The sequence below is a fragment of the Phaethon aethereus genome, assembly GCF_964289735.1.
Source record: "Phaethon aethereus genome assembly, chromosome: 7".
Lineage (NCBI taxonomy): Eukaryota > Metazoa > Chordata > Aves > Phaethontiformes > Phaethontidae > Phaethon > Phaethon aethereus.
In genome coordinates, this window is record NC_138583.1 from 12,959,741 (window position 1) to 13,103,919 (window position 144,179).

A 144,179-nucleotide genomic window follows, 5' to 3' on the forward strand; every position below is an offset into this window, starting at 1 on the left:
AAAATCTAAAAGAGCTGCAGGGAGGAAGGGAAGTACCTGTTCTAAATGCTGGATAAGACAAGAAGCTTTAGGTTTAAAATACATGAAAGAAGATCCAAAATAGATGTTAAACAAAAAGTTTTTACCAGCAAAGCCTCATTTCATTTGCAGTTCTTGAAGCCTTCAATGGGAGAACAAGATTGCAAAAATGTCTTGCAGGAACAACACAGGTTACCCCAAAGAGCTGTTATCTGCACCTCCCTTCCATCTCTTCTTATCAGCAACTGCCTCTCCTGTTTCCCAGAGTGGAATTATACATCCTTTTACAACACTCCCAGTTTGAAATTCTGATTCTAATGCTAACTTTCTTTTGCATAATCTGATTAAATTGCCTGTATATTTTGCTTCTATAGTATGAATAAGACTGAAATATGCATAAAATGGCACCTGCAGTACTAAATACTTACCTTTTACCACACAGCTATAAATTTCAGTTACACCTTTTAGCATAGCAGATGCACAAACTCAGGCATGTATACACTTCATAACTTTTTACTGAAATTTTCAGAAAGGACTAATAAAATTCTTTATTTATACACTTGTTTTTCAGCTTCCTCTGTTTCACACTGTCTTAAAACAGGAAACCCATTCTTTCAGTAAGGACTAGGCAGCAGATAGAGAATTTTGATAATACTTTTACCAAGTTATTCATAGAGCTACTATTAATCTAGGCCATGTTTGGAGAGGGCAAAGCAAAATAAAAATCCCAGAAACTTACTATCATATATATAATTATAATATGAAAAGGAAGAAGGGTGCACTGGCTCAAGCTGGTTCTTAATTTAGTTTACTGGTTGTCCAAACTGACTAATGTCTAGTGGTGTGAGTTGGAACCAAGAACTGTGAAAGCCAACTAAGGTTTTTTATGGAACTAAGAAGTTGAAAAAATGATCAGGAAGATACTGATTTCAGAGGCCATTACAGATCCAATATATATTAGCATAATTCTCTTAGTCAACACAAATAGCTATACAATAAAATACCAAAATATAATGTAATCCATGTCTTCAAGACTGCGTTGTGATCAGTTAATCATCTATGAAAATCATTTTACTTCTACTGATTTGAAGGAAGTTAGCCCATTTACGCTGGTTGAAACTTAAGTTCTATTGAGCATATGTCCTCATATCTCAAATAAGAGTGTTTCCCAGCTATGAACTAGAATTTTGCTGCGACGATCCATAAAGAAAAAAAAAAAAAAATTAAGCCATTTTTGAAAGGATCAATGATTAAACTGTCTGCTGCTGTGAGCCTTTCCTTCAGCTTTTGTTTCCTTTCTTTTGTTCAATAGCCTTCCTCCTCCTCTGTTTCCCCCAAAAATTATGTTTCTCCACTCCAGATTATCCTCAATGGAAAAGAAATTGGGCCAAATTAATTTCAGGTAGAATTCTACCAAAGTTAGTAAGATTTCACTTTAGACAAACTTGGCACATTTAGTTGAAAGAAGGCTTTGACTCTGCATTTGATCTTTGGTCTTCTAAAGATTTAGCAATCTATATCCATTATACTTGGCTTTTTTGGTTCAGACAAACTATTATTTGTATTATCACTCCCTATCGAGAAAAACACAATGTCATAATCATAATCTTCCTTTTTAACTTTATGTTTCCTCATTTTTTGGTTCTCTCAGCCAGCAATATAGCTGGCCAATTTAATTATCTTTTCATGCATACTATGATTTAGATATTTTAGTCCCTAAACTGTTCAAGGGTTGGTGCTTTCTAAATAACTAAGGAGCCAAAGCTTCTAATTGACAAAGATAACCATTGAAGAATTCTAAGACTTTTCATCAACTTACAGGAGGTACAGTGCATTAAACTTAATTTTTCTGTGTTAGGTTTTCTATTAATAGTATGTATTATAAGTATTGTATTGTAAATGAAAAGATAATTACCTATTTATCTTATGAAGCGAATCATAGACAAACTGTGACAATAAAACATTGTACATTTTTTTGTACGCTATTGACACAGATTTTTATTGTTTTTCCTCTGGAAGTTGAAGTTTTATATTCAGTGATTTCAAAATCAGGCACTTTAATGTAATATAAATATTTACAAATCAGCACAAGATCTACCAAATATTAAAAAACCCCCCGTAGCTCTATTTTTATAAAGAACACTTTTTGAATTTTTCTACCCTAGGGGAACAGAGCTGCATTTCTCAGAGACAGACATGAGATCCAACATAAACTGCTAAAGATATTTTTGCTAAGTAAGCAACAGAACAACAATAACTAATCAGTATGAGAGTAAATCTAAGCAAAAGGTTTGATAACTTACTTAAAATATAACATTTAACTTTATTTTCAGGAAGGAAACAATACTTATATTTTAAAAGAAATTCAAATCATCAGTCCCTGAATAGAGTTTAAATCAATTATAAACTTCCTGCAGGCACATTACAAAATACAATAAATTCAATACACTTTAAGTACCTGTAACAGTGGTGTTTGTTTATCTAACTCCAGCATCCAAAAAAAGGATTCAACTTCTTTTTTTCCCTTTCATTCAAAAGTCATGAATGCTGCAGACATGCTAATGACAATTTTTAGATGAAACATTAGTCTTTAATTTTCAATACATTGTTGGCTTTTACTGAAATTTGTTGTACAGCTTATCCCGCCTTGTTTCTATTGTATTAAGGAGTTTAAGCTACATAGACAGTGAGGACAAACCTGAAACTTCACCCTTCCCACTCATGATGAGCCAAGAAACATCTGTATGTTAAATCATCTATAAAGCACTAGAAGCTTTCTGCCTCTATTTAATGCCATTCTGGGGTCCACACTCCCATCTGTAGAAGAACAAAATTATCTCAACTAGTAATGAGGTGGTCAGCAGTAAATTCAGAACTATTAAAGCAGTTATGTTGCCAGTTGTTTCAAGGAAAACTTCTCAACATTTTAGCTGGAACAAGTCATGGTTAGAGGACAGTGCTTTTCCACCAATGTCACCAACTACCTACAATGCAACATTATAAAATTTCCTTCTCTACTTGTGAGATCATTTGCATTTCTCCTTGGTCCTTCACCTAACTCCTAATTCTGAATGCTTTGTTTCTTAATTAGTTATCTAATTTATTTGATTCTGTTTATCAATTACCATAAAAGTAAAATATGTACAACTTCTTCCTTGACAGTGAAAAGTTCCATTTTTCTAGATATTGATGTAATACCCTCTGTAAGTTGCAAAGCTTCTTCTGTATGTAATAATGTTAAAGTTTGATCTAACTCACCAAAACTTCTTGAACTGCTTGGGAAGTTTCAGATTTACATCACTGATAAATATTTTCTAGCAGGGAATATTTACAACCCCCATGCCTGAAATATAAACTGTTATAATAATATAATAGACTGAACGCTTAAGTCCCTTCCTAAGTACAGAAGACAAATAGAATCTATAGCTGTGTGTATATATATGTGTGTGTATATGTATAATTTCCTCCTATATCCTCTTTGTTTGTAATGATTAGTTCATGTGGTCTCTTTTGCTGACTTTTTACCCTTCAAAATAGCTGAATACCACGCAATAATTTTAGACTTTTATTGGACTACCTCACTCTTTTTCATACTGGCCTAATTCATTTCTCTCTTCAGACTATCTTTCTTAGCAATTTCTCCCCTAAATTCCTGCTGCTTCTTTTGTTTTACATAAATGAGATGACTTTTTCATTGAGTATACATTAGCTGTGAAGAGGAAGAAGAGAAAGAGGAAAAGATTTGGTGAAATTAATAGTATAAAAATTTTTGTCATGTGTATTTCTCATCATATTTGCTACTCTTGTATTGACCAGTATTTAAAACTCTCTTATTTGTACTTGATTATCTTCATAGTCAATATTAATTCTTTCACTGTCAGTTACATTGATCTGGAAAAGAGTTCTAGGGATTAAAAAGCCATTTGAAATTACATGAAAATATCTATAGAAATTATTCATTGACATATCCTATTTTCAAAAGAGGTGGTGTGGATTTGGGTTGATTCTCCTTTCTTTTCTTCTTCTTTTGGAAACTGTTGTGAGAGGAAATAGTTATAAATGTATTTGCTCTTTCTACTTAATCCCCATTTGAAAATCATAATGTTCTGTTAGGGATACCATAATCACCATAAGTAACTAGCAATGATGTTGAATAATCATCACTGTATTTTTGTTGTAACAATTCATTAAGTGTATAAGGAGGTGGTTGATTAGAGATTCTGCTCCATCCCACTGGGAAGAGGGCTGGAGGAAACATTTGCAGTCTATTGAGTTCAACTCAGAAAGGAGCACAAGCACAAAGACAGGGGAGGATAATGGCTCCTGATTCATTCTTCCTTACAGAATGAATGAGAAACCAATAATAAAAGCACTGTTAAATTCTTCTTGTTCAAGAATCTTTTTCAGCATTGGCGGGAAGATATGATCACATAAGAATACAGGATCTCTTCCCTCTGCTTGTTGCATGTCAAGACAGGTCTTTGTCAGAGATTCCTTGCACTTGATAATTCTTTAAGTAGAAAAATAAATGGGAAAGCAGCACAGTGTAAGCAATGAACCTTCCATGAATATATTCAGTCTGTTGCAGTACAGTCCAATCCTTAGCCATTTCTATATTCCCAGAGTGAAATAAAAAATAATAAATCATCACCTATGGGACTTCTCTATCTTGTACAAAAGAAAATGAGCCATATTTAATGCACTAAAAATGCCACTAAAGGTATGTAGATAGGAGATAGACAAGTTTTTTGTAATTTCAAACATAACCAAGCTCTCTAAACTTAAAATTAATCTGTGTTCAATGTGTGCTATCAGATTCTTGTACTACTACGTGAGTTTCATACCTGCTTTGTAACAGACATTTAGCTTAGTGACAGATTTTTATGAAGTTAATGGATTATAAGCAAAAGAGATTCTCAAAGACTGAAATTAAATGAAATAGGGTTTGTCTTCGGAGATCAAGAAAATTTGTTGAGAATGAAAGATATCTTTCAACCAGGCTTTTCTTGTAACATAAGCCTGGCCTGTGCAACAAAAGCTAAAATAACATAAAAAGGACCTATTTCCACTAAAGCCACCTCTACTTCCTAAAGAATCACTGATTCTTTAGACAGCCTAGACAACTTTATTTCTCTCCCGGCTCATTTCTTTTTTGATATCCTGTGGCATCCAGTCATTCAGTACTGCCAAGCACATTTATATTTCCCTAATGGCTAGGTTCCCTGCATTAATATCCCAATGGGATATAGAGTTATTGAACTGTTTCTGCTGCATTTTACAGGTGAAAAAGAAAAAAATATTCTATCTTCCTGCTACAGGAGAAGAAAGAACTTTAAGTATTTCAGTAACTTAACATTTGTTAAGTAAAAAAATTTATTCTCATTGTCTGAAAAGTTAAAAGAGTTGTCCATCCCTATCAGTTTTAAGGTAGGATTTCATTCTGTAAATACAGTAAATAATTTAGATTTTTAAAGTGAGCCTCCGGTATCTAAATTTTGCCTAGATGCTCAACTGTGCTTCTGAAAAGGCCCACCTAGATGCAACTCTGAAAGTGCATCTCTTTTTTTTTTTTTTTTCTCCCTAAAATTTCCAAAAAGATTTTTGGTGCATCCTCACAATTGTTCAACTTTGGAAAGCTCTCTCACAGTCCACCATCAGGAGCCATAAGCTAAACACTCCTATAGTTTGAGTTTCCAATAGCCTGGTTTGGCAGACATTTGCAGGCAATGTCCAACACAGATCAACAGGGATTGGGTTTTCTATGAATTCTAGTGGCAGTCTTGCATAATTTTTAATTTCAGGTGTTATGATCCCCAGTATACAGAAGCCCCATACCCAGAATCCTCAATCACTTCAAAAAAAGCAGAGTTCAGAATCAGTTAGACCATATTTTCCACCATTTGGAGGGTGCTGGTTTTGGCTGGGATATAGTTAATTTTCTTCATAGTAGCTAGAATGGGACTATGGTTCGGATTTGTGCTGAAAACACTATAGGTAACACAGGGATGTTTCAGTTACTGCTGAGCAGCGCTTACACAGAGTCAAGGCCTTTTCTGCTCCTCACCCCACCCCAGCAGCGAGGAGGCTGGGGGTGCACAAGAAGCTGGGAGGGGACACAGCTGGGACAGCTGACCCCAGCTGTCCACAGGCATATTCCATACCATATGACATCATGCTCAGCATTTAAAGCTGGGGGAAGAAGAAGGAAGCGGGGATGACATTCACAGTGATGATGTCTGTCTTCCCAAGTAACCATTTTGCATGATAGAGCCCTACTTTTCTGATGATGGCTGAACACCTGCTTGTCGATGGGAAGTGGTGAGTGAACTCCTTGTTTTGCTTTGCTTCTGTACACAGCTTTTGCTTTACCTATTAAACTGTCTTTATCTCAGACCATGAGTTTTCTCACTTTTACCCTCCCGATTCTCTCCCCCATCCCACAGGGGTGTGGAGTGAGTGAGCAGCTGTGTGGTGTTTAGTTGCCAGATGGGGTTAAACCACAACATGGATGAATGGCCTAAATAGGGTCAACTTGACACACAATATTTTTAGTAATCATATACACTCTGCATGGCTATTGCTGAAGTACTATGTCTGAGAAACCACCGGAGGAAACACAGTTCTGCATAAGGGTGCTCTGACAGTTAGAGCCTGGTCTGTGGTGGTCTTCCTAATGCATATCACAGGGTTGCTCAGCAGAAATATAAACACTACCATGAAATAATGTACAGCCTGTTTTTTTTTTTCCTTTTCTTTTTTTTTTCTTTCCTAGAAAGTGGGAGATGTGCATTTAAAGTAGCTTATGAGACTTGAAACCAGGCCTTCATCAAGTGATTTAAATGCTGATCTCTAACACTGCAAGCAAAGGCAATTATAAGCTTCCCATTTGGGCTTAATTTTTTTATTTATACAGTGATTTTAAACTTTTTGTACTTTTTTTGCCTTGTGTCATTCTTCCAAGCTGCTCCATGTGGAAGTTACTCTAGTGGAAATGCACAATTCCATATAGCTGAAAGTTATTACCTGCACAGAGTAGTAAAGGCTCTAAATCTCTACGTATTCCGCCCATATGGTTGGTTTTTACTAACATACTGTACTTCCTTCAATTTTTCAATTGCATTATTTTATTATAAATTACACCTCCAATGCTCCTTTATGTGGAATTATTTCTCCTGTCATGTTTCCATTAGCTATTGTACTTAAATACATACTTAAAGCAATGGAAGGAAATATGCAGCCAATCAGCCATAAACTCCTTCAATGCTTTGCGCTATGTGGAAGCCGAGGTTTCTAATGAATACTCCTATCTCAGAATGTTTTAAGATCAACTGTACTAACCACCCATCACAGTAATCCTTAGTAACTTTGAAAGTCCAATTCTCCACTAGCCTATAAAGTAGTAAGATGAAGTAGAGATGGATGGATTCTCTTGAACCGTTAACTGCAATATGGAACAAACAGGTTTTTAAACTTTCTATTATATCAGGCAATAAGAGGTTTATAGAAAGGATAAATCAAAAATGAAGAGGTAAATAATTGTAAAGTAAACTTTAAAGTTAATTTTAGTAAATGTATTTTTGTATGTAATTTATACATGTATATATAAATTAAGTAAATCCCAAAGTGTGGATGAAAAGTATAGATTTGTGAATACACAAAGATTTATTTATTTATAAGGACTGATTTTCAGTATTGCTGATTAGTTGAAACTCTTAGAAGGTTTTAGTAGATCTGCTAGAAACCTCTGAAACAGCAGGCTCATAAGTTTATTTTCTGTACAATCTCTCATGACCTTAAAAGCCACTGTTACCAATAATACAGCATTCAACAACACTGTTGACTAAAAGACTCCTCCCCTACAAAGCAGATGCAAGGAATACTTGAGCCAGTAAGAAACAGTTTACAAGCAAAAGACAGAAGGAAATCAGTCTGACCTTGCAGTTACAAAGGAACATATTTGTACCAAAAAGTCTTCCTAAAATTTACAGCTAGCAAGCACCGGCACCCCTTCCTACGCATTCAGTTCATGGCTCAGCCGCTCCACGTTGTCTCCGGCAAGAACAGCATAGCTCTAGAGGGGTTGTGGGGACACAGAGTTGAGAGGGATCATTTGACAGCTGGATCCAGTCCCAGCAGTCATGAAGCATTTACACAGTCTGTTCCAGAAAAGCTGACAATAGATCTACACTCTGTATATTCAGACCCCATAGGTCATAAAATAATATACTACGACAAGTTTAAGACCCACAAGAAAGGCAAACTATAATGCATTATTGGAAGACAACAGGAAAAAAATTCAAGACCATTACCAAAATTTTAGAACAATATGGGAAGAAGGAACTTGGTATGTCTGCTAGGACACATTTCATAAACCATACTAGGTACAGAAGCAATGGTTCATGTTGTACAAACCATGCTAATTTGCAATGAAGTACTTATGACTGTAAAATTTTCTCAAGAATTAATTTTAACTCAGCCAATTCTCCAACCATTGAATATTTCCTTAGTTACAACAGAAAAACAATTAAGTTAATTCTTAAGAACAATTCAAAATTCCCTGTGACTGACTACTGTCTCTAAAAATGAAATAAGGAAAAATATACAGGTGGATTTCATATAACCCATGTAATTCAAAGGAATAAAATAATTCACATAATAAAAGATACATCAGACTTACATGGAAGGATTTATTACCTCTCTTGCAATTTACATCCCTTAACAGAAGAAGTTTTTGCAGACTATTTTAAAATTCCTGAGGATTTCACAGGAGATGTTGCAAACCCAGGGTAATACAAGTTTAGAGATAATGGATGAACTTTACTATGAAGTCAAATAGGTGGACAGATGAATGGTTTTAGAAAACTAGGAGCTTGCCAGATCTCTTCCAGGAGACAGGATAAATCCATTCTGTATCTTACCAGACTTATCAGAATCTTATAAAATTTTGAAATTATCTGGAGAACATATTGACCTTTTTTCTGACCAGCTCTATTCTTAATCTTTAATTTTTCTAACAAGATGAAATTATATTCTAGGCTTGACTAAATTCCCTAAATTAGTTCTTTATTTTGGTTAAAATTTTATGTTTGTTTTACAGATACTTGAGTAACTGGATCCACTATTTTTGATTGGTTGACACACACTTTACACTCCCCCCACCCCATCTTCTTGAATGGTTTACAGAAACTTGTGGTATTCAGAAAGAACAAGCATTCGTTTTGCAACATGCCATGTAAAACACTTTGTAAATATTCTTATTAAATGTGATTACCCATATTTCCTAAAAATGTGTTAAAAATACATTATTTGTAATGTAAATATATTTGTATTTAATCTATTTAATATAAATAAGAGATTTAATGTAAATAATAGATTTAATGTAAATACATTTGTAAAAATACATTTGCAATGCATTTTTACATTTACAAAAATACATTACTATGTAATGCCTACATTATTTTACACAACAGAGTAGCTTTAGCAGTGCCAGAGACGAATGTAAGATTCCCACACCACCCACAGTAATGTGACTCAGTATAATTACAGACACCACTAGTACTGTCAAGAAGATATTCACTTGCTATGCCTATCTAATTACTGTCTTGCATAATATGATTGTCAGCAGTGCTGCCAGTTGGTGTCATTATGGCAAAATGATGACATCATAGTATAGAAAACTGGCCTCAAACGGCTTAGTTTATATACACTGAGAAATAGCCATCACTAATGATAATTTCTTTTAATCTAGTCTAGATTTGAATTTGTTAAATAAAAAACCAATAATGTCAGCATACTCAGACATCTCTAAAACATATATTTCTCTATAAGCACTGAGCGGCTTGAAAATCAACACTACACCACATAATTAGTACCGCATGAAGTTTTTTTATTTTCGTGGGTTTTTTCCTTCACTTTCTTTGCTTAATATACATTTCCCTGCTGCCTAAACATACAGCACTTCACCTCTGTGAGAAAGCACGTTCCTAGCTTTTTAAGCATTTTTCCACCATTTTACTTCTTCAACATGAAGTACAAGTCTGTGATTCACAGATTAGGTCTACAATACAGCCTCAGTAGCTTTTGCAAGAAGTAAATAATCTTGTCTTTGAGTCCTGTGTTGCTATTACCAGTGCCTGAGCTAATACTATCAAAACTCTCTCCAAACTATGCAGTTAAGTGTCCACATTCTTTACTGGACCCCAGCACCTCTGTGCCATGAGACACCATCTGAAGGAATTCCCTAATCTGCAAGACACCATATGTTCATGCCTTTGAGCTGGATATGTATTCAGTGTTATGAGAACGGAATTGCTTAATAACCAAGAAATGGGGAAGGAAAGTCTGCATGGCTGAGAATTGATAGGAAGGATTTAGCAGCTATAACCCAACTGAAACTTCTATTCTCTAGCTACAAAAGCAGTGGAGAAATTCATTTTCAAAAAACTGACTTAGTAAATAAATTACTTCAGCTCATTAGCAAGTAGTGAATGAGTAAGTTCACTGTCATTCTTAATCGAATAGGAGCTAAGTCACATATGAAGGAAAATCACCACTCACAACTAGTACACTTAGAAGTCCTCATTCCCAGACTTGAGAATATCTGTCAAGCCCACAGAACAAAGGCAAACAAAGACTTCAAAAAACATTACAAAAATTATAACATAATAAACTTTTTAAAATATCCTTCCTTTATGTCAACAGAGAAAAATACATTTCATTCTACCGACCACTGCTCACAAGTTTAAACTATGGTGCAATTACAAATTTACAAAAGTTTTTTCTTCTTAGTCCTGCAATTCAGTGTGCTTGCCCTTTCCTTGCTCAGTTCCACAGTATTTTTTCTCCTTTACTTTCTTTCATATTTTCAGAGATAACACAGAATTTCAGCTTTCTGACTACCTCTCTGATGCATGTAGACAACAGGACAGCTTCTAATTAAAGCCAATTGCAGTATGAAGCCTGACCTGCAAGGTCACCCCAGCAGATACATCACTCACACATTGTGCCACAGCAGTTATGCTTCGATATATACATAGCTTTTATAAAGTTCCATTTTGTAACAGTATTGGACATAGTAAATATTTGGATACAACAATTAGAAGTAGCTGCAGCTAGCTATAAATACATATTTCTGAATCATGAGATGCATATCCAAAAAGGTATGACACGGTGTTTGTAGTTGTGCGATGACAGAGTTCTTAAGCATCTCTGAGTATTGGGTAGGATGTGTGTGAAATTCTCACCTCCCACTATCCTGTCTTACACATTCACTCCAATCCTTACAGGGGAAGCAAGAGTCTAAGTATGGCAATAGTGAAACGATCAAAGCACATACAAGTCTGTAAACATTTTTCAAGACAAAAGGATTAACAAATAGAAAGACCATCATCCCAAATCAGGTTTCTCAAACTCTGCAAAAACCTAGCACTGGAAAGGTCTGTATCTGCAGTAATTTCCTTCCCCCAGCATAAACTTTGGAAACCTACAGGAAAAGTAAGTTTAAATAAACCAGCTACAATACAGGCTGAATTAGTTCAGCTGAAGGATGAAAGAAAAAAAAGAAAACAACAACAAATAAAAGAGAACCTTGCTCTTGTTATGCACAAGGTAGCCCATATTCACTTCATATTCACTTACCTACTCAACAAATTACTATTGCTAAAATCAAGACATTTGCTCATCTTTCAGTCCAGGTCTTTCTGGAAACAATATAAGAGCGCAAAGCTTCAGGGGTCTTCTGGGAGACACAGTTGCACTAGACTTCCCCTTCCCTGGAATGCTGGAGTGTTGAGTACTTTGCCCTGGTCTGCTATGAGATACCACTCAACTCTCTTCATCCCCCTCTTCCTGGTCTTTACTATGTTTATAGAGACAGAGTGCCTGGGTTATTCATCCTTCCTTTCCGTTCCAGTATCATCCACATAGGATCTGTTTAGTCGCACAGGGAATGAATTTGGTAGGACTGCACAGCTGTACTGATATAGACACTATTCCTCGCTATTGTCTCCCTCATATTGGCTTGCTGCATAAATTTCAGAGAAGCAGAAGGAACTTCTCTAATGCTGAATAATACTAATACATGTGAGTAACATATGGTTTTGTGTTTTCTTTGTTAAACTCATCAACCCTGTGTCTTTTTAAACGCCTCTGTGAGATGGCACCAATTCACTTGTGTGTTAAAAGAGTACACTGGTGTGCTAATAACAAATTAGCATATGAATACCAGTTAGATGATAAGATAGTGAACATAAAAATGAATTGCAAAAATCTGGAAGGCACAAAAAATTTGCATTGTGCTGTCAGATTTCAAGATTACGTTAAAGTGTAATCCTAAAACTAAAATGGCACACAGTATCATTGTATGTCAACTTTCTTGTTCCCTTGCAGTATAGTAACAGTGTCCAGTATTCCTGAATAGTAGCCTACAGTGACTACAGGGATAGAAAAAGCAGGAAGTTCACACAGCATGCATTTAACTCTAGCTGGTGTGAGAAATTGGTATTTTTCTTCTTTTACAAAAGCAAGCGAAATGAAAAATAAAAGAAAGGGATTACCCTGTCATAGCAAGAAGATAACTTATTCACTTTCTACCTCACTTTAATGTGCAAATCAATCCTCATGCTGTTCTTTGCCAGTTTCCACTGTGTTAGTCACCCTGGAACAGCTGGGAGTTCTCCTGCTGCTCCACCTGGCATTGGCTTAGGATCAAATGGGGTCATCTGTCAAATAATATATGAGAAATAAATTGATGGAGATCTTTCAAGGGGTGGAACCACTTGCTAGTTCTGTAGGTAAATTACAGTGAAACAATGTAAGGCTCATTAGTTTGTTAATGAAGATTATTAAATAAACAGTGTACACATTCAAGGTCATTTTTGGGCTCTTTTCTAGATGCTTGCTCTAATTACTCATATAAGGCACCCTTTTAGGAACAAAAAAATATTTTTCTCAGGTGGCTGTAAGTCTCTGAGGTGGATTTTAGTTTAAGAGTTCACTCCATAGACCTCAGATTTCATTTGGACCAAAATAGTTTTGAATTTTATATGGTTTCTGGCAAAGATAATTTTTTTTTCCTTCACCGTTAAACACACCATTTGGGTTTTCAAAATCACTCCAGAGTTTTTTAGAATTCCCCAGAAATCTTATTTGTGCTCTAAAAAGAAACACTTATGCACATACCTATAACAAAACTTCAACACAATGGAGAAATTCCCCAATTCCAAGCATCTTTTAAACTTGTGCTCCATCTTGATTCAATCTGATAACTTTCCTGGTAGCCTTTGTCTTTACCATGAACTCTTTTTTATGCTTCTGTTATTTTACATTAAATTATTCTCTTTTCAAATGCAAATAGTCACTCACTATCACCGAAGTTCTGGGATATTTATATGAGAGTCCTGAACGCAGGCAATACAATATTCTGTTCACAGAAAATCAAGTGCAATTCAGCAAGTGTACATGTGTACTGATGTCAAATCTTTTGCTCTAATATTCCAGGGCTCTCAGCTAGTCTCCTCTCTGACATTTTTTAATAATATGTACAGTGTTATTTCAGTGATTTATCACAATAACCTGGAACATCTTAGTGCACAACTCAGCGAGAACATCAGTTTTGTCATGCTGAACACTAATTTGTTTAGAAATTCTCTCATTTTTAATCAAATTAAGCATAATATCAAATAACCTCAATGAATCCCACATCTTCTGTGGGAAACAATTAAAGTTACTTCCCTTGTCACATAATTCCTTAGCAGCTTTGAAGGCTACTCACATTTTCAGAGAATACATTTAGGTTCTTCAGAAGATCTGCGCGGATACTTCATCCTTATGTGTGATCTATACATGTGATCTATCTTTAGGGCTTATTTAATAGCCTTTTGATTGAAATAATGAGCTATTTACTGCAATTATGCATGTAGCATTACTATAGGTGCAATAAGACTGACAAAATTATGAAAACCATGTGTCATAAAACAGTCACTAAAAGAATTAATGGTAAGAGTAAAGCATTTCATATAAATAAAGCAAATGCTTGTGGTTCAAGAATATATGATAGTACTTTTTAGAGACAGTGAGCACACCTAACGTATTCTACAGGTTTACTTTTGCTGGGTGCTGAAGGGATTACAAATTTTCCCAAAGAAAATTTTGACTCCCTACAGAACACAAGTAAACAGTAAATTACACAAAGTCTACACTTACAAGTAGAGACAGGCTAGACAACTGTATCTTCAGAGCATGAAGCTCTAATGTTTGGCACCAGCTGAGAATGTGGATTCAAAGGTTTTCTTTGATTTTACTTCTGTAGGTTACACCTTTCACTTAGAGTAAAAGAAGATATAGATGCAGACATCCTCACTTATGTCATAAGAAATTTCTGGTTTTATGGGCCACGTTCAGTGTACTAGATAGCCTCTGCATTGATGCAGCTTCAGGCTTGTACCTCTCCCAGAACACCATTAAGAACATGACACCCTCTAGTGTAACCTTCCCTAGGTAAAAATAAAAACAAAGCAGGAATATCATATCTTCTTTCAGTTCCATTAGCATATATGTTCAAATAAAGGTAACAGTGTGCTGTCTTGGAGCTACAGATCCTGGAATCATGGGTTCTTCATGAAGTAGCTGAGTTTTATTCCTATTTCACTTGATATTGTATGAAATCATACACATACTCACTCAGACCAGTTCAGTACCACTGTTGAAAATGAGGTCATTTTCCTTTCACTTAACAGTTTTCACTTAAAAGTTTTCATTTAAAAGGAAAATTATCATTCATTGTTATCCTGCATATTTAAAACATAGTACCTCCTTCTATCTTTTTATTCTTAAACTTTTGTGCAAATTAAAGATGGACAATATCTCAAGTACTTTTTTAAATAATCTATGCATATTTACAGAAAGTATCGCCTGCTGTTTATTTCTGACACTTGAAATACCTTACCTATGGATTTTCATATACCTCTGTCTTCTCTTACCAAAAATGTTAATAAAGCTACACATTTTGCAAAGCAACTTTACCAATATCTAAGCTTCCTTTTCCCTAGATATTACCATTCTATGGGATTTTCAGACTTAATCAGATTTTTACAATATATCCCTCCAGCAGGAAAAAGGTGTCTTTGAAAAGATACATTTCCCCCTGTCTGCCATGTCATGATTGTTCATTTTCACAGTCAAAAAAATTAAGTAAACATTCATGGCCTTGTGGGTAAACTTTTCTTATGAATATCCCACTTTCATCTTTTTGTGCTACATGTTTTTCCATCAGAAACTGAATAAGAAAAAGTTTATGTACAAATTTTTTTGCACATGATATTTTATGACAACACAGCAAGAAAAAAACCCATATATGTTTGCTTTACCAAAGTCACATAAAAGCAAGCTGTATGTGTTTGCATATATTTAGCTTGACCACATACCAAGAAATGCAGAGAAAGTCAGAAAATCAAATGCAGAAATCTTTCCTAAGGTACAATAGCTGCTTATTTTTATGAGCATTAGGACTGAGTAGAGGCTAAAAAAATAATTGATCTTTAGAGCTGATATTACTCAGTACTCACTACTTTCCAATGATAAACATAAGGTTAGATAATGTTGCTCCCTATAATTACTTTATCAAGACATGCATGTAGCTATTTCAGCCTTTATCTATATAGGTAAACTAGTCTCAATTTCACTTCAGAATTCTTGTTTATCACCATAAATCTAAAATAATTAAAATGTATTAATTTATTATACAATTGTTTTAACCTATGATGCAACAGCTGTTCTTCACTTTGTTCTTTACATAAGCGTTAATGAAAATTCAGTGCAACAAAAGAAACTGTTTGGCTCAGGGAACAGTTAATGAGAAGTGGATACTTTCATCATTAGGTCATCAATTAGATTCTAATTTGCCTTGTTACTGTTAATTACATGTTCACTGCACCATTATTGCTATTGGTCTTTTTTGGTAATGTGAGCTCCAAAGCTGTCCATGAGTTACCAGCAGATCCTGACCTTGCATATATTGTTTAAAGTAAATAAAGTATGTTGTGCCAAGAAGTTGGGAACAAACAAGGAGAGTGCAAACTGTAAATCTGTAAGGACATCTCTCTCTTTCTCTCATTCGGATGATCCAGAAAAATAGAGCATACCAAAAAAGCACTTTTAATTACTTACTGATGTCTGTCTGCATGTAAAGCATTTTATAATTCTGATTCGACTGTTACAGGTGGAGAGAGGAAGAAAGTAACTAACTCTACTAATATCCTGAGTGTCTGAATCAGAATTTAAATGCCATGATCCTGAAGAAACATATTAGAATCACATATAGATGAATTAATATAGATAAAACTACATTGATTGTGAGGGGAAAAAAAATATAGGGGAACTGTAGAAGCAAGGACTTTACTAAGTATGGTGTGAAAAAGGATAATATTTTTCAGGTTGCATTTAGGCATCTAAAACTGTTTAATTCTGGAATTAATTTAAACTTGCTGGTACCAGATTTCATGAATTGTATTAGTAATGACCATCAGAAAAGAAAGACAGTAATCAAATAACACTGATGAGACTGTGTCACTATTGAATTATGGTCCTAATGTAACAGAAAGAGTTAAAAATTATTGCTACAATTAGTGTCAAAGTAAAAATTAAGAAAACAATATTCAGTAAGGAACAAGTGATGAAATAGCAGACTATGAACACCAGCAATAACGGAATGATAGGTGACAAAGAAGATACAGTGCAGGATTACAGGAAAGGAGATCAATTTAAGTTCAAAGTTAAGTATGCACTGCTATTGAGCATCATAAAAAAATTCCTTAAGGAATCAATGAACAGTGAGAGTATGATGCAATCTACAAAATTTTTAGATGTGGGAATACTAGTAATACATAGGATTATTGCAGATAAACATTTTCTCCAGTGCATCCTTTAGTAAAGATGAGCTCATATCCCTGTCCTCTCTTGACAGGACTGAGACAGATTTTCTAACAGGATGTAGAGTGGGAGTTAATCTGCTCCCCTTACTCTGGAGTTAGTCATTTCTTCCAAGAATAAGAGAAAGCAAAAGTAAAGAAAGAAAAAGAGAAGAAAAGGAATAAAATTACTAGTCTCAGATGTTACACTGTCTTCCTTTGGGAGAAGAGTTCTTTTCAGAGGGAGCATGCCAGTACAGTAATTAAACATCACTCACCAGTTGTTAAAACACTGGTTCATAATCCAGTCCAACTTCTTTTTGAAGATGCATGCAGAGTTTTTAAGAATAAGACTAGTTTGTCCCTTTGTTAAAATCATAGGTCAACTCTCCTTCCAGACCACATGTCCTCTGAAAGTGGTTCCTCTCCTTGTAAGGAGTCTAGTATGCTTTGCTAACATGGCAAAGTCACACTACTTGTCTGTTGCAAGTCCTATATATCCTGTCAGAAAGAATCAAAGCTATAAGAAATTAAACAAAACTGAGAAAATAAGTTAAATAACACAGAAAACTTACTGATAATGGGATCTGCTATGAGTATGAAGTAACTTCTAAAGAAAGTTACAATAACCTAGTTATTCAAAGGATGCAAAAATGGATAACCCTTAAAAACAGAACCTTCTTTCTTCAAACAGAGTGTGCTGGACTGCCTGGTCTATTTTCCTGGCAGTTCCAAGAAGATACAGTTCCAAGAATTAAGGAAAAGTCACTGACAAAACAAGATTTGCAATACACTAGGTGTGATAGCTGAATAATACAGATAAAAGGGTGCCTACAGACAGCCTTATAATAACGTAAGAGAGAGATGGAACTATTTGTTCAAGATCTCAAACAAGTGGTAACACCAGAATTCCAAACCAGTTCTGTCTTGACAAGAGTCTCTTCAACACCTTTTTTCCTGTGCTAGCCTAATTCTGCTGTAAGATATCAGCTTTAAAAGAAAGAAGATACTAAACTTTGGAAGAAAATGATGAATCATCATTTAACACAAGAATTTGAGAATACAACAGAAAGTATGATGCATGCAATACTATGTTGTTTTGTAGTCTATCTGAAAATGTTGTGTATGTTATGCAAGTTTCAAGGTAAGGTAAAAGGAAAAATAGTTAGTATGCTTAAATATTCATGGTTTAACAAAGACTTCCCAATATAGTATAATACCACCCCAAATAGTATTTAAGAAGAAAAAAGCGAAGTAATTAAGTAAAGTAGCAGGTGACTGTTTCTGCATTAGACATAGTTAGCAATTGTTCAGGCCTAATTCAATAGAAGTTACAATCCATAGGGGTTAACAAGGGAAGCTCTTAACCTTCTAAAAGGCAGAGACGTGGGCAAACTCCCAATTTCTGAGAATAGTGAAGGTATATGATGCCACAAGAATTCTACCTCCAGTAAAGAGATAGTTAGTGCTAGATTTATTTACAAGTCAATGGAGGTGACCTCTCCATTATTTTTACCATCTGTGACTATAATTATTTAAATATACTGAGAAAACAAACAAAAAAAAAGTTTTCCACCTATGCAATTTAAAACAGGGTGAAAATATGAAGAGTGGTATATTGTGTTTCTAATATATTCTGATATATCTTATAAAGGTGTTCTACCTTTTCAGGAAAAACTTTCATTACCTACTTGATCTTACTGTTAGGAACTTAATCCCGAATGTGACATCTGCAAAGCCAAATGGACAATTTTTTGTCTTTATCTTTTCTAACTAACACTTTTTCTGTCACTGAAAAATAGTGAGATTTCAGGCATTTCAGAAAGTTGCTTGTGAAGTTTTGAAAGAACCGTTGCTCTCCAATGTGATAAAGAGGTTTCAGAGAGAAAATACCCTTTAGGGAACATTTTTTATTGAGATCAGCTTTTAAATTTAAGAACTATAAAATCTCTATGTTTTACCCTGTGGATCATCCAGCAAAGTGTTTACTATTTATACTCTAGTACCTGTGAGCAAGAAAACATCTTCTCTTCTGAACTCTGTATCCTTCTGAAGAGGATACACACCTACAATATCTTCCTGCTACTGATGCTTCTGTTCCTTAAAGAATGAGCAAGTTACTTGAGGCAATTTATTCAAGGTGGTGAATTCTCCATTGTTTGAAACTGCAGCAGATCTGGACATATCTTTCAAACAAAAATTACATATTTTGACACAGAAACAGCCGGGTGAGATTCTTTCTCATATACCATACAGGAAATCAAATTATAGCACTCAGATTGTCCCTTCTGATCTTAAAAATTGACTCTTTATAACCTACTGAATGCTAAACACAGACTAGTTTTGTTACTTGTCCCCATAGAATCACAAATGCTTCTCTCGTAAGTATTCAGTGCTAAAATACTAACACCTCTTTAAATTTATTTAGGGTATTTGTGTTCAAGGATAAAATGTTGAGTAACAGGATTACTCTTACACTGTGAAAAATAAGCATCTATTGATTCAACTCTTGACATTCCGTGAAACATGTCAATGAAGATGAAAGGAAGTAAGCACTTCGTTTCATTGACTCAAAGATCACTTTGAAATTCCACTTGTAATAATCCAATAAATTACGTACTATAGCAAAAGATCTTTTTTTTTCCTATCCTAGCATTACAATTCCAATTGAGCATAAGATGGAGAAATGCAAAAGGAAATATTTTTTGCTTTCAATACTCAGAATATCATTGGTGATTCTGGACTTGAAAGATCCAGAAGGAATCTAACCATATTAAAAAAAAGTGAAATTCCAGTTCAACTTTGAGGTTTTCCTCCCTGAACAAACTAACTCTTCCTATATCTATATGAAACCTTGCATTTTGTTGATATATTTCAAAACTTGAATTTGAGAAATGCATCAAGCGTGCTAGTAACTTTTTTAATCATAGAAGTACAAGATTACTGTACAGTGGATTTTTGCTGACATAGGACTTTTGCCTTCTATCAACCCTAGCATGATATGATGCAAAATCATTAATATAATAGGAATTTCACATCATCTTCATAAAGGAATGGTATTCTTGGCATAGTCCACATATCTCAATTGCAGATAGCAGAGTTTGAGAAACAGTAAGTTTTTTTAGCTTAAAATGTCAATTAGAAGCATATTTACTAAAACCTTAACCTATTTCAAACTGGGGATTCTGAAACTGAACACAAAATTCTGACAATTTTACAGAAGGGTTAACCAAACTTTTATTTCAAACTGGGGATTCTGAAACTGAACACAAAATTCTGACAATTTTACAGAAGGGTTAACCAAACTTTTATTTCATTTGGTTTATAAGTGTCCTAGACATACAGGTATATTTCAGAGTTAGCCTAGAATATAAAGATTGCAGGTATGACAGTTTGCATGGCAAGATGCAAAGACATAACAAAAAAAAGTGTACCACCTATCAGTTCTTAGCAATTTACACAAAAATCACAAGTTCTTTGCCTCCTTTGTTATGTAGAGTTTATTGATGTATCCTGTAAAACAGAATTATATTAAAATATTATCTTTAAAGACTTTATTTTAATTACGTTTCCTGAATGTGTCAATCCTCTACCATAACATTATTCCACCATGCTATATAGGTAGTAGAAACTGGAAGTGGGTGAAAAAAAGGACGACTTGATTCCTCAAAACATAGTAAGACAAATTTTTCACAAATAAAAATTTTGGGTTTAAGCATGTAACATCACAATGTTTCACACCATTTTATCACTGTCTTTGAAAGATTTTACTTTGGCACAAAACCTCAGAAAGTTTGCTTTACGTTCTATTTCATGTTCTTCCCATTTATTAATAAGATTTCTTGTGTTGATATATTTTCCTCTATTTTTCACTAAAAGCTGTTTACACTGCTTGGTTTCATTGTAGAAAATACTGAATAATAGCCCACTTTAAAATACACCTCTACAGTTGGAGATACTTGGGCAAAATTTGGCTATTATCTTTTGCTAAAAAACAGTATTTTACAGGGCTAAAAAACATTGTCTCAGACCAACCCTAACTGGAACATACTGACTTACAAACCAGCTGTAAACTGGTCTTTTACATGGTCACTAAACTTCATGTTTAGCAAGTTTTGCATGCCTAAGCAAAAGGCCCAGACTAAGTAGCAACACAAGTAAGGACTTTAAAAAAAGAAATGTAGCTTCCAAATTATAAAATGTAAAGTTAAAACTTTCAGAAAAATCATTAAGGAATCTTTTTTAATATACATTTTAAGGAAATTTTATCTTTAGTATTTGCATTGATCTCATCATTACTGTAAATATCCTTATGCAGCAGCTTTTAAAACTATGATTTACTTTTTTCTTTAACAAGAGTTATAACAATATCTGCCAGCATTACAGGAGCAATATTTGGACTTTGCTTTATGAAAATTATCTAAGACTTTTTTCTTAATATGGCTTTTCTTTGTTGATTCTAGCAGATAAAAGAAAAGCCTCTAAGTGAGAGCAGGAAGCTACAAGCACCTGCCAGGAAATAAACAGAATCCAGCGTTTATTAGTACTCTGTCTTTTCAATGCTTAGTGTCTATCATGCTGAACACACCCACATTTTACACCTTCAGACTTCAACTTTTTGAAAAGGTAGGATTAAATGACAGTGTTGAGAGCAAACCTGTACCCTGTATACAGTTGCACTTTGGTTTTAGATAAACAACTTTCCAGTTTTCACAGACTTTATATTATTTCAGTATTAGTTCAGCATCTCTAAGGCACAATTCTTTAAAAGTATTTGCGTGTTCCTCATTCACTAGGTGTTCAGCCATCATATACTTAACTTTTTGCTATCACCCTACAGAAAATTAAACCAAATTATGGAGCGTTAAAACATATAAACACTTATATATTTTAAATCAATGTGCCTCTGTTGATGAGTTAATCTTCCTATTATATCTCTGTTTAATGATAACATCAAAATGTTGGTACTGGCTGTGATAGTCAAGTAGTATAGCATTAGAGGGCTGTCAGCATTATCTAGAGGCCAGTTTCTTAATCCCCCTTTTGGGGACTGAAAGTTTGTCATTTCAGACTGCACATGGCTTCAAAGGGCAGGTCAATTTTTATAAAGGCACTGGGAATGCTTCTACATGGTGGCTGTGAGAAAACATTCTGTTTATGTATCTTGTTTGTAAAGCAAATATGCAGTGATGCATCCCTTTTATCACTTTCAACACCCTTTGCAATTTGTCCAGTAAAGCCCTCTGATGGAGGGGAAATATATCACAGTGTTACGTCTAGTACATGAGTGTGCACACAGCTGTTTCCTTGGGGAACAAGATCACCACCTTCCTCTCATCTCTCCCTTATGTTATTCTAAAATCAAACCAGGTTGCCAAGAAAAAACTATCCTCAACAAGCTGCTTTTTCAGCACTAAAAGCTTTAGGCCAGTCTCTTAAATGAAAAGATTCCATGGGCCTGAATTTCCAAAGGTATGATTAATTTTTAAAGTGATACACATATGAGATAACTACCTGTATTTAGCTGTCTTTGAAAAGAAGTGACCATAGCATACAATTTTTTAAAAACATTAATGGACAGTTAATGGCACTTATTCATGGCCTTCAGTTTGAATGGGCTTTTCAGGACAGAAAATTTAACATTCTCATTCAGTCAGTTGCAAGGCATTCATGAGAAAGTTACAAGTCATACAGTTTTAATAGTTTATATAAAATACATCTATACAAGGAGACTTCATAAAATTTTTCACAACAGTGGCCGTGAACCACTGGCACGGGTTGCCCAGAGAGGTGGTAGATGCCCCATCCTTGGAAATATTCAGGGTTGGACGGGGCTCTGAGCAACGTGATCTAGTTGAAGATGTCCCTGCTCACTGCAGGGAGGTTTGGACTAGATGATCTTTAAAGGTCCCTTCCAACCCAAAGATTCTATGTTATAGTTAATAATTTACTAGTTACAAAAGCATCCAGAACTTTTTTGGTTGTTTCCCTCCTCACTCCTAGACACATTAATTTCTCATTCATGGCCAGACTGTGCCAAATAGTTGTTATGCATTGAAAGGTTCCAGGGAGTCCTCTTATCCTGCTTGTGAAGAAAGTTCAAATTTCCTAAAATGTAGAAATGGTTTTCAAGTGACACAGGTGAAAACTGCACAATTAGCCACTTCCAGAAGTGCCTTTCTTTGGCACCCTTTTAATGCAGAGAAGGAACGCTGCTTCTGCCAGAGTGCTGTCTTCTATTATTCTTGGGCAGACTGACATGGGCACCAAGTGAGCACATGCACATACCCTCTAAGGCAATGAATCCTTTCGGATACACCGCAGCACTCCCCAAGGCATACTCCTATCGCCTATCCTACATATGGTGTGTATATTCCACACTAAATGTACGCTTGATATGTGACTAAGTAGAATGGAAATGCATGAAATATGTAGGCGAGAAGCTTTCAAAACAGGAAATAGGTGTCTAAGTTGCATTACTTTTAAAGTAGATTTAAAATCTACTCACTTTCTTATGATACAATCACTTTAAACAAGCTCCAGCTATGAAACACTAAAACAAATTTTAAAAGTGAAAATTAGTTTTTTGCCTGCTTTGCCAGTTTTCTAATAACCTGATCTATTAAATGCCTTGCAGAATTAATTAAGATACAGAATTTAAGCCTGATTAACAAATACCAACTTTATTAATGAAATCTTTGGTTTTAATTGTAAATAGAAAACAAATTAAAATTAAAACATGCAGAGCAGGAAGCACAATCTCCTTTAATGTTCCAACCCATTCGTTTATTGCATTAATTTTAAAGTAATTGTACTTGACTTTTGCTCTGATAGATACCCCAAAACTTGAAGAAAGTGGTATATTCATACTACTAAGACACAGCACAGTGACCCTGTCTGTTTATTTACTCGTTTATTTATAAATTAACCCCTTCGCTCCTGCCTTTATCTTTTTATTCCTTTATCCAGCTGTAGACTCTTTCCTCCATGGATAAAAATTGTAAATTCTGGAGACATATCAAAGTGCAAAAGCCACACAAAGTCTTAAAAAATATACTTAAATATGGCTTGAAGAATACATGTGAATACCCCTACTCCAAGAAAAAATGTACTCAATATATATAATTAAATTTGTATTCAATACATATAGTTGAAGAGTTGTATATTACTGGACAAGAAATGAATTATCAGTACAAAATGCATCTTTCATATTAGAAATAGCTTTCTTCATTGTTGAAGCTAAACACAGAATTTGCTGGACAATTCTCATACATCGTTCTTATTTGTGTGAATGATATATTTATTCCTTGCAGGTGTTCATTTATGCCGGATGCAGACAGGGCATGGGAGATAGCTTTCCCTGTTGTGCCTGTGGAATTTCCTCCTTAGACTGTCAGCCCTGCAGTCTTGGATAGTATGATTTAGGAATGCAGACTAGGCAACAGGACTAATTACAGCCTAAACAGGCATGTCTGCACGATTAGATGTTGGGGACTCTTGGCACTAAGTTGCCAGCCTTGGCATTAGAGAAGTGTAATCTGACAACATTTCAGCAATATGAGACATCATGTGAGCACTCTGGAGCTGTTTTTTTTACCTCATCTTGGGCCTGTAGTACTGGTGCAGGACTACATGCCATGGAATACATGGTTGCAGGCTGGACACAGTGCAGCAGTTGAGCCATGCTCCCAGTAAGGACTTTGCATGACCCAAGCATTTTCCCTTCAGCATGCCTCAAATTTCCACTTGTAGCTTGCAGACAGTGTGACAACAAGACAAGTTTGTCTTAAGCTACTGTGGAGCTGAAAGGCAATGGAGAGTATATAAATCCAAGACTAAAGTGACCGGCTTGGAGTGACAATTACAGAACCACAGAATCATTAGGGTTGGAAAAGACCTTTAAGATCATCAAGTCCAACCATCAACCCAACACCACCATGCCCACTAAACCATACGCTGAAGTGCCACGTCTACATGTTTTTTGAATACTTCCAATTAGACCCTGATGACGTTGCATCTCTGCTTTTGCATCTCCAAGCAGAACAGACTGACTAACCAATGCACTCCTCCTGGTGCCTCAGAGCCAGCTCATCTAGCAAAACAGAATGGTTTGCCCGCAGTAAAAATGGAAATGTGCAACACAGTGCCAAACTTATCACAAAGAATATAAAACTTTTCTTAGTTGTAAACTATATAAAACATATACAGACAAATAAACCTACTGAAAATAAAGTCCTAATATGATTATTTAACCATCTTGATGTACTCTTCTGAGGAAAACCAAGAATAAGCTGCCTTTTTGTGTGGAGTGTTTTTTTAATCTATCGAATTTACTGACATCTGATTTCCTCTCATTTCTCTCAAGGACTCAGACATATGAGAATGTCTTGCTTCTCTTCCAGTGAGATAGAACGTTGTTTTCCCTGAAGTTTCAGTAACAGTTTTTTCCCCTACATTAGCTAAAATTGATGTGCTTAGTTGATTGCAACTCCATTTACTTTAATAGAAAACTTGTCACTCTCTTCATTATTGGTTTTAACCTAAAATAAAGCCAGTAAGTTCTCATTTTTTCAGTGCAATATCCAATGGTTAACACACACAGGGGAAAAAAAAAAAAAAGGTAAATTTGCTAATGATACACAGAAATCACAATTATATTTTGGTTTGCAATAATTCTGATACCACCATGTAAAATTTTATCTTTGTAGCAGGGATTTCACTGAGCAGAATTTAGCACGTACTGTATTGAAACTGAATTCTACCAAACCAGTATCAAATGCATAATCCGTTTAATGCCTAATGAGGCCCCAATTTGTTCTATACCCATTTCACACAGGAGACATATTCAAATAATTAATAGGCTTTATCTAGCTCTGAATTCTATGACCTAATATTTATGAAATTGCTGCTTTTCTTTTTTTTTTCTGCCTCTTTTTTTCTTATTTTTTAAAACCAATACAAAGTCTAGTACTTATTCCAAAAGCTATTCTGTATGCTTCAAAAACCAGATAAGGAAGCACAAGGTTGCCATTTGTATTAATTAAAATGAAAAGTATCTCCTGGTTATCCTTTTGATGAATCCAGCTGTCAGAGAAATTAGCATGAAAGGCTAACTCACGCAAAAAGGAATGTATAAATGAAGAGTAAATTATACAACAGATAAAATACATCACATATTTATTATGAGCCTGATACTCATTTATCACAGCATCCCAACTCAAATCAAATAATAAATAGAAATAGAGGAACTGTCAAATTGGATCAGATCCGGGATATGTTATTTCATCTCTGAAAATGGTAGTATCACATAGCAATGTAAGATGTAAACAGCAGGCATCTGGGGAATAGACTTTTTTTTTTTTTTTAAGTTATCAACATGGGTTTTATTCTGATCTCTAAAGGGACTGGCTTTTACCCCAACATATATGATGTACTGCCACTTCTAAAATGTTTTTGTTTTGAAAACTCTAGATGTCAAAAAAAATACCTAGATCTCTTTTGAAACTTTAGCCAGATCCAAAGTCCACAGCAATCAACAAAAGGACTTCCAACTACTTTTTGGAGTTTGCAGCCGGTCTGTGTTACAAGGCATATAGACTTCCACTCTTCTGATGGCCTAGATCACAAACCTGCAGCACACCACAGCTTTCTTTCCAGATCCTTCCTTAGGTTTTCTTCCTATAAAATCAAAACCATGCATATGCAGGGAAAAGAACTAGTGTGCACTCAGGACTTGCCAGATATATGGCTGGGAGAGCACAAGAACATGCACCTAGACCTAAGAAAATCTGGGAGTACTTCCAAGCTATCAGTATAGATGTAATTACCCTAATAACGTGGAGACTTGTGTTGGGGATAAGATTCAGTTACATTCTTAGGTAGCCACTAACAAAGTACTACATGTTCTGGTTCAATATTCACTAAGGTCATTAGCTACCTGCTCTGTGACTAAGTACCATGTATTTATTCCCTCACCATCCTCACCTCATTATGTTGAGGCCTGATTCTGTCCATTGGCCTGTTACAACAGAGATAATTTGAAATTCTGGGGACTGCTGTACCTATACCTTCCTTGTGTAGACGTACCATCAACTGTCTTTTAATCCCATCCTCATTGGTAAGCAGGATACAGCTACAAAATGTGCTGACAGTTTGTCTAGATACAAATGGGTTACTGAAATATGAAGGTCTTCAATTATTGACCAGCATCTAAAAAGTACCTGATAGAACCTGGAGGGAAAGCCTAATCAAGTAAAGAGCATAAGCTTAAATGTGGAATGGAGCTGTCTGAAAACTCAGTGAAATCAATGTTTTCCATGGCCAGGAAAATAAGAAGAGGACCTTCGTGGTTAGCTTCATAAATATTGGAGGAGAGCTGTTTTCCAGATTCCAGGGGTGTTATATCAATGTCAAGAGCCAGATTAATATGAATGCTTCTAGCTTGTACAATTTTGTAGCATAGGAAGCAGGGAGTATCACTGAATGGACTGGTTTAGCTTTGGTATTATCTACTAGGTTATACCAAGAATTCTTCACTCAGTCTATTCAAATAACTGTGTATGCGTGCTGAACCTCTACAGATTTTAGCTTTATAAACTCTTGTTCTGCGTAATTAATCACATCTTGGTCTAGTGCCAGTTGTCAAGCCTTTAGAGGATACCCAATCTATTTGTTAACTAGGTATTTCTAACATCCATGACTGTGGTACCAAATTCCAAGAATTTTTTTTTTTTTTGCCTAAATGATTTAATTGTTTATAAATTTATTAATAATTAAGAAGGAACATTAAAAATAACCAAACAATTCTTACCTATGAGCTAATTTTTATCTTCTGAGTATTATATATGCATATATTTGAAGATATCTTTTCCATTTTGAAAGAAACTTGTGATGTTTCACTCGGGCTACAGCTGGCTTCCTCAGAGGACTCAACTCAGAAATGTATTATTCTGACAGCAGGAGCAAACTGATGAGTCCTCTGCTGGCATGGCAACACAAGACTGAAACTAATTCAGATCTTTGGAAATGACAACAAAATATTCTCTTCGACAAATGTAGTAGTGAAGCATTATTTCATTCCACAATTTCTTATTTTTGGGTTGGCTTTTTGTTTGTTGTTTGTTTGTTTGTTTTGTTTTGACAAATCATAGTAAACAACCCTGTTTCAAAGCAGTCTGGCTTCTTTGGATCAATATTGATACAACCTCCTTTCACTCTTTCTTTTATAGCTTGACTGTATTCCCACCTTGATGTTTACCATTGCTCCTGAAAACTACTATTACAGACAGGTCCCAGTGTGCAAGGTAATTAACACCCTCAGCGTCTATTCAGAGGCAGTCAGTGCTGTAGTGGATAAGACTTCTGGAAACAGATATAGAAGCAGTAGGGATTCAGAGCTCCTTTTCCTTTAGTATATATCCATGTCAGAAAGAAAACCAGGTAAGGCTGACATTTTCAAAATCTTCATGTAATAGTATAGCTGCTGAACAGACAGACAAGGTCAGAGCTCCAGCTAGAAAACATTAAGTCGATTGTTTCAGTGAAACTCTGTAGAAGAAAGATGTAGTCTAAACTAAGTTATATTTGATATAAGTTCATCAAAAATATTTATGACTTCAGGAAAAAAAAAAAAAAAAAAGAAAAAACCCACACAAAACAAAACCAGAAAAGTCCTTACAACATTTTGGACAAAAAACAAGAAAGCACTTGACAAAAACATAGTGGAATATAATACCGTTTCCATCTCAAGCAAAAACTTAGAGATCTCCTGTACATATCCATTCTGCTTTGGATATGAAGAACCTTCCTTTCTGATTACAATTGATCAGTTCTGCCAATAATTTTATAGAAAACAGACTTGTTTCACACTGTCCAAAACCTGCTTTATTGCTGTTTCAGCCCTGTCAATCTCCTGGCCTAGAAAGAAACAAGGCAGATGCAGTCCCAACTTCAAAGAACTCACTGGTCTGAAGAGTGGACAAAAAGGGGCGGAAAAACAAGGTGCAGAAGGACAAAGTGATTTATCCAAATTCAAACAGCAAGTAAATGGGATAAGTTGAAATAGATGCTAGAACACCCAAGGGAAGAAATCAAGAAAGTTTTCACCTTTCACTCTTTCCTGTGATTCAAGATATCCTGCAATTTGAAAAAACAAAAAAGCAAACAAAAAACACCCCACGCCATGGTTCTACCCACTTGATAGCTAATTATGGAAGAGTAATAAACTTTTCTAGTGTTTGAAAGTGTTTCCAAAACGCTCTTAAAATACAAGAAGCATTAAATACCCTTATACTTAATTACAACTTTCCTGAAAGGCATGCAGTTGGGAAAGTATTTGCATACGTAAGCAGGGAACTGATTTTGGTTGGTTCTATGCCCATGGTATGGGCAGGCTATTCCACTTCAACCATTCAATACCAAAAATATCTTGACACATTAGTTTGATATGCTGATCTCTCTAATTTTCACCAATGATTCCATTGGAAATAAAACTCCATGAGACTGACATCGCATTCTTTTCATTAGGAAGACGCTGAGTTTTTCTGTGAATAGTTTATATGTATTGTTTTGTGCTTTTGTCAATCACAGCATCACAAGTCAGGGTACTGACAATTTTTTTCCTCATGCACACACTGTTTTAGGAATTACTTTAGTAGGAGTTTTGGCAATTTAAGTACTGCAATTTGGAGACCAAGTCATGCTGGGAGTACTGACATTAGTTTAAGAAATGAGTTCTCTAACTACTGCTCTGGCTTCTCTTTGTGTTGGAGGCGATTTTTCTGATGCAATTTTTTTCTTTGGTGCTTTTAGGAATGCTCTTTCATATAGCTAACTTTCCACCATTTGTATTTGTCCTGTGTTCCAATGTTACTAAATGAGGTTCAGTTCAGAACTAAGGTTAGAAACAAGACACAGAGGGAAAGGCAGGCAGCAATAAGAAAGAGTGGAAAAAGCCCATTCCCCAGAGCTCAAATTTCTCTCCTTCAAAGGAAAAACCATATCTTTTCAAAAATGTTATTTTATATGGGAAGCTACTGCATTTTGAAAACTGGATGCAATATGCTATTTATACTTAATTAACTCTGTGCTTGATCATTTCCTTTTACAGGTCCTTTTTCTCCCTACATATGTGCAAGTACAATTCTGCTTTTCTTAAGGGTTTTAGATCCCTGATATTATTTTATAACAGATACCTGCTTGATCTATCATCATTCCATCATGCTTTTGACTTAAACTGAATTACACTAAAATAGTGAAAATAGACTTGCCATCACACCTTAACTGTTAGGTAAAAAGAAACTCCCACAATAAAGGACAAGAAGGAAAGCATGCAGAATTTAAATCAACTTTTAAATTAAAGATGATAAAAATATGCAAAACTTATTTCAGTAATGTAGAAAATCCAACCTTATATTGTAAAGAAAATAAGTTGAGTCTACAAATTAATCTCCAAGTTTGTCCTTGTATTTCTTGCAGTCATTTGCTCTCCTAGCTATCACCACTTAGATATATCACAGAATTTTCAATTATTTACATCAATGCTACTGGAAATCCAGAATAAAAATGGAGGCACTGGATAATTTCAAAGGCAAGACCTTTTAAGAGCTGAGCAGAAGGGCTAAAGAGAAAGTTCCCAGCTCCCTCTGAAAGATACTTTTCTTGAAATGTTATTCAGTTTTTGTTTTCTTACACTCCATTTTATTTGCATTTAATTCGAAAAATCAAGCCCAGTGGTGAAAAACGCCAAGGATAAATTCTATACTTGTCAAAGAGTGCATATATTTGTATATGCATAAAAGTAACAAGACTATTCAGAGTTACCATGACTATTTACATACACATATTTTTCACTTCTTCATATATACAGAAGTATTTTTAAAAGGCTTTGAAAAATATAACCTGTGAACATTAAGGTTAGCAGATTCTACCTGGTAGACAGAAAAAAAAAAATATTTTCTACTGGAGGACAGAGATGACTACATAATCTCAGCCTCTGAAGGAGCTGTTGTTACTCAGCATCAGAGATACAATGCTGGAACAGATGAACTACCAGTTTAATCTTTCTGCATGCATATTCTTGTCTAATTTGGTTTGATGATTTGCAGCCCTGATTTTCATATGCTGATAAACTGGTGAGGTTTCTGTGTGAATATATTGGTGTTCAGTTTTGTGGGTTTTTTTTTTAAACTTGAAATGGTTTCTGCACTGTTTGGCCATTTCGAAATGATGAGCATTAATACTAATTAAATTATTATTAATTAAAGTATTTTAATTAATTATATTATAATAATTAATGATAAGTAATAATAAGTAATAATAAGTTAGTTATTATATTATTATAATAATTATATTATTATAATTAATTAAATACTGATTTAATTAATACTAATTAAACTCCTATAACTTTCTTTCACTATATGTTAGTAAGAGACAGGCAGCATGCAACAATCTACAAAATTACATCACTAATGATACTGTATGGATGGTGCTTTTCTACAAAAACATGGATGTGGTCAACATCTTCAGCTTCAGCTCAGTTCAATCAGAGGCAAAGGAGGACACTGAACACTAACCCCCATGAAGTTAAAGAAAACAGGATGGGAAGCCACAGGGGCTGCACCATGCTGGAATCAGCCCAAGCAAAGAGGGGTTAGATTCATGATGAATGAGACATTGAAAATTGCACAGGGAATAAGGGACAGAAGGATCACTCCTGGCAGATATGGGAACTCCATTTGTGGCAATGAGAGACATACAGGTGAGGCAGAAAATATCCTGACAATAAAGGGGATGGAAGAACACAGGAAGAGTTTTGAGAAGAAACTAAGAAAGATCTAAGCTGACGGGCACAAAATCTTTATGAAACCTTCTTAACATCCGTTTCTTTTAACATACATATGCTTGTTTTCTGAGCTTATAGGTTTGTTTTAAATAAGATCACTTTTTAGCAATGCAAAGCAACTCTGGGCTACTGAAAAAAAGTTTCTCGCAACCGTTGCTAATGCATACATAATACAGGATCCACTCCTAAACATTATTCTGAGAAGTCTGGTATCAGAGTTGTAGATAAGCTGTATCAGTTTACAATATCCTTTAATAAATCATAAAATGCACATTATTCACCAGTTTAGGGCATAGAAATTATTTTTTAAACCTTCCATTTAATTTAGACTGAAGTTTTAACATCTAAGATCACCAAGAGTACAACAAGATCACCTAGTACAGTAATATAGCTGGAATTCCTAGAGTAGAAAAGTAGCAGCTGCTGAAGGAATTTATCTTTCTACCCAAGCAGAAACACTGTTTATACTGGTGGCTGCATTTCTGTAGTGAAGCTGTTAATTCGATGCTGTTAATAACAGTAGGATAATTTTACAGAATTTCTCTAAAGTAGACAAAGCTTGAGTGGAATGGATACACGGTAATGGAATAGCTTAGTCTCCTGCATAGAATTACTATGTAAACACAGCTCTTAAAACTAACAGCTTGGTTCCTGATGATCTTAGGCTAATCTTCTAATAATTTAATCAAGAAGCATAGACTATCTTTTTATTGGAAGGAGAAAAGAGACAACTGGAAAAGGAAGGGTCACTAGGGAGTAGACAGTCCTAAATTAGAGTGGCAGATGGAAGAAACCATTCAAATTCCAAACTACACCATGATTCTACTACATAAAATTACATCATGATTCTGGGATATTAACTTAACTATCATTCTCAGATATGCAATCAACACAATTGTGCTAAAAATGGTGCCAAAAATGGCATATAAAAAAGACAAACCAGGATAAAGAATTGTTGTAGAAAAATGCTTAGAAGGTCAGGCAGTATAGGATAATGTGTACTTAAAGGGGGCGGGAAAGGGGAATCCTCATATCCTGAAGTTTACTACTTTTGTAACTGGTTCTTCCTAACAAAACTAATGCCCATATGGATTTTGAGCACAACTTCTAAGTGTATTGAAAGAAAATGATCTCTGTAGAAACAATCTGCTAGTAACTGAAGATTTTGAACTTCATGAAAAGTAGCGATACTTTGAGAGCTAATGGGATACCATCAGGGAATCTTCAAACCCTCATGTAAGGCAAGTATTTCTTCTCAGCACTTTTAAAGACTATAGCTAGAGGAGAAATATAATGTTAGCTTGGACTCAAATCCTAAAATAAACTCCCCATTAACATCAAACTGTTTCCCTGGTACAGCCAACTGTAACTATTCAAAAGTCAAGAACACCTCTTTGAAAACATTCTATACAGGAATTTGCACATTCAAGTCATGGTAGAACTACAGTAACAACAAACATATTTAAACTCTTCCAGTGACAGTGCATGTTTTCTTAGCTGGTATCCTCCAAGACAATGTTTTTTTCCTAAAACATTCAATAAAAACTGATCTGTAATGTCTTTCTAGAAGTTTTGTTTTAGCTTATGCTTTCTAAGATTTCTCCCTCTCTTTTCCAGGAAATTTTGTTGCTCCTTCGGAGGAATTTTCCCAATGATTTCTAGTAATGCTCCTGATGCTTTCTGGGAATCTCTTACTACTGGTTTTCAGAAAAATCCCCTGTGCTTTCTGGGAACTTTTCATTTGCTTTCTATGAATTCCTCCACTACTTTCTACAATTTTTTTCTCAGAACTTTCATCAAGGAATACTCCCAATGCTTTCCAGGAATTTTTCTTGTGCTTTCTAAGAATTTTTTTGCTGCTTTCTTGAATTCTTCCTGTTGCTTTCTGGGAGTTTTGTCTCTATGGTTTCTAGTAATTTTACATGCTTCCTAGGAAATTTTCAGCTGCTTTCTAGGAATCTTACATATGCATCCTAGGAATTTTTCTTTTGCTTCCTACTAATACTCCCAGTACTGTCTAGGAATTTCCCCTGGGACTTCCTGGGAATATTACTGATTTCTTCTAGGAATTTCTCGATGCTGCTTCCTAGGAATTTCTCTTCTACTTCTTACAGTTCTTCTCCATAACTTTCCAATAATTTTCCAACTACCTTCTAGGAATCCACCTAATAGATTCTAGGAATCCCACTCCTCAACCTCAAAATGCTTTTTAAGAATGCTCCAGATGCTTTCTAAGAAATCCCCCACAGTTTTTGGGGGATCCTGTTAATGCTTTCTAAGAGTTTTCCTTCTACTTTCAAGGAATTTCAAGTGTTCTTTCCAGGAATCTTCCTTGTGCTTTCTAGGAATTTTCACACTGCTTTATATGATTCTAATCTATACTTCCTAGGACTGTCCCTGTGGCTTCCTAGCAATCTCCCCAATGTTTTCTAGGGATCCTTCTGATTTTTTCTAGGAATTTGCCCACTGCTTTTTAGGAGTCCTCCAGGTGCTCTCTAGGAATTTCCCCCTTTGCTTTCAAGAATTTTTCTGCACTTTCTAGGAATGTCGTAGCATTTGTCTACAAATATTGTGTCACTTCCTAAGAATCCCCAGATCTAGAGCTTTTGCAGAATTACCCAAATCTTTCTTGGAATATCTAACTGCTTTCTCAGAATTCATGGATCAATAGCCTTTCTGGGACTTCAGTACTTTCTAGGGATCACTGGATCTATAGCTTTTCCAGGAACATGCCACTGCTTTCCAGGAATTTCTAGGATCCAGAATCTTTCTTACAATCTTCTGAAGCTTTCTAGGAATTCTTGGATCAACAGCTTCTGTACGAATTTCCCAGCATTTCCCAGTTGAAACATAGAATTCCTTATAAAACATATTACATTTCACGCATCTGTACTACACAAATACATCTTTAACATCTATACAATAGGCATACTATACATACACTAAATACATAAATGCAAACACACACTTAGAATAATTGATCCTCAAATACATTCTGACAAAAATAAAGGGAAATGTCCCTCAGCCAGAAATATTGATGAAGAAATCCAAGAAAGACTTGCCCATCTGTAGTATCAAGTATCTGAGACGGAGAAATTCTCGTTGACAAAAAAAATGCAAGAGATCCCTTCTGTGTATTTAAAACAAACAGCACACCAATACACTCCTTCCCCATATTTATTAAACAGGGAAAGGAAAAATCACTGACTCTCTTTTATCTTTCACTGAGAAGATGTAAATTTGAGTTATGGGAAACATTGGCTGTAAGAGGTATTACAGGCTGTATATGTCCAACTCAGGATCCAGGAGTAAGTAACAAAATGGTAACCAGCAATCAATAGAGAGATTCTCTAGCTTAAAAGTGTACTAAGTATGTTTCCTGTCTCCCCTTTCCCCTCCAACAACAGGTGTATGTATTGTAAATCCACAGAAGTCCTACAGCTGTCTTAAATTTACTCTATCCATCACTAGATCTAAAGACAGATCCTAAGAATTAAGAATCACCTTCTATGTTTTGTATCAGGCAAAGCAGGGAATCTGAAGTAATATTTTCCAGATATCTGAGAAAATATTAGGTATGGTAATACTTCATGTGCTTCACATTATTCACTGGAATCCAAAGATCTTTGCAGGTACTTCTACTTACCTTTTCATCTTCTTTTTGCACTTGCTGTGGGAAAAAAGCCCTTGGGACCCCTCCATTTTACTAAAATTTCCACCCTTAGTGTTCCAGAGATATTTAGAACTTGATACAACACACTTAGAATGTAAGTAAGATATGCTGAAAAAGAGCAGTACCACTCTGTCTGCAGCAATAAAGCAGATAATGCTTGCTGTTCTGGAGACAGAAAGGTTTGCTAGGTAGTAGAAGGACAATACCTAAATTCAGTGGAGATGGGGTTCAGACCTCAGAGAAGAGTGTGTTTATATACTTTTGTGAAATAGTAGAAAAATTACCTTTGAACGTACCTTTTTCTTGTTTTTTTGGTGACTGTTACAGAAAAAGCAAGGAAATGGCAAATTGACCATGGGTCAAAGTACAGCGTTTCTGATGTCATTTTGATCCAAAGTAATTTTGACATCAGAGATGTAGATTTACCAGAAAAGGAAATGCTTAAGGGAAGTTACTTGTCAGCTTAAGGTTGCAACATATAATTACTTTTGTTCAGTGTCTTGTATCTTCCGAATGATTTGTTGTTTATTTTAATTGCAGTCATTTAGAGAAATGATAAAACTTGATCACAGATTCCAAGCAGGAGTTACAATAATTAGATGAGAACAGCTAGTTCTCTTATTATAGAGAACAATAGAAAAGACCTTGATGAAAGTTTTAAGAACAGGTTTGGTGCTGGCCATTGGAACCTGTGTTAGGCATGCATGTGTGTTGTAGCGTCCTGAACTCTGAAAAGCAGAAAAATTAGACTTCAGTGAAGTCTGACTTGGTTTCATTCATTCTTATTCCAGGCAATGGAACTTCAAAGAATGCATCCATATTTTTAGATAAACTAGAAGTGGTCAGGGGTCTCTAAACGCCCAAACATTTCTGTGTGACCTGGATTGTATGTAAAATGGATATTTTCATACTCAAACTGCCAGTCAGATGCACAGTTAGTTACCTGCAAACGTGAAACACAATTTGAATATATTGTTGAGGCAACCAGGCAAAGTAATGACATACCAAATTCAATTCTTGTATATGCCTTGCTATCTCAATCTTTAGATACTCATCCCACTGCATCTTGACAAAAATCTTACACGTAATAAATTCTACTCTATTATCAGCCATTTAACTCACTAGAAGTTGACTTCTTCAGTGCCCTCATTTAGGGGCTGCAAAGCTTGTTAGCCATTGCCTAAGTAAGGATCATTCACAACAAAGAGTGAATTTTCCAACCACAGAGATAACTGTGGTTATAGATATAGAACCTAGAAATACCTGTTTGAACAACTGTTGGGAAGAAAAAAGTGCAAAAACAACAGCAACAAAAAGCCCACAAGGGTTATGTGTGCAGTGAAAATGGACAAGGATTACTGAAAGAGGTACTTAGCAGAAAGAGTGGGAAGCCTCTCACACATAAAAATACATTTCAGTCTCTGAACAATGAAGAGAATAATGTGACATTTTATGGACAATGCAGTGGAATTTTGATAACATTGTATAGGAAATATCCCTGCTGGAAATGTAGGTAAAATTGCATGATAACATTGAAGATGTGACAGCAATAGGAGATCCAAAGTTCTAATTTCTTATCCATGTCAGTGCAGAAAGCACAATATTATGGAAGGCAGAAACAGTTTTCAGGTTTTCCTTGTGCTAAAATCTACTCTTACTTATGCCAACTGGATGAAACTACTCGAGCAACATGCACACTTTTGTTTATAAATTCTCCTTACTCATGTAAATGGGGTACGTATCAACTCAAAAGAATTAGGATTAATATTTCCAGGGGAAACTGCGCTGCTTGGAGAAAATGGAAAATCTTCTTTTATCCTGTCTCTCACATCCCCTGATTATAGAAAACTATTTCCTTAAAATGGGCTTACATTTCCTAACTTCAGAAGGTAATAGGAAGAAATCTCTTTTCTCCCTAAAAACCCTATTATATAACAGCTAGAGATGTACTAAGACAGAACTAGCCATCTTGTTTTCTGTTATAAATACTGGCATAAAACAAGCAAGGGAAGATAGAGGAACAAGCAGGTTTTACAGTGTACAAGTTTGTCTACTCTGCACATATTTTAGTTTTGGACAGAATTATGTTTCTTTAGTACCAGAAATGAAACAATTTAATCAGTAGTCTGAAGATAAGAACTACAAATAAAAATAAATTTACAAGATTTAAAAAAAAAAAGACCACACAAAAAAACAAACCAAAACAAAACCAAAGTAAAAAAAACCCCAAACAACCTGAAAGCAAAGCCCACTGAAGTCAAGGAGGAAACTCAATATGACATGGGGCTTGGACTGAGACTACAAAGTCCAAAACATTGGAGTTTGGTACCACTCAAGAGAGAAGAATTTAATTTAGCTGTCAATCATTGGGGGAAAAAAAGACAAGAATGGAATTCTGTTGCCTTATTCTATAATCCCCAAACACATAATTTCCTTGAAATAATGAATCTGAAATACTACAAATATGAAGTACAGGACTTGATGATCTTAAAGGTCTTTTCCCACCTAAATGATTCTATGAAATGTATTTCACTTTTCATACATGGTGGCAGCTCAAGTTGATTTTCTATGAAGCCGTTAGAGCTACACTCCATTACCTGGATGTGTGTGCACTGACAGTAATGGTAGTGAACCACTGAGAGTTAAAGCTCATCCACTCTTTCACTACCCTGGATCTCAATAACAACAATGTACTTTCCTTTGATCTGGGAAAATACAATTCGATCTTAACAATTTACATTCCGAATCTTCCTGCAAATATCCTTTTATTACTGTATCAGTTAGAACTCTTAGCATTCTTTTACTAGTTCTCTTTTTCTGTCATATAGAAGTATTAGCTCTATGTCTTCATTTTCAGAACTTCAATCCTCATCCCATTCAGGTTCAGTGTCAGAAGATTAAATTCTCAGAGCAACCTGTGAGGGCAACACCCACCACTCGTTTGATTTTCAAATAAACATATTGCTATTTCTTCCAGGCTGCACCTCAGGCTTGGAAAAACTCTCTATAACCAGTCACATAGTTAGTTCTCAGCTTTCACTCAAACACTTGTTCAAATTTCTCACTTTCCACAGTACCTCTAAAAATCCTGACAACAAATAGGCTGGTATAGACAATAAGACCACAGACTTTCATGACAAGATCAACAGATGTGCTTTTCTGTGTTCCCTGAACTTGTTTATGTCCCTCTGATCTCCATCAGTTTTTATATCCTCTAGAGCAGAGATCATTTTTGTTTTGGACTGTACATCAGCTAATTTAAGTTTGAAATTCACAGAATACAGCTGTGGAGGGAATGGCCCTTTTATTATTTCAAACATCACCTGCTGGATGGTTTTGACCACGTCAAATTATTCATGCAATTGATGAAATTATAAAACAAACTGTTATGTTAGTATTACAGAAATTTACTACATTACCAGTATTTTTTATTATACAACCATGGTCCCATTTTGTATGTGTGACTAGATTAAAAGGTTGCTTTCCAAACCAACTAATCCTGTGCTGTCATTTATAACCTGCAAACTTTAGGCAGCCTATGATTTATGATATAGAGACCAAAATAAATGTCAGAAGGATTAATATATATCGATAACAATAAAAATCCCATGCTTTTTTATTAATGGAAAACACCTTTAAATGCTTCTCAGATGGATTCTTTCAAATTTCTTATAAACTCACAGCTGGTTTGCTTTGGGTTTTCATTGAACAAAAAAATGCAGAGGATTATATAATCTACTGAAAGCTATGATGGTCTCAAGAGGTGACAAAACTAAGTTAATGAATAGCTGCACACTGTTAAAAATGTGCTAATGTAGAAGAGGAAAGAAATCAAGGTCTTTTGCCCATTGATTCTTACTGACAAGAGATCAGAGTACACAAGGAGAAAATCTACTTAAAAGTTAAAAACCAGAATAAACCTTTAATGTTACAGAATAAAAAGGTTTCATGTCTGCAGAGTTCAGTGGGCTATTTTCTTCTTAAGCCAGTTTCTTCATATGAAACCTATGTTCAGTGTCCTGCAAGAAATACCTTTTTTATGAGATACAGGGCTCTGTTTGAAGGGATGGAAATGTTGGGGGATGTGTTGCAATTTGTAACTTACTAGTGAAGAATGCATAATGGTTCTTGAAACTTTCAAGCTATTTCAAGGTATGTCATTGGAATGGAAGACATTTAAAAATTAACATCTAAGTAATCTGCAACTCTTCTAATGTATACTTCCTGGGGATCCCACACAAGGAAAGAAGTTACAGGAAGTGAGGGATATTATTCTCTCACAGTGCCAGCTTATGAGTGACTCACAAATTCTCTACTGTGGCTTTGTTTTCTTCATGGTTTTCCTTCAATATGATCGTGTGCCTTCATAACAGAAATTGCTATTCTCTCTCAGTTGAACAAAACTTTTGTAAAGAGTACTTCTCAAGTCTGTCTGGATCTGAACTGAACACAGGCTTATTACCAAAAATTATGAAAAATTCCCTCAATTAGATGTTTCTAAGAAGTGTTTTTAAAAAGCCCATGTTTATTATTCAGAGAAACCTATAATTTGCTGAATTTTACCAGTATTTTAATAAAAAAAATTGTGAGTGATTTCTAGGAATACCTGTTTTCTACATTACGTTCTATTGATTTATCCTATTTATTTTCTACACGGACCCTATTTGCAGGATCAGTATGAATCTCATGCCCTATTCCGATAGCTGAATACTGATAAAACCCTTTAACTTCATATGCGAGTTTTTAAAAAATGTATTCCTTTCTCATCCATTAATGTGTCTGTCATGTTTTAGCTGAAAATATTTTTTTAACTCGAGAGCTTGTATACAAGAGCCCCAATAAAAACAACTGGGTTGATTAACACTATATGCACATACCTAGAAATTTCATGATGAATCTCAACGTACTTGAACATTAATTGAACAATGTATTGCTAAAGTAATTTCTTCTTGTATTTCTTTGTCGGTCAAGTGGAACTAAATTGCAAACTCTGAGTTACCGTACTTGAAAATGCTTGTTAAATCCAAAGGGATGGAAAGGAGTTTGGAGTTAGCATATTAAGTACATTTTGCTCTGGACATGATTTTAATTTACCCTGCATTACATTAATAGTTTCTTTTATGTTATATTTCTCCACTGTCTTGGGTGAGAGATCTGAATATACGAGAATGATGCTCTCGATTTTTTTGCTGTAAAAATTCAACTTATGTTCTCTACTGATCTGAACTAAAAATATAATTCTTATTTTAATGGCATTTTAGGCACATAGTGACTAAAAATAAATAATTCAACAAAGAATTTAGCAGTATTCAGAAGATAATGTTAATAACAGGTTGAAAGTTTCATCATCCGCTGTTTGCATAACTGACAGCAAAATCTGATTTTCAGTAATATTAAGTGTCCTTTACACTCTTTTCCCAGATTAAAGGGCATGTAAATAAATTTAGAGACATATTCAGGCCCCTTTCACATGGTCTGAGGATCAAGAAAGGGTCTCAGTTTAAAAGAAAATCAGGCTAATGCTTTTTTGCCAGCACAGATTGTCCCATTGCACAGAGGTGCTCAGTTCAAAACACGAGTGAAACACCTCTGCAGAACTCATACACAGAATTGATTCAGCTGTGACATAAGGCTTTCCTGTGAACCTTAATTGTGGTTACCAGCAAAGCCTGAACCATTTTTTTGTCCACAGGATTGACTAATTCCTAGCTAATTGCTTCAGGCTTACTAATTAGCTAAATATTTCAGATATCTCTCTTCCAATCCAAAGCCAGCAGTGGACTGTCAAGGATCATTTTTTATTTTCTTTCTCTTTTCAACTAAACAAATCAAGTAAATTCAATTAAAGCTCACCATAAGTGTGCAGCACTTCCAGGCTAACAGAAGGATAGTACATTCTATGTAAAGAGATGATGTATTAAAGTCTTGGATTTTATAAATAAATAAACATACTTCACTATCTGGAAGTAGAAAATTCTAGTAAAAATTATCAACTTTGTTAATATTTTTCACCTCTCTAATAAAGAGGTAAACATGGAGAGAGTTGAAAAAAGTTAGTACAGACATCAATATTCTCTCATCTATTCTATTTTTCATTGCCTTCCATGAGAAAGGTGTAACAAACTTCTAGAGACACACAATAATATGTCAGAATTAGATTCTGCTATAATCTATGGGTCTTCCAAGAGCTCAAACGTCATAGAAGCAAATCGCAAAAGATTTGTCTAGCATCACAAGGGATGCTGTTCATAGTTCTGAAGCAACAATAGCCCACAGCTTCACTCAGATATGGTGTGAAAAGTCATAGAAGTGAATATGTTCAGAGACTTTGCCAAATCTATAAAGCTGTACAGAGAAGAGAAAAAAAAAAAGAAAAAAAACCCCCCACAGACACCAAACCACCAAAACACATTGGCATTCAACACCTTAAAAAAATTCTTTCATTTAAAAAAAAAGTCAGGCTTAAAAATCTTCAACTCAAATGTCATTTTCCATCTTAGCATATGGATTTAAGAGTTGGAAATCCACCAACATTATAGACAGACTTTTAAATACTTTCAAAAGGCAAATGTTCACAAAAAATACTAGATTTCTGTGGATTAGCAGCATAGCAAATGCCAACAAATTCCAAGATTTGTCAGACTGATTGATGTTTTTTTTTAATCTCACCTGCTATACCAGGTATGGCCCAGGGGTGGGGGGGATACACCAAAAGGATATCTCCATCAAAACAGTATGTGTAAAAAGTAGAGGGAAAAACCTAAAAAATTTACTGAAGTAGAGGATGTCCCTGAAGGAATAGAAAATAAAAAATAATAGCAGAACCTGGGCTGTGCCCTAAGCCACATTTTGTAATCTATCAAAATGGAAAGGGAAGTAAATAATTCCAGTGAAGAATGACAGACACCTCTTCAAAAAACAGGAAAAGGAAAAAAAAGAAAAAATTCAAGCCAATTAGAAATAAGTATTTTCAAGTTCCCTGTTATAAACCAAGTATCTGTAATAAAATTAAAGTATTTCCTTTGTGGGTAAATTAAGCATTTCTAGTAAACAAAGGTGTTGTTTCCCAACAACTTTTCATTCAGTCTGTGCATTGAAACATTTGTATCTATTGTTCTCAAGTATACAATGGAGGCCTTCCCCTTGTATGAACTGGAAAACACTAGCGGGTCTGCTAGTTCCCATGCACTGACATTCGGAACCATGAAGTTTCTCAGTTCAGTAGAGCACATCCCCTAACTAGGGCGGGGGGGAAAAGGAAACCATCATTAATTCTAAAACTTGGAATAAACTTCAATCTTTTCACATTGTTATCCTTCATTGTTTCTCTGCTTTCCTTGCTTTTGTGAGATTATTCCCACACTGCTTAGTTCATAACTCTTCTAGTTCTCTTTCCACAGCATGCATGTCGTTCAATGACCTCATTAAACTAACCCTTCTATTGGCCTCTAACTAATTATTTAAAACATGGAAACAGTGGTCCCTGCTGTCCTCTGTGAAAGACATCAACGTTAACTTTCCAAGACCTATGGCTTTTACATGCCATAGTGATTTTGATACAATCTTTTCATTTTCATTGTTATCGAGTCTTAGGACTAAACTAGATAATACATTTAATACAGTATTATAATTTGTGTTCAACAAACAAAGCATTTTAATGCTATCTACTGATATAAAGTATATGAACTGATAGATTGTTGCTCAATTAGCTTTCATTATTGAAAATTCTTCATATAATTAAAACCATTCACTTTTTCCTTACATTGCACAGAAGCTATACACTCAAACTCTTCCTTGCCATGTATGACTGAACAGCTCAGTCACATGGACTTAACTCACCCTTTAAAAAAAAAAAAAAGAAAAAAAAAATCAAAGACCTTCTAACCCAGTGAACTGAAATCAAATATTGCAAGCTATCTCCATGAATAATTCTCACAATTTTAAAGTTTTTGGAGGAAAAAAAAAAGGAAGGAAAGAGAAAAGCATAGCAACACTCACCAATTTGTTTACAAGAATGTCTGTAGAGATTCAAAAGGGAAAAAATAACAGACCAATGCCCAGAGGATAGAGGGAGGACAATATTTTTAAATACCTGTGAGAGGGTTTTTTTCCTCCCAACAAATATGTATGAGTTCATTTTATCTTCCACTAGTACTTCTCATGGGAGAAAAAAAACCATATTCAAGTTATTGGAAAATATTATTTGTAAAAATAAGATTTAGATAACCAGTTTTGTAAAACCAAACGCCCAAATATCTGTGTTTGTCCCAAATGTCATTTTTACATAATGAATTAATTTGATACATAACAGGGAGGAGAACGTCAAGCATTGTAGTGGAACATGCTATACAGGTTGGGAGAGGTAAAGGAGATTGAAGAAACATGCTTAACATTGCTGACTTTCATAAAGCTATGTCAGGTGTGCAAGCATTGTGCAACACTGGCAATAGGCTGGAAACCTTATCAGTCACTTCTAGTGAAGGCACTCTAGTGAATACTTAGCAAACACCACCCTACAGCACTCATTAGGGATGATCATTGGTTCTAGGAAATATCAATCTGCTCTGCTTGCATAGGTATTTTTACTTAGATGGCATATATAGATGTCTATTGTCTATATTTTTGTATAAAGACATAGATAAATTTAAATTTAGTCTCAGCTAGGCTTCTCAGTGCCACTTTAATGGCAGAACAAATGCATTCCTTACAGACGCTACAAACTGGATTTTTCTCTGCAATGACAAAATGCAGTGAATGTGATCAGTTTTAGAAGAGGATTTTTGAGGCTACACTTTTAGAGACAGAAATCTTTTCTCATTATCCCAGTTGTTCTGCTCTCTTATAAGCAATGTTCAAAGATTCCCATGATGACAGAAGCTGCCATTTAGTGATGATTTCAGTTCTTACCTAGCTATATTTATTTTTCCAATATATGGTTTTGGTGTTGAGGTCGTGGTTTGGTTGGTTTGTTTTTTACAAATTAAATTTTTAAAATTGCAAGGAAAACAGGAAAGTGGTTAAAATGTCATAGCAAGAGGGAGCAGAATGACAACCACAACTAATCTGTAAACATAGCGAAATTTTTCATTGTCCGTAATCTGTTATAGATTTAGCACTACTTTGACGAGTGACTCATTTACAATATTTCACTACTTCTACTGCCTGGTGATTTATCTAAGGCTATGGTTTGACAATAGAGCAAACCTGGCTTTCAGAATCCTAGCATCAGATTGAAAATGATACAGTCACAGAATGGTAAGTGCTCATCTGTTGTAAACTCCTTCTATTGCTTTAGAGGAAGTTGTTTTGAGAGATCGTGGGGATTTTTGTTTCTGCTGTGACACACAGAGGTTGTTGAGTCAGGCTCAGTTTTGTTCATCAACACCACTCTAATCTTATGTGGCTTACTTGGTCTTCCTTCAGTAAAAGTACAGGCTGCATGAACTTTCTAACAGTGTCCTGGGTGTTCCCACAGAAAATAGATCATATCCTTGGAGTTATCTGGGCCATATTTGTACTATTTTGAGATCTGAAAGTACACAGAAGCAGCACTGACAGTCTTGGACCCTAAAGTGCATTTATAACTAGAATTTGGACCAGCAAGCAATGATAAGTGTATTCCCAACACAAATTTTTGCACCACTGTGCATGTATTCCTAGCATAAATTTCCTAGTTCATAGACCACTGCAATTCTCATGAATATGCAGTTACCCAAATCCTCTGGAGGAACAATATGTAAAGATACAAAAAAAAAAACCTGGGTATTTTTCTCTCCTTCCAAAATATAGTTGTTTGGCTTCCATTTTTAGTTATGCTATCAAATATGTGCCTTTTTTACTTTTCAAATTTCACTATTTTCCCCTGTATTTATGAAGGAATACAGTTGTTATGACTAAGATAAGACTAATAAGTAAGTTATTGTTAAAGAATATTTTCTGAGCAAAAATAAAGGGGAAAAAAAAAGAGGAAATTGAAGAGCAGACTCAAGAAACAGGCAAGGATAAAAAAAAGCACAGATACAAGAAAAAGGACAGGGTAGTGCAAAGAAGAGCTAGCAGGAAGGAAAGCAAGTTGATAAAAGGCAAGTGGCAGAAAGGAAGAATGAAGGTGACAGAAGAAAAATAGATGTAGGAATTAAAAACACCCTAAACCTCAGCATTTACAAAAAGATCTTTCCAGATAATGTTCTCAGATCAGTTTCAATTTCCTTCCTTCACTATGTTTGTTGGTTTCCATACAGTCTTGTTAACAGCAACAAGGAATATTTTTATTTTTAATTTAAAATCTAAGTCCTTTCACACTTTTGTTACTGTTCATATGGCCATTATTCCAGTCTAGCCTGACAGAGAAATAATTTACTGATAATTTAAATTCTCCACCTTCAATTTTCAGCAGGACTGAGAACAGCTATGTACAAAAGTTCTATTGAATGTTCTATTAAGCTTTTTATTAATTACATAGGTCCTTTCTTATTTACATGATCTACCTAAATTAAGAACTTGCTCAAGTCTTTGGTCCATCACCCATATATATACTCCTTTAAATTTTCTTCTTTGGTAGAAACGAATATAAGTCCCAGACTTATCACTTCTTAATTACTTTTAATGATATTTCTGTCCTGTAAACTGTTGGATTTAAATAGTTAGCCAATAGAAGACATCATATTATGCCTAGGGCTAGCTCTAAGGCTAGACAGAATGCATACTTGGATATGCGATTCAAAAAATGATGCTGTGCATTACAAATGCATTTAATTTGAGTGCTGAAGACTTACTAAAGAAGACGTGAAACACACACATATATAAACGTTATGTATTATATACACACACTTTTTTTTTTTTTATATATATAATCTCTTATTTGTATATAAAGTCTAAAAAACTTCTAGACCCATTTGTATTTGCAAAACCACTTAGTTAAGGATGAAGTCCCAAATCCTTTTAGTCTAGTTTTCTTCAGCATGGTATTGATGGCTACAAGTATTCTTCAAATAAATAGAATTACAGTGATTTTTAATCAACTTAACAAAAACATACAAAGAATAACAACCATATAGACCATTGCACATAGCTTGCTTTCCTGATTTCTTCAATGAATAGAAATAAACTATCTTGCTACTACCTGGACTTCTTCCTGAATTGTGCTGCTTTCAGTTATTTTAACAATCTCTTTGATTTTCAAAATATACATTTGAATAAATATTTTTTTTTTAAAAAGAGGTTTCATCTTGTGAGTTAAACTTAACTATTTGAATAAATCCTTTCCAGTTTACTTTTAAAATGTGAACACAATCAATATCCTCTTATGGCAGCAACTACTCATCTGACTTCTCCTACAAATGTCACAATAGATGACTGGGAATCATCTTTCTGAGAATGGCTTTACAGTGACTAACATTAGTTATTTCACTTATATTGTTCTACTTTGTCCTGGTTTCAGCCAGGGTAGAGTTAATTTTCTTCATAGAAGCTACTGTGAGGCTATGTTTTGGATTTGGGATGAGAAAATGTTGATAACACACTGATGTTTTGAGTTGTTGCTAGGTAGTCAAGGACAGTCCAACTTCTTGTGCTGGCCAAAGGGATATTCCATACCATATAACGTCATGCTCAGTATATAAAGCTGGGACAAAGAAGAAGGAAGGGGTGGAAGGACGTTCAGAGTTATGGCATCTGTCTTCCCAAGAAACCATTACGCGTGATGGAGCCCTGCTTCCCTGGAGATGGCCGAACACCTGCCTGCCAATGGGGAATAATGAATGAATTTCTTGTTCTGCATTGCTTGCGCGTGCGGCTTTTGCTTTCCTTATTAAACTGCCTTTAATCGCAAACCATGAGTTTCCTCACTTTTACTCTTCCGATTCTCTCCCCCATCCTACCATGGGGGAGTGAGCAAGCAGCTGCATGGTGCTTAGTTTCTGGCTGGGGCTAAATCACGACATACTTATAGGCAGAGCAATACCTATTATGAAGTTATCTAATTCTTAGCTGATCAAGTCGGAAAATACGCAATCCAATCAAAAGAACAAAAACAGAACAAAACCACTTTCCACGTTACCAAGTAGGATTTACATTACTTCACTCTGTTGTGATGTGTTGTCTTAGACACCACCCTAGAACTACTCATTGCTCATTTGAAAACCTGCTGCTAAAACAGCCAATGTGGATCTGCTTTCACCAGTCAGCTGATATTTACAGTTTCCAGCACAGAGGAGAAACAGCAATCAGTTTTGAGGCAAGAACTGAGATTCTCAACAATTTCAATTCAGAAAGATTTTGGTCTACTGGACCAGCCACCACTCTTCTGACACTGAAAGCATAATCTCTCTGATCACAGAAGTTAACTTCTGCTGCTTGTAATGGCATATATATGTGGAAATTATTTTGAATTTCCATGCAAGTAATCTCCCATGACAACCTAAGTTCTAAGGCACCAGATGTATACCCATGAGAATTCTCTGCTGACCTTCTTTAACAGAGGAAAACTGCTCTGTTGTTCAAGTCTCTTAGGCATTTATTTTTTTAATCAGAAAAAGGAAGATTATGACAGAAAATCACAAGCCTAAGTGATACTAGTTGAAATTGAAGTTAAGTTACAACCTTTTTGATCATGCAGTACTGCTGTTAGAGGGGAAGTGCCATTATATCAAGGGTTATTCTTGCCTATTGTCATATGCCAGAAATCTAGTAGAAAGCCTTGTTTTACATTTTGTTATTTATATGAACTTATTAATAAAAGAGCCCACTAAACATAACACAAAAAATAGTTATGTTTAAAAAAAAAACACTTCCAAGAAAAAAAAAAAACTTCAAAATATCGTTACTTTCCTGTAGCCAATTTCCAGCTGGAAAGTTGGAAAATATGAAGTTTAACCAAGGGGATTACTTACCATAGGGAAATAGTCTGCTGGTTTTCTGTAGTACACAGCATGACAGACACGTTAGAGCCTGGCCTGAAGCAGAGGTACCCGAGTTTCATCGATCTTAACACTTGGTATAGCTAAAACTATGTCATAAATGAGTTGGGTCTCCTGATGGTACCACTGCATTTCTTGAATACAATAAGTATGTAACCTTCAAAATTACAAAGCTATTGTGGATGCAAATAATACAGCAAACTTGTAAACACAACAGTAGTTACTGCTTGATAGGAACAGTCATCAGTTATATTATCTAAGGTAACTGTAATAAATTAAAATGTTTTGTGGATTTATGAAAGAGTTGGTCTGAAAAGAGTGAAAAAGCAGCATGGCTTGGATTCACTGAAATAATTTGGAGAACAAGGTTTTCATGCCTAACATCTTAAGAGCTAAGATTTTACCATATTTTTTTCAACCAGGCCTAATTATGGTCACAATTTATATTATAGATCAAGCTAAAATTTGTTTGCTCTTTTGTGGGGTTTTCTGGTTGGTTTTTTTTGGGGGGTGGGAGGCGTGCTTGGGGTGGGTTTTTTTGTTGTGTGGTTTTTTTGTTTGTTTGGTTTTTGTTAAGGTTCATACTACTCACATTGCAGCCTCATTCCCTAGGAAGGGCTTCAATAAAAGACCAGGGAAATGGGCTGAAGGAAAAGTAGGGTACCTTCTTTCAGTGTCAATGCAGGTCACACATTTGCAACAGAGATAAGAAGATATGGAAAGTGGATTGTAGATAAATAAGGCCAGTAAAATAGTGTAACAAACATAATTTACCATTCCTAGTCAGAATAATAATCAAAATTTTTCAGATGCCTCATTGCATTGTAAGTTAGTGATCTAAAGCTGATTTGCACTTTTTCTAATGAACAACATAATTAGTTAATTCTACATATTATAGTGTTCTATAGTATCATTAACACCTATATACAATATAGTAAATGACAGGATTTTATTTCCCCTAGTGTTCAGGATTTATTCTTAAATAGCTCAAGATTTAAAAAAAAAATTATCCATTAATCAAAATTATTCAGCAGCATGATTCATTATTACATTTCTCATTCATGAGCAGTTGATTGCTATTTGAAATATGAGCTATACTCATTAAACTCTATGGTTACGTGGTATGTTTTGGTTTTCTTTTTGGGCAAGAGCTAGTTCCTACATCTAGGATGTCTTTGCAGAAATATTTGGCTTTTTCCTTTAAATTGTAAGGAGCTTTCCTGATTTTTCTAACAATTAAGTTATTAGGTATATGTTTTCCAGGAAGAAACCCCAAGCAGATGTCAACTCAGTAGGAATAAAATCATTTAATATTTCAGCTGGATGTGTATTAAATCCCTCCACTGAACATTCTGGTAGATACTCATCTCTGCTAAACGTGAGTGATAGCCTGGATGTCTCTCGCTGTTTCCAGAGAAATAAAAGAAACTAAAAGATCCCATAAATGAACAGACACTGACAATTTCTAACTCTACAAGTGTCTGAAAGCTAGTATTTATTTATTTATTTTAGATGCTGAAGGTCTCTTGCTGTCCACTGGTATCTCACTTCACAGACTATAATAGCGGCTGGTTTAAATTTGTCATGGGAAATAAATGTGTGAAATCTAATCTCTTCTTCAAACAATGAAACCCAAGAACCAATCTTAGATTTAATGCTAAAAATATAAGAAAATAAATACTGGAGGTTGTTTAGATCTGCCTGATTTTACCATACAGGCTGTGTTCCCTTCCTTATGCAATAACTCTGGCTTAGAATCATGGGCTTTTTAATAGCACTTAAATTAAACTTAATTCCACCTTCATACCCTCTGTACTAAAAAGAATGTTCTGAGGTTAGAAGCCATTATGACATTTAAATCGGTTTGAATTACTGATCATGTTTCAGGCCTATTTTAAACAACTTCTATGATATACACATTAAAGTTTCTGGTGAGGTCACTATTAGATCTGTGAAACAGTACTATGAAATACTAAGATTATTATTAATAAACTAATAATAAATGTTATAATTCAATACAGAAGAATTATGTTTTCTCTTCTGTAATATAATTCTTCTTGATATTCTGCCTATTTATGGCACATCACAGTGATTCAACATTAGAGTTGAAGTTACCTGTCCATATAGGCAATAAAGTGTCAGGTTAAATAATTTTCCTTAACCACCAAAAGTAAAGGACATGACAAAATGCCCTCCTTTAACAAAATAATTACAAATTTATGACATCTCACATTTTACTGACAAATGAAAGCTACTTTAGAGAATTTCTTCTGATAATTACATGGTGTAATCAAATGATCCTGGCAGTGATTATAACAACTCTGACAAACTATTTTTTGTGGACAAATCTTACCTTAAGACTTAAGGTAACTTAAGCAACTTAAACATAGTCAGCTGAATGCCTTCTGGTTCACTGCAGGCTTTGCCCCAACAGTGTGCATATGCATAGCCTGTTATCCTATTAGCACCATAAAATCAAAGTTTTGAATGCCTGGACTGTGATGAAAAGTACATCTCTTTGTAAGACAGTTCGAGTTTAAACACAACAGTGGTTCAGAGACAAGGGTGTGTGGAGATGAAAAAACTACTCATGGATGGCAAACTCTCTTCATCTCCCTCCTTTCAAAGTCAAAACAAGACACTCATTTCTCTTTTCAGGAGCTAGATGATTATTAGGATTTTTACTTTAAGCTGTTGTTTAAAGTACGGATAAAATGAGATTCAAAATTAAGCAAATGCTATCTTGGTAAAATCACCACTCTTGTGCAAAAAATACTATTTGCTAGCAGAACATAACATGAGACATAGCATCTTCTCAGAAAGCATCAAAAAGTGATGTACCCAATGACATCGTGACTATTCATTCTTTCCGTTTTCAGTTCCAAGAATTCACAAACCACCTACACTTCTCAAATGCCTCAGAAATTGGAACAATTTTTAAGAAGTTAACCTTATAGGGACACAGACTATTTTTCCAGCAAGCTGCTGATCCCCGAAATATAGGTTAAGTAGTCAGAGGTAAAGTCTAGAACAATTTATCAAAAAATATCTGTATAAATCCATACAGTAGCTCTATATATAAACCTAATCAAACAGAGCAGATAATAGGATAATTTTCCATTCTTCACTACATATGCAAAATAGATTGTCAAGCAAATATGTGCTATGTTTTGTTGCATCAATGCTGTGCATAGGGGTTCAGAAAAGCTAAATTTCATGCTTCTCTAGTCCCCCCTAAAAGTGTGATTCTCCAACTCGTTAAGGAAGCAAAGGAAGGAAAGGTGAGCAGTATATTGACACAGGTTAACGCTATCAACTGATGCAAAGAATAAAAATATCCAGAAAGTTACTGTGTATTTGATGGAATAACAACTGGTAAAATATTATACAGCAATTTTCATGAGATTTACTGTAAACTAGTAAACTACAGAAGGGCAGAAGGCTGAAAATGAAATTAAACTAGGCCATACATCAACAGTGATTTTCTTTTCAGCAGCTTTGAACTCTGCAATGGATTATGTAGTGAATGTATGTGCACGGCATTATGCTGTAAACATTTGTAGAAGAGGAAACCACTAACTCTGCAGATCTACATTGGAGTCATTTTAACCATACAGGAAAACTTTGGGAACATTAACTATATTGTTTATTACAAGAAGGAGGAAAAAAAAAAAAAGAAAGAAAACAAAATTTGCACAGAGTTCACTATAAAATAATGTCCTTTATAAATGTTTTATGCAGACATCCAGTGTCTTTCAAACAAATGACACCATTTCCTCAGTAATTCTCTTAGCCAAAGGCTAGGAGTTAGTGTGTTACCCTTATTTAATGGAAGATATAGAAAATTAAGAAAAGTTCATTTTCCATAAAAAAGAATCTCTCTTCTTGTTTGAAGTTAGCTGTTTTAGAACTGTCTTCCCAGTAGCACAGTAACAAAAATATCACATCACCAGGGAATATACATTCCCCAGTAATGAAACATCACTCCAGAAGATACCATACTCATACTTGCAGTATTTGCAGAAAGATGTACAACAGTTCAATATTTTATATCCACTTTCAAAACTTCTGTTTTGATCACATGAAAAATCAGGCTTGAAGAATTCCGTAGAGCTGAAAGCACAAGAGGTATACAACCAGCTGAAGCCAAAACTCCAGTGACTTTCATTTTTACAGTCAGGATAGAAATGTGACATATGCATCCTGAAGTAGAGATGCAAAGCAAACCATACACAGAATTAAAAATTAATTTAAGTATCTGTTCATGCAACTGATATCCCCTCATCAGCATCACACAGATGTCCATAGCTCCACATGTACCATTTACAGCTAGAATGTATTCCTGTTATGGTTTGAATAGTACAAAATCTCTAAGCCCATAGAGTAAAACTAGTTCATGGTCTAAACCATCCATCTGCATTCGACGTGATACAGGAGACAGATTTATAGAAAAGTTATATTCAACAATTTAAAAAAAAACATAATCTAAGTAGCACCTACAGTTCCCATTTTGCCCTATTGTCTTTTTTCTTTACCTCATTTAATGTCATACAACATTTTAAGACACAAGAAGGGGTCATTCAAAAATATTTATTGGCTTATTAAGACAGACTGCATTTGCTCCTGCTGTATCGAGTTAATATCCAACAAAATAACACAGTTAATCACATTTTATACTGCACCCCCATATGATTATACAAATCACCCTTGGAAGATGCTATGGAGACCATCTATGGGGAATGTTTTGTTATATGTACTCCTTTATGTTACACATGCATTACTCAAATGGCAAAAGAGGATGATTACTTATTTCAACTACATTCTCTTAATACAGCCAGATGGGAAGAGACATTGAAAGAGACATTCTTGTCATGGTATCAGCAATACTTTATAAGTCCTTAAGAGTTACGATGCTATCACATAGTGGGACAAAGCAGTCAAAAGTAAGAAACAACTTGGACGCAACTGCAAGAAAAACATTATTGTAAATACAAAAGTTCTTAAACAGAAAAAAAAAATCATAATTGCTGTTTATAAATTATTAAACTGTCCTTTTTAAGAGTGCATATTTGTAAAGAACTGTAATAATTTTCACTATGAGGTCTGATTCACCTTTAGTTTTGTTGCTATAGAAACTTTAGGACTCAATAATTGGATATTGTGCTATAAAAAATTAGAAAATCCACAGATACCCACTAAGACACCCAAATTCCTCAGGTAACTTTGAAAATCTCAGCTTATAAACATAGTTACTTGCTGTATCAGAAGATTTCTAGAAAGTTAAAGTCAAAATTATTTTTACTAGGCAAATTAGAGGAAAAAATAACCTGTGCACCAGATTCCCTTACCAACTGTCCCAAGGCCCTAAGTTTCTTTTGATCGCCCTATAGCTTTTTGATCTTTCATTGAGCTATTACCATGAACTAGTGCAAGAGGTCTACATTTGTTTTTAAAGATGGTTTGAGACAATCAGGACTGCCTCTTAAACCAAAAGGTTCTGAAAAGTTCAATTGAGAAAAGATATGATACCACATAGCCTTGAGCTGTAGTTTCATGGGCTATGGATGTATCTGGAGCAAAAATAGAGCACAAGAATAAATGGAGATGTGATATCAAATCTCTTATTAGATTTCTCAGTAGAAATTGAAAAGTGGATAGGAGGGGTATTATTAATAGAAAATAGGCACAAACAATAAATCTTTCAAGCAACTGAGAAAATATTCCCAGCTAGATTCTCAGTTTAGTTCCCATAAGTTATGCAGAAGCCCATGATCTTAAGTCTTAAAAAATTCCTGCTAGAACACAAAAGGTTCACATTGTGCCTTCTGTACATAAACAGAGTTCCAGATTATTTTAAACTGATTTCAGTGCCTATAGTAGAGCAGTGCATTGCAATGGCAAAACTATGAATGAAGTAAGCTATCTTAGTGTTACTACTTTTGTGTACTTTGTCTTTACAAATAATAGACACGATTGGTAACTCAAGCTCTGCTTCACTTTCTTAATGAACTTCAACCTCCAGCAGCCACAACCATAACAATTCTCCTTCTACCTTATGTCCTTTTTTCCCTTTAGTTGGTAATTAATTCTATATGTAATGGAGGTTCTTTTTCCAACATGTGCCAAGACCTTAGAAGCAATTGGCCAGATCTTTAGTATAACTTCATTGACTGTTAATGATTTACAACAGATGAAAATCTGTCCTCAAAAAGTATATTACTACTTAACTTATGAAGAGTTGGCTGCTTGCAATATTTAATGTAATTCTTGAATGTTCCTAGGTGTGCATCTGAATTTCAATGAAACATGTACCAATAGACAGATATTGACATTCTCATGAATACCAAACGAGTTCATTAGCACTTGCCCTGCAATAGTGAATACCTCCTGAATTTATAAATGAGTGGCCTTCAAATGAAACTGCTGGCCACATATCTTTGTCTCCAATTACTTTTAATCAAATTTCAAACTTTTCCACCTTTTCCATTTTCTGTATGTGAAACAGACTTAGAAAATTGGAGAGGGGAGAAAGAATTAGGGGAGAGAGAAGAGAGGCAAGAATAGTATACACCACAGACCTGCTTACTGCACTGAGATTTTGACCAAATTAAGAATACAGCACATATGGGGACATGATTCAAGACTGTGATGGGTCTATCAAGAAAGATGAATTTTTTTGCACTTCGCCAAATCAAGCCATTTGCTTAAAAATTAAAGAGAACTGGAAAGCCTTTTGCCAAAGGGCAAAGGTTAGAAGTACACTAAAATTTTTTTACTTGTGCAGCACTGACTTTGTAGGCTCTGGCAATACACCTTAAGATCTTCTCTGCCTACTATCTCATACCACTCCCTCTCACAGCATCCTTTAGTCATGGTTTGGCAGCTGGTTTACATCTATTTCCCACATGTACAGTTTCCCCTTAGCTTAAAATGGGTCATAGCCAGATCATCTTCAATACTGCTGTTAACACACTGTTTGCAAAATGGCAATGAGGAAAAATGAAAGGTAAGATGAAGGCCAAAAGGGAAACACAGAACAGCAACAACAAAGAGCTGTTCTTTTCAACTAAATACTAATGTATCTGAAAGCATACATTAGAAAGTTGAAGAGACCAAAGAGGGTTGGGAGGCTGAAGGATAAAGACAGGAGCCTAGAGTAGTTAAAGGTAATCAGACCTTGAATGTGAACTTTAGCTGTGAGGGCAAGAGAGTAAAAGGGATTATAGAGATGCAGGAGAACAATATTCTTTATTCTTCTCAGATAAATGCCACCTTATTTAAAAGAAAAAAGTAGGTAGTATGTAAGAGTAAGAAAGGATCAAATAAGTCCTAGGTTCCTACTGATGGTTGAATTTTGTGATGTCAAATACAAAAACATCCTGGAACAAAAATTCTTAGTTATGCCATTAACTAAGAGTCCTTATATGGAAAATATCCAGTATCCAGTAAGGTGAAATTGTTTTCATGGGAGACTGACCACATCTTTTCCCTCATCTAATGTTTCAGTATGTTTGAATCCCATTGATATTAACTAGACTAGAACACCATTCTAAGAATTTTAAAACAAAATAAAAAAAAAAAAATCTGGGATGCAGGAGGCAAACATACAAACTGATCATTGCAGCATACATGCAATTAGTTTCAGATATAACTATCTTTATCATTTTGTTTCCATATATAAATGCATATATATTGCATATATATGTAAAAAAAAAAAATGGTAACACTGAGAGACCTGTGTAACTGATTTGTGCTCATGCTTCTGAGACTAATAGAATTCACTATCTTGAAACAGAAGTGTGCATGACCTCAAAACTTATGTACTGGAAGAGAATCTTCTGCTTGGACAGCTTGAGAAAAGATTGAACCCAACCCCTCTCCACTATGTTAGATTAATTCTGTTTTTGAAAAGTCAATGGGATGAAAGAGTAAGGGTGGGAAAAATATGAGACATTAACTCCAGTTCTGTAACAGGAAAGAAAGAATTTACAAATGCAATTTCTTTTTGCACATGATACCATTTCCAGACTATTCTAACCTCAAAATAAGACTTACATGAGCAGGTGAACAAGTAGACCTCTTTCATCCCGGTGTTTTTCTTTTTGCAATGGGACATATGGATGTCACGAACAAGTACAGAATAATGAAAAACAAACCTAAGATACTCTAAATTATTGTTTCAGTTTTCCAAAGCAAATATAAACATTCAGATGTGAAAGAAAAGCTATTATTGTTTAAAGGGAAAAGTATGACTTATAAATTCTGCCATGTGACTTGTTCGGAAACATATGAACAGGCATCCTCACATGCTACCTTCTTAAGGTTAACCTCTTAACTTCCTATGGTCTTTTTTTATTTTACATAAATTTTCAATTTCCCATAAATTTTATAGACATTAATATGAGGTGCAAAAACTTTGGAAAAAAATTTGAAATCTACAGGATTTTAAGTGTGAACTTTTAAACTTTTTCTCCCTCCTCCTCATTTTCATTGCAATTGAATTTGTGTATGTGACTAGGTAATTTCAACACAAAGTGGTAGAATGACTTTTACTTTCTCTAATTGGAGGCTATTTTAACCTTTGCAAGCATCAAAAGGGATTGCTTTTCTCCAGCAAGACCAAGAGATATCCTTTTAAGCAATAGGAAGCAGAACCCAGATTACCATTGAAAACTGGGTTTTCAAAAGGTAAAATCCTTTTGTACCACTCAGGTAGCTTAAACAATCCCATGCACAGAGGCCTCATGGGAAGAGAAGTTCCTGGCCACAGCCTCTCATTGTAAGGGGGAATGCTGAGACATGAATGTGTTGTGAGTCCTCCTCCTGTCATTCTAGCTTAGAATCAATTAAATGTTTAATGTTAATGTTACAAGTCAGAATTGTTCAGGAAAGTGCTAATTATTGCCAAGTTCAGCACTTAGGAATGGAGAACCATAGTCCTATCTTGTACATTCACTCAATTCTAGTGATGAGGAACATTCACATACAAGGCAAAATCTGCCTCATGTATTGGCAGCAAACACCCATCTGAATTCAGAGAGCCACTTGCGTAGAACAGCCGCTGGTTGACGGTAGAAGTATTTGGAAAAAAGGATAATATTTCCATGCTGAAAGACACACCACTTTTAAGAGGATGGTTCTGACAGGAAAGCAGCCTGGATACTAGCTGATTTGCCTGTGATTCATACACTTCAAAGAGTCTTGCATAAACAGACACAGATATTAAAGAATAGCAGCATAATGTTTCCATTCATAAAGGGTTTTTTATTTGCTTTCATTTTTTTCCTTTTAGGAAGAAAATTTCTCAGTCAAGAATGATTCTATTCTTCCATGTGCAATAGCACCAAACTAACTTTCTCTATTTCGGATCCTCAATATGGACTCTAATTCTACATCATCATTGAAGTAGGCCCATTTTAAATGTTTCTTACTTGTATTGAATTTTATAAGACTAAAGGGACTTCTTTCAGTTTAAGCTGGTGTTCTTGGAGCCCTGGTTCATTTTAATTTTGCTTTTAATACTCCTGATGCTGTCAAAACATAGGCTTCATGCCAAAAGATTAATTCCTATAAAGACATGCCCAAAACATGAAATTCAGAAAAGAAGAAAAAAAATTTTTTTTTAAGATATTTTGTAATAAAAACAAGGTAAAGAATTTGAATTGGACCTTTTTTCTTATTTAAATAAATAAGAGGAAATGGTTCTGTCAGAGTTCACTATGTCAAAGCTTTGTGAATTACAATGTTTCTAGCAGAAATTTTATTCCATTTAAAAATGGACTTTAGTACTTCTGATTTATGTCAAGAAACATAGATTACTGTGTTAGGAGCACTGAACAAGTGGGTCATTATACTTGCACTACACTTGGATGAGATATAGAGTAGATGGCTGGACTGCATCTACCCCTGAAGCCCAAAGAGTGCTGAGCTCTAGTTTAAACTACGTGCACAAAGTTAGCGAGCATTAGACTGTCTTTAGCCTTGCTGCTAACACATTTGAAGTTATGCATATGTTTAATTTCTCCAGTGACTTACAGCAGAATCCAGAGCACTTCACAGCACTGAGTCATAAGTCTCCTGCAGAAAAGTTGGAATTTCACTCTATGATTTGCTGCATATTTAGTTATCTTGGTTTTGGGGAAAAGGTGCTAAGACAATGGAGGATGGGAGTGGTCTTTTTCTGTTATGTATCTTAGATAGTCACCAGTCTTCTCATAGACAAGCAGCCAGAGATAGGCACGTAGAAGAGGAACACGTGCATGGATCTTTTTATTTAATTTTTGGAGCCTACTCTGTTGGTATTTGTAGCTAAGCTGGTCATCACAGGCTCCCTTATACTGAGTGTGATTTAGACAATAAAAAGGTGTCAAGGGTTCAGTCCTAACCCATCTTAATATAGACACTAACTTCCGATCATATGAATTGTATCACTGATTACACGGGCTGCCTGGGGTGACTTTCTTAGATGCATATACATCTTTCTTGTGATACACACTTATATTTATTCAGATGTATCCCACCCAAGTAATATATGAGCAATTTATAATCTTCACGGATTTGCCTTTTCGATATTTACTTTACTGTCAATCAGTTCATTCACACCTCTTGTGGTGTGCCTGCAGACTAAATGCAAAAGCTGAGGCAAACAACAAGAAATCTGCTCTCTCCAGTGGAAAGCCTTATGCTCTTATGTTGATCTTCCCTTCCTCATACTAATATTTTTTAATCTCTCGTCAGTTCTTGCATATATCTAGATCACAGACTCTTTTGGAAAGCAACAGTTTTTGTAGTGCTTGGAGTTCTAAATTACAAGAAATTGTATGGAGTGTTCAGTTGAACAAGCTATGAAATCAATCCTAAGAAACTACTAAATCAGCAAAAGAAATTAAATGAGGGCAGGAGGGGAAATCAATTGACAAATGCAAATAGATATGAACTAGATGAATGGATGGCTTTTAAAAAAATCCAAACCAAACCAAAAAAAACACACACAACTTGTCCCTATAATTAAAGATCATTAGTCTTTTAAAATATGCCTTTTGCATACTGGTTTTATTTAAGAGATATAAAAAGAGAAAGGATGCAAAACAAATGAAGCCAACATATGAAAGTGTATCTAACACACCTTTGCTTAACAAAACCAAAAATTTGCAAGGTAAAGCTTTCTATAGTCTTCCAAGGAGCCAAAATGCCTTCAAATGGCTTTCAGACTCAAGAAAGAACATCTGCACTCCTAAGAATCCAGCAAAGATGAGACAGAGCTGATACACTGACTGTGTGCAGATACTGAAAATTAGTCACTTATAGAAGTCCAGAAGGCACTGCTCAACTGCAAGCATGAGGGTTTTGTATTTGCCATGAATGACTGAAAGCAGTCATTCAGTAAGAGAGATTTACCAACCTTTAAAAAAGGTTCCCAGCTATTTATACCTCTTCCCTGTGTTCCACTTTCACTTAAGGCACATGCTTCCACTGCTGCAGGCTGCCACTCTATAACCTCTCCCTTCAACATACCTGCTTATCTCTAAGACCACCTGTAAAAAAAGGATGCAACACAGACATGAATGCACTTTGGCATGAGTTTCTGTGCTGCGCTCTGCCCCATTACATAGGGGTTTTTTTCTACTTTTTTGGTCCACATCTGTGTCATGGTAGCAATAAACTTGGGTTGACTCAACCACTGTGCTTGATTCAGCTCACAGATAAGCTTCATATTTTTGCTACCTTTTGTGAAAGGTATTTAATTTTTTTGTCATTGTTCATGATGAATAGTGGGTATTTATTATCTTGAAAAGTTCTAATTTGCATTCAAACTTGCAGCTTAAGCTCATCAATAATACTAACTCACACTTGCATAGCACATTTCATCTGAAGAACATAAAGCACTTAATAATTGACAAATTAAGTTTCACAACATCTCCCAAAGGTAGAAGGTATTCCATTCACAGAGGGCCTGGTCTCAACTGCAAAATGTTACCATGTCTGCATGCTGTTTGTTGTGAGCAACCATGAGAACTAGCACAAAGCTTAACAGCAAACTGTATATATATAAAGATTCATTTGATGTGTTCAGCACCACACTGGAGAAATAGTTCAACATGTTTAGGTATGATTGTGCTAAACATAACTGATCAGTTTGCTCTGACAGCAATACTGCATTCAACCTAGCAGTCCTCAACCATGTTCAGACTCAACATGACTGAACACAGTCCAGGGCTAACAGAAGGGTAAAACGAGACAAGCACTGGTTCAAAGGAAGAGTGAGGAGTAGATGGTAGATGTCAATTTTGTTATCCCTTTTTTTTTTTTTTTTGCTTCAGTCATAAAACCTGCTCAGTTTGAGTTAGGTGACTACTAGTAGATTTTTTAGATCTGCTGTCTTTATCTGTAATTTGTAAAATGATTATTTTGAGGTTTTATGAGTTAGTGAGAAAACTGTATCGGAATTCTTTTTCTCAGGTATGCAACATCACTAATTTTTCTTTTCTGTTTCCAAGGCTGTAAGTACATCCAAGGCTGTACATCCAATCTTTGGGGTACGTTCTCTTTTCCTCAGAAGTTTGGGGGAAAGCAGGAAAATTCCACATAAGAGTTATGTCTACACTAGAAAATTTCTACAGCCAGGCACTACCACCATTTATCTACAGAACAAGAGAAAGGGACAACACTGAGGGACACACAAAAAAAGGGGAGAGCTTCAGTCTAGTAATTCATATCTCCAAGAAGGAAAACAAAGTAAAGGAAACCATTCTGTTGAACTCTAATAAAAGCAGCCCAAACAAATCCTCCACGAGGCACTTATGTCCCATGCTGGGTATCAGGTCACATCACAGCTGAAGTCACAGAGTGGGGCTGCAGCTAGACACCTATGTATAAAGTATGGGGTACTTCCCAGCTCCACCAAGTCTTCACTTTCCAGACAGAATCACAGAGTCTCTGGGTTGGAAGGGACCTTTAAAGGTCATCTAGTCCAACCCCCCTGCAGTGAGCAGGGACATAGGCCAGATAGACCTGGCTTGGTACAGGGCATGGAACAAATAGGGAGTATCAATAAATGATGGAAGTTCCCAGTGTGCTATAAAGTGAGGTTCTAGATCACATCCCCAAAATCTATACCTGATGAAAATTAAAAGCCAGGGGAATTATTTAATTGGAAATGGATAGCTTGTCTTTCCAGAAGTGACTGCAAGAGCTGTTCACTTCCATCTTACTAATAACATTGTCCATAATTTTAATTTTACTCTGTATGCAATACTTTTGACACTACATTTTTTTGCACAACACAGATGTCTCCTACACAAAGGAGACACAGGCAAACACCATGGCAGTTAGCAAGAGTAAACATTTAAGATTTGATAATAGTCTTTATAATTAAATTTTCTTCTTCCTTTCTGTAGTAAGTCATTTACATAAATGACTAAAATGTTGTTTGCATCCATTTTTCCTGGACAATTGTTGGTTTAAGTAGGTAAACACCTACTTGTGCTACACACAATTAAACTGTTTCCTACCCATCTGTGAAATAGCTAGTCGTTTCTGCACATTTTCATGTCACAAAATCCATGGCAGCCATAGCAACCTAAACCCAAAGATATAATTGCAAGATCTACAAATATCACGAAGAGCCAGACACACAGAATTGTTCCTAATAATGGCTAATGCAAATAATTTCCAAGTTGACATTCACATATGTTGGCTAGGATTACTTTTAAATCACCCAATCCTGTTTTTTTATGCTGTCTGAATGTCAAAGCTCTGGAGTGCCATGTTTCACTTGAAACGTGTCATTCCAAGCTGAGAGGGGGATATTTTTCATAGTTATGCATAAAAGATGTCTCTTTCCCATGGTAATTCATGAAAGAGATTAAACCCGTGTTAACTTTGTTGCGTTATCACTTGATAGTGCTTTCCCATACTACTGTGGTAATGAAACACAAGATACACAACAATAGGAGAGCAGTTTTTACACCGTTACCATCCATACAAAATTATTATTACTTGGCACCATAATAAGCAGTTCTTGTAACATCAGATTTAGCAGACATGATGCACAGATTTTGCTAGCTTATTTAGATCACCAATTTAGTTTGTTGACAAATGGCAACTAGCTCTCTCAAGGGTTCTTTTCCAGCTCACCATCCCCTTGGAAAGGAATATCAGCAATCCTTTTTCGACTGGTGAGCTCAAGTGTAATTCTAACATAACAATTCTTATAGTGGCAAAGGAGTGGGATGTTGTCGCGGCTGTACCCGGAGAATATTATACCCAAAGTATATCCTAAAATGATATTCAAATGAATACAAAAAGAACTAGAGAGAACACATGCTGTTCATAAAGAATATCTAAAAGACTGTTTAGCTGTTGTTATTTAGCAGTACCTAAGAGTACACCTGGAATAGGTGCCTATTATTAATACTCTGCTCACTCTAATTTTGCCAATTTGAGCCTGAGCATAACTGAAGAACAATCCTAAAAAATTCATTCAATCTTTAAAAAACTGAAATACATAGAAGACATTAAAAGTAATTGCAATGGTATAAAGACGAGGCTCAATATTGGTAAAATAGAGCCGTGATTACAGAATAAATCCTGTGTCAATGTGGTAAGATCTGTAAAATAAAGCAGTATTTTGCAGTTTAGTGACCATTCAACATAACATAAGTACAGACTACAGTTTTAGCAAGACAGACACAAAGATGTCACAACAGAAACAAGAGGGGAGCGGGTGAAAGATAACAGCCATGTAGCCTTTGCTTTCTGCCTTGGGCACATAGTCATGCCTACTATATGATAGCGGAATTGCTGTTAAGTGAAGCAACCAGAACCTTGGAAGAGAACTGAGAAGCTGACTGAAACAAGGATATCAGTATAATTAGGCCTAAAGGGACACTTGCTTTGTTACGTCTTCAGAATCTGCCCTCAGAGAATATCAAGTTGCATATTTGCAACAGAAAACTTTGAACAAGAGAAAGGAAACCGTTTTTCTTTTTATTTTCTGAATATCTTGTATTTCATGCAGTCTCTTGGTTAAAAATTCATAAATCTTTAGCGCTCAAAATTCTCACGCAGTCCTACTTTCAACACCATTTATATTCAGTTGGCCTTATTCTTACAAACAACCAGTAAAATTCCACTCTACAACCTATCTTGTGCTAAGGGGTTTTGCAAGAAAAAACAGCTCCCTGAATCCTGGGTTACCCTCATTTACAATTCAAAATGAAAAATTTCTGCCAAAATTAGCTAGCTGTTAATTATATTTCAACAAATGGGAATCCAGAGGGTGTGGAGAAAGAAAGGAAAAGTGTGCATAAATAATTAAAAATGCAAATAATTATCAGTGTCACAGACATGCATAGAGAGAAAAAAAAGACGACCAAACAGAGAAGAAAAAGATTGGCCTATGCCCTGAGGTTCCTACAGTCTCCAAAGTTTAAGCGCACACAATTGTGGCATTTCACAGCATCTTCTAGCTGTACTGAAAATTGAAGCTGAAAGTCGATGAACAGACAAGAAATAGTTATTGGTATCATTTGTAAGAAACTCTAAATTCACATGAAAAAGAATTTGAGGAAGAACCCAATAATTTTCATGGACTTTAATCAATCTTGATTCAACACTTTTTTGGGGGGGAGGGGGTGTAAAACAGTGACATATTTGATTTTGATAGTTTTTTAATGAAGACTTTAGAGTTTTCTTTTTGAAATGGTGGTTGATGATCATAACATTTTCTGTGCTTATTTACTCTAGTAGTTGTTAACAATCTTTTTCACAAGAAAAAGCAGGACTATCAGTATTGTTTGCAGATAAGACATTGGAAACTATATTACAAACATTTCTGTCAAGATACATTAGCCTTTTCATAATTCCAAGTTGCATCCAATAGCCATTACGGCTCTAGCGTTCCCCTATACAGCCATATGCTTTGTCCTACACATGGCATTGTTTGAGAGTGGTGCAGAGTGCAATGGAAGAAAGTTACTGAGGCTGCCTGCTAACTATATGCATCAGGAGGCCAGTTCCCAAACACTAGAAATCACACATCTACTACAACATGCTCTTCACACTGCCTCACCGCTCATCCACACAGGTTTTCTTAAAGGGAACTGGAGGGAGTAAGAAGCAAGGAATGTAGGAGACAGTTGGCATCATCCAGTATTTCCTACAGGCAGATTCTGTAGAGGCTCTGACATTTGCCTGCTGGCTCCTTTCGCAACTCCCCCAGCCCATCCGAACTCTTTGGTGCTCTCTATCTGTCCATCTTCAGTTGATTGCTTTGAATTTAAAACCTACTTTTGCCTTTTTATTGATAGTGCTGTCTCCTGTCCCTAATACCCAGTCAGTCACAGCATACAATACAGCAGACTCCATTCTTTCTGTCACTAGTCATCACCTACACAAGAAACAATATTATGATTAAAAAATGAAACAACAAGGAAATGTATCTAATACATGCTTAAGTATGGATATGGCACTGGAAATCCGTAGCTTATCACAAAATTAATTCAGATGTCCAGTCCTGCAAGATACTCTGGATACAGACTACTCATAGAATCTGCATCTCATGAGTGCTCCTTCACATCTGCCTATCTTTACAATTCCTGAAGAGCCAATAAATAGCACCTTACCCGGCAGATTGCTAGCTGCTGCCAAAACCAAGGCTATTTAGTTCTTTAGCCTGTTACAGCACTTAGCAGCACACATACCATTTCCTTTAAACAATGCCAATTAGTATTAGTGATTCACTTTAGTGTTAAAACATAATAGATTCAATATCTTATGATTATCATTCTACCTAGTGTAAATTTAAAACTACTAGCTTGCTATATCATAGTATCATCTCAAACCTTTTTAAGATTCTCATTAGTCCATAAGTTATCAAAATTTGTTTTCCCATTCCAGAATTGAATTCTGCATATTCTATACATATACACAAAATATTTACACATACACTTTCTTTTATTCATATACATGTATTTTTTAATATATACACACACTACTTTTTGTAATGCTATTGACACTCTGTTCTCTCCTTGAGAGAAGAGCTAAATAAGTAAAGATAATGTGAAATTCTATACACAGGTGCAAGACAGGTTGGTCTGCTTGGAGCCAGCTGAAACCCATAAAATCAAGGCTAGAAGACACATTAACAAGCTCAGAACCAAGCTAAGGTGGCTACATGACTTAAAGTCAAATCAAGATTCTGGCTGCCAATATAAAAACAGCTTACTTTCACTCCACCATTTAATCATTTGTTCCTATATGTTCAGAATTCTCAGCTATTTCTGAACGTACTTGCTATTTGCAGTATAATCTCTGTATTATAATTCCTTGTCTGTCATTTCCTAGTGGATTAAAGTAAGCATCTGATATTCAAAATTTGAGATATACTGGCTAGCTTTCATTGTATTCCAAGACAATATTGCAGATTGTGAATTCCTCTGGTTGGAGGCCACATACATCTTTTCCCCACACACACACACTATCAATTAACACTTATTGTGGTGCTTCCCTGAGCCAATCTTGAACAGTTGGTGGTTTACGACCTAGGCAGTTTCTTCTGTTGTATTTTTTATATGTGCCAATAGAAGGCAGAGAAATATGATTTTCTATCTAAAGGAAATCTCCTGAGTGATATAAAATGTATTGTAATTGCTGCAACAAACTGCAAAGGACAGTAAATCATCTAACAACTTAAAATTTTAAAAGAATTTTTGAAAGGAAAATTACAATCAAATAGATGGCTACAGACCCCCCCTCAACAGTATCATAATATAAAATAGTACTGAAAACACTCAACAGCCATGTAAAGAGGTGGACGTCAAGATTTTTAGAATTTGGTGCAAATCCAAAACTCTTCTTTAGAACTGTGTATTTTCCAATTGTGTTCACTGCATACAGTACATATGGTCAAATCCTTGAGCTAGCTAGTATCTAATTTTGCAGGAACTAAAAAAGGTATCATTTTTTAACTGACACTGCATTTACCTAGACTATTTCATCTATAGAGGAATTTACATCACCTTACACAAATCTTTGTGCTGAAAATTCTGTACCTATTATTGTTATACGGAGGAGATATTCTCAGGTGGCCCATTGACACGTGGGACGTGTTCAATGACAGTTTCCTTGTCTGTGTTAATAATATGTGATGTATGTCCACCAATAAGCTGTGTAAGTGTCAGACAGTTGAAGTATTGATACAGTTAAAAACAAACAAACATTTGGGTCCAGGTCCTTCAGGAAACACCTAATCTCTTTAAAAAGCTGAACCAAATTGTACATGGTGAGTTTGAGAGGTTTGCTGTTATGCTGAATAACGATTCATATTAATAGTTTAGCAGCTCTGTATAAGACAGTAAGGGAGATGCTGATTGGGAACTTGACTAAAGTCAAAGGAGAAATGACCCTTAAGTTTTCAAGACCAATGTCACCAAGTAGAGCTATTAGTAGGATTCACTTGCTCTTAACTAAGTACAAACCAGTGCAAGGAAATTAAATTTAACTGCCCAAACACCTTGTAGAATGAATCATTGTAAACAACTGTATTTGTACTACAAAAGGTAACCTAAAAAATACAAGCACTTGTAGTTTGGTACACCAGCTATTCGTAACAGAGTGGAAGATGCATTGCTATATGTTTTGAAACCTCATCTTTACTGATTTGCAGGTTTTGAGCAAGAGAAACTAGGCAGCTAGGCATCTGTTTGTGAAGCTTATGCCATGATTACAGAAAAGATGAGCCTTAACACTATTAAGTTTTAATTCTGGATTTCTCTGTCTTATTATTAAGCAAGGTGCATCTGGGTGACACTAGAAAACTGGGATTTCTGTCTCTGCAGTCACAGTAAGTCCAGTAAAGGCTGGTTTAAGCATACACTCCCACAATAAACATATTACAGATTTTTTTTGTTTGTTTGGTTTTTTGAGGAACAAGGAAATAAGGAATATTTCTTTCCAAGTTCCGAGGTTGTAATGAAAACTAGTCCAACAAATACAAAGTAGTGCTCCTCTGGCAAGGAGCAGATGTCAAGAGATGTTCTTTATTGCTTCAAATCTGAAAGAAATCCAAAATTGGGAATAGAACTTTTTACAAAAGCAAACAAAGACTGTACCTAGACAGGAACATGCTTGTCTTTGAATACTCTGCCCGGAAAACCTGAATCCAAAAGACTTCTCAGAGATTCCAATACATGATGCATCCATAAAACATTAGACAGGACCCATGCAGGCTACACTTAATTTAAATTATATGACCACGTTGCTCAAATATCTATTACAAAGGAAACTTATCTCATGTTTCATGAGAGCCATCCACATGGAAAACATTTTAAGAAAATAACATTGCCTATCTTGAAGTGCATAAAAAGGAAAAATATCATTATATTGGTTTAAAAATTTTAACAACTTTAAAAATTGATTTATGTATTTTTACAGTTATTGAGTTTTTACAATTTCAAAATTCTCTCTGAAATCATCAAAGCTAAAAATTAAATTATTTTTTAAATGGAAAGTAAGGTTCTCAAGTCATCCTATTGCTCTGGGACCTCAAGAGTTGAGAAAAACAGCCCATAATTGTGAGTTTCATAATAAAAGTATTGTCAACTCCAATGATCTTAGTAAGAGAAAAATTAAGCAATAGCCCACAGGGAGGTGAGATGCCAAGAACGTAATAGAGAAAACAAGGATAAAAACATGATTGGGGAAAGAACCTTACATAACTTATGGCAATCTGACCTTAATAGCATTATTTGAAGAGACAATAAAGCTTATAGGTTTTACACTTCAACCCATAAAGGCACTTAAATATATACAGACCTTCTAGCACACTCGAGTAGCCCACTGAAATTATGTCCTTCTCTGACTTCTGGTTAGTAGCTCTGTTAATTTTTAGATATTATTATGTACTGAAGTCTAGCTCACTTCATTTCATTAAAACTTGCAAAACTCTACAAGTATGTCTTTTCAAGTGCTAAGGAAGAGATGAGTCTGGCCAAACAGACATTTGTCTGGAAAGTTTAGATCCCACTTTATACTCAGGGAGTATAAAAACTGTGTGGTAGTCCTTGGCAATGGCATTACGTGAATGGAATAACAGCAGCCTCTGAATCCGACATGAATAATCATACAATGAAAACACATCAGCCTCTGCCTGAGTATTCCATATTGTGCCCTTCCTGCCCCTGCCACACACAGAGTCTGGTTCTGTGTCCTTCCTACCCTTATTCCTAATGTAAGGGAATAAATATCTTTCCCCACTATCAAATGTACATTCTACACCATGGTTTTCTTGCTGTCTAATGCACCACTTAATGTGTTTCCACAGGGTATTAACTAGCTGCATTCAGCACACATAGTGAATTCACTGGAACAGCTTATTACTGTATTAATCAATTTTTATTTTGTGCTTACCCTAGTCCCAAAACAAATAGTTTTGTTTGCAATGGCTAACATGTCTTTGGAGCATACTTCATTTGCACACAGTTTCCTATCATCTTTTCAAACACACTGATCTGTTTCCTGTGCGTTACTTCTGCCGTGCTAGCTCAGTGCAATTCTAACACAGCATCAAGAGGGCAGGGGGGAAAGTGGGACATGACCTCAACCAAGACACAAGCAATTTTTTAATCATTCTGGTATTAAGACCTGGTTAATATAGGTACAAGTACCATGCATTGAGCAACCCCCTGGTGCTGAGGGAAATTACACCTTTCGAAATACCTATATGGTCATCATATTCATCATCCACAGGGGACATTCCCAGTTCCACAGAAACCCCTTGAGTTACTACTGGTCTGTCTCCAGACCTATCAAATACGTCAAGATAATGTGGGCAATTTCATTTCCTGTATGTCTTTCCTCACCATTAGGATGTTACCAGTCTGACTAGTTAAAATCCATTTGTGACAGAGGCTGAAAGAAACAAAACAAAAACAAACTTACAGGTTGTCTGTGAAATTTCCTGCTTCGGCTGGAACCACTTTCTCGGTTAATGTGTAACTCATTCTCACAGAGATCTGTTCTTTTCAGCCAGTATTTGCTTTTACTGCAACATAAGTCATTAGAAATGTCAGACTCATTCACAAATCTTCCATTATGTTTGGCTTATGAAGCATCATCTTTGCATCAAGGGGTGTCTAATTCAATTAGTTGAATTAGACATGTTTAGACTAAACATATTATTACTTAAGTCTAAAAAAGTGTTATTGCATTTTTCACATACTTTTAACTTCACTCTTGCCCAGTGCCTTCCTTTTTTTTTTATGCCTCTCTGGTCACACAAAGATTCTTTTTGATCTCATTCTTCTAATTCTATCAGGGTTTCTTCTCTGAAGCATACAGCACCAGGTTTTGAGAATTCAGTAGTTTCTCTGCTACTTTAATGAATTCTAAGTTGCTGCAGGGCAATTTTTCTGTGGTGCATACCATGGTTAATTGCTGTAATTGTTCTCTTTCTTGTATTATTTATACCCTCACATTACAGTGCTGTTATTCCCATAACACTTAAATTAGATCACGGTGGGTCACGGGTACACCTGCTATACCAAAAACTTTAGGTCAAAGATTTTGAAACTAAATGGGGACTCTTAGATCTTGCTGTCAGTTATAAAATTTGAAAATAGTATCTATCATCTTAGCAGAAGGTAATTTCCAACACTAACACAACTTCTTTTTTTTTTTTATCTTTTAAGAGCAAGAATGAGTCATTTTCCCCACTCTAATACTATTGATTGTTTTCTTTATAGCCTCCCATGGCTGATCATTTCTAATTCATTTCCTGCAGTGAAGGCTGTGTTCTCTTCATTTGCTATAATTAAGCTTTCATTAACCCATACACATTTACACCAAATGTGTTGCAGTCTCCTTCCATGAAGACATAAATGGCTCTCTTGGTTTGCTGTAACACCCATTAGGTAGTTGTTGGGATCACCCTGCAAGGGCTCGACCTTAAGGAGAAGGAGGTGTGGCATTGAGAAGCTGGTAAACAGCTGGACACCTGCAGGGCTCAGCCTTGAGGAGAAGGAGCTGTGGTAAACAACTAAGAGGAAGCAAAGGAGCACGTGGACACTTGCAGGCAGCGAATCCTGACTGTGGAGAAGTGCGTGGACTGCGTGCGGTAACCAACCAGGACGTATTTTGTGGCGCGTGAAAGAGCTGTAACTGCATAAAAAGCGGACACTTGTAGCAATAAAGGTCTTTGGCCTGAATCCCTGCCAGAGTCCATGCCCTATTACTCCACAGGTAGTGACCACTAAGCTGCAGATTACATACTGTATAATACGCTGTCTGCATTTCAGTTGCAACTTCAGAACTTCTACACTCAGTAACAGTTCCAAACAGCACACACTCCCTGGGAAAACCCCCAACCCCTGCACACTGGGAGCAGGACTTTAACTCTTATTGATTTGCTTATCCCCAACGGGAAGATAAAAGCAGCGGTGGAGGGAGCAGCGAGAGAGAGACAGTTATAAGCCTATAGACAATATGACTGGGTTTAAGATTCCTTTACAAGTTCTCTGTGCATAAATGACAGGACTAAAAGAAGCTGGGGGGGGACAGGGGGAGGAAGGAAGAAGGAGGGAAAACAAAAAACACTGTAAACAATCTAAGTGTGGAAAGACTAGAACTTGTAAAATACCCTCCAAAGGTGCTTCTCTAAATGAAATGGTTGTGTTAAAAACAAAAAACAACAAAAAAAACCCCAACACAAACAAACAAAACAAACCACCCCCACACAAAAAAACCCAACCTACCACCAACCACACAAAAACAAACACCAAAGCCATTATTCATAAAAAATGTGATTCCATGAAAACTAAGAAGATAGAATTCATCTCCAAATGTTCAGGTTTTTTCTTCTATATACAGAGGAGGTGCAGACTCCCTTTTGTACTTTATCCAACACCAGGTATCAAGCCTCTGCAGCAGAAACTGCCTTCCTGTTCAGTTTAGATAAGGGTTTTAATCATCCCATCTCTGCAGGTAATAACAATAGTCTGCCTTGCAATGGTTAGTCACTGAAAACTGAAGGACCTAAACTTGTTATTTTGGTCTAAGTATGAATTCAATCATTTTCATTTTGACGAACTTTGCTAAAAAATTTTTCACAAATCAAGAATATGCCACAAGGCTCTGATTTCTTTTTGATTATGCTTTCCTTCTCTATATATGTACATGCTGCCCCTTGAATCCATTCATGACAACTTGCCTATAGATTTCTCCAGTTGCACAGATGTTAATGACAGCAAGACATCATTTTTTCTTTCATACCAGATAATTCTGACTTTGTAAAATATCTTTGAAATACAAAATATATTTAGATACCAAATTCCATAAAAGACAATGAACCAAAATAAAACTGAGCAAAAATTTTTAATGTGAAATGATCAACCAAAAAACCCCAAACATTTTGATATGCAAGCTTCAAGTCTGTTACACAGCTCTTCATTGCTGTTGGTTTCAGGAAAGTCTTCTCCGGGAATTTTCAGTATGAGTTTCTATTGCATTTATAGGGCTGGTAAAAGGACAGATAGGTTCCATGGAAACAAAGCAGCTCAAACAAATCAAGGCACACCTATGCCTTTTTGTTGGAAAAGATACAGAAGGAAACACTAGTCCAAAAAATCTGAAGATTCTTGGTGCCTGCAGTTATCGTTGCCGAAAACCAGTGCCTCATTCTGTCATGCGATGATTCAGAAACAAATGCACCCATTCCAACACTGTCACCTGCTAAGTCATTGCAACTGTATTTTAAAGCAGCTTGTTATCATCTTACAAAAATAACAAGGATTAAGTCTTGCTCAACTTCAGAGGATTTAGAAAATGTTTTGCTACAGACAGATTGTTTTTTGTTGCATCCAGGTTGGGTTACAGTATTTCTTTCTTTGCAGATTTGCCAACACCATTTTTACAGACCTTGCAATAGGACCAAAATGCAACAAGAAAGAAATTTCCACTTCAGGGAACAGGACATCTTCTACAGCTGCATTGTATCAGCATTTTATCCTGCAGTGATTTGAAAATTGCTTTTGAAACTCTTCATTCAAGGTTCTGATGTGCCTGTGGTTGATATGCCAAAATACATGTCATAAATTATATAGTTCTTACTATTTCTTAGACCAAATAACTACTGGACACTGGGAAAACAGAAGATGCCAGAGAAAAAGCAGTTGTTTAATTTTTTTCTAATGTTACAGAATTTCCTTCTTAAATATCAAAAGCTTAGCCCATATCTATATATTTCAGAAGGGCTACAATAACTTATACTCCAATTGAAAATCCACTGCAAGTTGTTGGGAACTGCTGAAAACTAATGAAGTATTAAAAATTAATAAAGTACTGCATTGGAAAGCATAAAAGAAGAAATACTAACTTATTGGATTTACTGGAGATCTCCCCACGTCAGACAAATTGAATTTTGAAGGTAATTTGAATCCCATAATCTGGATTTAGAGTAAATTTCCAGCTTATGTCTATTGCTTGGGACAATATTAAATATTAATTTAAATCTTAGATGCTGCAGTTATATTTCACTGCAAAATTGTTTATACCTCTGCAGAAAACTTGTATCTCATTTCCATCCTGATTTACTTGCATTTTATACATAACTGACACTCACATATGTGATTGCAGGAGATGCATAGGAAAGAATAATATTGCCCTGGGTCCTATTTTCCCTCTTACAACTTGTTGACTCCAGAGCTATATGGAATTCACACACAAATGATGAAAGTCAAGTTTTTACAAGATTATGTAAAAATCTCATGAATGCAACAGGACTTGCATCAAAAGCATTATTTTCATTATATTTCAGTAAGATTGAATTATTTAATACATTTTGAAGATATTACTCTCGCATATGCTTAAGTCTTCCATCGAAACTCTTGCTCTTGAAATCAGTTGGGCATTTCTATGAAGTATAGCCCAGCAGAATGATCCCAGGCTATCACAGAGATTGTTTACATTGTTTGTACATAGACTGAGGTTATATTTAGGTTTGTTGTTTCTTTTAATTGGATGATTACTGAATAATTAATTTAACTGACTAAAGAATTATCTGGGTAAAACTCCTTTAAAATTATTTACATGGAATGATAAATGCATTACAAGAAAATCAAATAATTTAAATAAGGATTCTCTATTAATTTAAAATCTTTGCCTTTACTGTGATATAACATGCAACAATGACAAAAAACTTACCAACCCTCCGCATGAATTCTTAAGTTTCATGGACAAGTGAAGTATTTTAACAGAAAGTATGTACACACTGATAATGCAGAAGGTAGTACACACTGCAGTTAATTAGAAAGATAAATTGCAAAACTAACTGTAGCCCCACTTGAGCCATTTTTTTGTATTAATACCATTTCTTTTTTGTTTTTAAATACTCTTATTAAGAGTACAAAGTACCACAGAAATATTCTGATAACATTTTCATAACCAAAAAAACAATTTTTGGAGTTCTTGGAGTACCAGGATAACCCAGGGACCCCTGCAATTTATGGCTGCAAAACACTCTTTCCCTCCAGTTGTAACTAAACTGAACGCTCTGCTAAATAAATACTAACTAGAATTATAGTTTTGTGCTGTATCATTTTATGTACTCCTATTTATTCAACAGCACCCAAAACAGTTTAACATGACCTCCTCCCCAAAACAGAATACAAATTGAGAACTGTGCCAGAAATAATTTTACACATGACAGAATGACTAGCAATGGAAAAGGAAGTCTTGTTTCTCAGTAACAGCCACTCCAGAGGTAGCTTCATGCTACTCTTTTGGGAGTAGACATGCACTTTATCTCATCAAAATAGCATGTTTCTTACAGGTACAGTTGAAAATAAAATAGGGAATTATGAAAGTGATAAAGAAAAAAATTTTCCTGAGGAGTTCACATTTAATTATTTTTCAACAGATTGATTTCTCTAAACTCACCTTTTGCCTCTGCTTCAGGCTGTGCAAACCTTACTATTTATTGCTCTAATCAAACCCTTTCCTCCCAAGTCTCACATTTTAGACATTTACAGCATAAAATAAGAATCTTGCTCTTCTTAAACAGCTTCATCAGATCCTCACCTCTTCCTCCCTGAGATGGACTGCTCATATAATGCTGCCCTCTGTATCACAGGCAGTGCCCTGTTCTAATTATGCTCCCCACCAAAATCTCTATGATAAAATCTAGCAAGGGTGGAGAAGCAAGAGTAACAGAGGTCAGGAAACCAGAAGATCACAAATACCAGCAACACTGAGCAAACCTGCACCTGCCTGCTGAGGGCTTATTAGTCCTCAGAGTAGGGTGTCACTATCAGGATTGGTCAGCTGCTGAGCCAAGGTGACAGGCTTAGCCAGGAGCACACACCCATGACTTGCTAGCTGGTGCTTCCCATGTGCCCTCTACAAGTGTCACATGTTGTGCCTGGTTTTGTTTGTCCTGTCTTTCACAGGAAGTAAAATACTCAGGTCAGGAATGATACCCTCACCTACTTTACTGAAGCACTATTTAAATGTTTTGTGTCATAACAATGGTCTTTATTACAAGCAAACCTGTTTTGTCACTGTATAATGACAGCTGATTCATCTTATTTGTCAAGTTAAAAGATTTAAGAAAAATGCTCTCTGTTTTTCTTGGCTATGAGCTTTTCGCTTAGAAAAAGAAAATAATCTCCCCAACAAGTTACATATTTAATGAGAGAACACTTACTACTGCAACCGCTTTACCACATTATGTAGGCTGCATTTGAGTAGCAGAATCCCTCAAAGCCTTTGCTCTTAAAAATGCAAGCAGAATCCCTGTTTGGTCATGTTTACTCCTCTTTACTAGCAAAAAGGGAGCTGATGTATAAATGCACTGTAAAACATTATTCAAATGGCTTTTTCTCTAAATGACAAAACTAACAAAAGACTAATGAAAAGAGAAGAGAAAGGAAGTGGCAGGTTTGTGTGTCAGCTGGAGAGGGGGAGGGAAGAATGTGGTGGCTTCCTTTCACAAACATGTGCAGTAGCATGAGGAGTGTTTGAGAAATGGGACTCCATCTCCATTAACAGAAGTACAACTTTCCAGCGGCTCCGTGTCTGCCCAGATAGGCCCTCCAGTCGCAACCATATTTTTTTCATCTGAATGTTCCAGTGTATTCATTGCCAAGCTGATAGTGTAAGCAAATAAAGGCTAAAGTTTTAGCTTTTCATTGCGGATGAAGAACACACCACAATGTGTATACAAGAAGATGCTTCCTTGTCTTCCTTCTCCTTGCAACATGTGAGATTAATCTCATGGAGTAAGTCCTGGCAGAAGGCCCGCTGCATGCTGAGCTGACAAGTTCTAGGAAGTTGGCTGATAGCAGAAGCAGGCTGCTCAAAGAACAAAGAACTGATTTCATTAAAATGGTGAATCTTCTGTACCATTCGATTCTCCCAAGTCTCTCTGTTATTTTGTGTATGAATCTCCATTGACAATTTGCAGTTCCTATCACATTCCAGATTCCTGCCTGCCCCCCCTTGTCATCCATACCTACAAATGTGCTATGTTCCCTTGCAAGCTGTCACAAACTAGCAAGTTACCTCAGCAAGACAATTAGATCACAAAGTGGAGGGGGAGGAGTAAACTCCACTTTGTGCATCCTTCCTGCAGTACATCTGGTGGTATTGGTACCTTCATCATTTCATGTTCCCCTCGAGGGTGATTTTCTATTCAACCCCAAACCTCTTGATGCTTCATGCTGCCTGCAGCTTGACTGTCACTCCAATTCATCAGCAGTGAACTTACTGACTCATTTACAAATTCTGGCATAAGCAAGCCACACTAGCAGTAGTGTTGACTCAGCCAGCTTGAGATACTCACCTCTCTAAACTCAAACCCAGCTACCAATGAAACTCTAGGCATGACCTTTGTGATGCTATCATAAGCTTATTCAAAAGAGAGTTTGGGAAAAAAAAAAGAAAAAAAAGTAAAAATCTGAACTTCCAAATATACAAACACAAATGAGACTCAGTATACAAAGCTGGCCACCCTAGAAATGTTCCCACTATTAGTAACAACAGCTTTGTAATTTATAGACCATTTCTGACAAAGGAGCTAAAATTCTGTAATAGGCTGTAATTCAACATTGGATGGCAATAACAAATTTAATCTAAAACACTAATGTAACGCTTACCACTCAGTCCAGTTTAAAGAAAACAAGAGGAAATACTTCTGGCAGACACAGCTCACAGCAGGGCTGGAATGCAGTAACTACACAGTCTCACTGACTTCAAATTGGATGTGAGTTTCTAGGTGCTCTTGTGCAAAGGAGTACCTCTCCCTATAATTTGTCATCTGCTCTTTATTGGCTGATAAAGACAATCCCAGAGGTACACACCTACAAAATAATTCTTTCATATGGTTCATCTGACTTTTTTTTTTCTCTAACAAATATAAAACACATAAACATATCTGAAATACCATAAAGTAACAGTCACATAAGTATTCTATGTTACCAAGCTTTTAGACTATGTTAATTACTGGTTGTTTGGGGTTTTTTTCCCCATTTTCACTCTGAACAATTTACACATCTATAAAAAGTATTCACAACAGTTCATGCTAATGTGATGCGTTACATGATTTATAATAAAGTCTTATCTGTGTATAAATAAAAACACAGATAATTAGAAACACAGCTCAAGGTCACCATTTATGGTGTATATATTTCCATTAAAATACTTTCCATTTTTCATTTCTAATTAATTTCATGACATCGTCTCTTTTAATAAGAAACTACCATGTGCCATTTGCTTTTAAAATAGGTGTGCTTCCAGACCAGCTTGAAAGCTATCTGGACTACATGTATGGTGTAATTGTGATTAATGCAAAGAGGTTTTTTTCAACTCAAATTACAAAAAAGGGTTAACCTACAGCTGAAATTGACTTAAAAAGAAAATATTCCAGAAAGGAAAAAGTATCTTACTTCTTTTTCCAAAAATGTTTTATCGTGACCTGTCTTCCACCTAAGTTAGCACTTACAAAAATAACATTACCATGGTAACCGTTCTTTTGCTTCATTTTTAGAGATGCTGAGGAACCTCAGCTGCCACTGATATCAAACAAGTCTGTGTATGCTTCACACCCCTGAAATTCACGTTGCATATATTTTCCAGTACAGGCGCTCATTTTTTCATTTGTTCTTTTTCTTTAAATTCAATGCATATCTGTCACTGAAAAGTATTTGGGCTACGTACTTAAAAGTATGTGCATGCCTGATGGTTTACAGAGGTGGTAAGTAGAATAAAAACATTCTCAACTCTCAATGAGAAGTTGAAGGTAGTTAGGCACAGATAAGTGTTGGAGAATGCTGCAAGAGATGTATTTAGATCTTTCAAAACTAAACAGTTGTAGAAATATGTCCCTAATTTTAGAACAGAGATAGATCCTAAACTAAAAGATCAGCACTGCTATGTGTTAGCTCACGATCATAAACATACTTTTTAATGTTATATCCCAGTATTTCACTATGTAAATCATACATCACCACACAGACTGAGGCTGAATAGTGAAACCACTAGCTAAAATAGACAGAAATTGCATTGCAGCATTTCACTCACAATATAACTCAGAACATCCCAAGAGGCTATTATCCTTGTTTATACTTACTTGATATTTTATTCTTGAAAAGTGGTTATAGACTACTAACTTGGTTCTCATGACAAAACAGAATGTATTTCATAAATGACAGGTGAAATATGTATTCAAATGTGGATTAAAACTGTAGGTGACTTGCATGGCAGTTCCAGTAGATATAAGAAAAGAAAAACAAAATGCTCATAACCTGGGGGAATTAGTTTATCTCTTAGGTAATTGGCAGAGTGCAGATTAGTTCCATTTCTTTGAAAATCCATAGAAAAACAGGGAATGAGAACTTGATCTTATAATGTATTCAAATTCCTGTGGATGTTTTGGGCAAGATTTCTGTTATGTCCAGTTATCAAAATTTTTTTTTGCCAAAATTCAGGCCAAAAAAAGGTAATTTACTGAATATTTTGTAATATTAATTACAAAAATCACGCTTCTTTTCCCATTTTTGAGAAAAAAGTAAAAGAGGACTGATCATCAGCAAAAGACCACAGCTACACCCATTTACCCAATTGTCTTCCAGACCATACTCCATACAAATTCCATAAATATCACAGAAGGACTGAAGCCATATAAAAATGAAGACTTTTTTCAGAAGAACTGCTGGGTGAGACTGTCATCATTGACAAGGTTTTCTTGAAGGTTTTATTTATTAATTTAGAGTGAAGGTTTTTGTGTGTGTTTGGTTTGTTTTTGTGTTTTCGGGTTTTTTAATGAATGCAGAGATATTGAAAAATAGAATGTCAAGATTTAGAAAACATTGTATATCATTTCTATAGGCTAGCACAGCTCTTCCTTCTCCTGAATAAAACAGATAATTAAATAATTTTGCATTATCTTTATCTAGTGTAATTCAGTCCATTATCATGCCTTGTCTTTAACAATATCTGTAGATCTTTAACAACTATCAATTAGGAAAAAAACCCAAAACAAAACAAACCACGCACAACTGTAGTGAAAGCAGTATTTTTCAGACCCTGAAGATCTACATGCATGTTTTATCAGATAAATTAAGATATTATTTGACTGCTTTGCCAATACTGTAATTTTTATTATAATTTTTAAAATAAATTTTGTCTTAAAATGCCTGTGCACTTCCATCTACAGGACTATTACAGCATTGTAGACTGACATTCTTCAGTGATGAGCCACACTCTTTAACCATCTTGATACATAGAAAAGGTATGTGTCCTTGTAATAATTCTATAACTTCCTCCCTACATCACTGAGGCTCATATACAGTTATTCAATATTGTAGAAGGATTGGGATTTATATATGTTACATTTATTATTATATAATTATACATAGTATATATTACTTATACATCTCTTCATTGATATATAGAGATACTTTTAATGTGCTTATTTCTTTCTTCTATTCTTTTATGAATATCCTTGGCTAGAAAAATATATCGTCAAACATTTTCAAGAAACTGAATAATATAAATGAGTGAGTGAATATTGCCAAAAAGTTCTAATGGATGTCTCTTTCAAGTTTTAAGCATCTTTTCATAGATTACGTTTTGTTTTTCTTTCTGCTTCATTGTCATTATTTTTCTAGTGAACTCCAATGGTAATTGAATTTTGGATACCTAAACAATTGAAATGACATTACTCCTAGATCACTGTAGACTTTTTCCTGCCCCTTCAAAGCAACCTCTGAAAGAAGTATTGACTTGCATGACAACATAATGACATTTCTGGTATTTTCCATGATGTGGAATGACTAATTCACGACAGGTTAAAGACTCTGTGCAGTTTCTCTCCCTGCTGTTTCATCATCCTTTTTTGTCCTCCCTCACTATCTTCACTTGAACCAGTGTGATTCATTTGCTCCCTCAGACCTCTTTCTCCCCTCCCTCTCACTCTCCCCACCTTTTGCCTTTCATCCCCATCATAATCGTTATCTGCTGTTTGGATATCTATCTAGAGAGCAGAGCTATGACTGCCACAAGCGCAGACAGAGGTGGGCTGGAATCATAAGACAGTAAGGAATATCTATTTCAGAACAAAAAACAGAGAGGATACAGTCAAATAATTGGTCTCATGTGTGGTTAATCTACCAATTTCTTCATCCTACTAGCCTTTGCATCTCCTGAAGACTGCTGTCCACTCACCTGTGCTCATCTGATTTCCCCCAATGTAATTTTATAATGTAATACAAACTATACTTAAATAATAAAAGGAAAAAATTTAGCATTTAAGAGTTTTTAACCTACAAATTTTCCAGAACTGGGATGGACAACAATCAAAAAAAATAAACTGAGAAACTAGAAGTAGGGGATACAAGCAGCAGGCTGGCACCATAGCTTGTGGGAGGTTAAAGGTGGAGATTTCTTTATCTGGAGTTTCAGCAACCGGATGGAGATGATATTTTATTGGATTGGTCCATTAGTGAGCACCATTTTGTATTGGTGGGTGTGACTATAGGCATTCTTTGTTAAAAAGAAGTTCGTGTAACAGTCATAATTCAGAGTGCCAGATACCAGAAATCAGAGCAGCGATGCTTAACAATACAATACAGAATAGAAGGATGTATGCCCTTCAAAGTGCCCCTGGAAATCCTCCTCTTATTCTCCAGCTACTTTAAAAAGTCCCCTTTAGAAAAGGGACTGTACATTTTTGAGAAAGGCTGAGGAAGGGCAGGAAGTTAGTTCTGCCACTTTCCTTTTCCCCAAAAGACCTGCTCTAAAATAATGCATATCTCTCACCTCATCTGATAAGGGACAATCACAAAATTCTGAGATAATGAAAACATACGATGAGGAACCCATGATATAAAAGAGAACTCGTACAGCAAAACAATACCGTTGTCAAGTTTACAGAAACAAGAATATACATATTCTGCTAGATGCATTAAAAGTCTCTTTCTGAACACACCATTCCCTAGGGTTGAGAATTACCTTTGCCAAGTTTATCCTGAAATATGTTAGATCTAAATTATATTCCTCTGTATTTATTGTACTAGTTGACTACAACGTTGAACAGCCTGGCTCTGCAACTTCTACCACTTCTCACACTCATACCAAAGCACAGAATTGCAGCAATTTGATGAATTTCCATATGGTATTGGATATAGCATGCCTTACAAAACAAAAAGCCACCATTATTTTTTACCTTGCATTGTAAATATTTGCTATAACTGATATGTATCTGTGAGTATCTTGATTTCATTAATAGAAGCAGCTTGTCCTGCCACTCTTTAGGCAGGAAAATGCTTAATAATTGTAATAAAACCCTCCATTTTCATTTCACAATAAAATAAGAATGTGAAATAGCAAATCAAAGCAAAGCTTCTCAAGTAGAAAGTACACTTCTGTAGATCAAATGATGCTATGCTACTTCTTTATACAGCTGTCCATACAAACACAGTAAATCCTATGATGAAATGGACACGCTTAATTGTAATTTAAAATAAGCATGACACATCTGGTACCATAGAATTTTACTGAACTTTCCTTACAACTGATCCTTGTGAAGCAGTATTTCGTGACATGATTACAGTTGCAAATCACAAAAGACATTCACCTCACAATAACAGTCCTTAAAACTTTTCTCATTCTCCATGTTTGTAGTTAGCTCTATTATGTCCATAATATCCACATAACATTCATCAACAATAGTATACTTGTTACACCACACTGTAATATTAGATACAAGAAAACAGGGTGCTCAGATGTGTTGGTCTTCAGTCCTGTCCCATGTATAGAATTCATGAATCTTCATGAAGACTGTTTTAACATTGAAATGCAAAGTTATAAATAGCTACTTTTAGTAAGCAGATGTAGTAATGAGAAACAAGTATATCAGGAAAGGGTCCATGTGAAAAAGGCAATCACTAACAAAGGAACATCCTGCAATTTGATCATATCTGCCAGAGTACCTGCCATTGAATATCACGCTTTGCAGTCTCGTGGAGGCAACACACTAGCCTAAACAGTTTTTATTAATAGGTTATTAACCTGAATATGGCAGACATATCCAAAGATATGTCCTCACTCTTTTCCTGTGCCTGTGTTGAATGGGATAACAAAACCCATTTTCTGTAACAATATAAAATATCTGTGTGCTGATGTTGAGAGCAACTGGCTGAAATACCATTGACCTACATAGGATTAGTCGTATTGTGCTAATAGAGACTCAAAAATTTGCGGGGAGAGAGCCAGGGCAGGGGAGAAGAATGGGACATCAGCTAACACAGTGACATTTTCATACTGGATTAATGAAACTAAATTTGCTCATAGTACATTTAGTACATTTCTAGCAGAGGAGAAAAAGTAGAATTATTTTTTTTAAAGTGAGAAACAAGAATGCTGTCCTGGTTTCAGCCAGGGTAGAGTTAATTTTCTTCATAGAAGCTAGCGTGAGGCTATGTTTTGGATTTGGGATGAGAAAATGTTGATAAGGTGTTGATGTTCTGAGTTGTTGCTAAGTAGTCAAGGACAGTCCAGCTTCTCATGCTGGCCTGCAGCGAGCAGGCTGGAGGTGCACGGGAAGCTGGGAGGGGACACAGCTGGGACAGCTGACCCAGGCTGGCCAAAGAGATATTCCATACCATATAACGTCATGCTCAGTATATAAAGGTGGGACGAAGAAGAAGGAAGGGGTGGAGGGACGTTTGGAGTTATGGCGTCTGTCTTCCCAAGAAACCATTATGCGTGACGGAGCCCTGCTTCCCTGGAGATGGCTGAACACCTGCCTGCCCATGGGGAGTGGTGAACAAATTCCTTGTTTTGCTTTGCTTGCGTGCGCGGCTTTTGCTTTACTTATTAAACTGTCTTTATCTCAAACCATGAGTTTCCTCACTTTTACTCTTCCAATTCTCTCCCCCGTGCCACCGTGGGGGAGTGAGCGAGCGGCTGCGTGGTGCGTAGTTGCTGGCTGGGGCTAAACCACGACAAATGCTTACCTTTCTTTTGAGTTTTACAGCAAGTCTACTAATTATTATGAAGTTTTTTTAATACTATGTTCTTGTGTTGTAACTGAGACCCGCAAACTCACTCAAATAGGCCATGAGAAATCAGAGGATTATGAGTTTCTCTCTTAATTCCCAGGTGGTAACAATCTAAGAAGAGTGCTCACATAGCTCCTATTACCAGGTATTACCTATTACTTATTATCCCCCCACCCCAGCCTTTAATGAATGTAACCTCCAAATGCCTTTGCCAGGAAAAGCCCATTATTCTCATCCTGCTATGCCTACAGATTCAGAGGCAGTTAGGCACCTAGCTCTTGAGGGCTTACTGGTATCACAGAACTTCTGCTGCTTTAGCTGGGCTGGGAGACCTTCTCATGGAGAATCAGAATGTCTTGGCAGTAAAAGTCTTTTTGATGGCCTACATACTTCAGCTCTCTCTTTCCATAGCAGAGTTCCACTAACACAGGAATATCAGTGGAAACTCTGTGAATGTTTCATATCCATGACTGTAACTACAAGGGAAATGGCAATCCTCTCCCTCATTCTTCTTAGTCACATTGTTTAACCTCCTTTCTTCCATCTACTCTTTTTCATCACTCTAATGTAACTGTTCAGCTCAGGAGAACTTTGATCATAGAGCTTGGTTTTGCTTTTTATTTTTGTATTTGTACCTATATATGTATAGTACAGCAGATCACATGTGCACCATACTCTAAGACCGTCTGCGTTTTTTCTGTATTTCCTTTCTACTTCAGTCTGAATTCAGTTTCCATCTATTCCTATGACTGTCAGCCTGCAGACATTCTAATTTTGTGATCACCTGTTCTCATGTAATCCTCATTTCTTTTAACATTTCTTCTTCCTTTCTCAGAAATATCTATATGCTTCTGACATCTGTTCCCCACCATTATCTTTGATGAACTCCAAGGCAAAAACCCATTCAGAGATGTTGTCGATGTCAACCTGCTCTGTCAAAATATTACACCTGGCATGTCTGACAGTCTGCAATGTGCTGTCCTTCACTGTGTCAGTGACCTTGAACAATATATTTTTATTTCACAGCTCTTGTACATACTGACTTTAGCTTTTCCTAAACAATAAAATCACTAATAAAATCCAATAACAATTACTGAACTGACCACTCTGCACGTGAGACAGAAACTAATGCAGTCCTTATTTATTCAGTGAGAAACTCAGCTGAAACACAATAACGGCTCAACTCAGGTAAGAAATGAAACCAAAATACTCCAGTCTTTTCATCTGAAAGAGACTGAAATGTCTTTTCCTGAGGTTGCAACATGTGATCCTGTGTGACTGAATTCAGAAGGGACATGTGGACACTTCAAATCCCAATACTGTTCCCTAGACACTGGATCAATTTTTCAAAACTCATTCTTTTGCTCTGTTAGGATTCAAACCGTTAAGTTTTCACTACTGAAAGCAACAAAGCTACTTCATTCATCCTGAAAACAACTTGAAAGTGAGAGCATTCAAAATCTTCCAGGAATATATTTACCTTGTACAAAATAAATTAAAAGGTCAATTAAATGTTGACAAAGCAGATAACCTCATTCACTGCAGAAAAACAAGATTTGGCAACCTACATTATTACTGTAATAATATTCCTAAAATACTGTTTCTCAACCAAAGTTCCAAACATACAGAGGCACAAAGGCCTTCACATACTCCTATGATTTCTTAGCCTTGGGATTAAATGATGTATGAACTGGAAGCACTTCATTTGCAACTGTCAGGATAATGAACAGTGAACTGCAGAATTTTTCTCTAACTAGAGGTCTCATTGACTCATAGTAAGTGCTATTAAATGATCCCATGGCACTTGAGCCCTGTTGGGACGTATAGATTTTAACATTAATTTTATCTGTATTCCCAGTATCAGCTATCCACATTGTTGCCATCTTAAAAAGTCATCTTATTTATTGTAGGAAAATACACTGTTCAATGGCTGCCAGGATAAAATAAACATAAGTTTTTATAATCCCTACCATATATGCACAGATTTGTCACAGAATGCTTCTTATTTTAATACATCCAAAAGCAAGTGTGCCACTTTGGGAAAACCGATAGATTGCCTTTTGTTGTTAGAAAGACAATTCCATTTTTGGAGTGCACAACTAGCTGCACCATTATTTTCCAAAAGCTTCTGTGAATCACACCTTCTCGTATGCTTTTTCAATTACACCTGCTTTCAGAAACTGAACCAAAACTTTTGTTAAAATTATGATGTTAATGTCAATTTGAAACACTGTCAGTAAAGGACAAATTCTACTCTTTTATTATTATTACTATAGATATTGTATATAGGTATTACTATGAACTTTATAATTTAACATTTAAGATTGTTTTGTTGAAAACATAGTCACATATTTTAAAAAGAATGGTACTGAGGTTTCTTCCTCTGACATGTGTAGGTCATTACTATGAGGTAATTGCCTCATAGTAGGTGTCATAACTTCCTTTGTGTCTTTATCAAACCTGATTGCAGAGTTTGTGGTAGATTGCCAATAAGCAGTGAAACTAAAAATCAGGAACCTAACACTGTCATTCTTCTCAGTAGATGCCCCAAGGAAAGGTAAACGCGTGAAATCTAGGATTGCTCACTCAATCACTCTTTCTGTATGTATTGTTGCGTGTGCATGTGTGTGAGTAAAAGGGAAAGTGTTTATCAAACGTTGGTCTTTCATTGTGGTTCCAGGCTAGTCTAGAAAAACTGCTAGGAGATGGTTTAGTTTACTGTTGCTGTATGCAGGCTCCTATGGGCTTGGCACCTCACCTTCCTCCTGAATTTGCAGGCATATAACTGTACAGAGATAAAGCTTTCGTCATTCTTTAAGATATTCTCCAGGGGTTTGGTTTATGTTTCTTATACTGATATGTTCCAAAAGCAGAATCTGGTAATGTGTCCTTGTGGGGATATAGAAAAATCATCACAGAAAGAATATAAACACTATATTGAAGGTAGATCATGTTATGATTGTGATTACTCCTATTTATACTTCAACACAAGATACATATGAGTCCCACTTGTGCTAATATGGAAAGTTCTGCACAGTTTTCCCAGCTCTTTTAACTTTCTTTTTCAGAACCTGGGGATCCCTTTCAGAAAAAAGAATGTATAGATCTAAAGAAAAAAAAAGAAAAAAAAAAGAAAAAAAAAGAAAAAAAAAAGAAAAAAAAAGAAAAAAAAAGAAAAAAAAAGGAAAAAAAAAGAAAAAAAAAGAAAGGAGGAAAGGGGGACAATAAATAAATAAATAAATAAGGCAGACAACTATTCTCTTCTTGTAGGAAACAATTTCTGATAATGAGCTCTCAGCAGGAATCTTGTTTTATTCCTAACTGCTATACAGTATTGAAAAGACTAGATTTACTATAACTGTCAGTTGTTTAACAAAGAAAAAATTCTCTCTACCTTTTAAGATGGACTTAAAATGGGGAAAAAAATATCAGCTCTTGGTCATCACTGACTGTGATTTATAGGTTAACCATCACATTAAATATTTTAATTAAAACTTGAAAAACAAACTGCAGTATTAGTAATGCAGTAATCATCTTGAGGTTGTCTGCATTTCTAACTCCAGCCTTCTCTACTCAGGGGAAATATAGTTAGTTATCTTATATTCATGATGGTTTTACTAAAATCATTTCCTGAGCCTACGGGAAAGTCTTAATTACCTAACCTTAATTTTAACTATTGCTAAAAGATAATCAATTTCATCCTCTAAACAAAATAGGTTAATTTAACTCATTGAGTGTGTCTGAATATTAATGGTGTCTTATTTACATATGCTTCCTGATTAACAAGCATCTAATAAGGCAAAAACCAAAACAGCACTTCAATGAATGGGGAGAAAAAAAACCCCACAAATTAAGGAAACTGAAACACTTGAAAAGAATGGCTCAGAATATAGGGAAGATGAAAGTGCAGTACTCCCTGTTTAAAGGTCTCAAGCACAGCTGCGTGTATTTGCAAATAAATTTATCAAAATACCATCCTGCATTTATGTAAAAAGATAACCTTTGCTGTCAGTAGCAGCAGTGATATCTCATCAGTGAAAACTGTGGCATTCCTGTCTTAAGCTATCGTCAAAAAGACATATATGGATACCATTTGTCCACATGGAATACACCATAAATATAAGAAATGCATTACATTATTTTTACTTTGTAACCAACTCACCATCCCAAGAGCTCTAGTTTACATATTAACATATTTCATTCCTCTATGGAAACATTAATGTAGGTGTCTTAATCTGATGGTTCAGACCTTCATGTCTCCTACCCTCTGTGCAGTCTTACATAAATCAGCATCACAGCATACCTCTGACATTAATATAGTCACAACATAACCAGAAATTGTAAAACTGTGTAATCTCACTTCAAATTTAAGGGTGGAGCAATCATTCCTATGTCAATAGGCTGAGTATATCCCTGCTATTATAAGTGTTTCATTTATAGCATTACTTAAAGACAGGTTTTTCAGCTTTCACCAAAATTAACAATTTTGTGGCTAAACAAGTTTTGCATTATATAATAAAAAAATTACAAGTTATTAATATTGGTATGTATATTTGCATATATATTTACGTATACAAACCCAAAAGACAAAAGCTCTGAGCTCTTCTGATAAATATATTAAAAACAAATACAGAGACATTCCTTTTACTCAAAATCTTTGTTTGCATTGTATTATGAATTTGGCTCTTGAGAGGCTGAGAATAATGAATGCTTTTTCATGTCTGAAAATATCCATAAAAATTAAATGTTCCATAGGCATTTCCTGGTTAACTTTTTTTGTTAATCAATCAATAAATGGAATAGGACAGCTCAACAGTGTATGACTTTAGTATTTCTCTTGCCTTTGAATTATATTTCATCTAGATGCAATGGTTTTCCCCCTGCCTTACTTTCCTTCAGTTGTAGAACTCAATTTTCGAGTTCCAATGATTTCATCACAGAAAACAATGCAGCCTCCACAATAAGGTTTTATTAACCTTTATTGTTCTAAAGCCTACATCTGAGATTAAATTCCAGGGTGTTAACTGTGAAAGGTTAAAAAAGTGATTGCTGCTTATAATGAGTATCTGAAAGATCCTTAGTTCTATTTTCCCTTAATACACTTAATACTGAAGGAAAATACAGGCTTACAATAACTGGAAGTAGAACACTTAAAAACAAATCCACAGTGCAGTCATTTTTTCGTTTTCTCAGAACCTAGACCTTAATTTAAAGGGAAAACTTTCGTAGTTAAATAGTTTTGTCTTACCTTCTCTTGCCTACCCTATTTATGTAAACTTTCCTATTAGTTTACATATCTGAAAGCAAATAGCAGACTTGCACTTTATTATGGAGGAGAGGTACAAAATTTCAAAAGGGGTTTCTTCTTGTGTTACCACTGAACCACACTGAACTTTCAATGGAAAGCATAGCACAGCCACTTGTTTTAAAAAGCAACAATTGAATAGGTCAGTGACTCAGAGAGGTAATGATCTATGTCTTATAAAACACCTTGATCTGTTTCCTACTTATTTTGATGAAAATTCTCCAGTGAACCCATTGATAAAGTCTAGACGAGAGTTGCAAGAAGGTACTTCTTTCAACAAGGAATCACAGCCTAGAATTCTCTTCTGAAAGTCAATGTCTGCCTCAATGTTTATAATATACAGACAGAAGACGAGTCCCAGCGATGCAATATTAAGAAGGCCAGGAGGGTTAATGAAATCAGGAGAGTGGTTTCTAGAAGGGAAATCTTGAGTCATAGCCTCTGATTATTTCAACTGAATTGTTTTATGAAAAGTGACCATTAAAAAAAACGGGCATAATTACAGGCTGTGATGGAGCTCAAACCTACTGGTCTATGGTTTGCCACATATCATACAACTCATGGTAATTCACACAACAGCTCAAAAATTTCACTGGCTTTAGGTTGGGTATGCTAATCTCCCTATCACTGATAAAATACAAGTGCAACACTTGGGCATTTTAATCTGCAAATTATTGTTGTCCTGGAGCAGAACAGAGACAATCTCTCCAGTCAGAGAAAATGTGCTGCTGTCTGCACATGGACGTGACCTGCCTGCCACACATCACAGGATGCAAGGGGAGAAAGGAGAGCCTTGTTTCCAGTCAAGCCAACATCAGAGTTCCCACTGATGCCAGCAGTACCAATCTTCAGCTCAGCTAAGAATATGAAAAATATTCTTACCCAGTGATACATGTAAGACTTCATTACACAAGTCCTGGAGTGCACATTGATGATACTTTGATATGAGAAATTCAGTTATCTTCATCACAGGCTACAACCTGTAACTTTTATGTTTTGGTTCTCTTCCATTAAAAACTCAAAAACTATACAAAAGTAAACATACTTCCATGTGTATTTCCTTGTACTGAGAATCCAGAATAAATAAATGTGTTCTTACACTCATTAACTTTGTTTCCTTTTTTAAATATCAGCTTCTACTTCATAGACTCAGTGATACAGTATGTAAATGAGGCATGAAATGAAAAATCCTTGCCTTCCCACTGGGGCATTGATCACACTCACTTGCAGAGTGCCAGGTTAAGACACCTACTGCCAGAAACAGCCAAAAAGTCTACCTAGTACTGGGATGAACTTTAAAGCAGAACAACAAGGCTCAGAGGAAACGATCAAGGACACTTCTCTCATTTGTTGTTTGTACTAGGGCCAATTACAAGAGTAGGGCTTGCAGGCAAGAACTGCTAGATGCTCCTTCTAAACCTTCTGAAAGAAAAAAAAAAGACAACATAAAGACATTGGTCTGTAAACCCTTTGCCACAGTGAATAGATATTGTCACTTTTCTGATGTGTTGTTGACATTTCATCTCTTCTGTGCTAGGAGCTCTGGGAGAAGTTATGCTTTATCCTGCTCCTTTTGTGATAAGAATGAGGAAATAGGTATGCATAGCACAAGAGAGGAGTGTTTAGCAAAGAGACTATACAGTAACGTGTGATTTCCTAGGGTAGGAACTGCTGAATTTACAGTCTAGAACATAAGAAGTATGAAAGTGCTGGGAAAGAAAGGAGGAATGGTATATATTGAAATGTCTAGATCCTGTGTAAATTCAATAGTATTGAAAGTTTTAAAGGGGGAAACTATTTTTTAATATCCAAGCAGAAGATGACAACTTTTCCTTTAAAACCCCTTAAAACTTGAAAGGGGTTATACCATGCCTCCATTAACTAGCTGTGATTACAAGTAAAGCTACTTATGGAAATCATTCAGTCTTCCCGTATTTTTCTTAATATATATAAACTAAGTATTTTGGTCATCTAAACAAAACCACATTAAAACACTAAAACACTAAAAACATAATCTAAAAAAACCCCAACAATAAAGTAGAAAGTGTAAGAGTTTCTGGGAGGTGAGGAAGAGCTCTTTAGTCTTTTTTTACCAAGCACACATTTTGAAGAACGACGCCACAACTGAAAAGATCATTTGTCTCAGTTGTCAAGCATCTTTCTATACAATTAGTTTTGGTCTTCTTGCAAAGTCTGTGATGTTCCACACTCATTCCTTTTCCTAGCTCAACAGCATGGTCAATCCTTTTATTCACCAGGCATTTGTAGGAAGCTGTGAATCACTTTTCCTGGTAAAGGATTAGGATCTGCTCTAACTCCCTTTGGAATGCATACTTCAAGGATCTGAATTGCTTTACCAGTGCAAACACTCAACATTTTAAACAAATGCACACCATAGTGAGGAGAAATACTAATTTAGCTTACTGCTATATACTGTTTCATGGAACTAATTGCACTACACTGCAATGACAAAAATTCAATCCTTATAATCCATTCCCTAGACATCCCTATATATTTACATATGTTTGTGTCCATGTGTATGCATATGTTTACATGTGTTTATAAATCAAGGACAACATTCTATTATAAATAAAAAAACCTCATTCACAGATGTTGCTGGTATCTCTGAACAGCTATAGCTTTTTTAAAATCACGTAAAAGTTGTTTAGGTTAAATAATGTTCATGAAACCCACAAACATGAACTCAACGGCCCATCACAACAGGGTGGGAGATGCTAATGTACTCAGATAGTGAGGTCCCTGTACACCCTGACAGGTTTAGTGGAACAGCAAGTGAATGAGAGTGCTGTTAGTCCCAGAGAGGGACAATTTACGGTCAGTCATGTCTGTAATGATTCCTTCTATTTACAAGGTTCAAACTAGGAGTTATACAAGTAGTTAGACTGGGTAATTACAATGATCTCTCCAGCATTACAACCTATAAATAGAGGAACCACTCAGAATTCTGTTCAAGTCACCTGCTTTTTCTCTTAGTTAATTTTGATCTTTTTCTTTAATCTGCTATAACCAGTTGTCCAAGACTCACACATATATGTATCTCTACAGCTTACGCTTATCCTTCCATCCAATGTCAATCTAATGCTAAATTTTTTCTTTAGTTTTGATTTGTCCACTTGCATTCCTTTTCAGTTATTTTCATGATGTAAACACATAAACAAAGACTTCTCTCTGAACCTACCTTTCGTTCAAGCCATGCATAGACTATAAGCTTTCACAAAACAAAACAAAAGATGAAGCTTAGTTACTCTGAATCAAATGCTCCATTACTACAAGGCCTAAGTGGTTGGGGTCTTTCTAAATGTAATGCAAAGCTGATCTCAGTAATTTTTACCACTGCAAGAATTATTTCATTGTTTCTACCATTACAGTTTAAAATCTTCCTTGCTGTTCCAACGCATGATTAAAAGTAAAGTAATATTTCAATGATTTCTTACACCAGAACTGTAGTGCTTTCATGAATAAAAAATTTCCTGTAAGGGAAAAGAATTGTTTTCTAAACTTCTAAACTCAACAAATACACACACTCAAAAATTACCCAGATTTAAAAAAAAAACAAAACCAAAACCCGACACTTGTGGGAGGACTCTCTGCGTATCTCTGTATAGCAAATGTGGAAGAAGTTATGTCACCATCTAAAAAACGCTCATAGTTGGTATATTTCCATTAAGCAGCACTGCAGCACATTGTAGTTTTTGCTGTCTGTAGTTCTAGGTAAAATAAGCAGTCACTTAGGGTAAGACTGGCAAGAAAATCTGGTATCATTTCTCCTTGCTCCTGGAAGCCCCATGTTTGCTGTGCTTCTGCCAATGCTAAAGCAGGTACTAGTTATGTGAGACAACTGCTACTGCTGATACTACTGTGTGTAATGGGGGCGGGGAGGGTGTTTGTTGTGAAATAATAAAACATTGAAAAACCTTTATGAAAATGTCAGTTTTTAAGTTTTTCTGAATCAAAATGTCTTTAAAAAGAAAGTGTCTTCAGAGCCTTACACTAATGTTTTCATCATCTTCTGTTTCTCAATTATCTCCACCTGCCTCATAAAATTAGTAAGATAATGTATACACAACCATGGGTCAGCCTATAACTGTGTTCAAGCAAAGTAGAAAAATTACCCCAAAGAAATACCCCCAAAAATAACATTTCGAGAGAGACACAAGTAGTGGGACAGTTAACCTGATCTTGATCATAGAAGCCAGTTAAACAAGGGTGTGTTGAAATGCAAATATATAAATTCCACAAGTGTTTCTGTAAATATCTTTTGAAGAAATTTTCTTCAAAAGCCGTTACAGAATACCTTGTTTTTTCATCAAACCATACATAAGAACACAATGGGCTCTGTTAAACAAAGATAAGAGAGAGGAATAGCCTTGTCAAAGGCATGACTGTATGAAATAAGGTTGTGTATTTACCACTGTTTGACTGTAATTATGATTTGTAGAAAAACAGCATGTTCTTTGTGAATTAATATGGTGACTGTTGAATTCTTTTATGTTTAAAGTGCTTTTCATTTTGGTTTGAACCCTTTTTATTTCCATTTGAATGTTTTGGAGGGTTTTATTTAATACATGGTAACATATTTTCAGTAAGCACCTGACAGCAAGAAGGAAATAACGAGGGACGGTTGTAAGCGTTATGTGCACTCTAGCATACTTGAGTGGTGACGTTTCACTGCGACTGTGGTCAACAGAGGACAGTGAACAACGGAGCTTTGTAGGTACTTGGAAACACATCCAAGACATGTTTGGGACTTCATGTAAATACACTTTGCAGAACCATCTCACAAAACAGGAACAACCTATCTGAACACACTCAATGAATTCCCAGTCAGGGACAGCCTCACTTTTTTATTGCTAGGAATGTCATGGAAATAACCAGAATTACAATTTAGATCAGGACAGAACAGAAGCAGCTTATTACAATAGCTATAGAAGAGAACACTGAGTAACAGTGACAGACTCTGCCCATAAGAACTCTGCCGAAATGGGACAGTCATAGAATTTATATACCTCTAGGTTACACAACTCCTTCACCAAACTCAGTCCGATAAGCTGACTATGGTAAATAACAAGAGCAGTTGAAAACATTCAGATGAAGATACTCCAGACAGCACATCCCTTTACAAAGAATACACTTCTTTTATGAATAAGTAACTCCTTAGTAAATTAAATTATGCTGACTGGCAAGACCATTAGCTGCAAACATTTCTTAACTAGCAAGGCTTGTGAAGGTGTGAGAGACGTTAACTATCGTGCTTCCACAGGAGGCTACGGCTGAGACAGTGTGGTGGGTTGACCCCGGCTCTACACTGGGTGCCCACCAAAGATGCTCTATCACTCCACTCCTCAGCTGGACAGGGGAGAGAAAATACAACGAAAGGCTTGTGGGTGGAGAGAAGGACAGGGAGAGTTCACTCATCAATTACTGTCACAAGCAAAACAGACTCAACTTGGGGAAATTAATTTAATTTATTACCAATCAAATCAGAGTAGGATAATGAGAAATAAAACTAAATCTTAAAACACCTTCCCCCCACCCCTCCCTTCTTCCCAAGCTTAACTTCACTCCTGAGTTCTCTACCTCCTCCTCACAGTGGCACAAGGGGACAGGGAATGGGGGTTGCGGTCAGTTCATCACACATTGTCTTTGCTGCTCCTTCCTCCTTAGGGGAGGACTCCTCACACTCTTCCCCTGCTCCAGCGTGGGGTCCTTCCCACGGGAGACAGTCCTCCACAAACTTCTCCAACATAAGTCCTTCCCATGGGCTGCAGTTCTTCACAAACTGCTCCAGCCTAAGTCCTCTCCATGGGGTGCAGTCCTTCAGGAACAAACTGCTTCCAGCATGGGTCCTCCACAGGGTCACAAGTCCTGCCACTAAACCTGCTCCAGTGTGGGGTCCTCCCTCCATGGGACCACAAGTCCTGCCAGGAGCTTGCTCCAAAATGGGCTTCCCATGGAGTCACAGCCTCCTTCAGGTATTCACCTGCTCTGCCATGGGGTCCTCCATGGGCTCCAGGTGGATATCTGCTCCACCATGGAGCTCCATGTCCTGCAGGGGGACAGCCTGTCTTACCATGGTCTTCCCCACGGGCTACAGGGAAATCTCTGCTCTGGCACCTGGGCCATCTCCTCCCCCTCCTTCTTCACTGGCCCTGGTGTCTGCAGAGTTGTTCCTCTCACATATTCTCATTCCTCTCTTCTGGCTGCTGTTGCATGACTGTTTTTTCCCCTTCTTAACTCTGTTATCCCAAAGGTGCTACCACCGTCACTGATGGGCTCAGCCTTGGCCAGTGGCAGGTCCGTCTTGCAACCATCTGGCACTGGCTCTATCAGACATAGGGGAAGCTTCTAGCAGCTTCTCACAGAAACCCTGGGGCCTCCCCACTACCAAAACCTTGCCATGCAAACACTATACAGACAAGGCATATGCTGACCGGTATTTTAATTTGCTTAAATCCAGATTTTTAAAATCCCAATTTACAGCTTTGATACCACAATGATTTCTGACCCATACAGCTCTGTAGTATAAAAGGAAACTCTGCATTTACTACAGGTCTGGACAGGAGAGTTGGATAAACCCAGAACCAATGGCCCTCTTGGATTTCTACTCAGCCTATGCCAGCACTGTCTGTTAAGGATGCAACTGCCCGAGCCACAGAAAACTGACACATTAGAGACACTCCAAACATTCACAAATCATGAATCAAATTCACACTTTCCCTATGAAGAACAGCAATCTTGCAAATACAATGCATGGGTTCCTTTCAGTTGTTTGAACTTCTGAGGAACATGTTGCCACATTTTGCTCTGCAAAGAAGGCAACTTCAGCTTCCATTTCAGTGAAGGAAGCTATGCTTCTCACAGGAACTCAAGATTCTAGGAGATGAAAACCACCAGATTTTACAGGCTTGATAATATTACTTCCACAAACAATAGGCACCTTAAAAGAACTACATAAACTCTGTGCTACATTGAACTGCATATATCACTCATTTTTTGATGCAGTGACTAAATCAAAAGGAGATTGAAAAAAGGAGGTACAGTTAAGGAAAAACAATTGATATGAAGTTTGATTACTTTTTTTCCCATGAAAATTAAAATTCAGGAGCAAAAATAATCTTGTGAAATGAATTAAACATGGCATATTCTATTTTAGAGCAGTTTAATTTTTAACTTCTGCAAAATTTCAGTTTTGAAGTGTTTCTCTCTTGAAATGTGCTAATATGTAATGTGAAAATGTTCATTTGTAAGAAATTTTCAGTATTCTTTTAATGTGTTTTTTTTTTTCTGGGATATTTTTCAAATGAAACTATTAAAAAATGCTGATGTTGAGACAGTGTCAGTCCATTGTGAAACCTTTTTTTCCCTTTTCTAGATACTTCCCTTTAAAGCTTAACTCATTCCTATGCAGAAAGTGTGGTAATAGGAGTGAGTTTTGTCAGTGTAGTGAATACTAATAACCTCACTATATGTTTTGTCTACTAGTACTTTGCTCAACGACCTGCTTTATGCTTGTTTAAAAAGCTTTGCAGCACAAAGTTTGATATTATGTCCTATTTCACCATATTTCAGAAAAATATGCACAGCTTTACATTTTTAGAGTGGATCTGAAAAATATTTTAAAGCACTTTGAAGACCATTTCCAGGGTATTTAATTATCTAAGTAAAGGATTACCATCCAATTACCATCCAAACAAGCTTTGCTAACATACACACTTCAAATCTATCATCAGAGACTTCCAGTTTGGCACTGTAAACTTAATGTGTCCTTGGAGGTTTGGAAGAGGGGACTTGGGGAGGGAAGGTAGGTAACCAGAAAATGCAATATTGTTCTGGAAAGACTCTTCAGAGGGAATTAATTTGTTGTTCTCTTCACTGATTTTAAGTAATTTAGTACTGGTGAAAGGTGCTAGCTGAAGACACAGTAGACAAGAAGGGAGCAGCTTGGGTGCAGCAAGCCTCTGACTAGCTCATGCCAGCTTCTCTGCAAGCACTCCAGGGCTGGAGAGGAGTTCACAGAACTCACCTGTGCCTGCAGGAATGAAGGAGACCTTCCAGCTTGACATCCCCCCTGGCTCCTACCTGGTTTCACTATCTTTCTGTAGGACATACACTTTTTGAGGGAGAGGCTCTTTCTTTTTATATTTTTTTTCTAGGTACTGAGATCCTGGTAGTAATTGAGGCTTACAGATACTTCTGAAAAATAATTATTGCCCTGGCATAAATTCCCAGTATCATTTAGTCCTAGGAAACAAATTTTGCACTGCATGTTTCAAATACATCCTAGCTCTTTCTAACAACAAACAAACAAACAAACAAACAAACAAATAAATCTTGAGGCTAGAATTACTTCCCAGCAACAGTTTACAAAGCTTTACAGTAGAAATTGTGGAGCTTGAGTCATTGACCTCCATTTTAGTTGCTGTATTATACTGCTAAATTCCCAATGTTTATCACTATCTATATCAAAATGACATCACATTCCTTTTTCTGATACAAATTAGATTTAAGCCAAAGCTTTTAGATTCAAACTATTCTGAAAAGTGCAAAGATGTATTGATTCCCATAAGACAGGGCATCAGTTTTTCACCTTTTCCATACTGTCACTTAGAGAAATACCAACTAGAAGGAATTGTCTGAATGACTTTAAAATGTAGATTGTGTATCAAAATAATCAATACAAGATACTAGATCCTTTCAATTTAGGAAATATATATAAATCTCCTTGGGTCTCGAAATTCCTGTTTTCAGAAGATATGACAGAAACCCAGCTAGCCTCTCTAAGCAGCTATTTTATACCAGTAGCTTCACAGCCATCTGCTGCTATGGTCAACAATGCATCAGAATTGAAATTCAGTCTCCATCCTGAACTGATGCTTTTGGATAAACACCGGCATCCAAAATATGTCCCACATCTCCAGAGTAATAAAGGCAGGGAAGAGAAGAGTGGTGAGCTCTGCAAATGGGTCATTCCTCCAGTTGTGATGATTCATGGTTTTGTCTTGAATACATTGCTCTCATCTGACATTGTCTTTGGACTGGCCTTGAATTTCAGTGACTACAAAGTATAAATCACCTGTACATGTTCTGTTTACAGTTTAGCAATCTGCCATGATTATAGTAAGATCAGGAAGTACAGAAAAAGCATGGAGAAAAAAATGAATACGAGGATATTAACACATGGTCATGGAAAAAATAATAATGCTGGTTTATTAATAAAAGAAAGGGACGTTCACAAACAAGAAGAAAGGAGTTGTTTCATTTCAGTAGTTACAGGGGCTGAAAGTGGCACATTTACAGATCTCTGCATAGAAATTAAGCACTGTTTCAAATGGTATAATCAAGAACCACTCTGCATAATATAGCGCTGGCGAGGAGCATAATTAGAAATGTACAGAGGGCAAAATAGCTGCTTCACTGAAGAAGTGAGATTTAAAAATACATATTCATTCAAGCTCTAAGTGAAGAGTAAAGTCTTCAAAATTCTTAAAGCAATAAAAAAAGCCAGTGTGTACGTGGAATTGTCAATATCCAATAGTAAAAATAAAGAACACAAAACCACACTTCAATACATGAAAATAAAATATAGCATTTCAATGTTGTTGGAGTTTTCAGTGTTCTTCCTAAACAGAAGTTTAGCAAAATCAACTTCTTTTTTTTGTATTGGTGATGGAATATTGCCCTGTCCAAGTTTCAGCAAATAGTTGTGCTGCAGGGCTAGAAGTGGTAACCTCAAACTAAACAAAAAAAATTTTGTCACATGCTACTGCCATTAAATGGTTTTCAGCAAAAGGAACACCAGTAAGTCAACCAATTACTGTATGTGTGGTAACAAAAGCAAACTGATGCTAAATAATTCTGAAAAAATAAACAAATACAAATGAGAAATAACAGTTTATCTCCTTGAATCTCCCACAATTTAATTGATGAAGATATAAATAAATAATAAAACTGTCCTTCACCAAACACGTGGTCATACTTCTTAGATGATCTTCTGAGCTATTTGAATTGTGCTAGAAATAATGACCAAACAACCTGCCAGTCAGAAAACACCTGAAAGTCCAGTGTTTTGGCCATCTTCCCCTTCTCTGTCAATGCTCTCTTTTCCTACTAGTTCCTCACCACACCCTATTGATTACTTCCCTAAAAAAAAAGAAAATTCCATTTGTGCGCATCAGTTAACTTTCTATTCCCTTGTCACTACCAAGCTGGCACAGAAAGATCCAAGTGAAACCACATGCCTTTTCCACACTGCTCTTTAATTCTCAGCAACTATACAATCCACACGTCAGCATTCCTTATTGTCCTAATAACCTCAATGTTAATAGAGAAAGTCTGAAGATATTAAACATAGGAAATGCTGATTTCTTAGTGTTATCTGCTGAACAAGATGCAATAGCACCATAAGCTTAGCTTTCACACTGTTAATTCCTTTTATTCTTGTGGGGAAGGAAGAGGAGAAAGTGGAGCAGATTTCAAGTCTTGGATACAGAAAACATATTATCATCACAGCTTTCTGTGCTAACATGAGCCGTGACTGCATTAGAACACATTAAGAATCCATCAACAATATGGATTGCTGAAGTAAAAAAACCCAACGTAACAGATGCATCCAAAAATATAATTAAAAGTATAATAGCATAAAAGTTACCACCAAGGTTCTTCATCCTCAATATGTTAATAAATGTTATTTGTTTCCTAAAGAGATATTTCAATGTCTAGTGGGTCCACAAATTAAACTATGAGTTTGGGTGTCCTAAGATTGTCAAATCAAAAAATTACACAAAGCAAGACAGAAAACTTTGTTTATGTTGCTCCTTTACACAAATGATAAATCAAAGATACCCACTGAAAATAGCATTATTGTTACAAAGGAAAAGCAAAAAATCAGGGAATGCCAACTTTAAAATGAGTGCAACATCAAGAGTGTGTCAGAGGTGCTTTGTGACAGAGGGAGATGAAGACATCAATGTTTATTTTCCTTAATACTGCTAACCCTGATCCCTCCTTTACCAGAGAACTTTAGAAAATATTTTCTCTATGCTGTTAGCTATTTTCTCCACATCTCCCCTCACCTGGAGTTCTTTCTGCTTATGCCAACTGTCATCTCCATTCTTGTTTTCCTGAAGGTCAGTCCAATGCTAGCCATTCGTAGGATTGGCAAGATGATAGAATTGATCTATCCTGTGGATAGATCTATAAATCATAAATCTACAGATGTTTTTCTAATGAATTGTTAGGTTCAGCAAACACTTGGTAAGGCTCCTGATGCAAAGTGTAACCCTCTTTTCATCATGGAACTGGTACAATACCAAACATTGTGGGAATTCTGCCCAAGAACTTGAGACATACAAAATGCAATATTGAATTGCAAGTATATATACACACACTACTGAAAATTATGTAACATCCCTTTGGCCACCTCAAATGCTTAAATAAAGCTTTTCTCAGTCTTTTGTGTCCTGTTGGAATTATTATTTACAGTATTTACTCTTCTCCATAATTTGTGAGTAGATATTTTTGATTCACTTAATATCATGGAAACTTTTCATGTGTTTAATAGTTAGCTGTCACTTTTTTTTAAAGGAAGAAAATTTGACAAAGATCTCTCTGTCAGTGTTTGTTCCTGTGACTACGGATAAGTTCTTCCTACATCAACAGCAATTGCAGTATGAGAATTGCAATAGTGTTTCAAGGCTATGTCTTTTGCATTACCATTTTAAGATGTATTGTCTACATTGCCTTTTAATATCTACTGTAAAACTCTTGCTGCAATTGTGTATATACTCTGTGAACTCTAGTGGACTTATTTCTAAAAGTAAGCTATTTTGCATAGAGAAAGACTTTATAATGAGCCCAGAGTTGCGTAGTGATACACAGACACCCCTTGCACTGAATTTTCTGGAAGTTGATGATGAGGGCCTTTGGTCCAGTCATATTTGCTCTATACAACAGTCTAAAGCAAAATAATAAAGATCATTCTTTTTCTCCCAGAAATTTTTGTAATTTATACTCAAGTAAAGATCAGAAGCCAAACCCAACAGCCCTCTTGTACATGCATAAGAGTTTACAGTAGAAAAAGGCAAAGGAAATACTGTAAAATCCATTTTACAGATTAAGGAGGTACAAAGCTATCAGTTGCCTTACCTGAAGTCAAACAGGAAATATACAGCAATATTAGTGTCTGAAAAATACCTCATAAGCCTTCAAAAGCCAGAAAGTTATCATTCCAGCTAGAATATATAAATCTTCTTTGGTACCATAATCAAGTCTCTATCAATGGTATACACACTGCTGAAAAATGCCATCCACTAAGGAAAAGGAAAAAGTACTTACCTTGTTGTAGCAAGGTTCATTATTCTCTCTTCTCACAGGACTGGAGAGAGCAGTTTTCTTTAGTCCCAAGGTATTTCAACTGCTTCTGCAACACCAAAGTATTCCTTTTACTTTCTGTTGCTTTGGCTACAGAGAGAAGAAAAGATCACTGGACTGTAAAGACCATGACTTTGTTTTGCTCTCCACATGAATTTGAAGTCTGTGTCTTTGCAGGCACAATTTTTCAGTCTTTGACTGAAACACTGCAAATGAGTCTTATGAAGCCCATGAAAGGAGCTGTAATATTTTCTAGCTATAACCTTGTCATGAGTGTTCAATGTACTCAGCCTTGTACTAAACATGAGAAGTTCATTCACTCCTACAGACTACTGACACTGCAAATAATACCTAAATTCTCCTCTAGGTAATGCACTAAAGGCCTGTAGATAAAATAAATAAAATACAGAAATGGAGTCTCTGTTCACCTTTATATATCCTTTAATGTGTCCGTTGCAAGTAAACTAGGAAGAAAGCAATGCTCTCATGAGTTCTACTTGCTCTTTGCTATTCACCATTTAACTTTTACAATTAAACAAACTTGTAAAACACAAGGTGTAAAGTTAACCTGGCCAAGCATTTCAATATCCTTGTATCTGCCTTAGTTAAGTAGAAGGTGATTTAAGAGGGATTCTACTAAGAGGTGAAAAAGGATTTTGATATCACTGTAATATATATGTCTGAATACACAGGTAGGATTCAATTTTGAAGCTTTTACAAAATATCACAACAAAGCAGACACAGTAAAGAAAGATATAATAGAGCAGACAGCAAATGTCCTTTCCAGTGGAAAATACAATGTTAATTAATTCATATAAGCCAAAGAATGCAGCATAATTCATCTTATCAACACCTTATTATGTAAACATAATGCAAGACTTGAAGTGCCTTAATGCACTGTAAAATAGAAATTAAAATAAAGACCAAATAGGGAAGTATGTTACATAAGTTAGTATAATTGGTTAGTATAGTAGCCATATATATGTATCTATTATCAAGGATGCACAAAAACACTTACATATATCCTTGATTTTTCAATATGGTTCTGTTCTACTAAAGGCAGAAAGATGAACTGTGCCAACAGACAGACAAGCATGGGCAAGTACATGACAAAGCTATGACAGGGTGAAAATTTCCAAGGCATTCACATTTGTCTTTTAAGATCTGAATTGACATTTTCAGCACCCATGTTTCCATCTTCCTGCAGCTGAAAACTAACCAAAAGCTTTCAAAACACTTACTGCAAATATTTCTTTTCAACTGCATACTATGAGAGTGCTCCCATGGTCCACCTTTGACAAATGGCCTGGATGACAACACTTGTAAAGATAGGAATGCAAGTGTAAACAGCATGAGTGAATCAAATTACACAAAACTATCTGGGAGGACATTTGCCCCAAATTGTTCATGTTAAAGCAAAAGAGGGACATCAGCTGGATTAAATAATAACTGAGAAATTACAGAGACTTCTGAAACAAAGAAGTCAGCCTGAAAAGAAGAGAGGAGACCTTGAGGTTGACACAGAGGTAATCAAAAACCTGGTTTGAGAGTGCCACAAGTTGTCCCACAAGCAGCACATCCTCTGTCAAGGCCTGATATAGCATCTTCGCCATCAGACACAATGAGCAGCAACACTCCTGCCAGGAGAGCGAGACCTTCATGTGCACCAAGGAAGGACCCACACCTGGAGTGGATGTACATCAATCAGGGAGGGTGGGGAGGTTGAGGGGAGTCTGAGCCCATCACTGGGCGTTGGGAATATGAAAACTCTTGGGATTAGTTATGTAGGAGTGTTTAGAAATTTGTGGGCATTTGTTAACATTTTGTAAGTGTCTAGTTTTGTGGCTTATCTGATATTGATCCTGAATGTATAGTTCACTGATTGGCTGTTAATTACATGCTGTTAACTATTCAATTAAGAGTTTTGATCCTGATTTGGTTTAAACTATGTGATCTGAGAAGTGGTGATAAAGCATAGTTTCACATTTCTCAACATTTTACTTTTTTTCTCCCTAACATTTCAGATGGACAAAGTTTATGAACTCCAAACAGTCAAAAAAAAAAAAAAAAAAATCAGCTTGGAAATATTCAGCTGGAGGTAGTGGCATTTTTTGTGTGTGTGATATCCCACATTTCACAGGAATATTTTGAAACTTGAGATCCCTAATCTGTCTGTTGCAGACAATCCTGTAACTATCTTTAGACTTTTTACAATTCCATAAAAATTATTTAGCTGTTGCTCAAAACACTTCCAGGGAAAGTTAAATATCATTAGTAACTCTATTTGCAGTGGGCAATTCAGAGAAGTTAAGTGAAGAATAGTCCAGGTTCACGCAAGTGGGGCCTAGTCCTGGAGGCAAGTTATTTAGTCTTTCTGAGAAAAATCTATCCCTGTTTAATTCTAGGGGCTTCTGTGAACTAATTTAACTTTCTTGATTTCACTTTCCCCACCACTGAGAAAGACACAGTAATACTTGATTACCCAGAGCACAAAAATCAGTACTATTTAGTGGCCTCCTTTAATCCAAAACTGCCAATCAGTTTTCTGGTTCCTGCATTTGGTGACTGGGTTGATTAATTAGTTCATAGAACTTGTTAAAAATAGTCAGGAGAGAAGAGCGATGGGAATAATTTGCTAAATCCTAGCTTTTGAAAAAATTCAGGGCTCTGATTCGTAACCAGGGATGGCTTGCACTGAGGTGGCAATCACGCAGTCCTGCTCCAGCTGACTATAGGGAAAGGTCAGCTACTTCTGTGGCAGCTACCGAATAACTACAAATTGCAGCCTGATGTGTTACAGAAACCAAAAGGCAGTTTTGGTTTACCTCAATACTTGTGCTCTAAAACTGTGATATTTCAGCTTTTGCATGGTGTTGATCTAATGAAACAGCTTAGTGCATCCAGATTCTGGGCCAGAGGGTGAGCAGTGGGGTAGGAGGTGCTATATCCATCTTCTATTATGTGACTCGTTCTTGCAATAACAATTTAAATGACTGAAAATTCCAAATATTTCTAGAGCTGATTTTTTTAAAATAACAATATTTAAGTGAAACATTACATGAGGAAAAAGTTTACAATAAAAAGATGACTGAAAGTATGAAATTTTTTAAAAGTCAGTTATAATTTGGATTTTGCCAGTGTAAAGTGCTACGAAAATATGGTATTTCTCTCTGCAACACCAGTTCTCCACAACATTCCATAATCTGTTATTTCATGACTATAATGTATATAAGAAAAAATAAAAAATATCATTTATTTCTAGTGTTCTTTGGATTATTTATTCACCACTCCTCCAAATTTGTCTTATGCAGACCTTTGTTTTTATACCCTACATGTCTAACATTTCTTGAGATAGATAATTATTTTAGTTGCAGTTATATAATACATCTAACAGAAGCTAATAAAACAATGTATTTTCAAAGGTGAAAATGATTTCATATACACAACGTTGCCAATTACAAGTGCCTCTCATGCTACATCTTTTTATACCATTCTCATGAAATAAAAATGGGATTTACTATTAGAATTCTCCTGCATATTCAGAAGCCTACTTCTGAATACTACAATTACAATACAAAATATCACATTTGACTACCGAACTCTAGAAGACAGAGCTGGCTTAATTATAACAGATTTGGTAAACCTAGTGTGTTCTTAATGAATTGTATCTCACACTGCTGAAACTTTCACACAATTGGCAGACATAAAGGCCAAAAGAGATCACATAGTTATCGTTCATGCCTACTTCCTTAAACAAAGCAGAGGGAGAGGCCTGGAAAAAACCTACATACAGTATGTGCTAATTACTCAGTATCACAAATATTGGTAGTGTCCAGTTTATTCTGACACCATTCTAACAGAAGAGATTTCAGAAGGTAGTGTTTCCAAGATGAGTGTAATATGAAGGTATTATGAAGCTAAGGTAGTTTAGAAGTGCATAGCTAGATAAAACCAGTAAAGTATAGAATAGATCCATTTAATAGCACCTGCAAATCACCACCCACAAGTGTTTATCCTCCTATCTCTGCAATGCAGTGCTTCTCAGAAGAAAACATTGCGATTCCCTCAGTTTGAGAGAGATATTGACAGTATACCATCAGGCTTACATAATAAGCAATATTCATAGTTAAACTCACCCAAGCAAGTTTTGAAACTAAAGGTTAGAATTTCCTTTTCTCTGGCTCTAGCACATTGTAGTGTGATCTTTAACAGACCAATTTTCAGTCAAAGAGCAAGTTCTAAATTCTGTGAGGTGATACTTCTGGGTTTGATCAAGACTGCAGTAGGGGGCAAGCAACATTGTTAAGAACTGAATTTTGCAGTATTCCCTGCTGGAAACAAAACAGGGAGTTCTAAATTATTGACTTTTTTTTTTTTTTTTTTTTTGACAGAGGAAGTGACAGAACCACTGTTGAGGTTTATAGCACCATTTTGCAGATCCCACTGGACTAACTACTTAGTATTCAGGCAGAACATCATTTTAGATCTAAAATATATAATATCTAAAACATCTAATATCTAAAAGCAGCCACAGATTGCAGTTTATATCATAACTCAGAAGTATCAGCTACAGGTGCTGCTTTACCGTTCAAACCAACAAGTGAAATGCCGTGCATGTTATGTATCTGAAAACTCAATCTTTTCCAAAATCTAGTAACTTTGCAGAAGAAAATGAAGAATCAGGTGAAAAAATGTGCTATATTAAAATATCATAAAGTAGTATAAAAATAAGTTTGAATGAAAAGAACTCTTTCATTGGACTGACTATGATTAGCTTTGCAAAACAGAGTAATCGGTGGTAGAAAATTGGAAGGAAGGAAATTAATATCTCATCACACTGGTTTCCTAAAGGTAACATCAAAGCTACTCAATAAATGCAGATTTTGAAGTAGTATGTAAATAACACAGAAAGAGGCAGGTGTCTCTGCTATTCAGCATCCAGCACTTTAGCAAAGTATATTTCAGAGAAGAAACAATAGCTGCTATTCTGGTAGGCCCATATTGTTAACTATTGACTCAGTGTCTCCACCATAAAAAGGACAATAACTGATTTAAACCCAACTTGTTAAGACTTGTACTTGATTTCCTTATTGGCAGAGAAACAAAAATGAAAACTGTTTTCCTTCCTGTTATATACGCAATAATTATGGCAATGAAAGACACTGTGATACCGAGAGGCACCCTAAATTGCCACCTAACAATAGCATCATAGTTACTATACTATACATGTTTTTAGACATATATTAACTTAGTGTTCTAATGTTCCCCTCTGCAAATTCCAGTTCAATAGGATTTTTATAAGGCTACTGAAGGTAGTGGAATGTTTCCACAGATGGCAAAGGACACCTATAAGCACATGAGAGATACTGCTAACAACTCAAGGTAGTATTCATCCCATGACATTGCATTTGGCAGATGATCTATGACTATAGGGATCCTTTGCCCCTACTTATAGCTCATTCCAACTTTCCTCCTTTCTTCCTACTCTGCAAATGAAGCACTGTGCAGTGCTGCTTCATCATCCTGACACTTTGCGGCAGCTTACTGCATTGTCAGCCATAGCTAGCCAAATTTGAAATATGCTTCTGCTGCCTTGGGGCTCTATCAATACACACCAAGGTAAAAGGAAAAGGAGGAATAAGATTTTGTCACACATAGGTAATATACTGATTCTTTGAACATAAATTCCATTTGTAAAAACTATGTATTCACTTTCACACTTTTTCCAAAGGATTACCAAAAGGATTACCAAACACCGCAGACTTTTTAAAATCCCACTCTCTTCCTGACCTGAAGATCATTATGGTTTATAAATAAAAACCATAGTACTGTGAGAATTTCCACTCTGCATCAGTCTCATTGCAGCTACAAATATTCAGTCAGAAATTATTTTATGGTTTTCCTCCTCCACATAAACATTTCCTTCTCACAAAATATTTCTTATATAAATTTAATCTGATTCAAGAAATAATCTGGTTTAGTCTGGGACAATAAACAATAAATTGCTTTAACCATAGCGGGATTTTTAAAGTGTGAAGCTTTTGGTTTTTTCTACATGTCATTTACATTTAATCCAAAACAAAAGACTTTTATTACTAATATCTTTACCACTGAAGACCATGTATCACATTACAGATGTGGGAAGCAAGGCCTAAATTGATGTAAGGAAGCCACTACTTCTTTATTAGACATTACATAAATAGGTGGTGTTAATTCCTTATCCCCCCTCCAATAATGTACAAAACATTTTTAAACGCAACAATTATAAAAGGACTAGAGGGCATGATTTATGAGGAGCAGCTGAGGATACTAGGTTTGTTCAGCTTAGTGAAGAGGAGACAGAGGGGTGATTTCATTGCTCTCTACACCTTCCTTCATGAGGGCAAGTGGAGAGAGAGGTGATGATCTCTTCTCCCTGGTGTGCAGTGATAGGAACACAACAGGATGGCTTATAGCTGTGTCAGAAGTTCCCATGGGATATTAGAAAAAACTTCTTCACTGAGATGATGGTCAAGCACTAGAACAAGCTCCCCAGGGAAGTGGTCATGGCCCCAAGCCTGTCAGTGTTCAAGAAGCATTTGCACAAATTCTTAGATACATGGTTTAACTTTTAGGTTGCCCTGTGTGGAGCCAGGAATTGGATTCGATGATCCTCATGGGTCCCTTCCAACTCAGGATACTAAATTAAAAATTAATTTAAATTAAATTAGTTATAGTCCATTCATGACACTGATTCCTGTGAACTATTATGATGGCTCATACACTTTAAGTGGCCTAACTGCTGTCATTTCAGGCACCCTGCTCCAATGATCACACCTCTTTTATTCATCCACAAAACGGATAAAAATGTGCTAGGAGACAGTACCTGGTAGCCTGTAACAATGCTATTAATGCAGCCACATTGACCTGAAGGCGCCAAAGCTAGGTCTGTACTTGGCCTGATGAAAGCCTTCAGCTGCTGCTGCTGAAAACATGAATGAGGTTAGCAGGGCAGCTGTGGTAGTGAGTCTCAGTGTCAGCACCTGTCCTTTGAGAAGTAAGCAGAAGTTATCTGGTATGTTTCCCCACAAGTAAGCAGATGTTGCCAGTCTAGGATAGACTTGTGGCTAGCTAGTTAACTAAAAATTACAAACTTTAAGCTGAAGAATACCTGTTCTTAAACAGTGTAGTAAGTTAGAATCAAGATAAGTGCTTTCTTTTGCATGTTAGACTGAACACACACAAAAAAATAATTTTCCTTTATGCTGTTTGCCACGTTCTGTTACTTAACAGTAAGTTATCCCAGCAATGTTTCTTCTCCTCCTTCTCCGCAATGAAATCTGATTCCTTAAAGAAAATGATGAGAATTACACCCTTTCACTTTATGTCTATACCCTTTTTTGTTTTTTCTTTCAGTTCAGAGCATATAATATTTCTTTTCCATTTGGATAAAAAGGCCTCTGAAGGATCAGAGTTAGTTAGAAGGATCAGTTAGCTTTGGTATATTTATGCATCCATATCCACAGTTCAGGACATACTGATGGAACAAAACTTGATATGAAATCCCAGTCTTAGTGAAATAAACAGTGAAATCACCATCTCTTTTCAAGAAAGTTTCACCTTCTGTTGCAAATTAGGCCTGGATGTCTTGCCTCTGCTCCTTATTCAAGTCTGACACTGCCTGGTGGAGTTACAGGCTCTCAGCTCCCTGTTGCAACTACATATTCTCACATGTTGGTCAGGAGTATCTTCTACCTTGAGCAGGCTCAGAAGTTGCCAAGTAAGAAGCAACCTCCCATCCCTCTTCCCAAACTTCTTAAAAGAACATTGACTGAAATGTGAACAATGAAACACTATTCATCACATATTCTAACATGTAAGCACAGAGGAAACGGTGGATTTTTATAAGACATGAATCTGACAATTTATTTTAATATGTTCTAAAAAGACATACTTCCATCTGTTCATAATATAACCCAAGTCAGACATAACCTGTTATAAAATGGGTAAACAGAGATTTGAAACAACGTGTGCATAGAAGAAAGAGCACAGATCTTTTGCTCATCTTTCTTGCTAATACTAAGATAGCAAGGTAAGGAGTGTTCTGTTCTAAACATGTCATTTTAACAACATGAGCCCCCATTATTACATTTACATGTATATATAAAGACTTCTGAATGTCATACTTGGGTAAGTTCATGTAATGTAACCTCCTATTTATTTAGGTTTAATTATCTATAATCCATAGCTATTCAATAAGAGAGATATTTAAAGATTTATTTAAGAATGATGGGCAGTTAAAAACATATCATACAGTTATTTCAATAAAGTGCAAATAATGCAGTTATTTTAATAAAATATTCAAATGAGTCACATATTCAGGCATGACTCAAACTGCTTCTACTGAACATGGCCATCAATGGAAAAAAACGTGGAGAGGCTCTTCTTGATTTCACTTAGCTTTGGTCCTGAATGAAGATGACTATATTATCCCTTGTTTTGTTGTTTGTTTTTACAGAAAGATGTTTCAATTGTTTTATGAAGGACAAAAATTGTCAACAAAATAGTTATTACATTTGTGAAATATTTAATTCTCAAACAATTAACTGCAGCAGTGTTACTGTGAATACTTTTCTTCACTGTTTTGTGGTATCTCAGCAAAATGATACATTAGGAAGCAATATGAAAAAGAGAAAGATGGAAATTTTGAAATTAAAAAGTGAATATAATATTTGAAACATATTCATCACTAAAGAGAAAATTAATATGGGTACACCTAAATAAAAGCAATTTTGAATCAATTATCTGTTCATTTTCTCACTTTTCTGTACAGCTATAGTAACAATGTCTTTAAGTGCTAACACATTTTGCATTTTTTGCAACTTTGCAGAATATTCATGTAATATATCCTTGAAGTTTTACTAAAAGATCCTTATTTGTAAGTACAAAACCAGCAGTCAGACATCCCAGAAGTGTTTGAAATTTGTCAGTTCATTGTTCACATAAGCTAAATCTTATCTTCATGAAATAAAGACATTTCCCTTAAAGACAGGAAGGAGTTGTTTTATGTGTGTTCTCTCCAGCATAATTCAACAGCCTGGAATCCCATCTGAACGAGGAGACAACAAAGATCAAGTTGCAAACCACCCATCCTGCCGTATTCATATTTATGGTAGCTCTACTCCACCATTGATGAATGAGAAAGTTGACAAGGTAAAGGCTGGAGGAACAACGGTGGACCTCTAGTATCTATTGGCAGTTTTTTGAGAGGCAAATGTTGTTTTTCCTTTGTCCTATACTTCAAACCCTTCTGGGATTTTAGCCCACTAATCTGAGATGGTACATCAATTTGCATCTCTTGGCACATTCTCCTGTGAGATGAAATTTATACTGAATTTAGTGTAAATGTAGGTAACAAATGAAGTTAGTGGTTCTTTTGTAGCTCTGGAGAACGATTTTACTGATCTACTGTGGTTTTGTCCTGTTTAGCCTTCCTTACCTTTCTTTAAGTTTCTGCTGCTTGGCATTAGTTTTGAAGTTGATAGAATTCTTTTTTCACTGTTACCCAAGTAATGTGCATCATTTCACAACTTAAATACATCCATTAAAAGGTACAAGGTGAATTTCTGTGTGTGTTCATTAAGCTTCTAATACCTTGATGAAGCAATACATTACTTATCACTGACTGGGATCTTGAGTTTCTCTGTTCACTCTCTATGGAAGCTGAACTGTGTTGTGGTTTCCTTTCTAATTGTATTGCAATTTACATTTTACAAAAAAATCAAGTAATTTTGATATTTTGTCCAAAGTTATAAAAAGAAAAAAATCAATACTATGGTTATTAATATCAATTTCATGGTAATAAAGCATCCATCCTGTTGGCTATAGAGGTATTTTTCATTGTCATGGCAATACCCTTCACCAGTCCTCAGTTAGAACCTGTTGGGTTGCCTTCGTGCTGCTGTGTGCAGCTTACACTAAAAGTGGTTTTATTTTTAAGAGAAACTTTAGGTCTCAAAATTAAGTTGGCAATAGTCAGTGTATTCATTTTATTTATGACTTCTCTGACTTTCTATTTGTCCAAGTAAAGTAATTGTGGCTGAGAAACAAAGATCAGGTTTTAAATAATAGTTAATTGTTAAATAACTTCATTTAAGCACAAAAAGAAAGCATCCAGATTCCCAAATCAATTAATACCATTAATAATTACTATTTTAAGAAATGTAGACATGCCATAAGCTCTGTTCTAATGTTTTAGGATCTGTTGTAAATTTTCCTGTGAGGAAAGGAAAGCAAGATGTTGCATACTGCTTTTTGCTCTTTGAAATTGCCTCTTACTGATGGTGCTGAATATCCCAGTCGTCACCAGCACCTTGAGGCCTGAGGCAGTCACCTGAAAGTGAAACAGCTACGCAGCAGAACCAATCATCTTACAAATGAACTTGGAGAATATGACATTTTGTATGTCCATTCTGCCCTCCTGTCATCTCTTTTCAGATACCAAGTGTCATCTTCTTATCTAGCATTCCATTTCCTCCTATAGCTTGTCGTTGAGACTTTTCATTTCAACTCTGGAGGAAGTCTGAGTAATGTGTAATGTGACTAAATTGCACATATACACCAGGCAGGGAAAAGAACAAATGTAATTCCAGGCCAACATTTCTGGGGAGATGCCAGCCAAAGACAGCAATTATTTCTCTGATTATATTCTTTTGTTACTTCCTTCTACAAAATACATCCTCTACTCAGCACAGAGTATTACAAAAATTAAGAACATCACAGCTTGTCTCCCAAAACTCAACATTTTCCTGAACACAAACAGATAAATGAAAAGCTATACATAACAGCAGAACGTAGCAGTACCTCTCATCATAGCCCTGTGGAACAGAGTTCCAAAATGGGTGTACAGAGGTATGAAAAATCTATGTGTATGTGTCATACCATGGCTTAAAAACTGGGCAAGCTATGGCACTGCAGCAGTACAGGGCATTTGATGTGTTTTTAATAGGGCTTTAAACTAAGGCTTATATCCTGGGTCAGGCAAGGAAGAGAATAACGTTGGATATCCATTGTTATTCTAATTAAGCATTCTTTGTTAATTAGCATTTAAATTAAATTGTGTCTTCAAATCATGGAACAATTAAGTGGCACATTTCATGAGCACTGTCAAAAAAATTCATTTTGATGGGAAAGCCAGCAGAAAGAAGATTCTATTTTCATTGGGTATTTTTTACTGTTTACTGCTAAAAATAAAAGATGAGTTTCTCTAGGAAAACTCTCAAGAGCTGTTTATATTCTGTGTAAATGGCAAAGTTGTAAAATTTCTGGAAAAAAAAAATCACAAACCTGTTAGATTTGTATAGGCAAAAATTGCATTAAATTTGATAGCTACACACAGATCTGATTCTGTCATCTTAAAATATATTTGTTCCTACTTTTAGTAGAAGTGAACATGTTTTAGAATAGTAGAAAAATTAAGGTCTTTTACTGCTTACAAGTTTCACTGATATGATGAGAAAATCAGGAAAAAAAGAAGGTTGGTATTGCTATTTGTTAAACAATAGCAAGGTTCTTTCATTTATAAATTTTGCAGAATGAAAAATTATGTCAACACGTTCCATCTTTTTCACCCTTGTGAATTCTGTGTCTTTTTGACCCTGGCTGGGAAATGACTAGCAACATGATAAAATCTTTCTGGCCTCAGTGGGTCTCAAAAATACATTTGAAGTCAAACAGGTACCATGGGTTTGACAGGGATGAAGATTTGTTCATTGTTTAAAGCTTGCAACACATGAATTTACAAACAGATATCACTCTAGAACTTGCTCACGATCTCTTCATTATACATGTTCCTTTGGTGATTTAGCTGCTGCATGTTTCACTAATGTATTCAGTGACACAATTCATCTGCAAATGAGATGCCCTTTTACATTTCTGGAAAAAAAATTTTTCTAGCCAACTTTTTGACAGTACTTAGGAAACAGTGGGAATGGAAAGAATAAATTCTTGAAAAAGTGAAAGAGGCTTTTTGAGTGGGGGTGTTGGTTTATTTTTCTTCCTATTGGCTCATTTAATTTTGGCTTGCTAGGTTAATACTCTTCCTCCATATTACACTCCTTCAGTAACAACTATTTGAGTGTTTTTGTAATTAACTGCCACACTGCTTATAGACATATAGGCAAAATTATACTGTGATTAAATCCAAATTAATTATTTCCACACAAATACTAGCAGAGTGGAATTTGCTTGGGGGTAAAAATAAAAAATTTTTTGCATTCTCTCAGCTATCTCAAATAGAAAATTCATAACCCCTCCCAGAGAAAGTGTTTTAAAAAGGCAGACTGAAATGCAAAGAATTACATTAACAGGTTTCTTTATGGTTTAATTAGAATATTGGATTATATAGTTATATGACAACACAGTTTTCATTAATTTGGCAGCTCTAGACCATGAACCAGGGGTGGTTTCAAAGTAACCCTCTGTAACATCTGATCCACAATTGCGCAGAGGCCATGATGGACATTTGTCTCAAATTGCATAATGGTCAGACGGCAGCAGAAAACACAAGTGCACAGCTTCAGCCAGAAAGGAGCATTAGGGCCCCAAATTCCTTTTCTCCTGGGGCATGGATCACACCACTCACTCCCAGGATGGTGCCACAACACCCTTTACCCTTCTGCTTTGGTAGTGTGGTAGAGGAGTTAGTGAGCAGCCATGGGTTGCTTTTGCAACAGATTTTTCTGTCTTCTAAGGAAAGAATTAATCTGTATTACTGACTACTACAATTTTACAGTAGACATTTTAACTGCCAGTGGCTGCCATTAGCAAAACAGAGTCCTTTCCTGAAATGAGGACCAGGAAGCAGATTATGGTGTACAGCCTGGGTTCAGGCTGGAAGACAACCACCATGGTGTACTTGAAAGTTTTCAGAAGGAAAGCCTTGTAATGGCTTGGTTCTGCAAAATCAATTCTTCAAAGGTATTCCCTTGTAATTTGTGCTGAGTTAGAAGCATTTTTGTCACCACCTTTCCAAGCGTCTGAACAGGTAAGTGGATAAGACTTAATTTTGCAACAAAGGTTATTACAATAGAGTCTGAATTTGACATTCTTAAAGCAAGTGTCAGAAGACTTGTAAATGGAAGTAGACTAGCTGCACTTTCTAAATAAATGAATAATGTAAAAGCAATCCTTGCTCTTCACAGATACTGCATAGTGTAACACACAATACTTATTTTTGCATTTAGCTTCACTGTGGCTGTTTTATGTTTTCAATAGCACTTTTCTCTGGGGAAGTGACAATTATGACAACTGATGACGATATCTAGGACAAACTTTATAATTATTGTGCTACAACGGTAAAAAGGAAAAAAATCAATGAAACCAACAATATCTAAACAAGCATTATCCTATAGATTAATTGATGTTACATTATCTGCAGTTCCTCAATCCAAACATAGCTTTCCCTGCATATCCAAGCTTTCTTCTTAGGATCTACAGTCAAGATTCCAGTATTCCAGTGTCAAAATAACACAAGTGACAGTGGCATTGTTTATACTACTGATAGGAATAATCACATTAGCTAACAGCTGCTATCCTTAATCTGTTATTGACGCATTTTGTAAAATGGCTTCTTTGAAATTCAGTTTGGCTGATTTGAAAACAGGATTCTGAGAGGAAAGATTTTCAATGGCCTGCCAGAGCAATTGGTAAAATATGAATAAACATAAACTAGAGTTACAAGCTTCTTTCCTTCCTGTGAAGCTTTATTAGTGTAGATGTAACTGGAGGGGATATAGGAAGGTATTTCTGTGAAAGTATAATGTAGGTCCATACTTGCCACTCATTCCTTATTTAAAGAAGTATGTTGATTATTATGCAAGAAGTGTTCCTTCTACTAGCTAGGAGCATTTTTATGCTAAGTTCAAACATAATGAAGCAAAGCAAAATACCAAACGAAAACAAAAAATCACCTTATGCAGATTGGGAAGCCATATTCTGGAAACAGAAAAAGCGCAGCTCAACAAAATCAATCTTAAAGTCATAACAAGTCAGGTTTGTTCTATATTACATCCTTACTGAAGGATTTGATCTATGACATTTTCAGAATGACATCTGAAAAAGACATCAGGAATGTAAGGCACAGGGAAGCAGTGAAAAGGTTACATACTAACTGCACATATAAATAAAATTTCTTACCATTTAGTAGGTTGATAAGTAGACATTTTCTAGTCAATGTTTCAACAAGGGGCACAGCTGAATTAGAAAACCTTTTGCCCTTTTCAGCCTTGAGTTAAAGCTCCTGACTAGTGATGTCATCAAATAAAACAAGTTCAGCATATTTTTTGTACATCCAAGGGAAAGTCATTCATATCACATGAAATTAAAGTTGTCTGGCATCTGTTCAAGAGTGAAAGGGATTACAGCACAGGCTAGGACAGTCAAAGTGAGAAATATGCTTGTCTACAAACAGAAGTTCAGAGTGATGCCAAAAGAGAGTGAACTATGCAGTCATGCAAACACAAGGTAATATTTCTGAAGCCTGTTTCAGAGAGCATTTTGGATTTTCTAATACTTTGGATTGTCTGGTGTACAGTTTCCAAAACCTCAAAACTAAGTCATGAGAACAGATAAAAGGCTCCTGCCATGAAGAAGTAGTGGGAGCAAAATATGGACTCTAACATAACATAAAAAAGAAAAAAGAAAAGTGAGTTTTTACATGGATATATAAAGACTGTGTTATTAGCTGTCCTTTCTGTGACTGTTTTTCATTCTCTGAAATCCAATTGCTACATCAATGAATCAAGTCAGAAACAGGATTTTTTGGAAACAAATATATAATTTTACTGTGTGCTTGCTCTACTAATACTTCACAAATTAGTTGTACTAGAATTTTTTACAGGAGGAAAAGGACAGGCAGTGAAATTACAGAATGCAACAGAGTTTCAAGTTTTGTGATATCTTACATAGGCCAAACACATGGCAAATTTTGAATGTCATTACATTTAGTACAAGTATCTGAAAGTGGATGAGAAATTACACACATTAATCTAATTTGTCCCATGACAGGAAGAAACAATGAGAAAAAACAGAAATTGTGACAGTGTAATAATATTATTGTGAAACATTAAAAATGTTAATTCTCTGCTACTTTTGAAAGATGATAATCCTTTTCTGCAGTCATATCCTACTTCTGGTCATTTTGCCTATGACAGTCCACCTGCTGCTGATACTCCCTGAGAGCAGGAAGCCATCCAAGATTTCATAGACTTCTCTCATGTCCTCTCCCCAGTTTTCTGTGGAGAGGTATTTCCTTCTACTATGAGCTAAGGAAACAGATATGTAGAGTGTTGATAATATGAACGGACCATGGTTGTAGAAGCTGGCATAATTAAGTTCTCTGCTTCCTTCATTGAGTTTCCTGAAAAATTCTAAAATTAATTTTAGCCTACTTTACTGCTGAGCATTGAGTCTGGGCTTCTTAAATCTACTAAACTCACTGTAGTAAAGTTAGTATTGAGTTGAAGGCCAACAAATTCTTAGCTAATCCACTAACACATTTGTCAGCCATCTCTCAGGACACAGATCCAGCCAGCAAACAATCAAGCATTTCCCTGAATGCACAGTAAGATTTTATCTTACAGAGGGTACTTATATGATCATTATAAATTAAATCTTGCTCCTCTTGATCACCCATAAGTAAATTAAGAAAGACTTGATTCTAGCTAAGAATTTGAAGTACTTCTCCCTCATCCATGCCGCCATGTTTAAACTTGAAAAATTAATACAGAAATAAATAGTAATTCTTCTGTATTGCTCTGCATTTTCCCACTACTGGGTGACAAGTGAGATAGCACAAGGCAATAAAATGTTTTATCTGATTTCTCCAATGGTGGAAATAATGTTTTCAAGACAGGAAAGGTATTTCCAAGTAAACTGTGGCTGGTCTCCCAACATATGATGCAATCATTGTTTTCTCCTTTACAACTAAAAATATTTTAAATCATGTGAGTCCAGGATTTTAACCAGTTAAATGAAATTAGTTTTTAGTAATGGCAATTAATTTTTAATTATAATGTATCAATTATACTGAATACATATCAATTAGACTGAGGTGTGAGATGAAAGTGCTGAAGCCAAGGGAAGAATAGGAATTCCTTTTCCTCTACATATTTACAGATCTCAAGTCAACCCCTTGAAAATTTCAGAGACAATTATTTTCATAAATACTCAGTTAGTTTTTGTCACAGTATATGATTCTTATGATATGCTCCTCTATATGCTGTTATTATTACTAGACAAAGTGCGTAAATACGTGTCAGATATAAAAGAACTGTAGAACTAGTAAGTTAAAGTTGCATGGGGTTGTTAGCAGGTGTGTAAGCAATGCTAAAGCTGATATCAGGCTTGGAATATTTATTCATCTCATATTAAACATTTTCATTTTTACTATCGTGGTCATTTATTTTACACTGTATGAGCCTTTAGTCCTAATGCTATGGTACTTGCCTTTCAAGATGGAAAAAATTGTGTCAACAGAAAGGGAGAATAGAAAGTTTCACTTAGAATGTTTTGGGAGACTAGAGAATTTCATTTAGAATATTGTCAATAGCTTCATTGTCAGAAGTTTGAAGTCGTTTAGCATGGTCCCAATATTTCAGAGGATTTTTAGAAAAGGATTTAATTTATTATGGGCAAACATTGAAGATACATACATATAATCATATGTGTGACTATATGCATGTGTGTATATTTACACTATAAACATAAATCAGCAACACAAGATCTCCAAATTTATTGACAACAATAGAAACCTCTCTCCCTCATGAGATTGAAATGGTTTCTGTTCACTCGTAACAGTCTGATAGAAGGTAGAAAGCCACTTATCAGCCTTATAAATTGAGCATGTTATTAGTAAAGCAGTTTCAAAGCAATTCAAAGGCACTAATTTCATTCTCCTCACCCCTACACGCCAATGCTCTCATTCCAGCACTCGATGATCACAGCCACTCACACCCACCTCTCAACTCTTATCTACTTCATACCCCTCTCTGCCACATCAAATCAACTAAGAGCATGCTCCACTACCCTAGTAACTCAGGAGTACCATAGCAAGCACTTTACTCCAATAAAATCACACAGGTAGAAGCTCCCTAACGTGCTGTGAAGAAAAGCAGCCTGTAAACCCCTAAGATAATATCTGTTAATGAGTAAGATGCTTAATTGTCAGTGGGAAGTAACAATAGAAATAAACTACCCACAGAACTGGTTATTTAGGAGACAATACACAAAAGATACAATACATTAATTCAATTCCCAAGTAATGATATTTTGGCAAGTAACCTGAAATTAACTCCTGGTTGTTTGCCAGAAGTCAGTCCAGAGCAGTGAAAATGACTATTATTTTTCAGCTAAATTAATTCTCAAAGGGATATTCTTAGGAGGCTGAGGTGGGGTAGAAAATAAAGTGAAAATCGCAATAACCTGGAAAACAAAGGCTGAACAAATAGGAACAACAAATCGATAGTATTTTTTTAAATCTATAAATATAAAGAAAATACAATCCTCAATCAAGTGAAAAAACTGAATCCAAGAAGGTTTCCCATGGGTATATCCCTGCCCAGTGAAACTAGTGCATCTCCAAAGAAAGAGAGACAGAAAAAATAGCAGGATCTGGGCCCTGGAGATATGTTTATGTCAGTCCTGGGGAGAAGGAAAAAAAAACGTTGATAAGAACACCTTTCTCAAACCCAGTACTGACAGGTTAAAGAAAATGTTCTGTTTCCACTGCTCCTTCCCAGCAAAAGAAGCGCTCATAAAAACACCCAGATGTTAAAAAGACAAGTCTGGGCCACTTCTGTGTGTTTCCGGTATTTCTTGTCTGACATGCATCCACAGCCACACCACAGAGCACTGGAACTTTTTCAATTAATGAGAAGCTTTAAAGATTCTCCTGAAGTCTAGGGTTTTTGCTGACTTTCTCACACACACAAGTGTACCACCTCTTTATCTTATTTTTCAACAAAATGCTTTCTTTTCAAGTAAAATTGTTTTCATAGCTTTCTGAAGCTATGACGGAACAGACTGAACTGCAGTTTGATTTCCTACAAATCCTACACGTGGACTCAGCATTTTGAGAGGAAACTGAGAAATAAACAGTGACAGGAATGGCCTACCTCCTTGTTCCTGAAAGCGATATATTGCACAGACCTAATGCAATATGACTTTCTATAGTGCCTGCTTTACTTGGCATGTCAGAGAGAAGTTCCTGGTTTTGTCCATTCACTCCTTGCCTTCTCGCATAACAGTGTGTCATACCTCTTATCTGTGTCCTGCAATGCTTGGTTTGTTTTCCTTGAAATTACCTGGTCTTTGAAGCATGTCAATTAAAAAAAGTAAAGTTAGGTTTCAAGGTGATGGAGAAATCTTTAAAATACTAAAGGTTTTTAAAAATATGAAGGAAGTAGCAAGAAATTTGTATTTATCGTTTGTTGAAAAAATATTTCAAATGTTTGGGTCTATTATGATTTATCTAGAGGAATAGTAGCAGCTCTGCAGATATACCATAAATATTGCTAGCTGTCACAGGGAAATAAGGAGGTGACTTATTTCTCCTCAGTCCCTTAACAAAGGCACATTATATAGGCTATACACTATGGGAAGTTAATATAGCACTCTGTGTTCTTGAAACTGAAAAACATAAAGCTGAGTGAGGTCCTTTTGGGTTTTTTCTTTTCATGTTGTGAAATGTTTGTTTTCACTAATGTTACAGGGTACTTAGTAATCATTGTTCATGCATTAGCAGCAAATGATTAAATAATTTCACAGCTATCCAATATAAATAAATACTTTCTTCTAATTATACGACATTAATTAAATACAGGTGTTCATGATCTTCTAGAGGTACTTAGAACTCATGCAAAGACAGAGTTTTTGTCTTTCTCAAAGATTAAGAAAGTCCCTAGATGAGGCTTTTTAATGCTATATAGGTGGATATTTATAATTTGTGACAGGTTATCATATAATTGCATTGGAACTATGCATTTACTGGAATACCTGAAGAGTTTGCTATTATTAAAATTACTACAGTGATTCCATAAAAATAGTGGTCTGACCTTCTAGTACTTAAGTATCTCAAGCTGATTTACACCAGTAAAGTGAAGGAGAACTAGACAGCATCTAGATATGTGAAAACACATCACTGACTCTTGAAACTTTACCAACTGTCATGATGTTCTTATGTTCCTTCACCTTGAGCTTTCTTTACATTTTTTTTTTTCCAGTCTAGCTCTCACTTCTGGACTTTCTGTATCCTTGACTAAAAGTAAAAAGTACTGATTACAAAGAGAGATCTTTTAGGCTGCCCTTATCCAGTGAAGTGGCTTGAACATTTCCGAATGCTAAATATTACTTAAGCCCCAAATCTTTATACCATTTAGGCCAATGGCTCTGTTTGCAATGTCATTGCTATTTAGTCTGAATAGGTTGGGAGGTTGTGACATACTGCTTTTTACCAGTGATATCACCTTCTTTTCCACACAATTAATCTATAAATAATTAACACAAGCCATAACCCGATTTAGAGGCTGGTCTTGCTGAACTTCCATTCCTACCAAGTCCACTCAGAGAAAGGATGAGCCTTCAAAGCATGTCCCTTCTTGCTGCAATAAAAAGGGCAAAAATGTTTGGAAAGAGGCCTTGAAGTTCGACAATATTAGACATTATGTACTGCAGTACCAAGCAAAGAGAAGCTGTTAGGTGGTCAATTTGTCATGCATTAGAATTTTGGCCACTTGTATACATTTTAAAGGGCATAGGTCAAGATATTTAGGCGCATTGAATTATAGTGAGATATTTTAATGTTCTGGGATTAGTTAAAGTAGTTATTTTGACCCTTAAGCAACGGGAGTATAGGAGAAGAATCATGCTGTGTCAGGATATATGAATTTAACAGACAGTCAAAGAAAACCTAAACAGTGGCTAGCAAGTAGAAACCAGCCTTTAATAATGTCATTTATTCTAGACTATGAAAAACTGCATGGTTTCTTTGCTTCTTCTATATTGAATATCCCATAAAACTGGATCAATGACAACAAATCAAACAGGAACTGTTGAGAAGCAGGCTTCCCACAAATACTCAAGGTAGTTTTTTTTACCTGTGTAATTGATGTTATTATTAGATGAAGAAAAGCCACAAAAAAAAAAAGGAAATAGTTAATATTTCAATAGCCAAGTAGACAATTTGACTGAATCCTGTCACAGTGATTCTAATGGAGGAGCTTAATACTTGCGTATTTCTTATAAATGACTTAAGCTGTCACTCAGCATTGTCTGTTATGAAAACATATTCTGCATTTCACATCTGTGCCAGTAGATTATTAGCACTAGGATGCCTTTGTGTAATCATTTAAAACTCTGTGCCTCAATTTATGCTCCAATAAAGCTACACTTTTGTCACATGAATAAATAAGTCAAGTAATCACAAATTTGAGATACATCTATGACTGTTGCAAAACATCCTTCCATTCTAGGAGAAACTCCAGTTGATTACTGGAGACATAGGTTATCTATAATAGCAGACTTTATGAAGGTGTGTGTTTTCCCAACCACAGTCCTTATAATGCAGTAATATTGCATGCAATAAACCCTACATCACCTCATAGAAAATATGAATTTTCATAGTATTTTTTACCTTTTCAGTGGAAAAAAATGTTAAAAGTGATAATAGCTTTCTCCTTGTAGCTTTAGTTATCACTAAAATTCATATGATCATAATTTATCTATATGAACATTGATCCCAAGCTATACATAGCTGGTTTTGTAAATACAAGCTCCTCAAGAATCTTGAATAAGAAATGTTCAAAGCATTATAATAGTAAATTGGCTTCTGGAAGCAAAAAGCGTCGAAGCCCCATATAGTCATGTGCTCCAACTCTGAACTGTTTGGACCAAGCCTAGGCTTTAATCTCCTCACACATACAAAGTTCTTATTTCTCCACTATAAATAGTTTTCTTATGAATCAACAAGTTACACAAGGGTAGATGGCTCTCTTCACATATGGACCAACAGAAATATAGATTCAGCATAGTATCAGTAGATACTTGGCAAAAAATGAAGAACAATTTTTACAACTTTTTAATATACTTTGCTCAATGAAGTTTATTGGAGCTTTGCCTGAATGCGAGCCCATATCTTGTCATTATTCATTATATGTGCCACTTATGGAAGGAGTCATATCTTTTACTTAATAAGTTAGTGTGGGGAAGAAATATGAAAGATCATATGGACTGTGAGGTTGCTAGTCTAGGAAGCAAGAATTGCTGGGGTATGTTAGACTTTCATTCAGCAGCGTGTGTTCACCCTAAAAAAGACATAATAGATGCTGGAGTAAAAAATACTTATTCTGCACAACTTATTAATTACACAGTGGTGCAAACCAATAACCCTTTCAAGGCTCTTTCCAGCTACTGAATAGCATGTCTCTTAAATAACCCTGTAATTCTGTTACATAGGCAGAAAAGTCACACATAAATAATGTAACTTGTTAAAAGTCCACAATTACTTATTTGCAAACCAGATGATAACAGACACAAACAAGGTTCTACATTCAACTATGCCAGGTCTCCTAGGCTACAAAATGGACTTTTTCATCTCTTCTTTGAAGTTTTATTTTTTTGAGAATTAGCGGCAAAAAGGACATTGTTTTATACTCACATTTACTTTTAAAAATGAAGAAAAATTCAGAGTTAAGAATAAAAGTGTAAAGTGACTTATACTATTAGATGCTATTCTTCTCATAACGACATAAGTGTAGATTGCTTGGTTTTTTTCAGTTTAAAGTTAGACCTTCCATGTCATTTATCTATAGGATGGATTATTTCTTTAGAGTGTCACCTGACCAGTTATGAATAGTATAAAATCATAGCTTAAGTCTTAGCCTCTAGACCTCTCTTTCTAGATAATGTGTTTGTTTTTCTGTCAGATAAATCAAAACCCTGTTGCTGTACTTAAGCACATCAATATAAATGACTATAGCCCAGTACTAAAACATTTATCCTACCCTCTAGTTAGTTTTAGGGTAACAGACTCAGGTAATAACTTTTGAGTAAAAGGTCTGGGCTAATACAATTCGGGTAGATTTAAAAACAAGTCCCATAAATCAGTTTTCTAGAGGTGTTTATTTTTATCATTGTTGCTGATACTTGTCATGCAAACATTAGTCTTGCAGGATATGTCAGTCTTTGTTACAAGCTTGATTTATTTCATATAAGAGAAAGTCACTTGTCATTGCATTAAAAGTTAATGGACTCTTAAAAAAAATCTCTTTGGTTCGCTACGTAATTTTCTAAAATTTGGGCCAATGAGAGCTCAAATCATCCTAGCATGTATTGCATTACCATCTTTAAATATGTATCATTATATTCTCCATTAAATGAAATATTAATTTCATATGTTTTGCAGTACTTTTCAAAAAAGCTCAGATTAAAGTACAATGAATGGTTGGAAGGAAACTTGAAGGTGACACTGAATTTAGCTACCATAGAAATGAGAGGCTAAGAAAGGGAGGGAAAAAGCAGGGTTTCAATGAGTTCTGGATTGCAGCAGAAAAAGACCTAAAGAGCCATGCTTGCTGGTGACTGATATTGCTGCAACTGGCAGTAGCAATCAGTGGTTGTAGTCAGTTTAAAACCCCGCTACCCCATAGCAGTAGTAGTAGCAGCTTAACAGAAACAGCTGCAAGACCCACTTCTCAAGGACCAGATGTAGGCAAAACAGATGGTGATAATGTTGGCGTTTCATTTCCGAAACTAATGTGCTACCTCAGCTGATTCCTTCCTTCCGGCTAGAAATGGTTTCAGGACATATGAATCTGTCTCTGGATGAAAACTGCCAGATGAATGGCTCTAGAACATGAATTCTTCATACATCTCAGGACAGGTGTAGCATGTACAGTGGAAGTACAAGCTCCCTAAATGTGTCATGCTTGAAATGTAACTACAGAGAATCTTGGTTCTGTAAGTCTAATAGTTCTTAGTCCAATACATTGTGCAGTGTCAGCTGTTCTGACGTGGTAGTTTTTGCAATGGTTCAGATAGCTACTTCTGCATGGCATTCTGCCAGGGGTTGTGTGCCTTCAAGACAGGAGAACAATGATCCTCTATAAATGTACATATTTGGGATATACCTCAAAGAAACATAATGGAAAAGGCACAAAATATGTAAAAAAATTATCTCTGGTCCTTCCTATTCCACAATATTTATTTCTTGCTGCTAAAATTCTTATATCTGTAATACAATAATATGATACTTGAGTACAAGGATCTCGTTAGGTCAAGCAGGGACAAAATTAGAAAGACAAAAGCCCAGCTAGAGCTCAGTCTGGCTACAGTCGTAAAGGATAATAAAAAATGTTTTTACAAATATATTAACAACAAAAAGAGAGGCAAGGAGAATCTCCATCCCCTACTGGATATGGCGGGGAACATTGTCTCCAAGGACGAAGACAAGGCTGAGGTACTTAATGCCTTCTTTGCCTCAGTCTTTAATAGGCCGGTCCAGGTATCCGCAGGGTATTCAGCCCCCTGAGCTGGAAGATGGGGATGGAGAGCACAATAAACTCCTCATAATCCAGGAGGAAGCAGTCAAGGACATGTTAAGCCACCTGGACACCCACAAGTCTATGGGGCCTGATGGGATCCACCCGAGAGTACTGAGAGAGCTGGCGGAGGAGCTTGCCAAGCCACTCTCCATCATTTATCAGCAGTCCTGGTTAACAGGGGAGGTCCCAGATGACTGGAGGCTTGCCAATGTGACGCCTGTCTATGAGAAAGGCCGGAAGGAGGATCCTGGGAACTACAGGCCTGTCAGCCTGACCTCTGTACCGGGGAAGATTATGGAGAGGTTCGTCTTGAGGACGGTCACAGGGCATGTGCAGGACAACCAAGGGATCAAGCCCAGCCAGCATGGGTTCATGAAAGGCAGGTCCTGCCTGACCAACCTGATTTCCTTCTATGACCAGGTGATCCCCGCCTAGTGGATGAGGGAAAGGCTCATGTGTGGACGTTGTCTACCTGGACTTTAGTAAAGCCTTTGACAGCGTCTCCCACAGCATTCTCCTGGAGAAACTGGCGACTCGTGGCTTAGACAGGTTTACTTTTCGCTGGGTGAGGAACTGGCTGGATGGCCGAGCCCAGAGAGTGGTGGTGAATGGCATTAAATCCGGCTGGCGGCCGGTCGCAAGCAGTGTTCCCCAGGGCTCGGTTCTGGGGCCGGTCTTGTTCAATATCTTTATAGATGATCTAGGTGAGGGAATCGAGTGCTCCCTCAGTAAGTTTGCAGATGACATCAAGTTGGGTGGGAGTATTGATCTGCTGGAGGGTAAGAGGGCTCTGCAGAGGGATCTGGACAGGCTGGATCGATGAGCAGAGGTCAACTGTATGAGGTTTAATAAGGCCAAGTGCAGGGTCCTGCACTTAGGCCACAACAACCCCATGCAACGCTACAGGCTTGGGGAGGAGTGGCTGGAGAGCTGCCTGGTGGAAAGGGACCCGGGGGTGCTGGTTGACAGCCGGCTGAATATGAGCCGGCAGTGTGCCCAGGTGGCCAAGAAGGCCAACAGCATCCTGGTCTGTATCAGAAACAGTGTGGCCAGAAGGAGTAGGGAAGTGATTGTGCCCCTGTACTCGGCACTGGTGAGGCCGCACCTTGAATACTGTGTTCAGTTTTGGGCCCCTCACTACAAGAAGGACACTGAGGTGCTGGAGTGTGTCCAGAGAGGACAATGAAGCTGGTGAGGGGGCTGGAGCACAAGTCTTATGAGGAGCGGCTGAGGGAACTGGGGTTGTTTAGTCTGGAGAAGAGGAGGCTGAGGGGAGACCTTATCGCTCTCTACAACTACCTGAAAGGGGGTTGTGGCGACAAGGGTGTTGGCCTCTTCTCCCAAGTAACCAGTGATAGGACGAGAGGAAATGGCCTCAAGTTGCGCCAGGGGAGGTTTAGATTGGATATTTTCTTCGCTGAGAGGGTGGTCAGACATTGGAACAGGCTGCCCAGGGAGGTGGTGGAGCCACCATCTCTGGAAGTGTTCAAAAAACGTGTGGATGTGGCACTTCAGGACATGGTTTAGGGAACATGGTGGCACTGGATTAATGGTTGGACTTGATGATCTTGAAGGTCCTTTCCAACCTAGTGATTCTGTGATTCTGTGTGATTCTGTGATACAAGATTTAAGTGATTCAAGTCAAGTTACCAGGCCAGGCTGTGTCAGAAATAGGAAAGCAATGTCATGTTCCTGATTCCCAGTTAACTGAGTAGACACCTAGATTACTATAGATTCAGGTGTCCAGTATGCTAGGCCACTGTATACGACATTTAGATAAGCACATCTTATCCTGAGGAACTAATATTAGAGATAGCACATATGAGGAATGGACAAGTTCAAAGTTACATTTCTCAGCACATTCTTACCTATCTTGTTTACTGTTCCCTCTAAATATTTGTGTAAATCATTAGAAGTGCACTTTATAAATTATTTCAGTAACATTAAATTTGAGGCCAACCGTCGAAAAGGAATAATATGCACAACAGAAAGGTAAGTGGCCTCCAGGACTGAGTGTACCCTTTCTGCATCTGGCTGTACATGCATTGTTTGTAACATCTCTGATTTAAGTTTGTAATAGTGTCCTTATTAGGTTTTCATGTCAAAATGTTGATGTTATTTTAAAATACTATTATCCTGAGGGTGTCCCTGAGGGTGCATAATGCACAAAATTAAAAGGTTGATAATGACTTCCAGTAACACTATCACCCTGACTCTCTAGGGCTGTTAATCTTCTATGTCTGCTTAAATTTGTGCCAAGAGAATCAAAATGTTGCAATGGGCATCAGTGAATAGCGAATACTCACTGGGTCATGGACAATGAGCTCTTTGCCCAGGTGAATTACAGAGTCTTTGCATGCAACTACCCAAGTGAAAGAGAGCAAAGAATTAGGCCTATTGCCTCTGATGAAGCAATTACAGAGTGATCACGATATTTTATTTTGATTTCCATCAATGTCTGATTCCACTATTTAGCCTTGGAAAGTAGTAGCTGACCACCTTTCTGATTGCTATGTATAACTTGGACTCATGCGCCTAGGAAGCCCCAAAGGATATAAGGCCACTAATTCTGAAAGATCAAAGGCTCCCTCCATAGTGAAAAAACAAACAGAAGAGTAATTTTACTGGCTGTTGTTCTCATTGGTTTATCTTACACATTGAAGCCCTACATTACCCTGTTTAGACTGACAAGGCAACTCGTGATTAGATAGTAAATTTACTGTTTGAATAGTATGAGCCTCAGAATGGCAGAAAATGCCATTAACTGCAGTGTCAGATTCCAATAAAGTCTGGCATGCTCTGCTGCCTATGAGCATCTCTGAAGTAAAGCACTGTATTTAAGCTCTCACCTTGCATGCTGGCCTAGAATTCATAGAAAGAACAGGAAAGAAATCATCATATGAAGCCCTAGCTATTGTTCAAATTGTTACTGCTTTACTCTAGGTGAGACAACGTATTTAGATGCTTCTCAGTATTCACTTTTTCAGTCTGCTTCCCTCTCCTGACCCCCACTCTTTGAAAAGTATTGTCTACTGCACAGCCTAGGAAACACAGTACAGTGTGAAAATCTGTTCAGGCAAGAGGTTCAATGTCTTCCAACTGAAATGAGCACAGTAGAAAGCAATCGCGACATACAAAACACCCTACTGAAACAATTATAGAATAGTAAGACCCTCTAGATATAAATTACATGCTTTATTATGCACTGTTGATAGTGACTGGAGAAGACAGTCATATAAAAAGAATTATTTTATTGCATTAAAATGCTAACTAAGGGTACATTCTTGTTCTTCACATTTTCATATCTGGTGGCATGGTAGAGTCTGATGACCTCATACTATCTTCAGACTCATAAGGGGTGCCCTTCATTGACCTCTGGTTTAGACCCAGAAATCTTGTTTCAGTTTCCATGGACAAACAAGCCAGGAAGAGAGTAATAATTCCCTCCAAATCTCAACCCACCAGTATTTTAATTTTATTGAATTACAATGTAGGCTGAAATCAGAACAGCTATGCAAAGTCACTGCTCATTAAGGTTAGATGGAAAAATATAATTTTATCAATTATATTTTAAAAGTTAACTATGAAATTAACTAGTGGAAACTGTAGATGGCCCATGACAAGCACCTACAACTATGCAATGCATAAATTATACAGCTGAAAATGGAAAACCCTGGCGTATCTTCTTGCATGCCCCCCTCTTTTTCCAAGGAGACTATACTATCTTTTCTTTTGTTCTGGGTTAGTAACTGGTTAACAACATGTATTGGGTCCTGATACAAGGACAGCAAAATACAATCTCTAAGTTAGAAGTTTGCGTTTTACAGTTATGTTACTTTCATTCAGGTTTCAGTTTCCTGACATCCAATTTCATTAAGCCATTCTCCACTGAACAGCCTTTTCCTATGAAGTACTTTTTTGTTTCGAAAATGCTCATACATTGTAATGAATGCCATCTCTCAGTCTTCCCTGCTGGCCAGCTAATCAAGACTGACCCCTTTTGTGTCTCTCTATAAATAATAATCTCCAATTCATAGACACAGGGGGTTTGTTTCTTTTTTGCACTGTCAGAAGATTTTCAACATTCTTTTGAAGAACGTTAAGTACTAGAACTTCACATGGAATTTCAGCATCACTCTTACCTGTGGCAAAAAGAGATTAAAGTCCTTCCCTTCTCACCAATCTCTACCGTAAACAGTCAGGGACTCCCTTAAACCTCTTTCCACATTTTTGTCTTGAGAGCTAATTTTTTTCTACCTACCATGACGTCTATGTTTCTTATACAATCTCACCTTTCTAGAGAAAACAGAAAGACTCATATGGAATTAATATTCACCATCCACACCTAATAAACTGATCAAACAATTTTTCTGATCAGGGACAGAATAATCCAATGTAGTTTAGAAAATTACTGATCAAAAGGGCAGAAGCTGAGAACTCTTAATAACTTCCAGTAATTCCTCTTTAACACCATAAACTACTTTTGGCAGCCATGTCTTGTAAAAGTCAAGATGTTAATAAGCCAGGGAAGGAGGAGAAAGGAAGGAATGAAGGAAATGTTCTATCATGATGGTGCCAAAAGCAAGCTTTCCTACTTAAAACTCTGCCTAGGCAATTTTTTTTCATAGTTTCTGACCAAAACAGAATTTAGTGCGTTTCTACAAAGAGAACTGAGAACTGGGTTGCACTGGGCAGAAAAGGTGTGCCAGTAAAGAGAGGAACTCACATGGGTGAAGAAAACAGCTTGGATAGTTTATATCCCTGTAGAACAAGGAGAAAAATTAGTACCATATTGTAACAGCAATTATATTTGCTCGCTACCTCTTTCTGAGACAACACAATGTAATATAACTTGGAGAGACCAAGTGTAGGAGTAAGTCTTGAATAATTTCAGTGATAGTGGTTTATTTAATTAAGAGACAACACCAGCATTTCTTAGCTCGATAGAGCCTGTTGAAATCATTCAGAAAATTACTCTATAAGAGATGAAGAAACATCAGCTATCTTTTTGCATGTATTTCTCTTATTCTGTATTCTTTTAACAAAATTAGAATAGCAAGGTTTCAGTATTCCTGCCTCTTACTTAGTGTCTTCTAAATAAAGCAGCATAGGTTAGCTCCGTTTCATAACCTGTCACATGTTAGTGTCAAAGTTTCAAGAATTTAAGCCTTAATTTGAGCTCAGGGTGGAATCATTTAAGTAGACCTCAACAGTTAAGTACTATGAACCAGGGGAGCCAGTAGGGAAATATACTTCATACACATTGAGTTGCTGTTAAAGGTTAAAATGAATGAAGCATAACAGCAACCTGAGAAATATTCTTTATTCTGTCTTTTTCTAAGAGTATTTATTCTAAGAACACCTCTTGCTGAAACTTCCTAGTCAGTCATACTAATTCTACTGCTGCAGTTAATTGTCCAGATCTGCTACTTGTCCATTCTTCAGTAGCATGGACAGTCTGTGCTGTATGTAGTATGTATGAGGGTCATTTCCACATCATCTTACTTGCTGTTTTTAAATCAAATGGTTTTGCAGCTGCTGTATCAAGATCAACTGAGTATTCTTCACCGAGCTGCTGAACTCAGAAATAAGTAGTGTCATGTTTGAACCTGTCAATCTTTAGCCCCTCCAAGTTTTTTAGATGGTACAATAAATAGGGCCTGGAGTGAACTCGTCCTTTGATGTTTGACAAGGTATGTGGTCATAAAAAAATAAATAGCAATAATACTAATATTCATCTTATTTACAAACGAGGGATGATCAAGCAGGATAGCCCTTTTATTATTCTGACACAACTAAATAACTTCATTGTTCTGGCAGACTCAGTTTTGTGACTGGACAATGGAGAAACAGTTTTTCCATATTTTCACCTGATACTTCTTTTTACTTTTTATTCTCCAAACAGCCTAAATGTCTGTTTACTTTTTCATTAGGTAGAGAAGAATAAAAGAACTGTCTAAGTTTAAGCACTCATGGATCTTCAAGTGTCCTTTTCAGCAGCAGCCAAAGGAGAGGCAGTTTTTATGGAACTTCTTCCTCTGGCAGATATCTCTGCCAGGCACCACCTTTTTCTCAATTCTTTGAATACAGTAGCAAATTGCATATCAGCGAGTACAGGCTGGACATAAGAGAAAAACATTTTAATAGGAGGATGGCACAGCACCAGAACAGGTGACCAGAGAGACTGAGGAATCTCCAGCTTCAGAGGTTTTACTGAGACTCAGCTAGACAAAGCTTCAACTAGCCTGATCTAGTGGTGGCCAAAGTCTTATTTTGAGCAGAAACTTGGACTTCATGATCACTAAAGATCCCTCCCAGCCAAAATTTCTATGTTTCTGTGTAAGTGCAGGCAAACCACAGATCCAACAGAAATTTCTCCTTTGGCACATTCCCAAACCTTGGCTCAAACAGCTCTAGTGTAGCCATAGTTTTCTGGTATAACCCAGACTTAGTATATTTAATCTACCAATTTGTGCCTCAGTTTCTCTGTGTGTAAACTGGGATTAATATATCACCCAAGAGCAGCTATCAGGATAACATAGCTAAAAAGTGTGAAGTGCTTTGATGTTTTGAGACTTTTTTCCAAAAGGAATTTGAAATCTCAACCCACGTGTGTCAGAGCACTGCTATCATCATTACATTTTAATTGCTTGGGGAAAAAAAATATCCCGCCAACAAAAGGAATTGAAGGTGGCAAACACCCTCTCCTCACTGACCATTGGTAATCAGGAAAACACAATTTCTTTTCTGAGGTTGGCAAATATCTCACCATATCCACACAACCTGCCAAATTCCTGAGGCCTGCATTGCACATACAAACATGTCCTAACAAAATTTTATATTAAAGACTTTTCTTAAAAGAAAACAAAATAAGTCAACCTCCCCCCAAAAATAAAACCAAACCACAAAACAAACCAACAAAAATAGGACAATGTAATTTGTTTTGAATTAGCCCTTATTTATACTTGTTACAATCTGTTTGCTAATTTACAGGCAGCCAATATAAAGAAGACAAAAGAGGTATAATCTGCTCAAGATTGTTCAAAACCAGAGATCAAATATGCCCCTGAACTCTGAAGAAGCATAAGTAGAGCAGCTACTCTGCCAGAAGCCTGACTGAAAGGGAATTGCTTATTAAGAGGATGTCTTGCCGTTGCAAGGTCAGCATGGACAAATAAGAGTACAGGATGACCAAAATGTAGTTTGAGACATTTTCATACCATGTCCAGCAACCTGAGCTTACCATAGAACAGACATAGTTTGCAACAAGTGACAGATAATTAAAAGAGGCTGGCTACAATGACAATCTTCACTAGTAAAATTAAGTACGCAAATTACTACATTGTTTACATACCTATAGCATCTCTGTCATTTGTGTCAAGCAATTCTTCTGTCCTTGCAACAATACACTGTAAGCTTGTCTGGGCAGGGAACATGTGTTTATATACATGTTGATAAAGATACCCTGAATGACCTCCCCTCAGCAGCCAGACTGATGTTTTTATAAAAGTAAGAACAAAATAATTTGTATGCATCCAGATGGCAATGTCATGTAAGCAATTCTCCAGAGCAGAGACTAAACTCCACAGGGTACAAGATACACAGCTGTGCATTATGAGAGTGCTGATGTTATTCTATGCTGTGTTAGGAAACAATTTTGTCTGGAGGCTTCATATGTCCTTTGAGCAACAAATGTTTGGAGACAGATCCTTGAAACATGTCATGCTTCATACTTCTGGGCACAATCTCCGAAGTTCAATTATTTCTTACTGGTCTTAAGAGAGGATAAGTTCTGATATTCCAGTAGCATCTCAGTTGCTGAAGCAATCACCCATGATTAGTCATATCAGATGTTGCTGAAACACCTGCTTTAAAATGCCTACATCTTTTGAATTTCCAGTTAGATGGAATACCTGCCTGAAAAGCTGCTAGTGTCTCAGAAGTGATGAGCAGAGAAACATACTCTCTTTTTCATGAAGTGAAACACCTAGTCAGTAACTGATAGGTCAAAAGATGGTTTCTGAACAAAATACCAAAATCCTTGCTAAAAGCAGTCAGTATTGTTCCATCTCTCCATAATATATTTTTCATATATCATGACCACACCCATGTTTTCAAGCAGCTAAGGATAGACTACAGTCAGAACTACATATGCCATGTCTCTCAGTCACTTCTCACTTCTTACTTGTCCATACAAAGTCAAGTAAACTGAACAACACATAATATGCAATGTGTTCTTCCTTCACATTATTGAGATAGGAATATAGCTGACATTTGCAGAAAAAAAAGATGTTAAAAATAATTAGTAAGACATCACAATATATGCACAGGAATAACTTAGACACATTGGCGTTGTATTGTGTCATGGGCACAGTTTACCCCACAGTGGATGTGATCAACATAAAAATCAGTGGAGGTAACCCCCTGGGTGGAAATGCTGAACACGGACCCATTTAATTGCCTTGTAGAACATATAGTTTACTTGTGAAGTATTCTGCACATAAATGAGGATGTATGATGGATGTTGTTATTTACCTGCTAAGAATACTAACAATCTAATTGTAAACATTTTCAAGTGACTTTCTTCTTTCTTCTTCGTCTTGAGTCTTAATGTAGAATACCTCTTACTCTGAGGATCTGTTTGCAGGAGTAATTATTCTTAGTTGTTATTCTGCATTCTTCTTATTCATCATCTGTCATTGGCCCTGCTCTTTTTAAGTAAAAAAAGTACACAGATCTGAATTAGCTTACACTTCTTTTAAATAGAAGCAGCTAATTCAGACAGTAGCCACAGAAGAATGAATCAGGAATAGTTCGCTCCTTTAAACCCAAACCTTGCTGTAATACAAATCAGCTTTAGCAAATTAGATCTTCATTATGTTCAGTTTTACATCAATGACAACCCTAAGATCCCATAGCTTGTGAACCAGCAGGGGTGAAATGTGATCATTTAACCATTGAAAGCTGGTTTGACAGGTGCAGGGAAATTTAAAAATGTAACTGCAGTAGTGTTCCTAGTCTTAAAAGTATTTGATACTTCCGCAGAATGGCACTGAAAGTATTTGCAATAGTTTGCTTGGGAGGCAACTACTTACAAGATTGGGGCCAACATTCATGAAGACCGTGTAGGTCCCTGTGGAAGGATGTATTTTGCATCTGGAGCACAGGGCAAGATGCTGAGAGGTTTAGCCATCTTAAAACTCTGTCCATAACTCTGTTTGCTGTGTATTCTATCAATATACATGCAATTTCTTTCAGCTAAAGAATAGAATTAGTCATTAAAAATATAATAGAAATAGGCTCTACTCAGAATCAAACCAGTTTTTATTATAGTAGCAGAAAGAAATGGACTTCCAGCATGAACAATGTGAGAAACCTTGCTCCTGTGCAGTGTTTTTGCTGCCCTCGGCACTTAAAGTGGTACAACACCCTGTCATGACTTGCAGTTTGAGACACATGCAGAATGCATCACCATGATATTAAAATCAAAAAAAAAAAAAAAAAAAGGCCGGGGGGAAGGAGAACACTAGTGAAGAACCAGCTCTGCTAGCGTGATAAGCTCAATAGTGCCACCTGCTGAGAAAAGGTTCAAGGCATTTGTGCCTCCGAGGCCAGAGGCTCGTTCAGATAGTACGTTTCACTCTGCAGTGCCTGCACGGCTCGTGATCGGATCTTTTCACAGCCCTGCTTTGCGTAACGTACCGCAGTAAGGCTCCCTTCCCCTGGCCGCGCTTCGTCCTCTTTTAGAGGTGGACAAACACAAACGAGGACAGCATCTGTCTGGCAGCTGCTTAAGAAATCAGTCTCAGCTGAGGTGCAAATGAGCTGTGGATTTGGAAGGTGGTATGTTATCCATTTGTCTCTTCCTCACATTACAACAGCAGGTTTAAAGGACCTATCTTGAATTCATTCTTCATTTATTCTTAATATGGTCTCCTTTCTTAGCTTAATCGGGCTTTTGTCATCCTGTATTAGTAAATGCTAGCAGCTCAAGAAATAGGTGCTCTTTTCCTTTGTTACAGCTAAGAGACAAGTTATTTCAGCGAGAGCTACAACCACAGTGTGCATGAAGGTAAGGAAAGGAAGGGAAGCAGACACAAAACATATAGTTTCCACTGTCAAGCTCGTAAAAATGAAGACACTGCAGATCTTCTGTAAGTGAATTCTTGTGTTTTCACATGAGCAGATCTCAATCTATGTCAACACTGCTCAGCTTCTTACACCAGTTAACACAGCCTTCCTGCTAAACCTCAAAACAAAGGTCTTGCAGTCAAGGTCATGTACTGGCAGAGGGCAAATACTGAGCTGAAGACCTAAACCCTGTTTGGGGCTGGACTTATTCCACCATAGTGCCATGGCCACTCAGAAACAGGGAAGGATGTTTTCAAGCACCTGAAAGGAGTCCAAGCATCAGAAATCTTGCATACCTCCATAAGACATGGACTACTGTTTGTAGGACATAGCTTGCTGTCCCTATATGCATATACTTAGCATTACACTTGACATACATTGCCCTGGAACAGGGATAGTTCAAGAGCCTGAAGCACATAAATTTTGCCTTTCCTTCCCTGCAACATCTTCTTGTGGTAAAGAGTAAAACAAGAGGGGAAAAAACAGAAACCACACATCTCCTTTCAAAGTAATGGAACCATAAAGAGGAAGGACAAGGCTACAGAACAGCGTGATCTATTTCACAGTTTGTAAACTGCTTCCTAGTGTGGAAATGAAGCCTTCATGGATAACCTGTTAGCAAGTCCAATTCAGGAAACGTTCTGAAGAGAAAAATCAAGTGCAGCTCTAACAGTGCACAGCCTCTAGAGGTACAAGAAGGAAGGACATCTTGACCCATATGTTTTAAAATGAAACTGGTAAACTCAGTCAGCTGCCAAGATCTATCATGTAATAAAAACCAGCAGAAAGCACCCAGTTTCCACTGCACTGAACACAGTAAATCACATCTAAGGATTCTCCTTGAAGTCTTGGTAGGTAGGTAGGTAGGCAGGCAGGCAGGCAGGAAATTCTAAGCAATTAGAGTCCAGGATGCTAGGGTTACTTTGTCACTCACATTTCATTACATTCTTGCTCCATGCAAGAAACCTGCCATGTTTTTAAATAAGTTTAAATAATCAAATTACAAAATAAAGTAGACATGGGTGCTTTGATCCACCTTATTTGGTTTTGTGTGAATTTTCTGTTCTATTCCCCATGATGTCTGAATAAATGAAAACAGAACACTATATCAAGCTTTCTAATAAAGGCATTTCTGTGGGGTTTTTTGCTTTCAAATGTTGTGTTCCAAAAACCATATCATCAAAACTGGTTAGTCCTTTCCCCCACCATGGCACTTTTAAATTGACATAGCTTACTACATCATTCAGAGAGAAAAAGTAGTTCTTTCCCATAGATATTCAAGTTCTTAAGTGGCAGTCATGTACACTGATGATGCCTATGAGTTCCTAAGGGATTTATCTATAGGAAGGGTGCACTAGTCTTGGCCGTCCCTTCACTCACTAAGAATTTCCTGGAAGAAAGAGAGTTCTCTTTTTTTCCTATGATGAAGAATGAATTACAGTCTGAATAGCAGATGCCAAAAGTGTGTTAACTATTTATATCAACTCACAGGCAGACCGTTATTGAACTTCACAGTATTATCGCAGTCTTCCTTCCCATTTTTTTCCTTTGTGTAACTGACATGAACTTTCAGGGTACACACAAGAACACAGGGCATGTGAAAGACTTCAGGTGTGAAACTTTAAAGTATTTTCATAAGTATTTTGAATTTTATTATCTGCAATATGCCTATAAGATATCCTGTTCTACAAGCAAATTCTTCCAAGGGAGAAAAAGGTTCCTGTTTCGCCATGGGTCTCTTTCAGCATATGCAAGAAAATCACAGAGTCACAGCATCATTAAGGTTGGAAAAGACCTTCAAGATCATCAAGTCCAACCATCAACCCAACACCACCATGCCCACTAAAACACGTCCTGACGTGCCATGTCCACATTTTTTTTTGAACACTTCCAGTTATGGTGACTCTATCACCTCCCTGGGCAGCCTGTTCCAATGCCTGACCACGTGCTCCGTAAAGAAATTTTTCCTAATATCTAATCTAAACCTCTCCTGGCGCAACTTGAGGCCATTTCTTCTCATCCTATCACTAGTTACTTAGGAGAAGAAACCAAGACCCATGTCACCACAACCTCCTTTCAGGTAGTTGTAGAAAGCGATAAGGTCTCCCCTCAGCCTCCTCTTCTCCAGACCGAACAACCCCAGTTCCCTCAGCCGCTCCTCATAAGATCTGTGCTCCAGACCCCTCACCAGCTTCGTTGCCCTTCTTTGGACACACTCAAGCACCTCAATGTCCTTCTTGTAGTGAGGGGCCCAAAACTGAACACAGTATTCAAGGTGCGGCCTCACCAGTGCCGAGTACAGTGGTACAATCACTTCCCTACTCCTGTTGGCCACACTACTTCTGATAGAAATGCAACGCTATTTCAGAGAAAGATGAAGCTATTTGTCAGGTGCATGCACTTAATTTTCCCAGACATGTTTCAATCTGTACTAATTCTATCTTGATGACTCTTCTGTCAAAATATAATTTCCCCTTTAGTTTCATATGATGAGGAAATTTTCTTATAATTATCACCAGGATGACAGTGTCAGCTGACTTCAATTTTGCTCATCCAAATGTGAATGTACAAGTAAATACACAATGTATGCATTGAAGTGACCAGCTAGGCAGGTAACCACTGTTTTCTGTGGACTAATTTCTATAAGATGTTATCTTAAATAATAAATGAACATATCTATTCAGTTCCTAAAGAGGCACCTAAAGCAAACCAGTGAATTCTACACCCTATAAATTGTGTGGTGAGACGTCAAGGCAGAGCCCAGAGTTCTACATTTCCCTGAGATTTAATACATCGTATAAGCGGGCTGGTATATGTTAAAGTTACCTGACATATGTCCTATCTAAAAAAATTAAGCTCAAATTTTTGCATAAGTTTCAAGTCAGTGTTATTTTTCTTGATGCTGTTTAGGCTTCTTCTGTAAGTCTGCTACATACCTAAGACAGTGGAATTGCGGCCTCATCAGTTTACGTAAACTTGCTTTTTTATTCACTTTATAAGACCTTCAGAGTTGCATAGTACGATTCAGCCAGAAATGGAGGAGAGGAAAAAGGGAATCATATCCAAAACAATGAGGACAGACAGAATAATCTTGAACAGATAATCATATAAAATAATTCTTCAGTCATCTCTCTTATTCATGACTTTTCCTTATACATCTAGAGAGTTCATCTAAATTGAGTTCAACTTCATTTAAACTTCAGGCCTCCTTAATTGCCAAAACAATGGCAGAGTCAATATTTTAAGCCTTTTTATTTCAGAAATTTTTTCTGCTTATAGGAATTTATGTGAAATTTTGCAAAGAAAAGCCTCACTCATTTTTCAAGATAACTTTTTTCTGCCTCTGGATGGTCCTGGCAGAAGGAATAAGAAGCTTCTCTCTATGGAATTTTAGCTCTCTGTGGTGTTGTTGAGGCATGTAAGCAGCCTGACGAACAGAGGCATGGAAGCATCTGTTTTTATTAACAACTTCAACTTATTTAGATTTCCAAGAGAACACAAAAAACATAGTCAAGAGATACCAGGGCTATTTATATAAAAACATTACCATGAAATGCAGATGGATGTTCTAATGAAGAACAGCAGTACTGGTCATACAGCCAGAAGGACTGTGCATAGTTGAGTGTCATGGTTTAACCCCAGCTGGCAACTAAGCACCACATAGCTGCTCGCTCACTTCCCCCATGGCAGGATGGGGGTATCCTGATTTCAGCTGGGATAGAGTTAATTTTCTTGCTAGTAGCTGGTATAGTGCTATGTTTTGGATTTAGTATGAGAATAACATTGATAACACACTGATGTTTTAGTTGTTGCTATGTAGCATTTATACTACGTCAAGGACTTTTGAGCTTTGCATGCTCTTCCAGCGGGGAGGTGCTCAAGAAGCTGGGAGGGAGCATAGCAGGGACAGGTGACCCAAACTGGCCAAAGGGATATTCCCTACCATGTAACATTGTGCTCAGTACATAAACTGAGGGGGTTGGCAGAGGGGTGGTGACTGCGGCTCAGGAACTGGTTAAGTACTGATCAGCAAGTGGTTAGCAATTGTATTGTGCATCACTTCTTTTGTATATTCTTTTATCGTTATTATTTTCTCTTCCCTGGTTGTCTTATTAAATTGTTTTTATCTCAACCTATGAGTTTTACCTTTTTTTTTTTTTTCTTTTTAAATTTTTCTCCCCATCCCACTGGGGGGCAGTGGAGGGTGTGAGAGAGGAGTAAGCGAGCTGCTGTGCAGTTAATGAGGATGTATTGGATAGTGTGATACCTGAGCATAAGTGAATGGCAGGGAATAAGGGGTGGAGTATGTGCTGGTTTGGGCTGGGATAGAGTTAATTTTCTACTAGTAGCTAGTATAGGGGCTATGTTTTGGATTTGTGCTTTGTTGATAACACAGGGATGTTTTAGTTACTGCTGAGCAAGTTCTTACACAGAGTCAAGGCCTTTTCCGCTCCTCACATCACCCCACCAGCAAGGAGGCTGGGGTGCATGGGAAGCTGGGAGGGGGCACAGCTGGGACAGCTTACCCCAAGTGACCACAGGGATATTCCATACCATATGGTGTCATGCTCAGCATATAAAGCAGGGGGAGGAAAGAAGAGTGGGATCTTCACAGTAATGGCATTTGTCTTCCCAAGTAACTGTTCCACATGATGGAGCCCTGCTTTCCTGGAGATGGCTGAACACCTGCCTGCCCATGGGAAGTGGGGAATGTATTCCTTGTTTTGCTTTGTTTGTGTGCGCAGCTTTTGCTTTACCTGTTAAACTGTCTTTATCTCAACCCACGAGTTTTCTCACTTTTACTCTTCTGATTGTCTCCCCAATCCCCCAAGAGGGGAGTGAGCAAGTGGCTGTGTGGTGCTTAGTTGCTGGCTGGGGTTAAACCATGACAGTCCTTTTTGATGCCCAACGTGGGCTTAAATGTTTCGAGATAACGACAGGTTTGATTGGAATGTGCTAGGTCAAGTTTATAGCTGTTACTGCTGTTTAGCTATTAACTGACAGGTTCCTGTGCTTGCCATGGGTTTGCTTTCTTTACTGTATACTAGAGTCTAGTGCCCATCAGTGGCTGCTTTTTGCTTTCACTGCTTGTTGTACTGCTTATCGTCTGATTCTGCTGTACCTGGGAACACTCTGATAACAGCAATGGCCTTGCACCTGGGCTGGCAGATGGCCAGGTCATCGCTGCAGTTTCTGTGATGCTGTACTGGACAGGCTGGAACTCCAGTGTCAACTCGAGTTGAACGGTCTGGAGCACCTCAAAGCGTGCGGCCACGGATAAGCCCACAACAGAGCAGGTACATCCCCAAAGGGATTGCAGCCATGGGAAAGGCCATGTTGGAGCAGGTTTACTTCTGAAGGGACTGTGGCTGTGGGTAAGGCCACGCTGGAAGAGAGATATCTCTGAAGGCATTATGGCCCATGGAAAAGGCCACGTTGGAACAGGTGCACCTCAAAGTGACTGTGGCTGTGGCTAAGTCTATGCCACAGCAGGTACAACCCTGAAGAGACTGTGGCTCATAGATGACTACTTGGAGCAGGTACACTCCTAAGGGACTGCAGTCTGCGTATAAGTCCAAGCCAGAGCAGGGGCAAGGGGAGGAGTTCATTGCAATGTTAAACCCAACATTTGAACTATTCAAATATGAGGTTTCCTTGTAGAACTGTAACAAAGAACAGGATTCTATCTAAACATTGTTTGACATCTCCTCAGGGTTTTAACTGAAACATTTATCCTTGTTACAAAATTCTGTATGATTTTAAAACTTCCTAACAAATTTTGTCTAAGACCACAAGCACCGGCCTTACTGCTTTGTTTGTGATTTTGTCATTGTCTTCAGTAAGGACTAGCTTTTCTCTAATTTTATCAATAATTTTACAGCCATTTTTGTTCCATCCCAATGAATGCTGCAAACCTCCCTCCTTTTAAAGTGTCCTGAATAACATTAGACTATAGATTTTAAAACTGTGCTGGATAAATTACATGATTACGTGACTGGAAGAAGCCAGAATGTTCTCAGAAGAACTCATTAAGAAGGATATGTGTCCCTTACACACTGTGTGCTAGGAAAGAGCCATGAACAATAGTAAAGAGTATTATTAGATGCAGAAATTGAATGAGCCAGGATAAAAGCACCATGATATGTAGTCATGGAGACTCAGTGCTTCTACTTACCCACTCACAGTAAGGGAACATAACAGCAACAATCCACTTCCTAGTTCATGTCTTTCTAGATCAGGGTCTCCTGATGAACCTGGTCAGAACCATGCACCCACTAGGAATTTCACGTACATTCAACGCACAATGTTCCCCCCACATATCCCAGTCAACATTCTTCTGTTATAATACAATTAACCATCAACACTGCTTCCTCTATTTCCACAGCTATATAATCTATTCTGACAGACCTGTAATCTGCCCAAATTTGTAGACACAAGTCATTGCTCAACACCTTTGTAGTACAACTCGCTTGGCATTGTGTAAAGGAGACATTTACCTTACCAGCATTGTGCTACACTATATCAAGCCAGAAAATTACAGAACTCCTGCAAATACTAGAAAGGGACTAGAAACAGTATGAAATCACAACTACAAATAATGATGCCTATGAAGGCAGGTATGCAACAATCAAAAGTTAATTTTACAAAATGTATTATCCTTCATATAACTGGATGTGAGAAGAAGCTGCAAAATATCAGGGACATCTCACACAGTACAAGGTTTCATCTTGCAAGCTGTTGTCTAAACATGCATTTGGGACTTCTTTGTTTTGAGTTTCCCCGTTCTTGATCTCATCATAGACCTTTGTCAGTTTCCTAAGCTTCTTTGGGAAGATTTTTTTTTTCCCTAAATCTTAAGTCAAACTACCTCCAAGGTTTAGGTTTTTCCCCCCTGTATTGGTAATAGACACATGTTAATTGTTCACTATATCTTTTTTTCAAGACTGTAACTTTGTTCTTGTTGAGCTGCTAAAATAAATAGCATTGTGTAACTGCTATTCAGACCGTTTTTCCTGTGTGCCTGCAAGGTGTCCACAGAAGTACAACAATGATTACCTAAAATGCACAAGATTTTTCCTGATTTGCTTTCAGTTCTGTTGACCTCATTTTGGCTGGGTGCCAACAGAAATTCTTGATGGTAATAGCAGTAGATGAGAGATGGCAAGAATTCTCTATGGAAGGGCTCAGGGCAGCATGAAATCAAGATACACAGGACTCCCAGGTCTTGATTAAGGTCTTGACCCTTAACCATGGATATTAGAGCCAGATGAAATAGAGAGAAATAGCTTGATTATTCCACTCAAGTTCTAGTCCCAGCAGAAGCAGCATGAAGCTATCTCTCTCTATGGCAACTGTGCCACTGTAGTATGGACTTTGTAATAGTTGCTTGTAAGCATGTGTTTCAAGAATATAGGAATGCAAATACTGAGGTTCCACTACAACTACTTCAAGTATCAACAGTTGCATGGCACTAGGAACTTCCTAGGAGGTTACGACTCCTAATGACTTTAGTATATAAGAAAAATATGCTGAGATCCTTAAGGTATTCTTCTAAGTAATGCATGGTTTCATTCCAGTGCTTTAATGTCAGCTAAGCCAGCATAATTTACTTATTTTCAGTATTTTCATGGTACATCTCTACAACTTCTCAACTCACTAACCAAAAAATTAACCAAAGTGCTCTTGAATGTTATTAGTCTATAGGTATCATTCTGAGTGATTAGTCACTTGACTCATACTGAATGAATGTTTAGCAAGGTGTAAGTAAGAAAAAAATCTAGTCTAGACTAACCTAAAGCATGTAACTCCTATTTTTATGTTACTACTGGGACTGTTGTACAGACACCATTTCCCTTCTGTATTAACTACTAAAACCATTCCCTAGTTTGAACATTCTCCCCCAGGTAGTTTTGTGAATAACAGACACCAGTTTAATTTTGAGGCTTAGATACCATACCTTCCTCTTATAGAATAATAGAGGTTTCAGACTGAGAACAAATAGAATTAATAATTCCACTCACATGTCTCCAACACATGCCACAGTTGTCATTGCAGATTATATGTATTTACACATATGTTGTGCAAGTACGTGTGTGTATAAATCTAGAAATAGAAAAGAAAGTGACGGTGGTATACTCTAAACTCTAAATGGTGGTAACAGAAAATCTTGGTGTTCATCAAATCACTGGGGATTAGAAAGTTTGTTTATTTAGCTAAATGTACTTAATATGGTCCTCTGTCATAATGCTCTTCCCTTTTAAGATACTATTTGTGGTTTAAAACAATTCAAAACTACAGCAAGAGGAAAAAGTTACTTTGCAGTTGTGGAAAATTTGTACACAATTTGCTACAAGATGGGAAATTTGATATAGCTTTTTTGGAACCTCTCATTTTTCTCTTCTTCATCCCACATACTTAAAAAAGTCAAAAACAATATTTTTTTCTCCAGAAAATAAAGGTTTTTGTTGCAAGTACCAAATAACCTTAAGAAGGCATGGCACTAATATCCCTTAGAGATAGTTATATTCATAGTTATGAAAAATGAGTTAATAAGTTCAAAAGTTTGTAATAGTAACAGCAATTACAACAATAGCATGAAAAATTTTTTAAATCCTTTTAAAGTGTTAGGCTGTCAAAGCCTCTGAAATGCACTGATAGCAAATCACTGAAATTAATGGAAGTACTTTTGAGACTTTGGTCGATTCAGACATAGATATTGCAGAAAAAACAGCACCATACTTTTTCAGCTCTCATTCTCCATGTTGTTATGAGGAGGAAGAAATAAGTCATGCTGTAAAATTTTAGTCATGAGGTTTCTACTAGGAGCTATAAAGAATGCATATAACAAGGCTTTCTGTCCCACATCTCTAGCACGAAGAAGGTCTTCTAGTGAACATATGAAAATTAACGATCATATTGATCTACTGTCCCTAAAGCCATGTTAATGTTTCAGAGAACAGCAGCTTTTGACCTAACCTAAAAATTAAGCATATGTGGCTTGTAACTTCTGATGTTACCTTAAAAAAAAAAAAAAAAAGGTGTGTTTTGTCTTCAGTACAGCTATGGTCTTGCATCAATCCACACAAATCTTGGTAAAAGCACCTTCAGTTTTACAAGAAACTTTAATTTCAAGGCCTAATGAACACAATGAAGTCTTTGGCAATAAAACATATTACAGCTTGAATGTGTCATTCTTCTCTTTCAACTTATAAAAAGATGTTTGCTTCTCAGCTATCAGAAACATGAACCCCCATGGGCTAGAAGAACCAGTTATTGTAGCTGTAGCCACTTATTCTATTAAAGAATTTCTGAAATGTTGGAAAGACTTTGAGAAAAGTTGATAGTGTGATGAAAGACCACATATTGGGAGGGTGGAATCAATTTTGGAATGCTGGAGTTGAGAAACATAGGCTTGGGAAAAAATATGAAATCCTGAAAACATTCTCTGCTTAATATTAAAAGCAGAAATGGAGCCTTTGATGTAGAAATCAGTATTTACAATTAAAGTAGGAGGTTTTTATTATCTTGCTTTCCTTTCTTAATTCAATCCTTTTGACTGAGCATTCTGAAAGAAAAATAACAACACATTATATCTGAACTAGATACTAGTGAAAGGCATGATTATCCGCTTTTAAGTTTACTTTAATTGCTGCTTAATGTTCATTAATTATTTTCATGTTTAAAAGGCTTTTCATCCCCTATAATGCTAAAGCTTAATTCCCAGATGAATTGTAGCTCCCGAAAAGGAAACCTGGCATGCCAATTTTGTTTATCTTTTTCTCCACACTTCTGTTATTACAAGTCCATGGGAGAAATCCTCATCTGCTGTACACTGATACAATTCAACTGATTCTACAGAAGCTGGGCAAC